Here is a 121533-nt window from a genome sequence, read left to right on the forward strand (position 1 = left end):
GACCACTGGTGGTCCCGTGAGGTCTGAAAGGTTGGCGACCGCTGCTCTAGACTGCTCCTCCCTGGACATGGGTATTCTTTTTTTTTAATATATTTTATTGATTGCTTACAGAGAGGAAGGAAGAGGGATAGAGAGTTAGAAACATCGATGGGAGAGAAACATCGATCAGCTGCCTCCCACTGGGGATGTGCCCACAACCAAGGTACATGCCCTTGACCAGAATCAAACCTGGGACCCTTCAGTCCGCAGGCCGACGCTCTATCCACTAAGCCAAACCAGCCAGGGCTGGACATGGGTATTCTTATCTTAAAGTCTTTGCTCTAAATGTCAACTCCTTCTGTGAAGCCCACACTAACCATTCTATTTTAAATTGCAATCTGCCCCTCCTCCCACTTCCTGATGTCTCTTACCTTGTTCTGCTTTTATTTTTTTCATACTACTTAACATCATCTAACATACTACACGTTGCAATTATTGTATCTACTAGAGGCCCAGTGCAGGAAATGCATGGGTAGGGTCCCTAGGCCTGACCGGTGAGCAGGGCCGATCAGGGCCTACCCGCTGCCGGCTGGGCCTTCCTTCCCCAGCTGCTGGCTGCCAGCCAGAGCCTTCCTTTCTTTTGCGCCGCACCCTGGTGGTCAGCGCATGTCATAGCAAGCGATTGAACCCCAGTCTCTCGGTCAAACTCCCAAGGGGACACTTCGCATATAAGCCTTTTATATATATATAGAAGATAGGTTGTTCAGTGTCTAATATCCACCTTCACCACCACCCAGCAGTGAGCTCCATAAGGGCAAGAATGTTGATCTGTTTTGTCCTCTGATGTAGTCTAGTGTATGCCCAGGACAGTATCTGGCATAAAGTGGGCACTCAGTGAATATTTAAGTGAATGTAGTATTGACAGAAAGAAACCAGGAGAATGGAGGAGGCTGAAGCTGTGAAAGGGGTAATTAATAAAGCAGGATATCTAATACAGATGGGTATGGGGCCAGGCACACATATATTTGTAATTATCTGTAGTGCTAGAACGGCACTTCTCAATTATATCACATCCTAATGAAACCATGTAGTGTTTTCCCCTAGCCCTCTCAAACCGATCTTTGGGGGCCCCTACACAGCACAGATGTTTTAACCATTTCAGAACGTAGTATCCAGCGAGGTCCCTGGCACTAAGTGCTAAAAAAAGGGATGTTGGGTAAATTAACAAACCAACATTTCTGTGTTCACAACTACTTTCGAACTCTTCAAGGGAAGACTCTAGGTTTCATTCGCTTCCGCAGCCCTCAAACCCGTAACCGCCCACTTCCAGGGTCTATTACGTAATAATACGTCGCGCTGGCGGGGAGGGGCGGGCTGAGCAAACTCCGGATCACGTGACGATCGTGGGCGGGGCGTAAAGGTTCATATCCCAGCATCCTTTGTAAGCACTTCCTTTCCATCCCTTTCCGGCGTCCAAGATGTCGAAGAGAGGTGAGGTTTTGGCTCTGGGTGATCCTTCTCCATCTGCTGCGTGGTGGCTGCTGGCCTCGCCGGGAGCGGCGGCCATGGGCAGCTGGGGCGCTTTGCTCTCGTCCGAGCCTGAGAGGGTGAGGAGGGGCCCCGCGAGAGTACTGGCTGGGCCCCCGAAAGTGGCGGTCGGGGGGCCTGGAGAGTTGAGCTGCGGGATTCGGACATAATGCCAGACCGCACCCCGCGTGATCGCTGCGCGCCCGGCGCTACGGGAATGGGGTTGAATCCGGGTTGACTTAGGCCCGAGAGTGGGGGACTTTCGCGGTCCCCCGCCTTACAGGGAGAACTCCGTGGTGCAAACGTCGGAGCGAGAATTGAGTCGTACAGGCCCCTTAATCTCAACGTAAAGGTGGTTGTAATGAGGAGTTGGCTATTTGCCCTGAGAACTGGTTGGCACATGGGGAAGGGAGTGAGTGGAGCCCTAGAGAGAGCGAGTCTGTAGTGTACAGTTTCCAAAACATGCGCATGAATTTAAAGCCTGAGAATGTGGAGGGAACTCCGAACCATGACCGGACAGTGAGCGCTCTCCTGTTTTCTCTTACCCACAGGACGTGGTGGGTCCTCCGGGGCGAAATTCCGGATTTCCCTGGGTCTTCCGGTAGGAGCCGTGATCAACTGTGCTGACAACACAGGTGAGACCTGCGGCTGCACCCCGCTCACCCACCCCTTTTAAAAGCACTCGTTGGGCCTTTTGCTAATGACCCACTGAGCCGTCAAGAAAGGGCAAAGTAAAAACACCGCTTTTGGGTGAAGCAGCAGCATGTGGTGTTGTTTTGCTTCAATCGGTGGTGTGACAAGGGGCTCAGCCTTGGGGCGGGGGTGAGTGTGACTGGGGAGAGAGGCTTTGGGGGTGTTGGGGAAATGTTACAACTTCAGAGCTGCCGGATAGACCCTCAGAAAAACATCACTTCTGCTTACATTCGTTTCTAGGAGCCAAAAATCTGTACATTATTTCTGTGAAGGGCATCAAGGGACGACTGAACAGACTTCCTGCTGCTGGTGTGGGTGACATGGTGATGGCCACAGTAAAAAAAGGCAAACCAGAGCTCAGAAAGAAGGGTGAGTCCAGTAACTGCGCCCTCATTGCTTATTGGACAGCTGGAGACTTCTCTCTTTATTGAGTAATTTTACCATTCTCCAGGCCTCTTAAAGCTTGATTTCCTTTGAGAGGCAATGTGAGATCAATATGCTAAGTTCTTCATTGACTTCCCATGTAAACTAGGGGCTCCAACCCCCAAATATTTACTCTGCCATTTCCCCAGCAAGTTCAGCTGGTAATTATAGGCCACCTCACATACCTACACACATGGAAACAAAAGCCCTGAGTGTGTGACATGTAGGGTTGTCTCTTATACTGAAGGTATTTAGTTCATTGCTGATTCCCTTGGCTACAGGTGAATATGGTGGTACGTAGTAAGTAAATATTTTTGATGGCTGGTTTAGAGCTCACCCAGGTGAGATCACACCCTTAGGACTTGATGTGTCCTCAGGCAGGTTTCCTGGAACTACTGATTTGAAAGGGGATGGTGATACTTGCTCCAGTGGGTACAGTCAGGCAATGTGCTAAGTATGTAGAGCATCGGGCCTGTTACCTAGTACTTGGTAGGTACGAGTATCACATGGTATTTCTCATTCTTTGAGACAGGTTCTTTTTTTATTTTGTGTGTGTGTGTGTGTGTGTGTGTAAAAAGGCTTTTAATATTAAAAATGGCTAAGCTTCCAAAAGTTCTTTTTTTTTTTTTTTAAATATATTTTATTGATATTTCACAGAGAGGAAGGGAGAGGGATAGAGAGCTAGAAACATCGATGAGAGAGAAACATCGATCAGCTGCCTCCTGCACACCTCCCACTGGGGATGTGCCCGCAACCAAGGCACATGCCCTTGACTGGAATCTTTCAGTCCACAGGCCGACGCTCCATCACTGAGCCAAACCGGTTTCGGCCAAAAGTTCTTAAATAGGCTTTCAGAGGAGCAAATGGTCAGGAGGCCAGTGAGCAAGGAGAGAGCCTGGTGCCAGGCGGATGGGGGAGCAGCAGAGTCCCCGCCCCCTGGCCTCCTGCCAGCCATAAATAACCCGGCCGCGCTATGTACACAACAAATATGAACACTATACCCATGCCCGGTGCGGGCCCTGGGAGGACTGCCCCCAGGGTGCCCACCACCCAGCCCATCCCACGGTTCCTATGCCTCCTGAGGGCTCCTCAAGGCAGGTTCTTTTTTTTTTTTTTTTTTTTTTAATATATATTTTATTGATTTGTTACAGAGAGGAAGGAAGAGGGATAGTTAGTTAGAAACATCGATGAGAGAGAAACATCGATCAGCTGCCTCTTGCACACCTCCTACTGGGGATGTGCCCGCAACCAAGGTACATGCCCTTGACTGGAATCGAACCTGGGACCCTTCAGTCCGCAGGCCGATGCTCTATCCACTGAGCCAAACCGGTTAGGGCAAGGCAGGTTCTTTTTTTAGATGAGATGAAAAGATAGACGTGGTTGTTTCTAAATCTCCTCTGAGAGAAACTAAAACGGAGCTGCTTGGTGCTTAATGGTGGGCTATTTCCCAGAAGTTTTCCTGCTAGGTGTATGAATTAAAGGGGGTGGTCTCAGAGCACTTAGGACTTGTGATGTCCTGTCTGGCTTTACTGCTTGTAATACTTGGTGCGCTTTCACGGTTCAGCTCCTGATTTTTTTTTTTCTTGTGTGTGTCTGCTTAGTGTGCCTCTGCCATGGGGTGCCTTGCTTTTCCTGAGAAGTCCTAGCCATCTCTTACAAATATGACAGGTCCAGGGACATGTCCCAGTTACTCCTTGTAGGCCTGCATATGCCCGTCCCCACTCCCGTTTTTAGCTTTTTGGTCAGAAGTGTTACTTGGTTCACTTTTAATGTCCTTTTGAGGGCTCATTAGGCAAGGGGTAAGTAGTAGCATTGTGGCTACGCATTGATTAATCAGTGTGTAGATTGGGGTGGTATGCACCTGGACAGGCTTCCCTTTTAGAACACTTGCTGGGTCTGATGTGTGGCCTGGGGGGCTGTCAGGGAAGGGCAGAGCAATTGGCCATGGCTGTGGGTGAGATGGCAGCAGGCTGTGCTGTGGCTCTCCATCAGTATTGGGACAGACCAGAGAACACTGCATGGTTCCAAAAATAGTTGTGCATTTTCAACTCTGTTAATGTCTTCTTTGGCCCTTATTTCTGCTAACCAAATACTTCTCCTCACCTTAGACTTAGCATGTAATGCAGAAATGTGGAGGGGGCAGGACTGGAAGTCCAAGATCCTGGATTAGATCTGTAGGTTCATCTGTGATAATGTAAATGGTTTATAAGTAGATGAGGGTCCAACAGGTGGTGCTCAGTAAGTACTATTTGCCTGTCACTTTGTGTGTTCTTGTTAAGAACAAGAGGCTGTCTATGTCCATAGAACTTGACCCAAGGATTGTCAGGCTCCCTGACCGTGTGTGTGTGTGTGTGTGTGTGTGTGTGTGTGTGTGTGTGTGTGTGTCTGTCTGTCTGTCTCTGTGTCTTCATTGATTTCAGAGAGGAAGGGAGAGATACAAACATCAATGATGAGTGATAATCATTGATCGGTTGCCTCCTGCATGCTCCCTACTGGGGATCCAGCCTGCAACCTGGGCCCTTGGTGGGAATCGAACCTGAGACCTTTCTGTCCGCAGGCTGATGCTCTATCCATTGAACCAAACTGGCTAGGGCGCCTTATTACATTTAAATAACTGGAATATCTTGGGAGTGACAAGGAATGCCAATGCAAATTGAATCCAGCATGCAAAAACAGAGTCTGATAAAATAACAAAAATGTGTGGTACTGCCCTAACTGATTTGGCTCAGTGGATAGAGCGTCGGCCTGCGGACTGAAAGGTCCCAAGTTCGATTCCAGTAAAGGGCATGTACCTTGGTTGCGGGCACATCCCCAGTAGGAGGTGTGCAAGAGGCAGCTGATCGATGTTTCTCTCCCATCGATGTTTCTGACTCTCTATCCCTCTCCCTTCCTCTCTGTAAAAAATCAATAAAATATATTTTTTTAAAAAAAAAATGTGTGGTACTTTTGCTGACAAAAAAGAAAAAAGCACAAACTGGAACAGACAGCAGTGACTGCAAATAAAAGGCCTGGTCAGGGAAAAGCAAATTCAGCTAATACCCAAGGAAATGCAACATCAAGTTCTCACTCGGGTGGGTCCCTGATTACCCTCCAAACTATATTTCATTCCTTAATAATTTAGCAGAAGAGACTAATGAGATGTTATCTATGCTGTTTAATTGGTTCCCTGGTTTCAAGGAAGTATGTTTGGTGCCTGAGAGGCATGGCATTGCATTTGTTGAATTTGGAAACAGGCTGGTGCTTCCAAGGATGCTTTACAAGGATTTAATTAAGATCATGCTGTCCTGTGCCACGAAGAGCGCCTATGCTGAGAAATAACATTTGGGGTAGTTGTCTTTCAAGGATTTGGTGTAATATTTATAGTGTTGTTGTTTTTTATACCATTTGGTCAGGGCATTTTAATAGTTGGGGGGTGGGTTAGTGATAATGAACTTTTTGTGCGGGTTTTTAAAAAAATTACCTAGACTTTCTCTAGCCTTAGTGAACTATGAAATATGAAGGCCTCATTTTTGTGCAATAAACTTACGAGTTTGTATTTGGAAAACCTAAGGCAGTGGTCGGCAAACTGCGGCTCTGTTGACTAATGAGTTTGCCGACCACTAGCCTAAGGTATGGGACGTACTTAATTCCAACAAATTCTTGGAAGCAGTAATTTTTAGATCAAGGTTTGATAGGTACTGGTTGGAATAGTGCCTAATGAATTAACAGTTTGGCCTCTCCGCATACTCAGTCTGGAGTGTGGGGAGGGGGCAGGTTACTCCCTCTTCTATGATACTAGGATCTTGACAGTATCCACCCATTGAGTGAAATGGGGGAAAGTATAGGAAGTGTTTAGCAAGTTTCCTGCATACATCTGTCCAAATGGGAGATGTTGGGGAACTAGACGATGTGTAAACTGCTTTCTTATGTTGGCACTGGGACCTGACCTGACAGATTAATAACTGCTGTCCTTTTTTCCTCCTTAGTACATCCAGCAGTGGTAATTAGACAACGAAAGTCATACCGGAGAAAAGATGGCGTGTTTCTTTATTTTGAGGATAATGCGGGGGTCATAGTAAATAATAAAGGGGAAATGAAAGGTAAGAAAGGATCCACATTGTTCCTTAGATCTTTGATATTGGGTGATTTAATTCTTGGGTCTAGGAGTACAGGCAAAGGAGGGACCCTCTGATCTTAATCTGTCTGACACCTTTCTTTTATGCAGGTTCTGCCATCACAGGACCCGTTGCAAAGGAGTGTGCAGATTTGTGGCCCAGGATTGCATCCAATGCTGGCAGCATTGCATGATTCTCTGGTGTATTTGTAAAGGAAAAACCCATTAAAAATTGGTGACATGAAATGCTTGTCTTCTGTTCATTTCTACATGTCGCTCTTACTGACACAATGCAACTCTCCCCTCCTTTGTAAAACAGAAACTACTCCGCAAACTTTCTGTGGATGTATGTTAAAAAAAAAAAAGATAAACAGTCTTTGCACTGTGGTGAGTATACAGAACTTTTGGAACATCCCAATTTCTGCTATAACACTAGATAATTGGTTTTGGAGTCCGTAAATAAGTGGCAGGTACTGCTTGATGACAGGATACCCCAGAAAACTGGTGTGCAGTGAGAAAGATATTCAAGACTATAGGCCTGATGGACGAAATTTGTGCAAGAGTAGTCCTTCCTCCCCCTGGCTGCTGGTACCAGCTTCCTTCTGGCACCCAGGACCTGGGCTCCCCTCGTATCCCCGGCTTAGACCAAAGTCTGATCTAATTAGCATATTGTGCTTTTATTATTATAGAAGATAGGTAGAGTGGCCGCTCAGATCCTAGACATGCTTATGGAGCCCAAGGAGTGATGTCAGTAGGAGCCATGTACACATTTATGCACACTTGCATTTACAGGTTTTCTTTGAGATTTGCGTGTAAACCAGTATATTTGTAAAACCTAACACAGTAAATTGGCTCTTGTGGTAGATGATGAAATTAATACCTGCAGCGGTTTTTGCCATAATTTTTTTTTAAACATCTTTATTGATATCAGGGAGAAATATCAATGATGGAAGAGAATCATTGATCAGCTGCCTCCTGCACACCCCATACTGGGGATCAAGCCCACAACCCAGGCATGTGCCCTTGACTGGAATCAAACCCAGGACCTCTCAGTCTGCAGGCTGACGCTCTATCCACTGAGTCATACCAGCTAGAGCTGCCATAATGTTTTTACAGGATGGCCATATATATGCCAAACTCTGGTTTGAGAATAAAAGGAGAGGATATAATTGTGCCAGCACAATAAGGCATAAATCCTGGCAAGTTGTGCCTGAAGGTATTGACTTAATGTAGCTTTTCCTTCCAAACCGTGAATTAGGTGACATTTAGGGTATGGGGAAAGAACACTTAGCTGGTTTGGATCAATAATGCAGCCTCATATATCTAGTATATGAAGACTCTCCCCTAAATGTTACCTGTAAGTTGGGTATAATGTAAGGCTGAAGCTTGAGTACGTGAAGACCCTGCCCAGCTCAGGCATTTGGTGAGATGTCTACCTGTTGTCCAAGATGAGGAATGGAATGTACCAGGACTAGAGAGCAGTGATTCTCAACTGGAGGAATTTTTTTTTAATGTGGCCAGGCCATCTCCCCGACCAATTAAGTGAGACTGGAGGTAGGACTAGATAGCACCAGTACTTCTAAGCTGCCCAGATTTCCAAGGTGTAGCCAAGACTAAGATCCAGTGCTCTGTTTAGACTGAGCCTTGGTTTTAGGAATATCAAAGTCTCTAAAACAGACTTTCTGCTACTGCATTCGCCAGCCTGGTGAACTTCAAATCTGTGACAAGAAGCCCTCAGGTCCTTTATTGAAAAAAATCCTGCTGCCCTAGCCGGTTTGGCTCAGTGGATAGAGCGTTGGCCTGCAGACTGAAGGGTCCCAGGTTCCATTCCAGTCAAGGGCATGTACCTTGGTTGTGGGCACATCCCCAGGAGGGAGTGTGCAGGAGGCAGCTGATCAATGTTTCTCTCTCATCGATGTTTCTAACTCTCTATCCCTCTCCCTTCCTCTCTGTAAAAATCAATAAGATATATTTTTTTAAAATAAATAAAAATAAAAAAGGAAAGAAAAAGAATCCTGCTGCAGGCATGGCTCAGTGGTTGAGTGTCGACCTATGAACCAGGAGGTCACGGTTCAAATCGTGGTCAGGGCACGCCCAGATTATGGGCTTGATCCCCAGTGTGGGTGTGCAGGAGGTAGCCAATCAATGACTTTCATCATTGATGCTTCCATCTCTCCCTCTCTGAAACCAATAAAAATATATTTTAAAATGTTAATAGTGAATAAATCCCTCCTTGAGCCTGTAAAAGGATGAATAGCACCTCAAAGCTGGTGTGAGCACTCTGTATAGTGTGCTTTGATATATAAAGCATCTTTTTTCTTTTTTTTAAAATTTATTGATTTTTTTTTATAGAGAGGAAGGGAGAGGGATAGAGAGTTAGAAACATCGATGAGAGAGAAACATCAATCAGCTGCCTCCTGCACACTCCCCACTGGGTATGTGCCCGCAACCAAGGTACATGCCCTTGACCGGAATCAAACCTGGGACCCTTCAGTCCGCAGGCCGACGCTCTATCCACTGAGCCAAACCAGCCAGGGCTATAAAGCATCTTTACAAGGATTTGATCAAGGGGAAAATTTGGGAAGTAAAAAGTACTTGAAGCCATACTAAAGAAAATCATTGTTCACGTTTTGCTGTATCCTATCATATACATTAAGTTCTCCAGAGAAAAAGTATGGCAATATGTCAACCTGTTTTTTCAGTGGGGTTAACAGGAAGAGAAATACTGATGAAAAGAATTGGGTGGGGAGGGAGGAAGTGCACTTAACTGGAAGTCAGGAGACGGAATTCTGGTTCTGGATCCACCAGTAAATGGATTTAGGGAATGTCACCACGTTTCTGAGCTTCAACTTCCAGTTCTGTAAAATGAGAGTAGGAAGTAGATGCTATCTGAGCTCTCTGATCCATCTGGGCACAAGATTTTCAACAGAACTGAGTTGGGAAAATGCATATAATAAGGTGGGAACAGAGAACCTTGCTCTTAAGGGAAAGCGGGAAACGGGGCCAACCGCACTCACAGGCCCACACTCAGTAATCCCTTCTTCTCCCCTTCAATCTCTCGCATGGCCTCCTCCTGCTCATCCCGCTGGGCCCAGCAAGCAGCTTCCCCCACAGCTCTAAGGGCCCACCCGGTTGGATGGGGACAATAGGGTTTATGTCATAAGGGTCCTGAGACCACGTAACAATGCGCTGGGGAGCCCCCTGCCTGGGGCCTCCCACTCCCACTAGGAGGTCCTTGGAGGCTGCGGTGGTTGCGATGGTGCACTTGAGCGAGTATCCTCTGCGGTTGGAGAAGGGCTTTATCTTGGATGGGGTGGCCCTGAGCACCATGGCCCGCAACTATGAGCACTTGAAGCCCAAGCTCTGGTCTGCGATTCCGCCTTACAATGCGCAGCAGGACTACCACGCCCACCGGTACTTCAAGAGCCGTGTGGTTCCGCCCATTTTGCGGAAAACTGGTCAGGTATAGGAACTCCCCAAAGCACCCCACTGTTTGCCTGTAGAGGCTATCTGACGGCGGACTGACTTCCCAAATCCTGGTGTCTCACTCAAGCGCCCTCCCACCAGGGAGGCTCCCCCCGCCCCCCCCCCCCCCCCCCCCCGCACACACACACCTCAGTTTTCTTCATGAACACACGGACCTGGCCCAGGTTCTATCCCTGAACTTGAGAACGACCTCATTTTGGGTTTCTGCAAGCCCAGGGAACCAGACTCAAAGTCCGCTTCTCCCAAACCCATTTCATTGTCCTTTTCGACGTCATGGAACCTCCCTTTAGGGTGACCTCACACTGCAAATTCTCTAAAAGCATGAAAATCCATGTGACTTCAGTGAACAAGACAAGGAACTGTCTTAGACTCTAGAATAGACCCACTAAGTGCCACGCCTTCTGTTCCGTGATGTCATAGTTACAGTGGGGCTCACTCCAAGGAACCTCGAGCTGAAACCTCCCAACCCTCCTTGGATCTCCCTTCTCCCCAGGCCTTTCCCTGGAGTGGGGCGGAAATCGGGGTTTGCGCCTCCCCAGCAGGCTACTTCTCTGGGGTCAAAGATTCTGAGGTTATTTGCTAATGATTCCATTTTAAAATATATATATATATATATATATACATATATATATGTATATATATATATGTGTATATATATATATATATATATATATATATATATATATATGTTTTTATTGATTTTAGAGAGAGGACGGGAGAGGCATAGAGAGGTAGAAACATCGCTGAGAGAGAAACATTGATCGCCCTACTTGGGGTCGAGCCTGAAATTCCGGACCTATGCCCTGACAGGGAATCGAACCGTGACCACACTCAACTACTGAGCCACACTGATTGGGCTGGTTCCATTCTTTTCACCACTTTTGCCTCCAATTTTGGTGCCTATATGTCACAGTGGTATGACTACGACTTTAATGGGGGTTATTCTGTGAACAAATCTAGGGTGTTGTTGTTTTTTTTATCCCAGGTGTTTGTGTGTGCACGTGCCATGTTCAGTACAAGTATATATGGACACACATCTGTGCATGCCATGTTGGAGTGTGTACTTGCTGTTGACTCATGTAGCTTTTAGGACAGAAGGAGCCAGAGTATGGGGAGGGCTTGGGAAAGAATATGGCATACACACTTTTGAAAATTTCTGTTCCGTTTTGTAAGTAGTTTAATTGTCACAACCACCATTTGTGGTAGGTATTATTTTCATTTAAATGAAGATAAGGTTTAAAAAAAAAGATAAGGTTTACTGAACTTTACTATGCCAGGCCCTTTATTTGAACCATCTCACTTAAATCTCACAGCAACCCTCCTTTTACGGATGGGGACATTGAGGTCCAACACAGCGTAGGTCACACAGCCTGTTAGTGGCAGAGCTGGAATTGGAAACTGTCTGGCAGCAGACACGGAGCCCCTAAGGGCCAAGCTACATAGCCTCTCCCTGAGAGGCAATAGAGATCATAAGTATATTTAATCTTTTTTATTGATTTTTTACAGAGAGGAAGGGAGAGGAATAGCGAGTTAGAAACATAGATGGGAGAGAAACATCAATCAGCTGCCTCTTGCACACCTCCTACTGGGGATGTATCCGCAACCAAGGTACATGCCCTTGACCAGGATCAAACCTGGGACCTTTCAGTCTGCAGGCCAATGCTCTATCCACTGAGCCAAACCAGTTAGGGCAGTATATTTAATCTTTCTGGCCCTCTTACCCTGGCTGTGACCTCTACCCACAAGTCACAGGGGAGCCCGCATTGTGCATGTCTCAGCATGGTGGCTGACAGTCCTTTTGTTCCCTAACTGTCTTCTGTATTCTCTCCCTCACGCTCAGGATCATGGAGGTACAGGAAGGGACGGCTGGATAGTGGATTATTTCCACATCTTCGGGGAAGAACAGAAATACATCAACAGGAGAAACTGGGCAGGGGCAGGCAAGTGGTCCCCCCTAGGAAGAGTGGTGTGCATCCCACAGATCAGAGAGAGAAAGTGGGTTTAGAGAGACCTGGTTGGGGAGAAGAGGGCCAGGGACTGCATCCTCCAGCTTTTCTTATTAGATTAGAGATCCGGTGTACGAAATTCGTGCATTGGGGGGGGGGGGGTCCCTCAGCCCAGCCTGCACCCTCTCCAATCCAGGACCCCTCGGGGGATGTCCCCCTGGGATTGGGCCTAAACCGGCAGTTGGACATCCCTCTCACAATCCGGGACCACTGGCTACTAACGGCTCACCTGCCTGCCAGCCTGATCTCCCCCAACTGCCCTCCCCTGCTAGCCTGATCGCCCCCAACTGCCTTCCCCTGCTGGCCTGATCACCCCCTAAATGCTCTCTCCTGCCGGCCTATTGCCCTCTAACTGCTTGCTCCCCTGCACCGGCCTGATCTCACCTCTAACTGCTTGCTCCCCCTTGCTGGCCTGATCTCATCCCTAACTGCTTGCTCCCCCACCAGCCTGATCGCCCCTAACTGTTTGCTCCCCTGCTGGCCTGATCGCCCCCAACTGCCCTCCCCTGCCAGCCTGATCGCCCCCTAACTGCTTGCTCCCCTGTGCCAGCCTGATCGCCCCCTAAACTGCTTGCTCCCCCCGCCGGCCTGATCTCGCCCCTAACTGCTTGCTCCCCTGTGCCAGCCTGATCGCACCCCTAAACTGCTTGCTCCCCCCGCCGGCCTGATCTCACCCCTAACTGCTTGCTCCCCCTCGGTGGCCTGATCTCACCCCTAATTGCTTGCTCCCCCGCCTGCCTGATCACCCCTAACTGCTTGCCCCCCTGCCAGACTGATCGCCCCTAACCGCCTCTGTCTTGGCCCCCGCCATTGTGGCTTTGTCCGGAAGGAAGTTGGACATCCGGAAGATGTCCAGTCAACCCATTCTAATTAGCATATTACCCTTTTATTAGTATAGATAAGAGCAGAAGCTGTAACAGTACTCCCCATATTTAGTTATTGAGCACCTATGGCATGTCAGGTGCTTTTTACCCTCACACTACCCCCATGTTACAACCTGGGAAACTGGGACTGAGGGAGTTTAAGTGATTTGCTGAGAAGGGCTGAGCTAGGATTGGGATTCCACTTTTCTAACTCTAAAGCCTTTATTCCTCTCATTGCTTCTGGGCAGGCTGTCTCCTGCGTATGTTACAGGCACAGTTAAGCAGCAACAGGAATGGGAGAGTTGAGAGATATTTTTCTGACAGGGTAAACACTCCCCCCACCCCAATCCCACCACCCTTTAGCCACACTCTATAGCCACGTGACCCTTTGTAACATTTGGCCACACTGAGCACATCAATGTTCTCCAGATGGGTCAGAGACAAGGATGGAATTTTCTCAGTTCTAGGAGCAAGGCGAGTTTGGCCAAGCCCAGAAGTTTCTGACCCTCATGTACCATTCATACGCCTCCTGCACGCTATTCCTGCTATTAGGCTGGGTTTCTAGGAAGCCATCTATTTCCTTGACTTCACCAACCCTTGGCTTTTTGGTCAAGAGGCTTGAGACATTTGAGGACTGAGGGTTCCGCTAGACATGGGGAGCACAGCCACTGCAGCTGGGTTGGTTTCCTAATACCAGCCCCGTGGAAGTGGAGAACGCAAGAGGGGGCTGCATGCAAGCTCAGGCCTCTCTCTCCACCCGCCAGGGCATTCCTTCCAGCAGGTGATCGGGCATGAATACTACAATGCTGATGTGAAAATGATCAGGGGGTTCAATGGTCGGTTTGGCTACCGCAGGAACACCCCAGCCCTCCGCCAGTGCCCGTCTGTCTTCGGAGAGGTCACCCGACTCCCTCTCTTCTAACAGCAGCTCTTCCTTTCATACCCCTTGAACTGAATTTCTATGACAGTTGCTTAGATGAACTCCCAATATCATTTTATATAAAAATTGTTTTTATCTGTGCCTCCAAGTGTGCTGTTTCTTCCCCGAGTTGCAGAGGGGGAGGAGGAAACTCGTTTCTCTAGTCTCAGCTTTTCTCCCCAGTGAAGAGGAGGTGAGAGGAGAACGTGCATCTCAGGTTTGTGCCTTTACACTCCATGCCAACCAGTGCCAGCTTGGTGCACGTTATTCTGCCTCAGTTCTCTCTTGCCAATGTGATAAGGAGGAACCACGCTACTTAGCCCTCAACAATTGTCCCCCAGACATCCGCAGGGCTAGGTCAGAGCTGGCTACTGTTTCCATCAAGAATGGAGCAAGCAGGGTGGCCACAGGGGTGGCCAAAAGGATTTCCTGAATTTCCTGAGAGTAATCCCATCCAAAAGAATTGACATTGTCCTTCTCCTTTCCCCTTTCAATTCATCCAGAGGCAGGGCAGGAACAAGGTGAAACCTGGAGTGCTTTTTTAATCCAAGGATTCTGACACTTTCCCTACAAACAGATGTCAGTTCCCCTTCCAGCTACTTTCCAGGCCATTTTTTTCATGTGCTTCAGCCCAGTTTATTGGTGGCCAGGGGACAAGCCAAAGCGGATGATGGATACAAAAGAAGGTGGGGCTTTAGAACACAAAGCTTGCCAGTACTCTGGTGTGGGTGGAACCTAATTATTTTGAGTCACCACAAGTGGACAAGGAGGACAAATAAAATAGGTCCAGGGGGTATAGCTCAGGGGTTAGAGCATTTGACTGCAGATCAAGAGGTCCCTGGTTCAAGTCCGGGTGCCCCCTTCCCATTGTTTTTTCACTTCCATTATAAGTACTATAAATACTCCTCAACTCCCAGCTACAAAGTTATTAGAGAAGACAATGAACTCTCATGTCCCGAAATACTGGTAGTTCCTCTACATTCCAAATGACTAGTGAGGAGAGACCGGTGGAACATCAGTTGGGATTCTTTTTATTTAAATTTAATAAATATTTATTGTTCAGATTATTACAATTGTTCCTCTTTTTCTCCCTCCTAGCTCCCCTCCACCCGGTTCCCATCCCACCCTCTGCCCTTACCTCCCTCCCACTGTCCTCATCCATAGGTGTACGATTTTTGTCCAGTCTCTTCCCGCACACCCCACACCCCTTTCCCCCCAAGAATTGTCAGTCCACTCCCTTTCTATGCCCCTGATTCTATTATATTCACCAGTTTATTCTGTTCATCAGATTTTTTATTCACTTGATCTTTAGATTCACTTGTTGATATGTATTTGTTGTTGATAATTTTTATCTTTACGTTTTCTTCTTCTTCCTCTTCTTAAAGAATACCTTTCAGCATTTCTTTTTTTTTTAATATATTTTATTGATATTTTACAGAGAGGAAGGGAGAGGGATAGAGAGCCAGAAACATCGATGAGAGAGAAACATCGATCAGCTGCCTCATGCACACCTCCCACTGGGGATGTGCCCGCAACCAAGGTACATGCCCTTGACCGGAATCGAACCTGGGACCCCTCAGTCCGCAGGCCGACGCTCTATCCACCGAGCCAAACCGGTTTCGGCAGTTGGTCATTTTTCATATCCTCGAGGGTCTTGCTAAATTTATCGGCCTTTTCTAGAAAATTCTTATAAAACCTAATAACCATGGTTTTGAACTCTATATCCAGTCGTTTGCTTTCCTCCATTTCTTTCATTTGTGATCTCTTTCTTTGTCTCCGCATTTTTGTTGCTTCCCTGAGTTGGTAGAGTAGCTTTGTGTGCTAGGTGTTCTATAGGGCCCAGTGGCTCAGCCTCCCCAGTTACCTAAGGTGGACACTCTTGGTGCACCCCTTTGTGGGCTGTGTGCACAGCCTTGTTGTAGATAAGTCTTGATTGTTGTTGGTATCACTGGGAGGAATTGACCTCCAGGCCAATTGGCTGTGAGGATCAGCTGTGTCTACGCTGGGACAACTTCTGTGCTGGAGACACCCTTATGAGACAAGACCTGCAAAAGCCTCTGTGCTCAGCTTGGATGGGGTGGAGTCTCAGGGTGGAGCAGACAGCAATGGCTTCCTGTCAGCCCTGCCCTAAGAGGCCCCTAGGTCTCAGTGTCCCTTGGTAATCACTGCAAGCACCTCTGAGAGAAAGCCGCCCTTGAGTTTAGCCCACTGCCAGACAGTCCAGTTTCTCCCAGAATGAGTCTGGGTTCCCAGAGTCTCGCCCGGAACTGGAGTTCAGCGCAGTCGGGAGCTTCCATCTCCCTCCCGCTTGAGAAAGCCAGCTGTGCACTCAGCAGTCAGTCCTTTCCGCGCGCGCGTGCCTCCGGACCTCTGCCTTTTGCAGCTCCCCTGAGTCTCAGTGTGCTTTTCTCTTTTCCTGACAGTCCAGATTTCCCCTGTATGAGTCTGGGTCCCCAGGGTCTTGCCTGGAACTGGAGTTCAGCGCAGTCAGGAGCTTCTGTCTCCCTCCCGCTTGAGAAAGCCAGCCACATACTCAGCCGCCAGTCCTTTCTGCATGCGTGTCTCTGTACCTCAGCCTTTTGCAGCTCCTCTGAGTCTCCGTGTGCTTTTCTCTTTCCTTCTAGTTGTAGAATTTCCACTCAGCCAGCTTTCCTGTGGTTCTGGATGATGTCCGTTTTGTCTTTTAGTTGTAGTTTTGAAATTGTTGTGCGAGGCAGCAGTTTAGGTGTTTTCCTATGCCCCCATCTTGGTTTCTCACATCTGTTGGGATTCAGTTAAGACTCAGTATATCATCCCAATAAATTCAATAAAGTAAAAATAAAAGGACACAGTTCCTTAGGAAATTCTAAATCTAACATTAAGTCAGAGCTGTGAACACAAATTTAACAATCTGATGTATGATAGTAAAAAAAAAAAGGCATTCATACAACATGTATTTTATGAGAGCATGCAAGGCCATACATAGTGAATTAAAAAATGAGCCTTGCCCAAGCCAGTTTGGCTCAGTGGATAGAGCATTGGCCTGTGGACTGAAGGGTCCTGGGTTCGATTCTGGTCAAGGTCACTTTCCCGGATTGCAGGCTCCATCCAGTAGGGGGCGTGCAGGAGGCAGCCAATCAATGATTCTCTCTCATCTTTGATGTTGCTATCTCTCCCTCTCCTTTCCTCTCTGAGATCAATACAAACATATTTTTTAAAAATGAGCCTGGCTCAGTGGTTGAGGGTTGACCCATTAACCAAGAGATCACTGGTTTGATTTCTGGTCAGGGCACATGCCCAGGTTGTGGGCTTGGTCCCCAGTAGGGAGTGTGCAGGAGACACCCCGATCAATGACGTTTCTCATTTCATCAATGTTCATCCCTGTCCTTGGGAAGCTTTCAGTCTGGTGAAGTTGACACATGCACACACAGCTGTCAGAGGAACACCATTTGTTTGTATCTCAAGAAAGAGGTATCTTTTGAAAATACCCACCTTTTCTAGACATAATTTCAAACTGAAGCTATCCTACAATTTGAAGGGATATTTCTGTCTAATCTGAAAAGTATTATTAACCTGTTGCTCATGTCACTGCATAATCCCCTCTCTACCGGGTTAGTGGCACTGTCTTCTTAGTTCTTAGAATGGAAGGGATATCCACTCTGGCAGAAAAGGAGTCTATGCGAGGGGTAGTGGGGACTCACAGAGTTGATGGAAAGCTGGAAAACCTAACTCAGATAGCAAACTATGTGGGGTTGCCAAGCAGGGAAATCCAGGTCAGGTCACAACCCTGGAAGTGCCCACTGTTGGTGCCACCAACCTTGGGCTCTCCTCACTACGCCATGTCTATTGTTCCGGCTGCTCTTGCATCTTCAAGACAATTCCTCAGGTTTAAAAAAGTGCCTAGTGGAAGCATTTGATTGACTGAGCTGTGGCCTGATGCATATTCTGATTTATGCCAGGTAAGGGAGGAGGGAGTGTTGCCTCACCAAGTTTGACAACACAGGGTACTCCCCCAGAATTGGAGGAGTGTTTCAGTGCAAAAATGAATATGTCACCACAACACCTTTCCTCCTCGAAGAAACCATTAAAGAGCGAGTGTGCTAATTTATCAGTTTCCAGTTCTAGCAGTCAAGGATTTGCATTCTTGCAGCCCCTTTATTTCCTATTTGCTAAAATTATATCAAAATTGTATTAAATAATGTTTAGTATTAAATCATGATCATTTAAATACTAATTACTATTGAGTCAGTCTATATGTACTCTGATAGTATTTCCTTCCTTAAAATTTTTTTCCCTGAAGATAGTCACTCATTTTTTATTTGCATATATTTCTTGGTGCCTATTGACAATTATTTTCAAATTCTTCAACAGCCTCACAGTACAATTATTCACCTGGTCCAAACCTATCAAATTAATTTTTTCTTCATTATTATTTTTAATCTTTTTAAAATATATATTTTTATTGATTTCAGAGAGGAAGGGAGAGGGAGAGATAGAAACATCAATGATGAGAGAGAATCATTGATTGGCTGCCTCCTGCACAGCCCCCCTCCCCCATTGGGGATTGAGCGAAACCCTGACATGCGCCCCACCCATGTGCCTGAATGCTCAACCACTGAGCCACACCGGCTGGACCTTTTTTTTTTTTTTTAATCAAAGAGAGCAGACATATCTAGCTAGTGTTTAATAATATTCTATTTGTTTTCCATTCTATTTATGGCAAGTAACACTGATTTTAAGTAAAAGCTTTATTGGTATAATTCACACATGATGAGGGAGAGGTCCAGAACAATGTCTAGATGGAGAAATGGTGGTAATAGGGGAGAATTCTAGCTGGACTGGGGGAGTAGGGATAGGGGAGATAATGAGTTCAGTTTTAGTATCTTCCAGATATTCTATCGAAAATGCCTAATAGCCAGACTTAAAAGCCTGGAGCTTGAGAGAGATACGACTGGAGATAATGAATTTGGGATTCACCAGCACATAGATGATAACTGAAAGCCCTGTGAGCTGATGAGGTCTCCCAGGGAGAGAACTGCGTGTGAAAAGACCTAAAACAGAACCTAAGATGCAGGATGATGAAGAAAAACATGTTCCCTGTGAAAAGTGTTTCCAAAGGAGGGGTGTCCTCAACACCAAAGGCTCAGGGTGATCAAGATGAGGATGAATGTGTCATTTATTTTTTTCATTTATTAATTTTAGGAAGGGAGGGAGGGGGAGATATCAACTTGTTGTTCCACTTATTTATGCATTTACTGGTTGATACTTGTATGTGGCCTTGACCAGAGATCGAAAGCACAACCTTGGCTTATCAGGATGCAACGTTCTAACCAATAGATACCTGGCCAGGAATAATTTGATTTAAATACAGGAGGATTACTTAAAATCATGGGAAGACTAGTTGAGTGGAGGGGTGATGTTAAGCAGAGGAAGTGGAGGCATCTTGTCTTCTGAATGGAGACAACTCATTTCAAGTTTGGTTAGGACAGAGAAGAGAGTGCAGTAGCAGCTGGGCGAGAGATGGGCCCTTTTTACTTTTTTTTAAAAAGTAAATTGAACGAATCTAAAATGCTAATGATAAAGAGCCAATACGGAGGGAGACCCAGGAGAGAGGAAGAACTACGAGTAATACCAGATGTGAGGGGTGGCATCCAGAGTGGAATTTTGCTCCCCAGGCAAGGAGTCCCTCTTCCATAGCAAACTAAGGGAAAGAAAATGGGGAAGCTGGCAGATTCCGAAGGTTTGGTGCAGGTGGGCGATGGAATTTCGGTTTGTTTTTACTTAATCTCCATAAAGTAGATGTGATTTAAGGCAGTCGGCGCTGTGTCGAGGTTTGAGGAGAGTGCAGTTTTTTAAGAATCCTTTAATTTTATTTTTTTATTGTTTAAAGTATTACATATGTCTCTTTTTTCCCCGATTGACATTCCCCTCCCCCCGGACCCCCCACCCCTCCTGAGTGCAGGTTTGAAAAGCCGTTTGGAAAACCGGGATGTGTGGGGGAGGTGCGGGGGCGAGGCGGCCAGAGCTGGTCCACGCTGGGGCCTCCCTCGGAGACATCTAGGTAAGCTCCGAGAGGGACGCCGCGGCGCGCTGCCATGACAACCGAACTGCTGGGCGAGGCCTACTAGCAACGTAACTGACTACAGCAGCGGCGTCTGAACACACCTATCGGGATAGGGGCCAACCCGAGGACCGCGGGCGCCGCGACCTGAGGGCCTCGAACTGCAAAACTACACGTGACGCTCCTCTATGTTGCGTCACAGGGAAATAAACGTCATCACCCCGCGACGCCGTCGCCGTACTTGAACGCTCTCCCGGAAGTAGAATGTAGATCCGGCTGTGAAAGTGGCAGCCAGTGGCCCCCGAGAACAGACGTGCGGAGGTCGCGCCTGAACTATTTATCTACGTTTCCTCTCGATCCTTCCTGAGTCTTCCAGGTCCACGGAGTGAGGAAACGTCTCCACCATCATGGGAGGCGGAGACCTGGTAAGTGAGGGAGGCCTCGGCCCGGAAGACTGAGGCTGGAGACGGGCTAGGGCTCGGGACGGAAATTGGTGGGAGTGGGTAACCGTGGCAACACAGCCTTGCTTTCGCGGGGGTGACAGGTGTGTGTGAGTGTGCTGTAGCCCTGGAGAGGGGACGGATCGCTAAGGCCACGAAGGGACTGAGCGGAGGCTTGGGGAGGTGTGCTGGGTGTGTCCCAATGGTGGCAGGTGTTGTTTGTATGTTCGTTAGGGGGGCCCTCTTGGCTGGAAATTCCGGGGGAAGGCCCGGGGGACAGGGGTTGAAATCACGGGTAGGAAAGAAGGCAGATATCGAGGATAGGTCACGCAGGCATTATTTTGTATATCTTGTCTTGGGACACATCTATCTTTCTCAGCTAGGAGCGCAGAGCGACGTCCTGGGCTGTAGTAGGCGTGGTTTATGCCCCATTCTTTCCCTTGAGCCTCGTCCTGGGATCCATTTTCAGCCTGAAGGGATCTTCATGTCCACCTTTTCCGTTTCTCCTTCAGTGCTGCATTCTTACCTATAGTGTCAGAGTTTTCTCCTGAATTTATAGCACTTAATATACGTTAAGTGGCAGTTGCTCTTAAACAGAATAGTTCATTTGTAGGGGGTTGAGGCCCTAAATTGGGCAGTGACCCACAAGAGCTTGGTGCAACATCAGAAAAATGCTAACCTCTTGAAAGTTTAGTTAATCGAATCAGCAAATCATTTAAGTCACCTGTCCAGGAGCTGTTAGAGTTTCAATACTCCATCAAGGTTCCTCGAATTTGGTGTATTCTTCAGAAAACTGCATTTAGAGACAGGAAAGCTCTCTTTTTAATGGAAAATGCAAATTAAAAAATATTGTTGAAAGTATTACATATATCCTCCTCTTTCCCCCATTAACTTCCTTCAGCCCCCACTGCCCCTGGCTTTCACCACCTAATTGTATGTGGAACAGGAAAGCTCTAACCCATGGTTTCCCAGCTATTTACATTCAAGGCTGGATAATTTTTTGGTGTGTGTGTGTGTGTGTGTGTACCTGTGCATTGTAGGATGTTTACCAACATCCCTGGCTTCTAGCCACTAGTACACCCTTCTCCCCCAGTTGTGCAACCAAAATGTCTCCAGACAGTGCCTCCCCATCAGCTTACACTCCATCTCCAGCCACAGTGAATTGTTTGTGCTGTATCCTTTCTCACCACTGTGCCTTCACCTGTGTGTGCTATTCTGTTTGGAAATACTGTAAATATTTCTCTCTTCTCCGCGTCCAGTGCAGCTAGAGAGCGGTCCGGTTCCTGAGGAGGGGCTGCTGGGGATTGAGAAAATGAAAGAGACAGAGATGGGAGGAAAAAGCTGGGGCCTGGTGGGGCCACTGTCCTCTGATGGAGAGACAGTGACCCAGAGCCGATACAGCGTGTTTATTTTATACAGCAAAACCCAGGAAGTTTTACTAAAGGTCAAGACAAAGGAGATTATGTGCAGTCTTGGGTGGGCCCGAGTCTTATTCATTCCTGATGTTTGGCTGGATTTAAATAACGACACCCACCCCCTGGCGCCTGGGCTGAAGGTCAAGCTGACAACACTCCTGCCTCTGGCTCTGCCAATGCCACTGGACTCAGCTGACAATAATTAAAGAAATGCTCATGTGCCTTCCCAGGCGCTCTCTACAAAATCCTACCCCTGCCTCCCCTCTTTCTACATTATCAGGTTAATTTATAATTGTTCTGAGATGTCATTTCTTCCAGGAAACCTTCCCTGATTGGGAAAGCTGGACCAGAGCAGTGGCTCTTGGGGAGGATGGAGAGGAGAAGGGTGAAGGGTAGGGGGAGATCAGAACTCAGAACCAAGGGGAAATTCCTGGGAAGGAAGGTTGGAAGAGGTACTAGATGGGGCTGTCAACCATGCAAGTGTAAGGCAGGTTAAGTGAACTGAAGGAGAAGAAGGCTGTGTTCATAACAATGAATGTTGCTTTACAGAGTCTATACTTTTCCATCTCCTTGCCCCATTCCTCCTGTATTGTCATCACCAACCCTCACTTCAGACATAGCCAATGGAAGTCAGATTTATATGCATTTCAGGCTAAAAGTATTAGAAGGGAATTCAGGATGGGCCTTTTTTATCCTGAAGCTTTATGCACTTGACCAAAAACCCCCTGGTGTGTGAGAGATTGTGGGTGCCAACCTTGACATTGTTAAAGACAGTCTTGACCTTATATACGCCTGCCTTGGTGTGATTAGGATATAGAGGGGTTGGGCGGGGGGGCGGGCAGGGCCAGTTATATTCACTACCCATACACTCCCTGAATTGTTTTCTCCCTCCTTTCAATTACCACAGAACCTGAAGAAGAGCTGGCACCCGCAGACACTCCGCAATGTGGAGAAAGTGTGGAAGGCTGAGCAGAAGCATGAGGCTGAGCGGAAGAAGATTGAGGAGCTTCAGCGGGAGTTGCGGGAGGAGAGGGCCAGGGAGGAGATGCAGCGCTACGCGGAGGATGTTGGCGCTGTCAAGTAAGCCAGGAGCTGAGGGTGGGCGTTGGGGGCTGAGGGTGTCCTGGTGTGTAGGGAACTGCAGGACTGCCCCGCAGGGGCAGCATCTAGCTGTTGCACAATAGCTGGTTAAAAGCATGGGTTTTGGAGTCAGACTGACCTGGGTTCTGAGGCTGGCTTTGCATGTTCGAGCCTCCCATGTAATTGGGGGCAAGTTTGGGAGCCTTGGTTACCTCGCTAGACCCAGGAGAGTGCGAGTTCCCAGTTTCTAAGGTTTGTGGAAGATGGACTGAGGTAACGTGTAGAGGGCTCAGTGTAGGCCGAGCTCACGGTAGATGATTGGCAAATAACCACACTGAGGGTGATTGCTACTCCCTGCCTCTCGGTATGTGTCAAGGCCTCGTTTCTGCTTTTGTTCGTTTATGTATTGCAGGTTCGTCTTTAGGGGGGCAGTGAGGTCTCATGGAAGGAGGTGGATAGTGCGTCTGTCAGTAAAATCTGTGTGACTGGACAGTCCCACTCGATGTTACCCTACTTGTTTCCCCTTGTGTAATACAGGATAGGAGTAGCAGATAATAACTACCCTACCCATCTTGTGAAAGGAGGTGGGAGTAAATGTGTTCTGAGAAAAATTAAAACCATGAAATATGCAGTGCATTTCTAAATCAGAATTGAAGGAAAGCTACAGTAGACTAAAATTGAGTCATCTATCATTTTTCTTTCTTTTTTTAAAATATATTTTTATTGATTTCAGAGAGGAAGGGAGAGGGAGAGAGAGAGAAACATCATTGATGAGAGAGAATCATTGATCGGTTGCCTCCTGCACGCCCCTTACTGGGGATCGAGCCCGCAACCAGGGCATGTGCCCCTGACTGGAATCGAACCCAGGACCCTTCAGTCCGCAGGCCAGCGCTCTATCCACTGAGCCAAACCGGCTAGGGCCATCTATCATTTTTCTTGTTTATGTCCTCGTGGGCATGTCTCCTGGGTAGTGTGTAGCACGTGTCCCCCCATTGGATACACAAGGCTTTTCCTTAATAATTTCATGACAGGAGGATTTGTGACATTCACGGTTGTGTGCAGGTGAGACTTAGTTTCAGTTAATGGAAATGGAATTGTGAAACTGGTTGGGTATCAATTATTCTTATTAGCCCGGCTGGAGTGGCTCAGTGGTTGAGTGTTGACCTATGAACTAGGAGGTCCATAGTTCAGTTCTAGTATATTAAAAAAAAAAAAAAAATGTCCGGCCCTAGCTGGTTTGGCTCAGTGGATAGAGTGTTGATCTGTGGACTGAAGAGTCCCAGTCAAGGGCCTATGCCCTGGTTGCGGGCTCAATCCCCAGTGTGGGGCGTGCAGGAGGCAGCCGATCAATGATTCTCTCTCATCATGGATATTTCTCTCCCTCCCTCTCTCTCTTCCTCTCCGAAATAAATAAAAATGTATTTAAAATAAAAAAGTAAACGTCCAAAGGTCCTGGCCGGTGTGGTTCAGTTGGTTGAGCGTTGTCCATGTGCCAAAAGGTTACTGGTTTGATTCTGGTCAGGGCACATGCCTAAGTTGTGGGCTCGATCCCCAGTAGGGAGCATGCAGGAGGCAGCCTATCAGTGCTTCACTCTTGCATTGATGTTTCTCTCTCTCCCTCTCCCTTCCTCTCAGAAATCAGTAAAAAAAATATTTTTTAAAATGTCCAAGGATGTAACCAAGATGTTCTTTATGCTCATAGTTGTTATATAATCTTTTTTTTTTTTAATATTTTATTGATGTTTCACAGAGAGAAAGAGAGAGGGATAGAGAGTTTAAAACATCGATGAGAGAGAGACATCAATCAGCCGTCCCCTGCACACCCCCCACTGGGGATGTGCCCGCAACCCAGGCACACGCCCCTGACCAGAATCGAACCCGGACCCCTCAGTCCACAGGCCGACGCTCTATCCACTGAGCCAAACCAGTTAGGGCTGTTATATAATCTTAAAACAAAAACAAATACGCAAAATAATAATATTCAAACAACATTTAATTTAATGTTATAGATAATGCTGTTTTGATGAAAATACATTGCTGCTTGCAGTGTGAATGGGGTATTAGCTGCTTCAACATATGCTTTTATGAATTCAGTGTGCCTTTACTGTCTGTTGTATGAGGATTCAGTTTTCTCACCACTTTTTTTCTCTCAGAACTATAGGGAAATATTTGTTTGGCATGATCCCGTGACATAATTTGGCCCCCCTCTTTGGCTTGAAAGGATAATTTTCTTAATCAGGTTATCTCTGGTCTTTTTTTCACCATCTCCATAAATGTAGTGTCACTGTTTGTGCCAGTATGACAGTGAGCACCAAAAGACACAGTGAACACAGCTGCATATGTGGTCACTGAAATTGGTCTCGGTAATGAGATTATCAGAATATGCTTATTGTTTCAGATTATTCTGGAAATGAAAGGATAATATAAAAACTTTGTAGAAGCCCTGGGCAAAAAATCTGTGCCCCAAGTTGAGGAACATAGTTTTTCCTCATAAATTGCTTTAGGTGGTGAAAGTGATCTTGGCCAAATGGTAAGCTTCATGCTGGCAGGCACCATTTCCCGCCGTGTGCCATGTGGAGTACTGTGTTTGGCCCATCTGAGGTGCCTGTGGAATGAGTCCTGCTCTGACCAGCTGTGGTTATCCATCCTTCGTGTTCAGGTGTGTGTAGGTGTCTACATGTTCTTTTCTTGATCTAGGAAAAAAGAAGAAAAATTGGACTGGATGTACCAGGGTCCTGGTGGGATGGTGAACCGTGATGAGTACTTGCTGGGGCGCCCCATTGACAAATACGTTTTTGAGAAGATGGAGGAGAAGGAGGCAGGCTGTTCTTCTGAGACAGGACTCCTCCCAGGCTCTATCTTTGCCCCATCGGGTGCCAATTCCCTCCTTGACATGGCCAGCAAGATCCGGGAGGACCCACTCTTCATCATCAGGTACTGATGAGGGGCTGGGGAGGGTTTTGTCTCAGAGATGCTTAGTAGACGTGTTGTTTAGCTTCTCACTTCACAGTTGGTTGCCTCTTAGCTTTTATATATCATGTAAAAGAATTTATCTCCATTTGGGCTGCTTGATGTTGGGAAGGAGGCTCCATTATGGGTGCCCGGTGTAGGCCATGTGGGAAGAGATTGGCAAGTGGACCAGACCAGATTTATTCATTTACTATTGACCCTTAATAAAAAATACGAGGTAGCCCTAACCGGTTTGGCTCAGTGGAAAGAGCGTCGGCCTGCAGACTCAAGGGTCCCAGGTTCGATTCCGGTCAAGGGCATGTACCTTGGTTGTGGGCACATTCCCAGTAGGGAGTGTGCAAGAGGCAGCTGATTGATGTTTCTTTCTCATCGATGTTTCTAACTCTATCCCTCTCCTTTCCTCTCTGTAAAAAAATCAATAAAATATATTTAAAAAAATATACGAGGTAGAAGCAAGGTAAGAAAGACGGGCAGCTTCTTGGGAATTTGGAGATACACGCAGTCAGTTGACACACAGGCTGACCCCGCTTACCTGACTATTTGGGAAGCCTTGAGTGTGAAGTCTAACAGGAAACACACCACAGGGAACCAGTGTGGACTTTCCTCACAATATTCAGTCCCTTACGCAGATTTGTATGCAGATTTGGGGAAGGTTTCTGGCTTTCACACCATCATGTAGATTTCAACATAGGACCTGCCTCCATGCCTTTTGAAAAAAGATTGCTACATAGAATTGTGGAGAGTGGAATGAGTGGCTTAATCTCCTTCCTAAAATAAGTTGTTAAGATTTTTATAATTTTCTCTCTTTAGGAAGAAGGAGGAAGAGAAAAAAAGAGAGGTATTGAATAATCCTGTGAAAATGAAGAAAATCAAAGAATTGGTAAGTAGTGCATCAAATGAGCACCAAAAGTATTTTTTAGCTACTTTCACATGAGAACTTCACTCCATTTACTCTTAAATTACGAGAAGGAAAACAATGGCTTTAAAATTTTTTGTCTTTTAGAGACCTTTTCCTGGTGATTTTATGCAAGCTCAATTTATCAAGCTTATCAAGCTTAATTAAGCTTGATTTTCCATTTTATGTCTTTTGGTTGGGAAAAAGACATGGCATGGTTCCAGAAAAAGAGGGGTATGGGTTATGCCTGTGGAAAGCATGATTATCCAGTGTGTTCAGGAGAACAGGGGGCAGACTGTCTAGGGTCCATGCAGCATTCACATGACATGTTATGTGATTATTTCTTGGATCAGCTGGTAAGGAAAATGTAAAGATTGATCTTTCAGTTCCCACATGTTTTCAGTGAAGTTGGAATTCTTTTGACAGATGGATGTGCTAGGCAGTGGGTCCAGAGACTGGTTAAAAACACAGATTCCTAGCCCCACCCACCAGAGATTCTGTTTGCTAGTGGGGCATTTGTGTACAACGAGGGGTAAGCCCCTCCGCTGTTGACAGGGCTACTCTGATAGTGTCCTGGCCCCCTGTAGATCCAGAGGCTTGGAGTTAGGTAGTCTGTGCATAACCCAGTCCACTCAGAAGGATTGACAAGGGTCTCAGTAATCTTGTGTGGTTATGTTCTGGGCATTTTCTAGTTGCAAATGAGTCTGGAAAAAAAGGAGAAGAAGAAAAAGAAGGAGAAGAAAAAGAAGCACAAGAAACATAAGCACAGAAGCTCCAGTAGTGATCGCTGCAGCAGTGAGGATGAGCACAACTGGGGGAGGTGAGCATGTGGAGGCGGGCCTCCCTCATTGATGCATTCACTCATTCATTCCACAGACACTTCCTGAACGCCTACTCCATGCCGGGAACTGCCAGGGCCTGAGGTTTCAGTGGTGAACTCACACACGGGCCCTGTGCCCACAGAGCTGGCCATCTAGCACTAGAGTTTCTTGGAGATCTTGGCGTGACCCCCCTAGCCCTGTGGGTCTTCGGTCAGACAGCCTGGATATGACTTTCATCTCAGCTGGTGATTTCTCCGAGACTGAATCGAGTTTTATGTAGGCTTTTTTTTAATGCTTTAATGGACCCATCTGGGCCCATTTGGTATATCTTCTCTGTGGGGGCAGTCAGCATTGTCACTGCTGACTCACTCTTAGTCCCTGGAATAGCAGCACGAGGTGAGAGGAGAATGTGTTCAGGCATCAGGGCTGAAAAGCTGGGCCCACGTTTTTTTTTTTTCACAGGAAAAGCATGACTGTGCTGCTGCATCTTCCAGCAAAGACAGTCCAATAGAGAGACACACTCCCAAGTAAAAGCTGGGGGTGGGAAAGGTCACCACTGAAGCAGGAAGCACATTTCAGCACAAGAGATGTAGGCTGGACCTTTTTGCATTTTTTTTTCAATGAGTGTGTTTTAATCTTTTAGATCTCAAAAGAAGATGGTAAATTCTTCCTCTGTTTTATCCAAAGTTCCTGGGTATGGTTTACAGGTAAGGATGTGGGCTTTGCAAAGGGAGTGGGACTGTTGAATGTGCCAACTTGATAGCCTTTTAGGTATAGAGCATTTTTAGCAGCCAATCAAACGTGGGAAGGAGCGAGTTTGAGCAGCTAAGACTGGGGGTGCTGGGAAACAGGCCCATGCATATCCCTGAGCTGAGGGCACTCTGAGCAGAGGCTAACCCCCCAGGGGAGTGTTTAGGCATTCTGTCCATCCCGCTGTAAATAATTTACATGAAATGCATGTATTTTAAGTGTACAGGCTGGTAATGTTTAACAATTGCACACCCTCTGGATTCCTTCTTTTCCCTCAGTAGGTTTAACTTTGGGCCCTGCCCTCCATGCTTTGCCTCTTGCGAGGATCCTCCTTAGGCTGCAGTGAAGAGCCAAGCCAGTTTAGGTGGTTGGGTGGGTACACTCTTAAATAGTTCTGAAGATAACTTTCCTAAGTTTCACTGGAAAGGGATTGGTTTACCCAGTTGTCTCCTTACAGAACCTCAGTGCTCATTCATTTTCTTGTCTCACTGCATTTTCTCTTGAGCTGCTGGATTTTCCTAGGAATAGCCTTTCTTCCTTTCCTTTATGATACAGATCAGGGACTCTGACCATAGCCAGCGTCCGCAGGGCCCTTTGATGGCTGAGCCAAGAGGAGTGCATGGGTGGAAGAATCACTCCAGGTCCAGGAGCTCCTCCCCCTCACCTCCCAGACATGCCAGCAAGAAGAGCACCAGAGAAGTAGGGTCCCGGGACAAGAGGTCTCCATACCCGGGCAGAAGATCACGGTCCCCAAGGCCAAGCAAAGCGTGAGTCTTGGAATTCACTATGAAATAACCTGTGCGTGCCGGGGGCTGGTCACAACAGGTGATTTGCTTTTGATGATATCTGTTCATTAATTCTCCAAATGTCTTTGCTTTGTTACTCCCTTTACATCTTTTGCCCCTCACCTCAATGTAAAGCCCAGGTCCCTAGAACGACATATATTTTTTTAATGTTTTAAAGTGGTTGCAATCCACTTTTTTAAATATATATATACACATATTTTATTGATTTCAGAGAGGGAGAGAGAGGGAGAGAGAGAGAACCATCAATGATGAGAGAGAATCATTGATTGGCCTCCTGCATGCCCGCACTGGGGATCGATCGAGCCCGAAACTCGGGCATGTGCCCTGATCAGGAATCGAATTGTGAACCTCTTGGTTCATAGGTCGATGCTCAACCACTGAACTACATACTTACATATTTGGAATCTCTAGAGCAAGTTTAATATCAAATCTTATGTACCTTTATGCCTTTGTGTTCCTTCCACTTCTGCCCTCCGTTTTCTTCAATTTGGATTATAATTATAACACAGTTAGCTTTTCTTCCATCGTTTGAGGAACGTGATAAAAGCCCTTGTGCTGACAAAACGTTTCTCCTCTCTGCCCTGTGTCTGTTTCAGGCACAACTCTAAGGAAAACAGGAGAGAGAGAGGCCGAACTAGGAGCCCATCACCTAAAAAAGAGGTCTACCAAAGGCGGCACGCACCTGGGTATACCAGGTGAGTCGAGCCCAGCAGGCCTGAGTCTAGGAGCAGTTCAAACCTGGGCAAGTGGACAATCTGTATCACCTCTTTGCCCAACCAGCTTTTTTTATTCTTCTTGTCAACTTTTAAACGTCTGCCCCTCACAGCGGGAGGCACATTGAAGGGACAAATTGTCTCTCAACATCTGTTAATTCTCTCAGAGATTTCCATAGGAAAGCTTTTCTTGAGAGAGTGACCCTTATTTGAGGCATCAGCTGAAAGGGAAGCAGGGGACTCTCCTGAGGGCGGACAGGACTCTGTGTTTGAGTTGGGTGTGCAGTGGGTCAGACAGAATATAGGCGTGCAGCCCTGGGATCTGAGGCTGTGCCCGTGAAAGGCTGTCCCTAGGGGTTGCAGTTGCTCTTAGTAGAAGTTTAGATGAATGAGCAACTTTTATGAACTTCCTTTTACTGCCCCTACAAATTGGCTGCACATTAAAATCACTTGGGAAGCTTAAAAAAAAAATTCCCATTACCTAGCTACACCCCATCATAATCTCTGGGGGTGGGCCCAGACCTTAGTATTTTGTTGTTGTTGTTAATCCTCACTAGAGGGTATTTTTTCATTGACTCAAAATGGAATGGAGGGGGAGAGACACACACAGAGAGGGAGAGACACATTGATTGGTTGCCTCCTGCACACGCCCTGACTAGGGCCAGGGATCGAGCCTGCAACTGAGGTATGGTATGTGTCCTTGACCGGAATCGAACCTGGGACCCTTTAACCTATGGGCCGACGCTTTATCCACTGAGCCAAACCAGCTAGGGCCAGACATCAGTATTTTTAAAGCTCCCTGGTGATTCTGATGTGCAGCCAACGCTGAGAACCACTGAGAGTCTACAGCATCTTGTATTCACGATGTTGTTAGAAGAGCGGTGGACCCTAGGTCCCTTTTAACTATTAATTGCCCGACTCTCTAAGTTTCCAGGGAACAGAAACTTTAAAAAAAAGTTTATTTATTTTTAAATATATTTTTATTGATTTCAGAGGGGAAGGGAGAGGGAGAGGGAGGTAGAAACATCAATGATGAGAATCATTGATCAGCTGCCTCCTGCACACCCCCTACTGGGGATCAAGCCCACAACCCTGGCATGTGCCCTTGACTGGAATGGAACCCAGGACCCTTCAGTTTGCAGGCCAATGTTCTATCCACTGAGCAAAACTGGCTAGGGCTAAAAAGATTTATTTTTGACTGGCAACTTCCCGCCTGACCAAGCAAGGTATTTGGAAAGAAAGAAATTCATCCTGAGTTTGACAGTAGGTTAGGCCTGTCTGTGGAAAGAGCAGTGAGGTGTAGAACCTGAGGTCCTACCTGCTTTCTGTTCTCCCTGAGGTGGTTCCGGTTTTTTTGTTAGGAGAGAAGTAGACCTGTTGGGATGGTTTTTGTGTTCAACAGAAAGCTCTCATCAGAGGAACTTGAGCGAAAACGGCAAGAAATGATGGAAAATGCCAAGTGGCGGGAGGAAGAGAGACTCAACATCCTTAAGAAGCACGCTAAGGATGAGGAAAGGGAGCAGAGGCTGGAGAAGCTGGACTCTCGGGACGGGAAGTTTATCCAGTGAGTGCATCTTCTTCCTGCCCAATGGCTTTCGTAGCGATGGTCCCAAGAAGGCGGTTGGGCAGCTGGTTCATTCCTTGTGCTCCCAGTGTTTCTGTGTCTGTGTAGAGAGAACATGGAGCTCAGTCTCCAGACCATCTTTGTTACCACTCGTAGCTTCTGGCCAGAGCTGGCCAGAGAGTAGGATGTTTTTAATTTGAGGGGAGGAGAGGTGAATTGGAATTTTCATTGATTCTCTTTGGCCTTCCTTTTAAATAAGAACTCATGGCTGAGGAAGTCTTTTTTCCAATGAGGCTTTGACTATTTTCCAAAACAGATGCATTTTCCCTTTGAATCTGGTTTAAATAACGGAGTTCCAGATGGAGACAAAAGTAATGTATGTGGGCTTACAAGAGGGTGTGTTTTTACAGCTGTTTTGTGGCTAGCAACCTGTTTCTTTGAATTTTGCTAGTTGAGCAGTTGACACGTTTGTCACTCACATTCATCTGTCTTCTCTCCCTAGCCGCATGAAGCTAGAGAGTGCATCCACCTCCTCCCTGGAGGATCGGGTGAAGCGGAATATCTACTCTTTACAGAGAACCTCAGTAGCCCTGGAGAAGAACTTTATGAAAAGATGAAACCATCCTCTCTTGCCGGTTTTCCTGAATTTTCCAGAGAAGCTGCTGACCCCTTAAAAATTCTCTTTATAAGAGTTCACGTGACTTCTTCCACAGATGTCAAACCACCACTGTTCAAAGTGACTCTCCTCCGTGGATTCCTGAAACAGCTACTTCCTTTGAGAACTAGTGTGACTTGCTTTATGGGACCCTCAGCAACTTTTGCTGGGTGCAGAGTGGGTTTTGACTGTGTGTAATGGTGGGCACTGGACCATCTAGGTGTGAGCACTCCTGCCACTCTGGAGGGCTGCTTCCTGTGGTTGTGATTCGTATTATGCCACTTTCCTCCCACTTGTGTGAACACACCTATTCCACCACCTCAGCATATACCAGTCCTTTTAAGAAACCTCACTCCAGAGTCACTGAGATAGATTGTGCTTACTAGGGTAAATGAACATTTACTTGATTTAGTCGAAAGGTGACAGGATGATATCAGGTTAGGGCAGAGCCAAGGGAGTGACAAAAAATCTGGAAGGGGAAAATATTTTTAAAATCCCTAAGTGAACTGTTGGAACCATTGGACTACCTTTCAAACTGTAAAAGTATAGTGTGTGTGTATATATATATATATATATACAAATGGTAATTTTTACATGCTTTTTAAAAAATGTTAGCTTTGTGAGAATATCTTGTTTCGTAAGCGACTTTACTATGTAACGGAACCACATTGTATCTTGTTATTGAGTAATACAGTAAGGCAGGTCAGCTTTTTTCCCCTTTGCAAATCCAGCTAGTTTAGGAGGGGCTGGGCTTATTGATAGGTTCTAGGGTATCCATCCTTTTACACTGCTTAGAGTCTTCAATGTGAGAAGTGCAATGATGAAGTCAAATGATTTTAGGAGTCAGGACCAAATTGGCAGTATGCTCCCTGGCTCTTAAAAAATAAATAAAAATGGAAGCTGTTTATATTTTATGGCTTCCTTTTATCATGTAGTAATCCTATTATAATAATTCTAGATTTCCTGAAGGTGTTTGCTACTATTTTTTAGTCAGTTATTAAAAAACCCAAAAAGTTATGGTTCCAATCTCCTGTCTTCTTTCCCTCCTCTATTCTTTCCCCACAAGCCCTCATTTGACCCATGAACTCTTTCATAGGCACTCTTGACCCACACATTAGCTGGGCTATTCCTTTTCTACTAATTCCTAATTCGGCTTAAAACAGATTTGGATTTATATTTTTGAGCACTTACAATGCAAGGCTCTGTAATATTTAAAACCTAGTCTTTCTCCAGAGAGAAAGTAACATACGCTTGTTACTTATTTAATCACTTCATCCTCTTCCCCTATGATAGGGTTAATGATGTATTTTATTATATTACTTGGTAATAAAGGCTACATTTATTTTTGTAACGGTTTAAAGAGCTACCATGTGCTGAGAAGCAAATTTGCATATTTCCATTCAGAGCACTATGCCCCATCATTTAGGTCAAATACCTGGAGAGCCGTGGTCCAAGAGGAATTACGTAACAGATTTCATGAAGTGAGCCTGAGAATAAGATGATTATGACTGTTGTAGGACAGGTGTCTTAAGGTGCCAGCAATCTCTTGACCCTTTGGCGGGAGGAGGCCCGGGCAGCAGGTGGGTGGGTGGGGAGCCCATTCATAAAACCCTGGGCTCCCGGCCGGCTCTTCTCATTGGCCCTGGGGCGGAGGGGCGTGTCCTATGGGTGGAACGCTGCCCTAGGCCCAGGGGAGTGGAAAGACCCACGCTTGGGTGGGGCGAGGGGGCGTTCCTTGGTTTTCCCTGCAGGACTTCCTTTTCCCTCTGCTGTGTTCCTCCTCTCTCCCCCGGGGTGCGGATGGTACGTCCCACCCTCGCCTTCCCGCCCCTCCTCCCCTCCCGAGCGCCGCCATCTTGGCACGTCAGGTTGCAGGAAATAGCCAAACCCTGGCTTTGGAGGCCCGAACAGGGACCCCTCCCCTCCCAGCCCTTCTCCCCTCCTCGCTCCGGTGCGGGGTTTTGAGGCGCGGGGGCCGGCCGGGTTCCTATCAGGCCCGGGGAGGAGGGGCGGGCGTGGCGGCCGCAGCCTCCGGGGAACGGGCCGTACCACCCCAGCAGGGAGCATTAGGGACGGCCGGGCGGTCGTACCGCCCGGGGGCGGGGTGCCGAGCGGGCTGGCCGGCTCCCTGGGGGCGGGGCGGGGAGGGCGGAGCGTGGGGCGGACGGAACCACCAGGGCGGGGTGGGGAGGTAACGGGACGGGCGCGACCATGGAGCGGTGAGGGAGCGGGGGTGGGGATCGGTCCGGGGGAGGCCTGGGGCCGCTGGCTTGTGCGCTGTCTCGGCCGCCCCCCCTTTCGCCGCCGCCGCCGCCGCCGCCCCGGGCATGTCGTCCAACTGCACCAGCACCACGGCGGTGGCGGTGGCGCCGCTGAGCGCCAGCAAGACCAAGACCAAGAAGAAGCATTTTGTGTGCCAGAAAGTGAAGCTATTCCGGGCCAGCGAGCCGATTCTCAGCGTCCTGATGTGGGGGGTGAACCACACGGTAACCAGCTCCCCAGCGCGCTCCCACGCCCCCTGCCGCCCCCGGCCTTCGCCCCGCGGGCCCTGCCAGTGACGCCTGCACCCCCTCTCCAAGCCACTTGCACGCCCACCCCACCCTTGCACGCCGTCCCGGCCGGGTGTGCGCTCCCCGTGCGCCACGCGAGGCCTGGTGTCTCCGTGGAATGCCGTGGCCGCCTCCCCTTCCCTCCAGCCCCTCTGGCTTCCTGCGTCTGGTGTGCTCGCTTCGGGCCGTCCCTGGAGCGCAGAGGGAAGGCCTGGGTGCGGTGGAGTCGCCTTCACCCCCTCTCCCTCTCTTTTCACCTCACCCTGTGGGTTGCGCGTGTTTTAGCCCTGGCCCCTTATAACCCGCCGCCGGCTCACTGTCCGGTTGACAGGGCAAGTGGCATTGGCCTGCCCGAGGGTACCTCTATTTCTGGTCTTTCGGTCGGTGTGGCTCCTCAAAGTTTCCCATCCTCCTGATTATGGAAATCCTTCCTGGGTTTCCTTTTTTCCTACTTGAACAAGATGTACCAACTGGAGAAGCACAGGCTTCCTTGAACCACAGGCACTTGACCTGGGTCTTCCTGGGTTAGGGAGAAGAGAAAAGGTGAGGCCGGATTTTAAGGACTGTTCATAGTAGAAACAATGTCTTCCTGCTTTCTCCGATGCTGTTCATGTCAAAGCCTTTGACTTCTCATTTACTTAGCTTTCTATTGTATGGTCATGAAGGGTGTGGTAATGGATGGTGATTAGGATGAGAGAGGGGTCCCCCCTGGATCCTTGGGGTGCTTTGAGATTGTCCAACAGTCCGTCAGGAAGTTGGAGCCCAGGCCAGTGTTTAGCCGGAGGGCTTTGTTTATGTCCCTGTTTGTTTAGGATCTTTTTTCTTCCTCTTCCAATTGCTTGCCCCCTGCACTCTGGCCATTTCATTGTGAGTCCCTAGGTCAGGAATGAGCAAAAGAAGTAAAAGGACCCGGGACAACCACCTCCACCAAGTAAAAGTTTGCAATGAGGAGGATGAGGCTAATGGCTTGGATTTCAGTTCTTTAGTCCCCCTCACTTTTCCGAACACCTGAAATGGCCAACGGACTACATGATGACGGAGGGCCCCAGGGCCGGCAAGACTGTTCTGGTTTGGTAGATAGATAAACCATAGTCTGAGCCATGATTTTAGAACTTTACATCTAATACAGAGAAGCACCTGTGTATGGTGAGGTCTTTCCTGGTTCTTGGTCTTGGGCAGGTTACTGTTCTCAGCACTGAGGTGAGGGTCCTGGCCAGCGCAGGGAGTACCGCTGATGTAATGCCCAGACCTCTGGGAACTGCTTCTGGCCAATAGTCCAGCTGAGTTTGTTCCTCCCGCTTCGTGCTACCTCAGGGGTCATTTGACATCAAAATGTGAGCCCTGTGTCACTGCCTAGAAGTCAGTCCTTGATTTTGTCCTGCTGCCTGCTTCTCACTAGAAAGCATCCTTTCTGTGCAGAGAACTGGTAGAGATCCAGGAGTCAGGATCTCTGTGGTCACACCAAAAGACCAGCTCATTTGTCCAGCACTGTGGGCTGCGCTGGCCAGTGGTGGTGCTTGAGCGGCATGTCTCTTTTCTTTGCCTCCTGTTCCTTGTCCTGTCTCTCAGCCAAGTGCCAGGGACAGTTGGGAATTAGTCTTGTTAGAGAACCTGAATGTATGCTCAACGGTGCGCCCGTGCAGGGGAGTGTGCGTGGGACTTGGTTTTCTGATAGGTAATCTGCTCAAATGGGGGCATCAGGTGCAAGCCTCGGAATGGCAGGTGGATAGGTGTGTCTGGGATTCCTGCTCAGTGGGACGCACAGTCACCCTCTTCCTTTGCTAACTCTCAGAAAGTTTGTTGGAGGGCTGGCTGGGAAGGCATCGACTGTAAGCGGGAACCATGTCTCTGGCACAATGAGCAAGCACCTCAGGGGAAATGCTATCGGCACCACAGCCCTGGACGGGCTGAGTGAGCTTCAGAGGTCAGTTAGTCCCAAGTTTTGTTGCTTCCACTCAGCCTGTAACAAGTCTAGTATTTAAAGGTCCCCATTTGGGAAATGGAGGCATCTCCCCAGAAGAAGTGTATAAAATTGTGCAGTTCTCTAGGGGGTCAGGACCATATTGTTCTTAGTGGATTGCTAGCCTTTCTTGGCGATTACCTTACTTCAGAAGCCCGCTGTTGCAACTTCACTGGTTATAAAGGAAACAAATTGAAATCACAATAACATTTCACATCCACTAGGATGGCTACAATAAAAAAAGACAGACAGTAACAAGTGTTGGCAGGGACCACACACACACACTGCGGGTGGGAATGTAAAATGGTGCAGCCACTTTGAGGAACAAGGCTGTTGGTTAAACATAGTTACCATCAATTGCTCCTATTCCTTCTGACAGGTGTTTTGCAATCTGAGATTTCAGCTATCCCCTTTTCTTCGATTCTTTAGTTTCTCGCCCATTTAGGCAGTTAGGCCATCCATGGTGGTCTGTGGCTGATGGTGTATGAGATGTGAAGAATGGATATGTCTCTGCCTGTAGTAGAATTAGTTACTCTCTCATGAGGTAGATGGTTTACTTCTAGGTGGGAAAAGAGAGGTCTTTGCGTTCCAGTGTTGTCACATGAGCTGCTCTCATGGACTAGGTCACAGTGGTCGGCAAACTGCGGCTCGCGAGCCGCGGTTTGCAGCTCCGTTGACTAATGAGTTTGCCGACCACTGGGATAGGGGCTTAATCACAAGGAACAACAACAGCCTGTAATTATTGGAATCGAGAGTCTAGGTAAGTGGTCGGCAAACTCTTTAGTCAACAGAGCGGCAAACCGCGACTCGTGAGCCGCAGTTAGCCGACCACTGGACTAGAATGAAGCCCATGGGTTTGGTGGAGGAAGACTGTGTAAGGAAACAGAGAGAAAAATCAAAAGACTTTGGGTTTGTCAGGGAGAACCGATGTTTTAATGGATGAAACATAGTTCAAAGGGTCTGGAATTACGGAAGAGGTAGCTTTTGAGAGGGGGGTGGAGACCAGAAGAGACAGACCTGGCTTGATAACATGTTGCCCATGTTAGGAACCAGGTGTTTGTGAAGCCTCACCCAGGTGATCAGAAGGAATAGGAGCAATTGATGGTAACTGTTTAACCATCAGCCTTGTTCCTCAGAGTGGCTGCACCATTTTACATTCCCACCTGCAGTGTGTGTGTGTGTGTGTGTGTGGTTCTTGCCAACACTTGTTACTGTCTGTCTTTTTTTATTGTAGCCATCCTAGTGGATGTGAAATGTTATTGTGATTTCAGTTTGTTTCCTTTTTAACTAGTGAAGTTGAACATCTCTTCATGTGCTTATTGGTCATATTTGTATTTTCATTGGAGAAATGTCTATTAAGATCCTTTGCAAAAAAAAAAAAGACCCTTTGCCCATTGAAAAAAAAACTTTTTGCATCTTTTAGTTGGGCTATTTGTCTTTTTATTATTGAGTTGTAAGAGTACTTGATATATTCTGGATGCAAGTTACTTATTAGATATATGATTTGCAAATATTTTACCCTATTCTTTAGGTTATCTTTTTCACTTTTTTTGTGTTTTCTTTTGAAGCTCAAGTTTTTAATTTTGATAAGCTCAAACTTATCTATTATTTTGGTTGTTTGTGCTTTTGGTGCCATATCTAAGAAGGCTTTGCTTAACCCAAGGTCATGAAGATTTTTTCCCTACATTTTCTCCTAAGAAAAACTCTTTAAAAAAAAACAAACTACTCTTATAGTTTTAGCTCTTATATTTAGGTTTGTAATCCATTTTGCATTATTTTTTGTGTATGGTGTGAGAAACAGATTCATTCTTTTTTTTAAGTCTTTTTTATTGATTTCAGAGAGGAAGGAAGGGGGATAGAGAGAAACATCAATGAGAGAGAATCATTGATTGGCTGCCTCCCGCACGCCCCCTACTGGGGGTGAGGGGTATTGAGCCCACAATCCGGGCATGTGCCCTTGGCCAGAACTGAACCTGGGACCCTTCAGTCTGTAGGCCGACACTCTATCCCAGCCTTGGGCAAACTACGGCCCGCGGGCCGGATCCGGCTGTTCTATCCGGTTCTCTTGCTCTCCCCTCCGCTCCTTTACTTTGAATTTATATTAGTTCACACAAACACTCCATCCATGCTTTTGTTCCGGCCCTCCGGTCCAGTTTAAGAACCCATTGTGGCCCTCGAGTCAAAAAGTTTGCCCACCCCTGCTCTATCCACTGAGCCAAACTAGCCAGGGCCAGATTCATTCTTAAGTTTGCTCATTCCTCTCCCACATTTCATCCCCATTCTGTCCATGCATTTTATTTGCTCAGTGCAGACCCAGAACCTACTTTTCCTGCCTTTTTCTCTTGATCTGTTTCTTTAAAAATCTTAGGAAATACTTCTGCTCTAGTGAGGCCTTTGGATGAATTTGTCCTTTAGCAGGCTTTCCGACCTCATAGAGACAGTGGGACTCAGCAGGAGAAGAAAAGCCACGGTATAAAAAGAAGGAATAAACTCAGGGGTGAATTTGCTGGCCCCTGTGGCTCTCTGTTCTTGCTTTTCGCTCTCTGGAGTTCCAGGTCTTGCTGGGGCTCTTGGTCTTGAGAGTGTGGTTCCCAATACGTCATGTTTTCTGATGGTGGCAGGTAACAAATGTTTGTCAGTGGTAGCCAGCCCATAGCTGAGTCACCCACGGAACCCTGGGACGTGTCAGGAATCCTGTATGCCCAGCCCACACCTCCTGGGTAACAGTTCCAATGAAGGTCACACAGGGAAGTGGAGGCTTCTGGAATCAGCAATTCATCAGATTGGAACTGGTGACTGAATTTTCATCTCCAGTAGGATCAGCATAGAGTGAACTCTGCTTTTAAGTTGTTCCTCATTCAGCTTGGTTAACCTCCTCATTATTTATGCTAATGGCTCATGGAGTTAATCGTGTGGATAATCCAAAAACCACTTCTATGATAAGAGATACAACAAACTTACCATCCTTATATGTTACTAGAGGCCTGGTGCATGAAATTCGTGCACAGGTAGGGTCCCTAGGCCTGGCCTGCGATCAGGGCCTTCCAGCTGCCTGCTGGGGCCTTCCTTCATTCTGTGCTACCCCCTGGTGGTCAGCACATGTCATAGCGAGCAATCGAACTCCCAGTCTCCCAGTCAAACTCCCGAGGGGACACTTTGCATATTAGCCTTTTATATATATAGATATTTAGTGTGACATTCGAATGAGATAGCATTCCACAGTGCACTTCTGCTGAAAGTGAAAGAGGTTGGTCCAGAAATGTATAGATAGTGAAGGAAAGGCACATCTTCCTGTAACATTGCTTTAGTCATGCTTCAAAACGTTCAGTCACTCCCCTTTGTCAACCAAATAAAGTTTATTCTTCTCCCTGGCATTTAAGATTCTTTACAGGCTGGTCTTAGCCTCAATAACTAACGCTAATCTTCTTTCCCATGGCATGGTCACACCAACTTTGCTGTATCTCTTTGTCTTTATCCTAATGTTAGCCATCCTTCAACCCCTTTTTCTAGCCATCCATCCCTCCACTCAGCATCTGTTGTGCAACCACTGTGTGCCAGTCATGGTAGGGACAAAATAATGGGTAAGATATTCTCCTCTTTTGTAGGGGCTCACAGCCTAGTGGAGAAATTAAACATGTAAGGAAATAATTACCAAAGTGAATGTGACACTTAGAATATAAAGATGCACAGAGGCATGAGTAATTCAATCAACCTAGGGAGAAGGAAGCTCTTGCAGAGCAAGTGTCATTTAGCCAGATCTTAGCTGATTCTCTCAGCTTTAGTCCTTCTACTCTTGCTGCCACAGTCTATCACCTACACTATTGTAATGGCCCCATAAATGACCTTACTGCTTATTGTTTTTGCCCTTTCCAATCCTTACTGGATTTTGATTCCAGAATTACATTTTTGTATCACCCATCTGATCATGTGAATTCCCAGACTTGAACCTGAGAGGACTTCCCGTTGGCTGCATAGTTGAGCCCAAATTTATCATATAGTGGACAAGCCTAAGTTCAAATCCAGGCTCTCCCCCTTATTGTTGGTTTAGCTTTTGAGTAGTAATTTTTCTCTCGAGTTTCATTTTCCCTTTCCCTAAAATGAGCACAGCACCTTCCCTGAAGATCATTAGGAAAGAGGCAAGGGAGGGAAAACACTACCTTAGTCAGGGTAGCGGTCCATAAGAAGGATCAGACAATACAGTATGAAGAACCCAGGTTTTGGCACCATACAGGCCTGGGAGCAAATCCTGAGTCTACACACATTATCTGTGTGACCTTGAGCAAGGCACCTTGGACCTCTTGCAAAATCAAATTAATAATACCTTATGTAACTATTAAGTATAGAAATAATAGCAGAGACAGAGTATAAATGATATTATGACACGTAATGTAATATACATTAGTACAAAGCACTGGCCACTTATAGGCATTCAGTAAATAGAAGCAGATGTTATTTATTAATTGATAATATGCTAGACCATTCGTCTATCTTTCCTGTATTATCTCTCTACTTTTTAAAAAATATATATTTTTAAAAATATATTTTTATTGATTTCAGAGAGGAAGGGAGAGGGGGAGAGAGAGAGAAATGTCAGTGATGAGAGAGAATCACTGATTGGCTGCCTCCTGCACACCCCCTACTGGGGGTCAAGTCCACCACCCAGGCATGTGCCCTGACTGGGAATCGAATCTTGACCTTGTTCATAGGGCAACGCTCAACCACTGAGCCACCTTGGCCGGGCACAACTCTGAGTCTTGGTTCCGACTGTTCTCACAGCCTGGAATTCCCTTCCTCTCATTTTTTTTTTTTTTTTTTTGAGATTTACCATTCTAGACCTTTCTTATGTATATTTCTCTCTGACTTCCTCTAGCAACCAACTCTCTCACTCTTCAGTCAGAATCAATCACTTCTTTTTTTATAAATCCTCACCTGTGAATATTTTTCCCATTGATTTTTAGAGAGAGTGGGAAGGAAGGAGGGAGGGGAAAAGACAGAGAAACATCAATCTGAGAGAGACACATCAATTAGTTGCCTCCCACACGCCCCCAAACAGGGGCTGGGGATTGAACCTGAAACTCAGGTACGTGCCCTTGACTGGGAATGAAACCCGAGACTCTTTGTTCTTGGGCTGATGCTCTAACCACTGAGAAACCTGGACCAGGGCAGAATTAATCATTTCTTTTCTTAAAAAATATATTTTTATTGATTTCAGTGAGGAAAGGAGAGGGAGGAGAGATAGAAACATCAATGATGAGAAAGAGTCATTGATCGGCTGCTTTCTGCACACCCTACACTGGGGATCAAACCTGCAACCTGGGCATGTGCCCTGACTGGGAATAGAACCGTGACCTCCTGGTTCATAGGTTGATGCTCAACCACTGAGCTACGTCAGCCGGACGAATCAATCATCCATCTCCCTGTATTTATAACTATAGCACCCTCACATTGTATTAGCTACTTGTCTGTCTTCCCAGCTAAACAGATATGTCTTTCCACTTTTTGTGTCCCCACCTTCTGGCACAGTACTGGCCTAGAGTAAGGCCCTCGATACATTGAGTAGAAAAGCAAACTGAAGAGAAGTTTGGCGGAGTCTGAGCCAGATCAGGAAAGACCTTAGATGGGAAGGAGTTCAAACGACCCTGAGGGTGATGAGCCAGGGAAGATTTTTCAGCTGGGGTGTAACACGATCTTATAGATTCTTCCAGTGTCAAGTGCTCTTGGCAATAGAAGAAGGGGCATGAGATGCCCTGTTTCTAGCCTGATGTGTGAGGCTAGGAGTCTGAGTCTCTGCCCATGCTAACCTCACCCTTCTCTGAACGGAACATCAGCTGTTCCTGATGCCCGTCCCTCTGTTCTCACTGGCTTGTATACTACTTGATTTCCACTTCCACTTCCAGGGGTTTGTCTCCTTCCCTGAGAAGAGGGTCAGCCTCCTACGTTAGTGTGCACAGTGTTTCCCCCACTGCGTGGCCCCTCTTCCCTAACATAAATGAAGCATGTAGTAGGTATTTCAGTAAGTGCTTGTTCAATTGAAATTGAATAGGACTCCGGGGATAAAAAATTTAGCACAACTAAAATAAAGAGGTACAGCTAATCCCTAGAGTGAATCATCTACATGTGGTCCCGGGGAAATGAGGGGTGAATCTACATAGTTCAGATGTGTGGATTGTTGACCAATATATTATCTCAGAAATTTCCCACTATTAGGTTGTGTAGTCAAGAACAGAGAGGGAATGAGAGCCAAAATCTAACCAGCTTAACAACCATTCAAACTGTGCTGCACTAGGAGTTACAGAGAGGCCTGGTGAATAGAGCATTCCTGAATAGCTCCTGTTAGAATATTTCATCCTGGCTCGGGGGCCATTGGCCCCTCTCAAGCAAATGCTTTAGTCTTTTTTAGTTCTCCAGTATCAAGCCCTGGCCTTGGCACCGAGCTTGGACATTAGACCAACCCAGAGTCAATTAGTAGCATAGGCTAGAACATTTTGGTGTAAGACCATACTCTTTGAGCCAGTGGTACGTTCTTTCTAGCATGATATATGAGCTAGAAAAGGCAGAATTGCATAAGAGCCATGAACTTCTTTAACTCTCAGAGCCAAGCTTCCTATGCCAGGGAAAAGGAAGCGGGACAGCCACCAGGAATTGTTTCTGTTGGCAGAAAAGCAAGGGAGTGGAATGGTTTCCTCCGTAGGCATGCACTTAACAATCAGGTTCCCTTGTGCGCACCCCTTGGAGAGGGAACTGGTGTGGCTGTGTGTGTGTGTGTGTGTGTGTGTCCCGTTAGCCAATGGCAGGCATCACAGAGCTGGATGCTGGAAATTTTAAGTATAGGTTGATGAGTTTCCACAAACGTATATCTACCCGTGTAATCATCACTCCAAACAACATAGAGAACATTTCTATCACACCTCTCAGGTTCCTTTACAATTAGCTCCCTCCCAAGCCAGCCCAGGCCACCTCTTAGTGGAGTTCTCCCACTGTAGATTCCTGTTCTAGAACTTCATACCAATGGAATCATACAGTATATACTCCTGTATCTGTGCTGGTCAGTTTCCCCCAGCCCCACTGCCACTTCCCACTGCCCTACTGTCCCTCCTCCTCCCCATACGCTCTCTGCCTTTCTTAATTTCCCCACGTATCCACTGGATATTCCACCAACTCCAGGAAGGTACCATTCACCAGCCCAGTTACTGCATTAACTTGAACTTCCTCTATCTTCAGATATTTCTAAATAAAAATGGTTTGGAACATAAAAGGGGCAGCAAATTAAATGCCATTTCCCCCCATTTATGGTTCTGGAGGAATCCTAATTAATGACTCCAGGTTATTCCCCCGTTGCCACATGGGGCCTCATTGACATAATAGGATTTGCAAGGGAAGTATCTGGGAGACCCAGGCTATGCTCTCCCTCCCCACTATCCATCAAGTCAGGACTGAGGTTTCCGCTGTAAATCCTGAATGCATTAGTGGCAACTGGGTTGAGGGTCAAATGTCAAATACTCTGCTGTGATGGGAGAGGACATCTGGGGCTAATTAGCCCACTAATTGGCAAACTGGGGATGGGGAAGTGAAGGGTGTGCCCTCAGTTCTGCACCAATGGGAAGCCAGCTCCCTCAAAGGGGTGAAAGATAACGAGAAGGTATGTTTGCAGTGGGGGCAAAGCACCCACCCCATCTCCCCCCGGTTATCATAAGGCAGGACACAGCTTTAAAAACTGGCCCTGTTTTAATCAGGAGAGTCTGAGTGAGCCAGTGGCCAGCTATCTCTATCTCGTCTGCTCACTGTAAATTCCATCCTTTACTTTGGAGATGAGTTACACACCCAGTTCTTTTCCTGCCCCAGCTGATTTCTCTCTCTCTCTCTCTCTCTCTCTCTCTCTCTCTCTCTCTCTCTCTCTCTTTTTGAGAGAAAAAGAGAGTGTGTGTTGGGGGGTGGGGGGGGGAAGAGAGACATTTTCCACTTATTTATGCATTCATTGTTTGATTCCTGTATGTGCCCTGACTGGGGATTGAACCCGAAACCTTGGCATATCGGGATAATGCTCTGAACTACGGAGCTACCTGGCCAGGGCCTAAGCTGATTTCTTGAGTGACCCACAATTTGTATGAAGGTGTTCACAGGCCTCAATACTCACGTAGGTTGGGTGACATTTACTCACTGATCCATTATTGCATTTGACAAATACTTACGTAGTAACTGCTATATGCACATCCTGGGCCAAGTACTACAGAGCCCCCAAAGATCGGTTAGATGATATTTGCTTACAAAGATCAATACTACGGTCTTGACTAGGTTATAGTATAACAGACTTATGAGGTTTATAAGCATTAACTACAAATGAGGGAGGCTGTGAGATGGCCAAAAGATGGACACCAGGAATTCTAACATGGGAAAGAAAGATTTATGGAAGAGGTGCCTTTTGAGCTGGACCATGTCAGGTGGGGAGAATTTCAGTAGATGGAGATGAGGTTGGGAAGAGAAGAGCAGAAATAAAGACAAGGAGGGAATCCATGAACATGGTAGCATATTGTCTGTCTGAGGCAGGAGGCCTCCGAGCTACGAGCTGCGAGCCTCACTTTTCCTTTGCTTTGCAGATCAATGAGTTGAGCAATGTCCCTGTTCCTGTCATGCTAATGCCAGATGACTTCAAAGCATACAGCAAGATCAAGGTGGATAATCATCTCTTCAATAAGTAAGTTGCCTATTGAGTGAACTCAAGTTTTGTGGGCAATCCTTTCCCTTAAAGCAGAGCTTCTGAAACCTTGTGTAAGGCGGGGCAAGCCAGCACCTGGCAGGGTGTAATAGTGACACCTGGGTCACAGAGCTGAAAAACTGGCTGGAAAAATGCATTCATTATGGGCCGCTCTCCCAGTTGTCTTGTCATCTCACTCCTTTATCAGCCTACCTCCAGTGTCCCGGAGGGCATGTGGCTCTGCCCAGCGTGATTCATGTAGGGCCGGTTTAAGAAGTGAGCTGCTCAGGAGCTGAGCTATCTAGTATGAGGCTAAAAGCAGTGGCCCTATCTTGATCTTAGTCTGAGGCAAGAAGCTGCCTGCCATGATTCTGGCCTGGGATGCACCCGAGCTCTTTTCTCTCCAACTGTGTGTGATCAACAGGCTGAGCATGGTGCCCGAGGGCGCTATCCAGAGTAATGCTCATTTTTGTTCCTTGTGGCTTGGATTAACACTGGGGCCTGAAGGTTGTCTCAGGCTTTGTTGAAGCAGCCATCTCACCTGGCACAGATTGGGGTCTACTCTAAGCCCTTTGGAGACCTTGCTGTTTATCCTACTACTAGAGGCCTGGGGCACGAAATTCGTGCATGGGTAGGGTCCCTAGGCCTGGCCTGCTATCAGGGCTGATGGGGCCTTCCTTCAGGCTGGGGCCCTCCATTCTGCACCGCCCCTGGTGTTCAGCGCATGTCATAGCAAGCAATTGAATTCCTGGTCTCTGGGTCGAACTCCTGAGGGGAAATTTGCATATTAGGCTTTTATATGTATAGATGGGTCACCCCAGAAACTGTTTGCTGCTCACACTCTCTTCCTTTCTGCATGTGAATCCTGGTTCCACTCTCATTGTTCCACATTCCTCACCACCTCCCCAGCTGGGCTCTGTCACCCCACCAGTCTCAGCTGGGAGGAGAAGCTTGATTTGAAAATGTCCCTTAGTGACCTCTTTCTGCCATAGTAATAACATCATATTCTAGAAGCTGGGGGCGTACAGGAGGCAGCCGATGGATGTTGATGTTTTTCTCTCATCGATGTTTCTGTCTCCCTCTCCCTTTCTCTCTGAAATTAATAAAAATATATTTTAAAAAAATAAATGTAAAAAAAGAAGCTTTCCAGGCTCACCTCCTGAATTTCTGGAGGCTAGAACCTTACATTTTAAGCACTGCAGATTGTTCAGATCCCGGTGATCCACGGACCACACTTTGAGAGTTCTGATGTGAGAATTAAGATAAGGAGGATGTTCACAAAGACCTGTCTCTGCTTTTCCCCAGGGAGAACCTCCCCAGCCGCTTCAAGTTTAAGGAGTACTGCCCCATGGTGTTTCGAAATCTTCGGGAAAGATTTGGAATTGACGATCAGGATTACCAGGTACGGGTGTCTTTGCAAAATCGGAAGGATTAGCAAGTGGAGTGGGGCCAGGAAGCCACAGGACCCGTAGAGAAAAAAGTGTCTACTGTTCCTGGGCTGTCTCTCTGTCATGCTGCTCTCTAGCCCAGGCAGCCTTTTTTCTATGTTGGTGGCTCTTGGAGGGGTGAGGGCCTTAGAAGTGCTTCCTACGGTGCCTCCCAGGCTCCTTGGCGGGGAGAGGGGTTGCAGAAGCTGCTTCATGTTAGTCTGGCATTCCCAGTGTAGACTGAAGAAGCCTTCTCCTCCATAATTGGACTTAAAAGAGAGAGAATTGTTGCCAGCAGGAGATGAGGCCTCTTAAAACACGTAAGACAGATTAGAAAAGGAAGACTTTAAGGGGAGTGTAATCTCTTGCCAGGTTGGAGTGCCACCTCCTAAACTTGTCCCCTGTCCTGATGTTGGGAGGGGGCAAGGCATGGCAGGAAACTGGCCCCTTCAGGGGGTGGTAATGTCACGGAGGACTTTGCCCCATTGGGAGGAATGAATCCCAATATCAGGGACATTTTAGCGTAACGTACAGTCTGTGGTTTCTGTCACTTCCCCACCTGGCACCTTCCCTGGACCTTCCTCCCTCGGTAGACAGCCTTTGGTGGAGAATCTCCCCTTCACTTTTGTAGCAGTAAGACATTTGGCGGACTTTCCATTGTCGGGGGAAAGGAGTGCACAGCCTGGGGAAATCTAAAACGGATGCCCCCGTCTTTTAAAACACTGTAACTCCTCCACCCCACTCCCTGTCAGCCTTCCCCAGGACAAGCAGATGGGTGAGTCTCCCTCCCCTCTCTCCTCCACGCTGCAAGGCCTCCTGCAAAGAAGTGTGTCCTGAAGAGGAGGGTGAGAGGGTGTGAGAGGAGGAGGTGCCAGGGGCTTGGCGAGCAGGAAGGTCTGAGAGGTACTGGGAGGTCCCTCCAGCCCCCTCCGCTAGGAACAAATCTTAAATGAAATCATTGCAGCCCGAGACCTTCTGAAAACGTCTTGCCATAGTTGCAACCCAGGTAACCTGCTCGGACCTCTTCCTTCCACTGTGGCTTCTTCCCCTCCCCTTGGCCATCTAACCATGTCCTCTCAGTGTCTGCATTTTTTCTCCAATAGCCTTGTGGGCAAATGATTGTGCTCACAACTGAAATAGGGGCAGGGAGGATAGTGTTCAGCGAGGGACTCTGTACTACCAATGATTTAGAGTCAGAAAATGCTGCCTGAAAAGAGGCAAGGGTACAGCTAGCTTTCCCACTGGGCCTGAGGCCTCTCCATCTTCCCGGTAGAAGGACCAGGCTGGGAGAGCGAGGCCCTCAGTCACGTAGCCTGCTCAACACTTCTGTTTTGGGGGTGCTCCTTTAGTTTAGAGAGCCCCTCGCCACTTCAGACTTTAGAGGTGCTCCCTTCTCATGAGGAGGCTTTAGGTGAAGGTAAAGAGTCGGGTCCCAGGTAAGAGACGAGCAAAGGGCTGAGAGAGGAGGCGTTCCTGTGAGCAGATCACTATGTGTTTTTGGCATTTCCCTCCCTGCCTTGCTCCCAAAGGTCTTCCCCGGTGTCTGCTTGGTGAACACATCCCCTTGGGTTGCCTCACCTTCCCCTGCTCTTCTTGAGGCTCCCACAGCTCTCTGATCCTAATGGGATGGGGACTCAGGAGGAGCAGGTGCAGACCAGAAAAGCCCCCGCCCTGCGCAGATAAACAGGAGTTGAGGTGAAGGCAGAGGTGGTGGGCAGAGAGGCAGGACCAACTTCCTGCTTTGGGAAGGGTTTCCTAGCTCAGGGTACACACAGGGAAGAGACCACTGTGTCCATGGTTCATTTATGCTAGACCTCGTGAATGTTTCCTGAGCTTTGTTTTTGTCATCCTAAGAGACGGGGAAAATCACTTCGCTCTGCCTCCTGGTGTTCCAGGTGAGGAAACGGGGGAGTAGGGAAGTTAAGTGGGTCACATCACAAGAGAGTGGCAGGATGAGAACCCAGGTCCCTAACGTCGGAGGTAGCTGTCTGGGATCAGAAAGAAAGGAAGGATTTCACAGTAAACCCTCTTCCCATCCCAGTCAAAGACTGGGACCAGCTCTTGTCACTCTTAGGAAGACTTTGGGGAGAGATATGACCTTCCCAGGAGTAAAAGGGCGAGTGAGGTCCCATCTATCTCAGTGTCCTTGGCTTTAGAGCAACGGCCCATAACAGAAGACTCAGAGTCAGAGTCCTGTTCCCCTCCCAAGACCAGCTCGCTTTGCCTTGGTCCCTCAGAACTCAGTGACACGCAGCGCCCCCATCAACAGTGACAGCCAGGGCCGGTGTGGCACGCGTTTCCTCACCACCTATGACCGGCGCTTTGTCATCAAGACGGTTTCCAGTGAGGATGTGGCAGAGATGCACAACATCTTAAAGAAGTACCACCAGGTATGGTGAGTCCCAAGCCTGGACAGTAGAGGGTGGGTTGGAAGAGGGAAAGAGCCTTGGGGGGAGCTTCTTGGAGAGAGATGGGGCCTCTGGTAATAGCAGATGCTTCCTGACCACCGAGCACTTGGCCCTCCTGGTTCCGTGTGTCTGTGAGGAGAAATTTAAAGGGAAGGACGAAGGCATGTTCCTGACTCTGTCCCAGTTGAAGAGCTGCTTCTTTTTTTTTGGTTTGTTTTCTTTATTGATTAAGGTATTACATGTGTCCTCATCCCCCCTTTGCCCCCCTATCCCACCCCCTGCTCATGCCCTCGCCCCCATGGTGTCTGTGTCCATTGGTCATGCTTATATGCATGCACACAAGTCCTGTGGTGGATCTCTTCTGCTTCTTGCCAGAGTTGGGAAGTTTCACACTCGCTTCTTCTGAAAGAGGTCCCGTCGGCCCAGCAGGGCTGCTTTTCTTCCCATTCCTACTCCCCACTCGTCTGGAGCCTGTCCATGAGAAGAGCGGGCAGTGCGGCGGCGGCATCTGAGTGCCTGCCCCAAGCCTGCTTGCGTCTCCAGGGAAAGCTGGCTGCTCTCTGGGGCACCCGAGAAGTGGTGACAGGGACGTCTAGTCTTGGGAGAATTACAGTCGAAAACCCTGGGGCATGGCCGGGGTGAGAGCTTGTGGTATAGAGCATTCTGTTTTCCCAGACAGCCAGATCACAGCCTGCCTCTGCAGCCCCTCTCTGCCCTGTGGCTTCCCCACTTCAGGCCGCAGAGGAGATGCCAACCTAGACCAGTGATTTTCCTACAGAGGAACCCCAGCAATACGAAACCAAAGGGCTCTGCACTGCCTGCCCCGCCTCTTATGCCAGTTGAGGGTGGGGGTGGCTGCTGCCTGCTGTAAGTCTAAGGAACCCTGTGACTTCACATAACCCAGTTTAGAATCCCAGGCAGGGAGCGTTTTAGCCTGGGAGAGCCCGTCCATCCTGGCACCTTCCTGCGCTCCTTAGCCTCCTGCCTTCCTTTCTAGTTCATTGTGGAGTGCCACGGCAACACCCTTTTGCCACAGTTCCTGGGCATGTACCGCCTGACTGTGGATGGTGTGGAGACCTACATGGTGGTCACCAGGAACGTGTTCAGCCATCGGCTCACTGTACACCGCAAGTATGACCTCAAGGTAAAGGGCTCTGCGTATCCCAGCTCTGTGGCTGCTCTCCCCCCGGGGCTCGGGGAGGGCCATGATTCCAACTGCCACATCATGGGAAAGCCAGAGCATATGCGGCATGGACAGGTGGCTCTGGAGCTGATTGTCTAATTCTTGTGGGCCACAGGCTGTGTGAAGTCCAGGTGGCAGTGACAGGAGCTTACTTAAGCCCCCACTGTACTACATTTATGTAACAGCTAGAGGCCCGGTGCACAGATTCATGCACTGGTGGGGTCCCTCTGTCTGGCTGGCGGGGATTCTGCCGAAACCGGCTCTCCGACATCCCTCGTGGAATCTTGGATTGTGAGAGGGCGGTTCTCGGGTGACGCACCCTGGAATCGGGCTCCCTCCTCTCTGGTTCCGGGTGCATCACCCAAGCACTGCAGCTGCCAAGTGACCACAGCTCAGCAGCGCCTGTGTTGAGCATCTGCCCCCTGGTGGTCAGTTCGTGTCGTAGCTACTGGCCAGTCAGCGAGTCGGCTGGTTGCTTGGGCTTTTATATAGAGAAATGGATGCTCTGTGACTCCTAGCAGTGGGATGGGACAGGCTGCTCTAGATGCACACACATGGCATCTGTCCAGGCCCTGTGGACTGATAGCACAAGTGCATTTCTAGGCTGAAGACAGCACACTGCCTGCGAACCACAGCACTTGCTGTTCTTACACCTCCCTTCCTGACTTCACCAGTTGCCTTGCACCACTGTCTCCCTGCTGCAGCGGCACTGGTTTCTGGTCCAGCCCTGCAGAGTTTGTGCTCCCCTCCTCCCCGAGGTCCCACACAGGCTGCCTGAATTATTTCCCTCCCTGCCCTTTCTCTACCTCCACCTTCCCCCACCTAATTACTTCCTACACACCCTTCTGAGCTCAGCTCAGGTATCACTTGTTTCTGGAAGCAGGCCTTGGCCACCGTTCCTCTCCAATCCAGGCCCCTCCCCGTGCTTCGGGCTCTCAGAGTATCCTGTGTCTGCTCCCGTACCACTCAGCACCACTGTGGTTAGTGGATTAATTCATTGTGTAGCTACTGCTTAATGCGGTCTCCCCTGATGGAAGGGAGGTGCCTCCAGGGCAGGCACTGAGACTCCTGGCGCAGTCCTGTTTCCTGAGCAGGACGTGGACGTAGTCAGAGCTCTGTGAGCCGTCTGTGACAGAGGAAATGAGCAAGTTGCTGCCGCCTGGCCCCTCTAGGATTCTAACCACCTGCTTCCCTTCACTGCCACCTCTCCCCGAAGACGGGGCATGTTTTCCCGCTCAGCGGAGTTTGCCTCAGCTGGGCTTCTGATGGCTCTTATCCTTTCAGGGTTCTACTGTTGCCAGAGAAGCGAGTGACAAGGAGAAGGTATGCTGGGGCCAGTGCTGACCAAGTGGGGAATGGGTTGGCTTGGAATGCGAAACACCTGTTGGCCATCCTGTCCCTTCCTCCATCACAGCCCCTAGTCCACTTCCCAGACGTGCCGTCTGCCAGAGCTCGGTGTCACTAAGCACCTGCCTGGCCTCAGCCTCACCTCCGCTCAGCCTCGCCTTTGTCTCCAGCCTTTGAGCTCGGCCCTTGTGGGGCTCATCATCCTGGAGGGCTGGCGGTTCCATGCCATGGCCCATCCTGAGTCAGTGGGTGGCTGCCTGACCCCCGAGGTAGCCAGGCTCAACGAGAAGGCACGCTTTGGTCAGTCCTCCCTGTTGGACATGTGCCACACATTCGCCATCCCTGTCAGCCCGAAGCCTGGGACTGCAGCCTCCTGTGCTGAGCTGTTGACCATCTGCTGTATAGACCCTTCCCCTTTCTGTGCCGTTGCCCCCAGCAGGGACCCTTGGGGTGAAGGAATCAGGCTGCTCGGCTAACACTGCTGCTGTTCTCCCAGGCCAAGGACTTGCCAACATTTAAAGACAATGACTTCCTCAACGAAGGGCAGAAGCTGCACGTGGGAGAGGAAAGTAAAAAGAACTTCCTGGAAAAACTGAAACGGGACGTAGAGGTACTGATTAACTCGTTTTCACCCTGATTGAGCAGGGTCTCCTCTTGACCCCAGAGCAGGAGCCTCTTTAAGAAAAATTGAATTCACTACTTTCCAAGAGTATAGACAAGGAGTGGTGATTTGAGCAGAGGGGGTAGTTACTTGCACCTAAAGTTAGTGCAAATGAACCTTCCATTTGGGGACACAATTTGTGCCAGTAGCACCAGGGTAACTTAGTTTGGAATGCTTTCCCTCATCTGCTCCAACACCTTTTTCAAACTCCTTCCGAATTCCTTCCTGGTGGTTCCCATAGTGGAGGGGGCAACCGGCCATCAGAGCAACAGGAAACCAGCTCGCGAGATCCACCAACCATGCCTGTTCCTGGCTCTGATTCTCCACTTACCTAGGAACCTGATTAGAATGGGACTTCTTGTGGAGAAGCTCCGAGGACATGTGTTAAATAGTGACTGCGATATCTGGACCACATGATAACTCGGTCTCCTTCTGGTTAAGTAAATTGGGAGCCTGTTCATTAAAACCAAACCCTATAAACTTTAAAAAATTGTTTTTTTTTCCGTTTTTATTATGGTAAAATATGCATAACATAAAATTTATCATCTTAACCATTTTTAAGTGCACATTTCAGTGCTATTAAGTGCATTCACATTGTTGTTCAACCATCACCATCCATCTCCAGAACTTTTTTTTTCTTCCCAAACAAAAACTCTATACCCATTAAACATTATTTCCCATTTCCCTTTCTCCCTAGTCCCAGTCACCATTCTTTCTGTCTCTATGAAATGGACTCCTCTGGAAGCTCATATAAATGTAGTACTTGCTCTTTTTGAGTGGCTTAGTTCACTTGCCATAATGCCATGAAGGTTCATCTGTGTTGTAGCATGTGTCAGAATGGCCTTTCTTCTTAAGGCTGAGTCACTCCATTGTGTGTGTCCTGACAGCACAAGTGCGTTTTGTTTACCCATTTATCCACCATTGGACATTCGGTATATTAGTTAAGATTCTCCAGAGAAACAGAAGAGTGTAAATAGATAGATAAATTGATTGGCAGATGGAAAGATGTTTATTATAAGGAATTGGCTCATATGACTACAGAGCCTGACAAATCCCAACACCCACAGTTGGCCAGGTAGGGCCCCAGGAGAGCTGATGTTGTTTTAGTCTAGAGGCTGGCAGGCTCAAGGCCCAGAAGGAGTGGATGTTTCAGTCCACATCTGGAGAGGGAAAACAGATGTCCCAGCTGAGAGGCAGGCAGAGGAAGTTCCCTTTGACTCACTGGAGGATCCGCCGTTTTGTTCTGTTCAGGCCTCAGACCCACCCACCTTAGGGAAGGCAATCTCCTTTACTCACTTTACCGACTCAAATGTCAATTCATCCATAAGCATCCTCGCAGACACACTCAGAATAACATTGGATCAAATGTCTGGGCACCTAGTGGCCCAGTCAGGTTGACACATAGTATTAACCATCACACTTGAGTTGCTTCATTGTGACTAATGCTGCTGTGAACATGAGTTTTACAGACTTCTTTTTTAAAAAATATTTTCATTGATTTCAGAGAGGAAGAGAGAGAGAGAAACATCAATGATGAGAGGGAATCATTGATTGGCTGTCTCCTGCAGGTTGGACCGAGCCCGCAACCCAGGCATGTGCCCTTGACTGGAATCAAACCTGGGACCCTTTGGTCCGCAGGCTGACACTCTATCCACCGAGCCAAACCGGCGAGGGCTGCAGACTTCTTTTGCTGGGAAGCTTTTCCTCAATCATTCCCTACTATGTTTGTGCCTTTATTCTGGTGTTCAGTTGTTCAGTCTTTCTCCTCCCTTTTCTGCTTTTCTCCTTACTCTGCTTCTAAGAGTTTTTAAAGGCAGTTTACAGAATTTGTTTACACTTACATGTTGCTTTCTAAATGTTCTCAGGCGGATAGGAGGGGTATGGTTCAGGGACTCTCTCTCTTCCGGGATCCGGCCCCTTCTCCCTAGGCCTTGAGAAGGCTTTGTCCAGGTGCTTGGGATGGTGCCCCCCCTTTCTGCAAGGAGGAGATGCTGCTGATCTCTGTCGCCAGGGCTTCTTATGCTTTTAGTTGTGTTCTGGGCCTGTGTGCTGAGCCTCTCTGGCCCTTTGTCCTTCTCCTCCTAGTTCCACAGTCACAGTGGTCAGTTAGACAGGTTCAAGGTGCTGCAGGCTCAGTTTGTGACCTGGCATGTGGCTGATGGTGGCTGCTGGCTAGTTCATGGAGGATTTGGACCAGCGACTCTGGTCTCACTATTAGCCAGACTGGAATGCTGGCTGGCCATTTCCATCCTGTATCATTCCCACACTCTTTGTTCTTCTCCAAGACCTGGAGTCCTACATCAGGAGACCTGAGACACCGTTCTACTCACAACACTCATATAGATGGGAGACTGGGAACCGGCAAGGGGAGCCACAGTGGAAGGGGTGGGCTCCAGCACCCTCCCCCTGCACCACACAGCTTTTTTACCTTGAGGGAAGAGTTCAGAATGTTGGTTGGCTCTGTTATTCTTATATCGTTTTTCCTTTAATTTTTCTCCCCATTTTTACCCTGAGTAGAAAGAAGCTGAATTGCATATTTTTTCAAACTTTGCCTATTACCCCGTTAGAAGTACATTTTACCTGCAACCCAAAACACACACACACACACACACACACACACACACACACAATGAAATACTATCTACCTTTACTTCATGTTATGTACTCTATTTTTCATTATATTTTTAATTTTTTTTATTCATTTTATAGAGAGAGGAATGGAGGTAGAGAGGGAGGGAGAGCGAGCAAGCAACATGGATTTGTTGTTCGACTTATTTATGTATTCATTAGTGGTTTCTTGTATTGTGCTCTGCCTGAGGCGCGAACCCACAACCTTTATGTATCAGGATGATCCTCTAACCCAGTGGTCGGCAAACCGCGGCTCGCAAGCCACATGCGGCTCTTTGGCTCCTGGAGTGTGGCTCTTCCACAAAATGCCACGGCCTGGGCGAGTCTATTTTGAAGAAGTGGCGTTAGAAGAAGTTTAAGTGTAAAAAATTTGGCTCTCAAAAGAAATTTCAGTCATTGTACTGTTGATATTTGGCTCTGTTGACTAATGAGTTTGCCGACCACTGCAACCAACTAAGATACCCGGCCAGAGCTTTTTTTTCCCCTATTTTGTAGTATTTAATAATAATTTTAAAAGTCCTAGTCTCAGCCCACTAAATTGGATGGAGGACTCATAATGGATTGAGACTCATGATTTGAAAGGCAGTGCTGTGGGATCCACCTGGCCTCTTCCACAGTGTGGCATTCGTCACGTCTTCCCTCACGCTGGCCACGGCCTCTGGTCCCAGACCCACGGCTGTCCCCTCCTCCTGCAGTGCTTGTTCCGCCTTCCTTTCTACGGCTTCTGCCTGCCTGGCTCTTCCTCGTCCGCCAGGCTGTCTCAGACCTTTCCCCGGGAGGCCCCCTCTCCACTGCTGCGGACTCTGCAGCTCCTGCCCTTGTGGAATGACTGTCTTCCCCATTGAGCACAGAGACCCCGATGTCTCATTCTCTAGTGTTTCCGAATTGGAGAGTTGAGTTGAAAGGAACACGTTTTCTCCCCTTTCCAGATGCCACTGAGATGTTCTGTATAACTTGTCTTCCTTCCCCTAGTTTCTGGCTCAGCTGAAGATCATGGACTACAGTCTGCTGGTGGGCATCCACGATGTGGACCGGGCAGAGCAGGAGGAGATGGAGGTGGAGGAGCGGGCAGAGGACGAGGAGTGTGAGAATGACGGGATGGGCAACCTGCTCTGCTCCTATGGCACACCTCCGGACAGCCCCGGCAACCTCCTCAGCTTTCCTCGGTTCTTTGGTCCTGGGGAATTCGATCCCTCTGTTGATGTTTATGCCATGAAAAGCCATGAAAGTAAGTAGGAGCCTTGCCTGCCCTGCCCACTTCTGGCTCGCATCCTTCCCACCGGGGCCCGTTGTTAGATGTCTCTGTGGGTCTCTGGGTTTCCACCACATTAAATAATTGCTGACTTGGGCCTCTTTCTGCCTCCAGGCTCCCACGCTGAGTCATCACCAGTAACTTTGTCATCTGGGCCCTGGGGTTCTGCTCCGTTAGGCCTTTCTTATCGTCTCTGCCGTCCTGGATATTTGAGGCATAGTTCTCTGACTCATGGGATGAATAAAACTTTATAAATACCCTCAGGTCAACCCCACAGGGCGCTGTGAAGATCAAATACGATAAGAGTTATGAGGTCCTGGCCGGTGTGGCTCAATTGGTTGGAGGGTGGTCTCATACACTAGAAGGTGGAGGGTTCGATTCCCAGTCAGGCGGCTGATCGATGTTTCTCTCTCACATTGATGTTTGTCTCTCTTCTGAGCTCTCTATGGAATCAATAATAATAATTTTAAAAAACTATGAAAGCTTCTGAGGATTCCATTAACCATTCTTTTCCTCAGATCCACAATGATAGGGATCGATCTGGATCTCACATCTGAAGGGTTATGGACCCAGCTACTTGCTGCTCTTCTCTCTGCCACCTCTTCCTCCTTGCTTGTTTCCCCTCCAGGTTCCCCCAAGAAGGAGGTCTACTTCATGGCCATCATTGATATCCTCACACCATACGATGCTAAGAAGAAAGCTGCACATGCAGCCAAGACAGTGAAACATGGGGTGAGTTCTCCCTGTCTCCAGCCAGGCCCAGTGGGTGGGCCCTCTGACTCTCGGGCCTCCTGCTTTAAGGAGACACTCCCCTGCGCCTCTCCCAGGGCAGGGGACAGGAAGAGCAGCCTGCCAGGTTGCCTGGTGTTCACTCTGCCATCTATAGTCCACCCCTGGATAAAATGCCAACTTGTTTTTCCCTTGGTTCTCTGGCCCTCGGGACTCTGTGCCCACTGGTGCCTCTTCCCAGGGCTGCTGGGCATGTGGTGCATCTTGTTGGCTGCCAGTAATTGCTTTGTTTACATGTCCACACTACGCCCCAGAGGCCCACTTCCCCATAGACTTCAGGCTACTCTTCTCCAAACAACAGCTCCCACAGAAATCAGGAGTCTTTCTGCTACCTCCCCACTACTTGCCTCTACTTTAGTGGGTGCATCCCTGGGGTTGGAAATCAGAGGAGGGGGCCGGGGCAATTCTGAGACATAGCTGCCCCCTCTCCAGGTGGCCTGCCCAGTCCACAGGGTTGTATTCAGCTCTAATGCTGATCCAGAGGCTCCTGAACACCCAGGCCTGTCCCAGGAGCAGCTGCTGCTGAGGGCCAAGGAGCTGGACCTGAATCAATCTCTATTTATTACAGGCGGGGGCCGAGATCTCGACTGTGAACCCTGAGCAGTACTCCAAGCGCTTCAACGAGTTCATGTCCAACATCCTGACGTAGTGACCCTCTGCCTTCAGCCACAGCCAGAGAATGAGATATGGGGTTGGGGATCGGAAGGGGGAGAGGGTGTATCTGGGCTAGATGGAGGGGTGGGAGCAGAGTGGGGGGCCGGGGAGGGCTGGAGCAGTGAGACTGCAGCCTGTGACACTGAAAGGTTCTCGGGAGGGGCGATGTGCTGTGTGTGCTCATGCTCACAGGATGTAGCCTCACCTCCTTCTTACCTTTGATTCCCCCACCCCATTTGACCCAGGTTAAAAAGGGGTTTCCTTTTGGTTACCTTGTAGCCTTTTAAAATACCGTGGGGCAAGAGGTGACTGTGGGTTTATTTGGGTTTTTCTGAAATTTCATTGCCCTAGGTTTGCTCTTTATAATGATGTATGTCATCACCCTATCCACTCTCCCATCCCTGCCCTAGTCCCTTCAATTACAGAGGCACCCTAGAGACCCCGCCAAGGGTCCTCTCAGAGCCGAGTGCTCTGACACCAGAGGAGAGGTCAGACGCCTCATCCTCTTGGGTTAACTTTTAATTTTATGAAGTATTGTGCACAACCTCCTTCACCGTTCCTCCTCGGATTCAAGTGATCCTCCACCTAAACGTTGTCCTCCTGAAGGAGCACTCCCGATCAACCCGGTCATTTTGGATCAGAAAGCTCTCGGAGGGGAGTTCGTCCTCCTGGGCTGGCGAGGGTGGGGGCTGCTGCTGGGCTCTCCGACTGCTGGGTCGCAGAGGACTGCTGGGTCGCAGAGAACCCGGGATCATCGCTCAGCCGCTGGGCTCTCTGGGCCCCTGGAGTTCAGATGTCTTCTCGATAAAGCCTGCCTCCCACTTGGTCAAAAGGAACAAGCAAGGACCCTTGCGCTTAAATGGGTTTCTTCCCCTTGGAGAAACCCCGGAAGCTGATGAGTATCAAATGAGGGCTTGTGCCCCCCATCCACTTCCTTCCTTTGGACCTTTGCCCAGCCACCCTCACTGGCGGCGAGCTTTCCGCTGGGGGCAGCTCTCCAGGTGCCGGGTGCTCCTTGCTGAGATTCCTCCTTGGCTCCCAGGGCTGCCGGTAGGCAATCTGACTCCCTGCGCCTGGGTGTGCCACCGGATGTTACGGCCAGCAGGGAGTGATGCCTCCCACCTTGGATGTGGCGCCCAAGCCCGAGGTCGTTTCTGGATCACTTGAGGATGTGACCACGTAATCCAGTGCGGAGGCTTGAGGTGGGATTGGATTTGGATCCACCCTCGGGGCTGTTTTTCCTCGACGCCCCGTCTAGATTTTTAACAGATCTGCCACCTACAGGCTTCCTCAGGAGTGGCACCCTGCGGCTTCCTTCAGGATCTCTACCCACCTCTGAGCCTTGCTATCCAGGCCTCAGAATTGAGCTGTGTCATTCTGTGGTGACATCAGAGCTGTCTGGTCTGGCTAGCAGAGAAAACAGCCCTGTGCTGGGGGAGGTACATTCCCATATCTTCTCAACCCCTCACCAGGAACTGGGGATTTAGGATGAGATATGGTAAAACACAGATTCGAAGGAAGTTTGTGGAAGCATTTTGAATGAATGGATTGGTTTCCTATGGTTCCTTCCAAACTTGGCCAAGCTCAGCCTCTGGAGCAGGAACCATCACTGTCTCTGTGCCCTACCTGCAGCATTTAGGTCAAGAAGGAATGGAGACAGCATTCTTGGACTCCTCTGGGGCTGCAGGGACCCTTCTGGAAGAAGCAGATGAGTCAAACAACTGCCCTGGCCCCAGGAAGGGGCCATAGGGAACTCTAAACATCAGCAGTAAGACCACGAAGGGACTTGAGCAAGGACTTGAAACCAAATGGCACATGGAGAAAACAAAACTGACTTAGGAAGGGATTAGGAATAATGTTGGGACTTGATCTCCCCACCTTCTAATTAAGAATAGAAATTTGGATCTGCTCACAGGCCCAGCATCTCCAAAGGTTGGCAGGCTGTCTCCCAGCAGCCTCCGTAGCCTCGGGCTCCCACCGGCTCCCTGCATTTGGTCTGATCATGTTGCCATGATGTGTATGAATCATGTAATAATCCTATCAGTGAAAAGATGAGCTACCAAGTATCTGACTTAACATTGAGTTTTTGTGATTTTGTGCGGTTTATTTTTTGTATATTGTTTACATTTTGAGAGGTAGCATCCTATTGCAAATGCTCTTTTGCGTTTCTGACAGTGTTGTTGATTGGGTCGGAACATTTAAGCTGTGGTTTGGTGAATTGTAGATTTTTTTTTTAAAGGTCATTCTGTGCTATTTTCAAAACCTTGGGTTTGGCCCTCTAATTCTTTTGGCATTCAAATGTTTAAAAGCTATTTATCTTGGTTTATGCAAGTTTTCTTTCTCTTCTTTTTATAATGATGAAGATATTATATTTGGTTTGCAGTCTGAACGTAGAGAAAGTGAACTGATCCCCAAGCTTTTGTCTGTCCCCACTTTTCTTCCCCAAATCCCACCATTCCCCTTCTGAGGGGATGTAACTACCCTCAGCCTCACTCTCTGGAGCTATGAAACTCAGCTACCTTATGGCATCCTAGAGTAGTTTGGGGTCTCCCAAGAGCAAAGGTATAAGAACAGGACATGGCTGACTGGGTGAGGTCTGGAGGGCAGGATTCATATCCCAGTCTCTCCCATCCTGCACCTGTTCTGAAAGTCTACAGATAAGAGACTAGTCTCCAGGTTTCCCAGCCAAAACGAGGAGTTGTCTGAAAACTCCACTGAGACTACTAGATGAAGGCCTCTGGCCCTTGTTCCTGTTCACGAACCACTGAGTCTTATCCTCCCAGTGGGAGCTCCTTCCCATGCCCCACAGTGGGAGTAACGGGAGGGTTGGGAAGCCCGCAGTTCCAGGAGCACGGCTGAAGCAGTGCTCCATCGTCCCTTATCTTGCTCAGGAGCTACTGGTCTGTGGCAAGTGCCACAGGTCGCCCTGTGGCTATTCTCAGAAGCACTCCCTAAGTTCCCATCACAGGCAGCTCTTCTTACTTCCCCTGTTCCTCTTGCCTGTGCGTGAGGCCTCAAGCAGGCCCCTGGTAGTACTCAGGACTGGGGACTGCAGACCCCTGCCCTAGTGCTTTCCCTTCTCCAGTCTGCCAGGATCTGCCCTGGGGAGGTGAACCAAAGACCCAGGACTTTCCTCAGTAGCCAGTCCCACCCCCAGTTGTCTTTTTACCAGTTCAAGTTGGGAGAAAGACTTCAGCACTCCCAGCATTTGAGCTACTAAAATGTTAGGGGCTGGGAGTGTTGAAACAACCCTTAGAGCTCCGGCCTCCCTCAGCACAGGTCCCTCCAAGTCAAGGGACCCCACCTCTTTCTGTCAGAAATGTGTGGAGGGGGAGTCCACTCTAAGCACAGGAATCAAAGGGAAAACATTCAAGTATCTGCCCCTCAGTGTACCAGCCATCTGCACAGTCTGGAGGGGGCAGGGCCGTGGCCCTCCCCTCCTCTGAGATGCGCCACTCATGAGGGTGCCTCCAAAGGGAAGAGACTTGGCTTTCCCAGCGGGTTGTGCTGAGACCCTCGGAGGCTGGAGAGGAATCTTCCAGAGGAGCCCCTTCCTCTTGCTCAGGAGGAAGTAGGAACCAACCACCTTTGGGGGAAGGCCTGGTGCTGCTCAGCACACCCAAGCATCAGGTCCGGTCATTGTAATAAAAAATGTGAATTAAGTATAGATTCAATTTCAGGGGGGAGCAGGATAAACTATCACCCCACCATATGTGTGTGACCTCCATTTCCCACTGCAATTTCCATTTTTTAAATAGGAATTTTCAGCCCCTGTGCTTGTCTAATGTCTGCTCGGAACAGTTCGAGACCCTGTTACTGTTTTAAAATGCATGCGTGTTACGATGAATCTTCAACCCGAGGAAAATAAAACTTAAAAAGCTTTGTGTACACATCTGTTATGTGTGAGTCCTTTGGAAATGAGCCTTTCATTTCTTCTTTTCAAAATTAAAAGGTTGTAGTCCCAGTGTCAGAGGCTGCTTGGGCTAAATTAATGTATGGCTTGAGTTTGGAGAAAGACTCGATTCTGGTCACCCACTTTCAGATGTGGTTAAGAGCAAGGCACTGGGTCTGGTCTGTGGACAGACCCCACCCTCCCTTCTGCAGCTGTGTAGAACCACACACATCTGACACACCAGCTATAGGGCTGGCTTGAACAAGTACCTCTATGTTGTACCTACTAGTAGACTCTTTCATTTGGGGAACTAGGAAAAGACAGGTGCTCAGGCCCCTTTAAAAGACCAATTAAATAAGAATCTTGAGGGATGGGCCCTGGCTGGTTTGGCTCAGTGGATGGAGCGTCGGCCTGTGGACTGAAGGGTCCCAGGTTCGATTCCAGTCAAGGGCATGTACCTTGGTTGCGGGCACATCCCCAGTAGGGGGTGTGCAGGAGGCAGCTGATCGATGTTTCTAACTCTCTATCCCTCTCCCTTCCTCTCTGTAAAAAATTAATAAAAAATATTAAAAAAAAAAAAAAAAAAGAATCTTGAGGGATGGGATCAAAGTATCTGTTTTAAAAGCTCCCAGGTGACTAATGTGCAGCCAAGGTTAAGAAACACGGATCTACAGGATAGTACTTGTGGGTACTCGGCCAAATTTCTACCTGAAACAATGAAAGGAGATTTAAGGGGTTTCTCATTGAGTGAAAAGGATTCTAGTCTTTGAAGTCAAATGAAATGTGGGTTGTACACCTTTGCACCACCACTTACTACAGTGGCCTTGCACAAGTTATTTAACTACCTTAAGTCATTATGATGATTAAACACCAAAATGTGTAAAGCACTTTGTGCAGGGCCTATAACAGGCACTCAAATGATGTGTAGACATTATCCCCTCTGTATACCGGTGGAGATGCTGTAAGTCAAGACCACCTGTGGGCTGAGCTAGACCCTGAGTAGCTGTTTGTAATTTCCCAGCTGGGGATAGAGATCAAAGAAACAGGAGTGAAAGAAAAACATTTACTTAAAAAAAAAAAGACAAAAAACAACAGTGGGCTCTGGAAACGGGAGTTAATCCATTCGGGCCTTCAGGGTCCTGGTGGTGATTTTGTCCTTCTCACTGCGGAGGGAGAAAATCATAAGGCTGCAGAACAAGTGGCGTCCTAACTGGGTTTAACTGTTTTGCTCACGTGCATTAACGTCTGCCTGTTTCCTCAGCCTGTGCTGAGGAAGGGGAGAATGGAGAAGTGGGGAAACTCGTGGAAGCTCCCCATAGGTGGGACCATCGGGAGCTGAGATGATTCAGGGCTGGACTGAGGAGACCTCCAAAGAAAGGAAGGCGCTCCCCCAGGCCTAGAGAACAAGAAACCTAGCAAGGACATGTGATGGGTTTCACGGATGGACATAACATTCTCTGTCAGTCCCAGTCTGTTTTTCATGGTGATTAAGCAAGGCTACCCCATAACAAAGGGTCCAAATACTTGTTCTGGGTTGTACCTAAGGGAAGCAGTTGGGAGGGCACCTATTCCATCCAGTTAGGTTCCTGGTGACAGCCCCAAACAATTAAGAGGAAAAAGGGGATGGCAGTCCGGGGCGTAGTGCTTCACACGAGTTCCACACTGGTGGGAACTGGGAGGATGAGGGAGCCACCCAGTATTTCAGCTGTCTGCAGTAGCTCTGCTGTGGCTCATCACCACACAGGTCCCTGAGATTTTGGGGGCACCAAAGGGAGAAAGAAATATCTACTGTGAACAAGGGGAGACTCGGGGTCATGGAGCCTCCCCTGACAGAGGCCAGGGGAACCTGGGTAGGCTCCCAGCTGCTACCTTCAGGGATTTCTGCTATCCCGCATCTGCCAGGGGGCTGGGATGGGGGTGTTTGTGCAGGAGGGAAGAGGGAAGTGTCTGCAAAGCTTCTGGACTTCCAGCTCATACTCACATGACGTGGACGATGACTCCCATGCCTGACACTGCGTCACGGTCCACAGCATTCAGCATGGCTTGTGAGATGGTTTCAAACAGGTGTTCTGGATCCTGCCAACAGAGCAGAAGCCTTTCAATCCCCAGAACCTCGGACTCCAACGTGGTCTGGCTCCTTAACACTCTACTTTTCTAGGCCCAAGGATCCCAGCTGTGGCCCTCCTCTGCCTGAAGTAAAAGGCCCCCTCAGTTCCTTCCCAGAAGGGAGCAGGGTTCTATAAGGGGAAGTTCAAGCCCTGCACTTCCTCCACTAGTCAGCAGTGTGACCTTGGGCAAGTCAGACCTCCCTTCACTAAGCCTCAATTCCTCTCCCGTAAATGGGGAGAAGACTCCCTGTCTGGCTCCCAGGTGCTCTGTCAGCTGTCTGATGGACTCTCGCCCTGGGTGTCCCATTCGTACCTCAAAACTCAACCTGTCCCGCCATGACAACATATTTCCACCCAAACCTGTTCTTCATTCTCTATCTTTGTTGGTTTAGCTAGAAAAGTCAGGAGTCCTTAATATCTCCACCTCCCTCATTTCTGTTTTAAATGACCAAGTCCTCTAGACCAGTGGTCGGGAAACTCATTAGTCCACAGAGCCAAATATCAACAGTACAACGATTGAAATTTCTTTTGAGAGCCAAATTTTTTAAACTTAAACTTCTTCTAACGCCACTTCTTCAAAATAGACTCGCCCAGGCCGTGGTATTTTGTGGAAGAGCCACACTCAAGGGGCCAAAGAGCCGCATGTGGCTCGCAAGCCGCGGTTTGCCGACCACTGCTCTAGACTATGGCTGCCCCACCCTCCCACTGCCACAGTCTTTGCTCAGGACCTTAGAGCCTCCTGCCGGTGACCACAATAGCTTGTCCCTTCTACCTGCAGGCCCCTGGTTCCCTAAGGTTCCTTACTGCCCTTGACACCACACCAGAAGAAAAAGTTCAAACTCCTGGGCATGGCATTCAAGGTATTTCAAAGTCTCATCCCAACCTCACTCTCATTCATCATCTCACCCCACATCCCGCTCACACTCCAACAGCCACAGCGAGCTCTCTCGTCTCTGAACACTGGGACCCTTCCGCACCTTTGCACAAGCTGTTCCTTCTGCCAACCAGGCCCTTTCTTTCCCCCTCTTCCTAGCAGTCGCGTTTTAACAAGTATTTGGGTGTCTGCCTTGCTTCATTAGACTGCAGTGAGCCCTTGCAGACAGACTACCTGGGTTCCCCAGAGTCTGACCAAGCCAGCACAGCAGACAACCCTCACTGCCAGGCACTGTTCCAATCTTCTCGTGTTTTCCTCACACCTCCATGTATAAGACAGGTCCTATTATTACCCCCATTTTACAGCTGAGGAGATGGAGGCAGAGAAGTAAATTGATTTACCCAAGAAGAGAACTAATTAAGTGGTTGGTGGAGCTGGTATTCCAACCCAGAACCCATTCTGTTGAGCTGCCTCTAAACCTACACTTTACATTTTGTTAAATGTTTGTTAAATGACTGAATGTGAGAACCCTGAGAACCCAATGTGAGGAATTATTTGTCGTAGCAAATATCTGACTGGGGTCCCTGGAGCCAGCCGGGCCACACCAAGGCCCTGGCGGATGGAGTTTCTGGCTCAGCAGCTGTGGCTTTCTCCCCTACCCACACTATTTCCCCCAATATCTGCAAGGTAAACACATTTCCCCGATGGTCAAGGAAAGGAGGGTACCTCAGATCCCAGCCCCACTTCATGGCACCAACTCACCATGTCGGGCTCCCAGAGGGACTCACACATCCCATACATTTGTTCGGCACAGGTGCCACTGACCACAAAGTCGTCAGTCACCATGGGGCAGCCAATGAGGTCTAGAGAGCAAATGAAGGGCTTAAAGGTCTTCGGGTCCAACCCAGCAATGACTGGCTCAGTGTAGTAGGGGCCAAACCTGTAGGGCCAGGAGCAGAGAGAAACCAGAACTTAAGAACAAGTACTTTCCTGTTCAGGTCTAGTCAGACAAGGCCCTGGCCCAGACCCAGGGAGGAAAACAGAGGGCCTGTTTGGGAAAATCTCCTTTATTTATATTTTTACTGACTTCAGAGAGGAAGGGGGAGAGAGAGAGAGAGAGAGAGAGAGAGAGAGAGAGAGAGAGATATCAAAACATCAATGATGACAGAGTGTCATTGATCGGCTGCCTCCTGCACCCTCCATGCCGGGGATCAAGCCTGCCACCCGGGCATGTGCCCTGACCGGGAATTGAACCATGACCTCCTGGTTCATAGGTCGATGCTCAATCACTGAGCAACACTGGCTGGGCCTCGATGCCTTTTTATTATTTTCAATAAACATGAGCCATTAAATATATACCTTAATGTGAGTTAAATTTTATAATTTTATAAGACCCCCCCCCCTCATTTGAATCAGTTTAAGAAATCTTTTGCTAAGCCTTTCTCAATGTGGGATTTTGATAAACATGGTTACCATATATAGCAGACAATTCACAGCTGAGGATGTGAACTTATGCCTAAAAACAAAATGGTAGTCCTGCCTGGCTAGCGTGGCTCAGTGACTGAGCGTCGACCTATGAATCAGGAGTTCATGGTTCGATTCGCGTTCAGGGCATATGCCCGGGTTGCGGGCTTGATCCCCAGTGTGGGCGTGCAGTACAGGAGGCAGCCAATCAAAGATTCTCTCTCATCACTGATGTTTCTTTTTTTCATTTTCAGTAAGTTTTATGTGACTTAGTTTCTGTGTTAATTTTTTACCAAACCGCTAGGAACGCACTGTGCCTATCATGGCGGAAATGAACGTGTGCTCAGGAAGCCTTGGTGAGGGACACCAGGCAGGCCTACCATATGCACCGTGGTAGTTCATCATGGATGTTTCTATCTCTCTCTCCCTCTCCCTTCCTCTCTGAAATCAATAAAAATATACTTTTTAAAAATGGTAGTCCTTTTTTTTGTCTTTAACTTTTTAATACTAAAAAGGCAATAATATTGCTCCAGGTAGCAAAGACTTAATTCTGCAACTTCTCTATAAATTCTAAGCCCTAACCGGTTTGGCTCAGTGGATAGAGCATCGGCCTGCGGACTGAAAGGAACCAGGTTCGATTCCGGTCAAGGGCATGTACCTTGGTTGCGGGCACATCCTCAGTAGGGGGTGTGCAGGAAGCAGCTGATAGATGTTTCTCTCCCATCGATGTTTCTAACTCTCTATCCCTCTCCCTTCCTCTCTGTAAAAAGTCAATAAAATATATTAAAAAAATAATAAATTATAAAATTATCTAAAAATAAAATGTTTAGAAAAAGGAAAAAAGAGCTTAACTTGTGCTCTTGCCACCCAGTTTAGTCAGGAGGTGGGTGGGGAAAAGTACCTTCGGGTTCTTTCTCCAACTCCACCCAATTCCTAGGTTCCCTGCTATTCCAGAGAATCTATGTCACAGAATTAGCTTTGGAGTAAGCGTGGCTCCTGGCTGGAAGACTGCAGGACACTCTTTGGGGCGGTTAATTCTGTTGCCTAGAAGCAAGTTTATTTTCTATTTGCATTCTCTACCTTCTGCAATAGCCCTTTCTTTCCTATTTGGTGATCAGGCACACAGAAAACAGACCCCTGAAATAAAGATGTTGTCTTGCAAATAAGAGATGGGAGCCCTCGCCGGTTTTGCTCAGTGGACAGAGCGTCAGCCTTAGGACTGAAAGGTCCCGGGTTCGATTCCGGTCAAGGGCACATGCTGCGGGAGGCAGCCAATCAGTGATTCTCTCTCATCGTTGCTATTTCTATCTTTCTATCCCTCTCCCTTCTTCTCTGAAATCAATAAGAATATTTTTTTAAAAAAAGAAAAGAAATGGGAGAATGAGGAGGGATCTCTTTCCTGGGCACCATACTCTCATACATGCCTACTTAAAGAATCAAAGATTTCTGATTCTCTGAGTCCCGGGCCATACAGGAAGTCCTCACTTACATCCTAGATAGGTCCTGTGACTTTAAGCGAAATGATATATAATGAAACCAACTGTGCCATAGACCAACTGATACAAACAAGTTCCTATGGCACCTCATCGTTATTACAAAACAACGTTGAACAAAATGTCATCCTAGGACCTGCTATATTTCCACTCACCGTTTCTCATACAAGAGGTTGGCCACCATGCTCATGAGGGTGTAAGGCTTGATCTGCCGACCTTCCTTCAGCTCATACAGGTTCAGTCGGAACTTAAGGCGCTGGGCACTGTAGAAGGAGCAGAATTAGTAAGCCACTGCCGAATGGCCCCTAGTGTCCAACCTGTGGAGGTAGGAGGTACATAGGAAGACACACATCTCGGCCCTGACATGACTCCTCTCTTCCCCTCCCAGGGATTTTTCTCACCAGAAGTCCAACCTCATGTCCATGTTTCAGGACTTGCCCAACACAACATTTGGACACACCACTCTAATAACCTTCCCCCTCCCATACTTTTTTAGAGGGGAGATTTCTCCCCTCTTCTTTTTTTTAATATATACATTTTTTATTGATTTCAAAGAGGGAGATAGAAACATCAATGATGAGAGAGAATCACTGATCAGCTGCCTCCTGCATGCCCACTACTGGAGATCGAGCCCGCCACCCAGACATGTACCCTTGACTGGAATCAAACCCAATAAAATGCACAGCAGAAGCAGCAGTGGACTGAGAGAGCTGACCTGGGCTAAACCTTCATCCTCCGCCTTAATTTTTTCATCCACAAGACGAGGAAAAAGTAAATCACTTGGCGGTGAGATAATGTATGGGCATATGACGAGGTGCTTGGAAAACGCAAAGTCTGATATGTCTTAAGCAGCAGCCACCACACTAAGGGACCGGAAAGTAAGAAAAAAAGGCCACAAATCCTGCAGTGCCATCTGCGAGACCAGAAATGGGCCCCTGCAGGGAGCAGACAAATGCCATACCTGCCAGAAGCAAAGCAAAGGGCCAGCCACAGGGCCCCAGGACAAAGAGCCTCAGACACGACCTTAGCTTCATCTTAAGGTCAGGAAGCAAAGGCCTCGCAAAATGAGCCATTACTGCCCACAAACAAGCACACTCGGTGAGAAAAACCTCCCGAAGAAAAGGAAAGGGTGTGAGAAGCACGGCAGTGGCTGGAGAGGGGAAGGCTGAGGGGGGCCTTCACTGACTGGAACTCTCAGCTATCATTCTCTGACTCCACCAGAACCGGAAAAAAGTCGGCTGGTTCAGTTAGATCTCAGGAAGAATTTCCAAGTTCTATGTTCTTGAGACTGAGGGAGCTTTAAGGGAAATGGGAGAGGACATTTCTGCCAAGCGTCCACCCACATTAGTGGACTGGTCTCTCGGTCTTCCAGAGACAAAGTCCAGGAACCGCTGCTTCTTAGGCCACCAGCTTCTTGCAGGGCCTGTGACCCCACCTTCCCTCTGGAAACCCTATCTCGATTCTTTTTCTCCTCTAACCCCGCTGCTAAAATTATGGCGTCCAGCTTATTTTCCCCCTTTGTCTCTCCAAAATCTGTTCCCATAGATTTAACAGCTCACCAATACCTCTCCAGCCCAGAGATATCATTTCATACCCCAAATGCTCACAAGATGTTTCTACTTGGCATGCCTTGTCCCCTCAAAATTAGTGTCAAAATCAAAGTCGTCACCTCCCTCTAAAATAAATCCTCCCAATTCCTATATGTCAGTCAACAGGCTCAACACAGAAACCATCTGTAAAACATTTCTGGACTGCCTACATGCGGGTAACTCATTTAGATACTAGTCAAGATAAAAGAAAGGAACCACAACCTCAATGAAGGATTCTTTGGCCTCACAATAACCAAGTAGCCACTACGGCTGGCCAGCAACAACTCTCAGAAACGCTTTCAAAGTTCCTTTCCCATCACCACCACCACCACCCCATTAGGACCATACCGAGCACACCTGGATGATCCCAACAGCTACCTATTTCATCTCCCAGACCCTCCCTTGTCTCAAATCACAGAACCACTGCCAACTAGACAGCTAATCAAGCAGCTAAATATGCACCGGGGTCAGTTCTCTTTCCGTATGCCTGCCTTTTCTCCCAACGAGACCTTAAGTTTTTCAAAGACTGAGTGCGCGGGCTTTAGCTTCAGAGGGGCCTGTGTGGGATCTTGGTTGAACTTCGTTAGCATGCATCTTGGGCAAGATGCTCTCTGAGAGCCTCGGTTCCCTGATCTGCAAAATAGGAGGGCACCATGGTGATGTCATTAAAGGAACCCACGCAGCTCAGGTGCTTTCCACAGAGTCTGGCACAGAGTAAATGCTGGTGTAAGTCACTAGGATACAACTGTGTCATTTATGGTGTCCCGCAAAGGCTCAAATTCACTGGAGCTTTTGGTAGATGACTGACACCCAGGCCACTCACGACGCCAGGCAAGGCTGGTCCATGAAGAGGCCGGGGTGTGGGCGGGGGTCCCCGACACTTACACGGTCTGGACGTCCGTGGCTAGCCCGGCCAAGCCGATGTATAGCCGGTCGCCCATGGGGAAGATCTTCTGGAAGTCCGTGGTCACCATCTGGGCCTGGATCCCGAAGCGCCTGTCAGCAGCGATGGCCACACAGTCCTTCCCCTTCATGGCCATGACGGCCCCTCCATTATAGGACATAATAGACTGGGGCAGACAGAGTGGAAGGCCTCAGCGCGAGAGGTCAAACGCGGCCATAGACCCCGGCCCAACCCCTGATCCGGAGGATCCTGTACACACCGTCCTCCACTTTGGAGGTGCGTGGAGACCTCGAACTCCAGGTCTGCAATCAGCCCTACCAGGCTGCAAGGAGCCGCATTCACCTCACCCACCATGGTCCTCACCGCGGTACGCTCCCCTTCAAACTGGAGCCGCTTCCTTCAGTCGACCACCAGGCCCTCTTCGCCTCCCAAATCTCCCATGACCCCCATTTCTCAATCGCTATCCCGAGTCCCTACTCCTCGCTCCCATCTCACCATGATTGCAGTGTAGTAGGACCTCCGACAGCCACAATTCCAGCAAACCCGCTAGGGACCTCACTGCGCAACCACTCTCGCTGTTCTCTCTCTATTGGCTGAAAGGCCGGCCTTTCCGGGATATTTTGGCTTTCTATTGGCTAAACTTCTCTGTCAGTCACCAGCACGGGAAGTTTGATTGAGAAGTCAAACCAGAGGCCGTAAAGGAAAGTGAAAAGTCACTGTGAGTGCGGAAGGACCTGGCGTCGCAGTGCAGGCTGGGATCGCGGCGGACCTGATCTCAGGATCCGATAGACTGGAGACTAGATCTGCGTGCACTTGGGCTGCTGAAGCCGTAGAGACGCGGCTGCAGCCGCAGCTGAAGGGCTACGGTGTTGCTTGTCGAGCTTATTACTCATCTTAGCTTGTTTCATTTATTTATTCCAGAAACCCTTACATCTGTTGTGTGCCAAGCACTAGTCTCTGGATAGTAACAGAGCTAGAATGGTGCCTGGTATTTAAGAGGCACCATTAAGTGCATATTTAATAATGCGAGGAGGGGAGGGCAGTAGGTGGGCGTCGCGAGTATTCAGCTGCAGGGGTTTAGCCGGAAAGGGGAGGTTTGGAGGCCGAACATGGTTCTGCTCTGGGGTCGATTTCAAGTATCCCAAATCTCAGGTCACTCTAAAAAGGGACGTTCCGAGCTTTCCCTTATCTAAGATCCGGAGGAAGCCGGCGCCCACCACTCCAGAGCCAATGGAGGAAGGCGTGCCTGTCCTGCCAGCTTTCCTCTACGAATCAAGACCCTTCCCTTTCTCCCTCGGGTCCGCTTTTGCACGTCTGCGAGGGTTTCTGTTCTGACTTCTGCTTCGTCGCAAGCTCACTCCTATTGACTCGACTCACCGCCATCTTACCAGTCACGACAGTCTCTGTGGCGCAATCGGTTAGCGCGTTCGGCTGTTAACCGAAAGGTTGGTGGTTCGAGCCCACCCAGGGACGCTCTGTTTTCCTCCTTCCTACGTGTAATTATCCCAACTGCTGGAATCCTAAATTTGGCGTTGAAATGGCAGAGATACTTTTTCTATAGCACATCACAGGGTCATTGTGATTGAAAATTTGTTGTTTACTCAGTGATGGGATAATTTCTCTGGCGCTTTCTTCTACCACTCTGCCCCAAAACTGGACTGCAGGAGTAACAGACAGATTTTTGTCTTACCGGGCAATACCAATACGTTCCAGGCTGCATTTTTTGTAGGATTAAGAACGAATTTCCAGTGGAGGTTGGATAGCTTCCCATTGTCGGTCTCCGCCGATGCTACAATCTCGAACTATTACATTTGGAAGGGAAGAAAGCGTGTGAGAGAAAGGCAGAAACAAGCTGAGGGATGAAGAGAAAGGTGAGAAAGAGAGGACATCGCTGTGATATGCGGACACAGAAAGAGGGGATATGACAGAGGAAATAGGCGAGGTCAGAGGAAGACCCAGAGGAAACGGAGAGAAGGAAAAGAGCAGTTAACATGAGAAGCATTAGAAAAAGGAAAACAACAAAACAGTTTTTTTCTAGAAATACACCCACATACGTGAGAACTGGGAAATGGAAGTAGAAACTGACAAAGGACATTGTTTTGGGGAGGCAGGCACAGGTAAAGGAAGGAAAGGGACAGAAGGAAAGGCAGTCATAAAATCCTGAGAGGGGCCACTCTCTCCTACCACCGTCCTCATCTTCAAGGGGAGCTGACCTGGCACTAGCTCTTGGTATGTGCCAGAAATAAGCACCCAGATTTCCAGGGTTCCTTCCCTCGGTAAGCGGAGTCCTCTGATGACAGGTAGAGAATCACATGCCATACTACAACTAAGATTGGGATAAAGAATTGGCACCTAACCTCTCATAGAAGCACATTCGAGGGCAAGGGGTAGGAACCTCCACTTTTATGAAAGAGCTAAGCAAAGGACTCAAGCAATTCTCTTCCATATCTGGTCTCTTCTCAAGATCCGGCTTCACAGGAGGCCTCTTCTGAAAGCCCTTGCCAGTGCGCACCCTCCCTACCCAGCTCTCACACCCCTGATGGGGGACACCGGAGGGTACCCAGTGCCATGGGAGCTGACCAGACAGGCTGTGTAACCCTCCGGATTTGCCCCCATCCGTCTGTGAGTACCCTGCCCGGAAAGCCCGGCTCGTCAGCGTTCTGTGCCCTGTGCCTGGCACAGTACTTGCATTGACACATGACAGGTGCTTCTTTGTCCGAACACTAGACACATTCAGAGGTGGGGAAGGGTGGGTCAGAAGATTCTCCTGCTAAACCAGAAAGGCCAGGGATATGGGGACCTGTTGCCTAGGACATAAATGATTAAAGTGGGTAATGGGGTCTCCAGCGTGTTCCTTCTGTCTTGTGGTTTGCTCCTGGCCGGCGCTTGATAATTGAGGAACAAGTGAATGGATCCCAGGTGAGCACGGTGATCCCTTCTAGCAGCACTCCAGGATCAAAGAACCGCGGTAGGACTCAGAGATAGTAGCAGACCCCCCCCCTCCCCCCCCCCCCCCCCCCCGCCCCATACACCACAACCGAGGGCAGGCCCTGGATGCTCGTGTGCACTGTGGGTGGGATTGATATCGAAGCCCCTACAGGTTTCTCTTGCTCCGGATCTTCTAGCCCAAAAGGAGTGGCAGACCAAGAGTTCTTGTGGCGCTCCCCTCCCCAAAGGGCGACTTCTGGACAGAAGAGGATGCCTGGGTCTTCCCTGGCAGAGTCCAAGGCTCAGGCGACACACTTGCCCTAGGGACACTGAGTGTATCCATGCCCCAACCCCCTTTCCCAGAGGGGCGGCGAACTCCTGGTCTTTGCATGCAAACAGTGTGGAGCAGGTGTCCAGGTTCCCCCCTGGCCCTTCTCCCTGGGGCTCTCAGACTACCCAGCTCTGGGCGGAAATCCCTCTCCCCGCCCCATTCGGCCAGGGTGGGCTGAAGGCTGAAGCTGGGGTCACTTGGCGGCCAAAGGGTGACCCTGGTCTCTGGCCAACGAGTGAAAGCATGCAGTCCGCGGACGCCAGCTTCGGGTCGGCCTGGGCTGCGAGCGAGAAGGGGAGGAGGAGGAGGAGGCAGGCGCTCCGAAGCTTGCCGAAGATTCGTCTCCTCATTTGCTACCTCGAGCGAGCCACCGCCAGCGCACTTAATGGCGTTTCTGGCCGGATGATCGAGCTCTTTGAAGGGACAGACACAGTGACCATCCCAATAAATCCTGACGAACGAATAAGCGAATCGACCGTCTTAATGAGGCAGGCCCGCGGTCGTCGCCGAAACGTAGTATCGATTAGCTTCCCCGGCGCCACCCGTCTCCCCGCTCTTCCCGGCTGGTCCAAGCCTTCCTCCTCGTCCTCCCCGCTCCCACCCGTGGCGGGATCCGCTGGGGACGGGGGCCCGCACCCTGGGCGGGAGCAAGGTCGCGGCCGCCAGGAGGGAGGCGCACCCACCGCGCCGAGCGCACAGCGCGGTCCACGCCGCGGCGAAAATTGCGGGAACCAGCGCGAGGCGGGGGAAAAAGCGCGGGCCCACTTCCCAGCCCCAGCGCCGGGTTTTCCAGTTTATTCGGGCCTCTCGCATTCGGCCCGGTTATTGTGTCCCGGGCCTGGGGCCTGAGTCTCCCCGCCCAGGTTGCGTCCCACTTTTCCCCACACCGGGGGCGCCAGCCTCCGCCACAGCGACCCAGCCCCGCGCCACGAGACCGCCCCCTGCCCCCCCCTCCCCACGGTCGCCTCTCCCTCCGTCCCCAGGCGGGTTGCTCCCTCGAGGCGCCCCGGCTGGGGCCCGGGTGCTGCGTTTGAGAGCCGGCGATCGGGCGGCCGAGAGGGGCGAGGAGGGTGGGGAGGCCACGCGCTTACAAATGCAGATGTTATTTCGAAGGGAGTGTTATTCGAGTGAATGAAAAGGACCCAGACGCGTGGACGTGCACGCGTCGCGTCCCTCGCCCGGGCCCAGCGCCCTTTAGCCGAGGCAGGGGGACGGCAAAGCGAGCCACATTGCGTGAAGCCCAGTCTGGATTTCACCATTTCCTAGGCGTCCCAACTAGGGGTGGGGATCGCAGGGTCAGGGGGTGGGGGGCGCACACGCGTTTTCTGGGAGGAGGAGTGAGCTGCGGAGAAGAGGATCCTTTCTCCAGGGCCGGGGCTGTCTGGGAAGGGTAAAGGGCTGTCCTACTTTAGGGGGCCTGGTGCCCGGGGGCAGGGGGGCAGCCGCGATAGCCTCTACCCCCCTCCTCCTCTGCCCCTCTCCGCAAACACCCTAAAGGAATGAGGTCACGTGGGTGGGTAGTGGGCGGGACCTACTCTTGTCTGGAGGAAAAAAGCCATTTTGTCCCCCCCCAGCCCCGGTCCCTCCCCTCCCCCTCCATCCCCTCCCCCTCCCCTCCCCTCCCCTCTCTTCCTCCCACCCCGAGCCGCTTTCGCAAACTCCTTTCTTACCGAAGGTTTCTCCCCTCCCGCCGCCCGAGCGAGCGACACGGCTGGGGTCCCCCTCCCCTCCCTTCCCTCCCTCCCATCCCCCCCTCCCCGAAACCCACAGACCCCGAACCCAGGTAAGCGGACACGGACTGCCCTTCCCTTTCCTCCTACTACCCCGTAACCGTCTGGGGATTGGGACGGGGGCCGGCGCATCCTCTCCCACATCCCCGTGGGAGGAGGGCGCTGCGAGCCGGGCCTGCTGCTCGGGTCTGCGTCCCACCCCCGCCAGCCCTGATCTAGCTCGCCCGGTCCGCCTTTCTTTCTCCCTTTTTCCTCTCTCCCTTTCCCTTCTTTCCCTTCCAAGATGGCCGAAGCGGATTCCCCTTTTAACGATTTGGCGTCTCCCTGGACCACCACCTCTTTGTGCCTCCGCTCCGTCCTAAACCTGCTCCCGAGGTGGCGAGGGGGAGGGTCCGAGGCATCCACAAAGGCTTTGGGGCTCCGTGTGGGGTGGATGTCTGCCCCGCTAGCCCTCCCCAAGACCCAGAGCTGCCCTGGCTCTCCCCCACTGCCCCCCTCGGCCTGGGGAGGGGTCGCTCTCTGTTTTTTTGGGGGACACCCGGGCGTCGTGGACGTGCAAAGACTTGAGGCCGGGAGGAAGGGGACATGCTTTTTTATTGCTGCGGGGCCGGGGGAGGGCGCTCTTTCCTGCCGGGGTCCCGGTCCTCTAGGGCACCTCCCCCAGCCGGTCCCTTTCCCCCCAATCCCTGGACTGGGCGCCCCGCCCCCGCCCCAACCACCTAAGCTGGGCCCCGCGGAAAGTTTGGCTCTAGGGAAGATAGGAGCGGCCACCCGGTAACCGGGGTCTCCGATCCTCTGACCCAGCTCCGGGGGCAGCCGGGGCGGAGGGGGTGGAATGGAAATGCGGGGGAAGATTTATCGCGGCATTTCCGATCGCCAGCGGAGGCAGGAGGGGTCTGACCGACTGGCCCCTCTCCCACTGGGGGGCCGGGCTGCCCCTTCCTTCCCCAGGTCCTCCTGCTGCTAGCTCTGGGGGGGAGGGGGACCCCTGGGCGAGTAGACACCCCTGTCCTTCCTGTCTTCGCGTTGGGCCCAGGCATGCCTCTCCCCTCCCCCACGGCCCCCATCTGCCCAGAATTGCTCCGGATGGCTGGAGGAGGCCCGGGTGGTGAATTTGCCTGCAAATATTATGGAAGTGCCCCTGGTCTTTGTCTCTCAAGAGTTACCCCTTATCTCCCACCCCTCACCCCTGTTGCCTCAGTCTCTCCAGGGCTTCCTGTAGGGGGGAGGGGAGGGGGCGTCCCTTGGTCGTCTCCCACTTCATTCTGATGCCTCCTTCTCTGGGCCTCTTGCAGTTTGCATCTGTTCCTGAAACTCTACTTTCTCTCCTTCCTCCCCCTTCCACTCTGTTCCAAGGTGTTAGTACTTGGAAAAGAAGCATAAAGCCAGCTCTGTTGCAGTTTTTTGGTGGTGAGGTTTTCCCAGGGGTTCCCTCATTTGGAGTTGGGGGTTGTGTTCTTAGAGCTGTCTTTGGAATGAGGCAGGAAACAGACCTGGGACTTAGCATCCAGACACTGTGTAGCTGGGTGGGGTTCAAGTTGAAGTCCTAGGGGGTGGGGGAGGGGAGAGGGCAGGAAGGGGACTCTCTGCTGCCCTGGCCTTGCCTGAGAGATCTTGGTGGATGGAGCTGTTGCCATGGGAATGGAGACAATCTGAAGAGGAAGAAGTTATATCTTTGTGCAGGTCAGATGCCCACCCCACTCTTCCAGGCTGTGGCCCCCAGAGGGGAGGTCAGGAGCCGCATTGTCTTCGTTGCCAGGAGACTTATAATTTACACTGGGTGGACCAGGGCTGGATGTCGGGCTGTGTGCTCCTGGATGGGGGTGAAGGTGGCTAAATGCATCTGGCAAATGTGGGCTGGGCTGTGGTCTGGCTCTATGTGTGATGGGGTGTGTCTGTGTGTGTGTCTGGCCAAGTATCTGTCTTGCTGTGTGTGCGCGCGCGCACGTGCTGTGTCTCTGGCCTTGTGTGTAGTGAGGGTGAGAGAGATGGAGGAGGTGTGTCTGGCTCTGTGTGTATATTTTGGGTTTTTGTCTTTGTTTGATCTTCGGGAGCTAGGAGGTGGGGAAGGGAGGGAGGATGGCGGGAGCCCAGCATCAGGAGGCTAGGAGCCTTCTTTGAGTGCTGCTGGTGGGGGAGCAGATCCTCATCCCGGGAAGACTGAGAGGGTGACAGTGCTCCCAGGTGGATTGCCCATGTTCCTCCCAAATCCTTGGGGCTCACACAGTTGCACCTACGCTGTTGGGAGAGGAAAGGACTCCTAGATCCTGCGGTCTGAGTCTTGACAGTACACTCTGGCTCCCTGTGCTTCTGGACAGCCTCAGTTTCCCCATCTGTACCATGGCAGTGGGAGGAGGGCTCTGTTCCCTCTTTGTACTTCAAGGTGAGAACGTGTGCTGATTGTCATCTTTGGCCAGACTTTGACCCCTCCTGGGAGGCTCATCGAGTGGTCTGTCTTCTAGGGAACTTGGAGCCCTACTTTCCCCCTTCCTGGATGGAATAAGGCCAGGCTTATTGGCCTCCGTGCCAGTGTGTAAAGAGCACTGGACTGGGAGCCAGATCGTTTCTTGTCCTAGGACTGCCACTGTGTAACCTTAGACAAGCCACTTCCTTCCGAGTTTCTTCATCTGTAAAATGAAATGACGGACAAGATGCTTTCTAAGACTCTTTCTACCTCTGCGATTCTAGACGTCTGGATGTGTGACCTTGAGTGACTTTTCCCCAAGACCTGGAGGTTTTCTCTTGAGGGAGTTGGGCTGATTTCCTTGGGAGGAAAAGAAGAGCAAAGAATGCTGCACCTGTGCATCCAAAGGAGCAGAGGGACCTCTGGGTTGTCAGAGATTGGCTATTTCTGCAGGGGAAAGAGAAAAAAAAAAAAAAAAACACAACAAAACTGACGGCAAGAGAGGCCTAAATCTCGGGGGAGCTTCCGGAAAGAGCTTGGTGAAAACAAAGAGATGCAGGGTGGTCTTTATTAGCAGGGGACTTTGAGGATGAGGAAAGACAAATGCCAGGCTTGATGGAAGGAGGAGTTGGAACTGGGTGCTGATCAATCTCCTTTTCTGCCGCTATAGCCGAGACCAGGGGCTCCAAGGCCAGAAGCATGGGCTGCCCAACTGTTGTGCCCTGTAAAGTCAGTGGTGTGGGGACAGGAGACACTGAGGGACTTGGCCCCCGGCTGGGGGAAGGCATTGGAGGTGGGTGATGGCACTCAGGTCCACTGTGGGGATATGGTTGGGGCGGACCTGTTAGAGCCCCCAGAACTCCACACAGGCCACTTCCCATGGCCCTTGGTTCCCCTTTTCTGCTTCTTGGATTTGTCTCTCCTTCTCTGTTCCCCTTGGGCTATTCCCATCTCCCAGCCTCTTTCTTAAAGTGATGATGCTGACGGTCCAGCCACCTATCACCCCTCTTCCTTCTGCTTCTCACAACACACCAGCCAGTTGCAGCTAGAGAGGAACTGGGTGTCAGTTGTAGGGCCCTGAGGCTTCCTGGTCGGGGGATGAGATGGGGAGGAGGTCCTTGGGGGAACAGGTAACCATGGCAATCAGGTGAGGAACCAATCATGGCTTCTCCCCAGCCCCAGAGGTAACGATCGGAGGTTCTGGGGATGGGGTAGGTGGAGAGTCACAAAGGGGCTCATTTCTTAAACGGGAGATACAGGAACATTTTATTCCTCTATAAGCACCACAGCACTTTCTTTCACTTGCACATCTAGAAAGGACCTTGAGGGATACTCTGGGTCTGAAGGCTCACAAATGCTCATGGGAGGGGGTGGGGGAGGGTTATGGCCATATGCCCGGGAGCTCCTGTGTGTTGAGGCCATAGTCTGCTTGGCAGCAACTAGGTGGGAATTCTTAACAGCAAGTGTCTGAAAACACAAGTGTGTGAATGAGGCGGCCAAGACAGTGTGCAGAGTTATGTGTTTGTGTGTATATACGTGTGTGTATGTGAGAGAAAGAGAAGGGGGTATGACATTCACTGATAGCAGCCTGGACCCCCCAGCATTATCGGAGCCCAAAACGTTTTGTGTCTGCCTGTGCACGCACACAGATTCATTGGGACGCGGACACAGACAAGTAGTCATACAAAGTACCTTTGGAGGCCCAGACAGCACGTATGCGTCTGATATTACACACACCCAGTGAGACGGCCACTTGGAGTTTGTTCTTTCCCCTGGATGGTTGTAATAATATTTGGGCATCTTGCCAGGGACCAAGTTACCATGGAAACAACCAAACAGTGGAGTCACTAGCAAGCCTGCTACATAATTGTGAAGGGGGAACCCGTGCAGGGAAGGCAGAAGGAACCCACCCTGTGTGTGGCCAGAACCGCTCTCCTCTGGCTGGGCCTGCGGGTCTCGGCCGCTGCCTCCCTGCTGGCTCTCTGGGCTGGCTTGCTTGCTTGCTTGTTCCGCTCTGTCTGCCCTGCTAGCTGGTGTTTCTCCTGTGTGTGGCCTTTGTGTCTCTCCGTCTCTCTCGGTCTCTGGCCAGCCTCTGTTGGCTGCTTGGGTCCTGGCCAAACGCATCCTGGGGTCTCTATAGAAACTGCTGATCCCGGCTGTGAATTTCTGGTCCTAGAAAACCCAATGTGGTGTCTTTAGAAATGCTTCTGGAAAGGAGAGAACGGTGTATGTTGTAAAGGAGCAGTTGGGACTTGGCCACCCGCTCAAGCCCCACCCCTTGGGCTTTTACTCTGGGAAAGAGGAAGAAGGGAGGGGCCATCCCTTCTCTGTGCAGCTTTGATTTTTTTATATCAAGAAGTAAGAACATCAGCCAAGCCAGAGCTGGGCTTTGCCTGACCTCCCGGACCCTGCCAGAGCCTGGCTGGGTGCTCAGGTGGGCTGGGGACAGGGAACTTTCTGCCCAGCCTTGGCAGGCATCTGTGAGCCTGTGGTCTGTCGCTGGACAGTCTGTGGCAGGTTGCAGAGGAGGTGTCACCAGGTGGGAGTGGTGAGTGGCAGTGCCCACGTGGGGACATCGCTGCGTGTGCCTGGGGCGGGGGTCCTGGAGGTGTGTGCTTGTGGGCACAGGTGGAGCGGCGTGTTCCTCGGTATTTCTCGCGTGAGCGTCAGGCCTGGAACCTGTGTGGTCAGAAGATGTCCAGGTTGCTGCTCTGGGGCCGGAGCTGGATGCAGAGCCAGAGAACAAGTGATGGGGTGCCCCCTTCAAACTTAAAGCTGCGTGGAGGAGGAGCAGATGGGAATGGAAGGAGGGCAGCATGGAGTAGAAAGACAAAGTCAGGGGCCTTGCATCTGGAGGGGGTGAAGGGGCAGGGACAATTTATTCTTTCTCTTCTTTTCTTTTCTGGAGGTCTACCTTATTTGAGTTTCCTCCTAGCTCCTAGCACTCACTTGAATTGGGACTATGGAGATATTTTAAAAGTCTGTTCTCTTCCATTTTCCTGCCTCCCCACATCCTTTGGAAAGTTGGGTAGTACTTCCTGTGGTCTAACCTCAGTCCTTCCTGCTGCTCCTGAGGTGGAGCTGATCTTGTTGCTCAAGGTGGGGTGAATCTCCAGAGCCGCCGGCACCCAGTAAACACTCAGAGGGGGCCCAAAAGAACCAGACCCTTACGTGCACCCCATACAAGGCAGAGAGGAAGGGCCTTGGCCTCAGAGAGGATGTTGGATCTTTGGGTTTCTAATTCCACTTTTACTTCCCAGGGTGACGCTCCCCGGCCCCCCAACCCCCTCCCCGGCATCATGCATCGGACCACACGGATCAAAATCACGGAGCTGAACCCTCACCTCATGTGTGCCCTCTGCGGGGGGTACTTCATCGATGCCACTACCATCGTGGAGTGCTTGCATTCCTGTGAGCTGGGTGGAAGGGCTGCTTCTCAGGATGGGCAGCTTCTGCCTAGGTTGGGCGGGGGCGGAGCGGGGGGCACTGCCCAGGGAAGGGCAGAGCACAGACCCTGCCCTGAAAAGTGAACGTGTCTCTGACTGGTGGGGGTCCCCAGGTCACAGAGAGGCTGCCTGGGAGGGGAGGCTGGAGGTTTTGACCCAGAGTTCTTCCAGGGACTTTCATCTGAAATCTGTGGCTGAAATGTCACCCCCTGAAGACGCAGGTGCCCGTGGTGTGCACTGTGGCCTCAGGGGTAAAGGTCGAGGACCCCGGGAGATGGGTAGCAGGCTGGCTGTTGTTTGTACTCCATGAGGGGAGCTTGGGACTTGGGCCTCACCGTATACATGACACATGACACTGGCCTAATCCACACACATAGACACATAAGATTGTCCTCTCCCAAGGACGGATACGGGCCATTTGTCCTTTCTGAGAACAGGACCACGTTGGCCCTCTGAACAGGCCTAAACTGCTGGACAAGGTGGAGAAGGGAGACCTGAACCTGAACAGAGGGGCTGGGGGCTGGGCCTGGTTACAAAGGGGGCTCTGACTCCTCCCTCTCTCCATATCCCCCAAGTCTGCAAAACCTGCATCGTGCGCTACCTGGAGACCAACAAGTACTGCCCCATGTGTGACGTGCAGGTCCATAAAACCCGGCCGCTGCTGAGCATCAGGTGGGCCTGGCACTGCCCCGCCAGCCCCTGGAGCCTCCGGGTCTGCTCCCCTCTGTCCCTCAGCCCTCCTTGTTCCTGTAGCCAAGGTGGCAGGTCGGGGGGAAGCCCTGGGCCTCCTCCCTCCCTCTGGGTTGTATCCAGCTGAGAAGTATTGGAGGGGCAAAGACCAGGCTCTGAATCTAAGGAAGGGAGGCGAGAAGTGGGATCCCTGGCTGGGGAGATCAGGGTGAGAGGGTTGTTGATAGGGTCCTGTATGTTTTTTTCCAGATCTGACAAGACCCTCCAAGACATAGTCTACAAATTGGTCCCTGGGCTTTTTAAAGGTATCCACACACCCTTCCTCCTCCTGTCCCCCGCCCCCCCATTTCCCAGCCTGTTGCTCCCTCCTCACCCTGTTTCCTTCCCTCCTTCAGATGAGATGAAACGGCGGCGGGATTTCTATGCAGCATACCCCCTGACGGAAGGTGAGTTCATGTGTGTGCTCCCAGGCCTGGGACCATGTGAGTGTGTGGCTCTGCCCAGACATGAGGGCCGGATGCACTGGGCTGTCCACCCTTCATGCACGACCACGCCATCTCCTTGGCTCAGAGGATGGCTGGGCTCACCCCACTGAGCGCCGAGATTCTGGGTCCTTGGTGGGGCTCCTTTCCCCGATCCTAGGCAGCCCCTCGGTTTTCTCCTTTTGCAGTCCCCAACGGCTCCAATGAGGACCGTGGTGAGGTCCTGGAGCAGGAGAAGGGGGCTCTGAGTGATGATGAGATTGTCAGCCTCTCTATCGAGTTCTACGAAACTGTCAGGCAAGTCTGTCCTATGCCTGGTCCTTTTGGGGTCCTGGGCTGGGTCACCCCCTTCTCCCACCCAGCCCCAGTCCCCTGGAGGGGAGGGTCTTCTGGATGTGTGTATTGGGGAATCCTGCCTGAACCAAGGTCTCCCTAGCTTCATTCTATCTCCTCCCCCAGGGACCGGGAGGAGAAGAAGGGCCCCTTGGAGAATGGAGATGGGGACAAGGAGAAGGTGAGTGCTGGGGCCTGCCCAGGAGTGGGATGTGGGCTGGGAGAGAGTGCCTGGGTGGCCCATAGCCCTTGGGTGCCTCTCCCCTGACAGACAGGGGTGCGCTTCCTGCGATGTCCAGCAGCCATGACCGTCATGCATCTCGCCAAGTTTCTCCGCAATAAGATGGATGTACCCAGCAAGTACAAGGTGAGTCCCTGGGCCCTTTGAAAAAAGTGAGTGTCTGTGCGGGGGTGTGTCTGACAATGTGTGCATCCCAGCCATTGTTCAGGTTGGGCTGGGTGTCACCCAGGGCCTACTTGGTTGTGTAATTGAGCCCAAGTAGACAGGTAATTGAAACCAAGATTAGGGTGGGGCAGTCTGCATCTGTTGAAACCAGTGTGCAGACTACATGGGAAAAAGGTGGGGAGTGTGTGTGTGTGTGTGTGTGTGCGCACACGCGTGCAAAAACACAGGGTCTTATCTGGGGCCAGCTGGCTGAAGGAAGGCCAGTCTGAAATTCCAACAGAACTCCAGGGCATTGCTTCTTACACTTGAATGAGCCTGTGAGCCCTTAGAGATCTTGTTAAAATGCAGATTGACTCAGTAGATTCTGCATTTCCAGCAAGCCCCCAGGTGCTGCCAATGCCACTGGTCTACAGAGCACATGTTGAGTATCCAGGGTCTGGGACAGTGGATCCCAAACTTTATGTCCGAATCACGTGGGGAGCTTTAAAACTCAGCTCCTATCTTACCAGCTAACCAGAATATCTGGATCGGAGCACTGGCATTTTTTAAAGCTCCCTGGGTGACTCCTGTGCAGCCGGGTGAGAGCCGGTGCTCCGCCAGATCCTTCTCACCTGGGCCTTTTCTTCGCCCGTGGTATTCGCCCTCCTTCTCCAGGTGGAAGTTCTTTACGAGGACGAGCCGCTGAAGGAATACTATACCCTCATGGACATCGCCTACATCTACCCCTGGCGGCGGGTGAGCAGGGCTGGGAGGGGACCCCTGCAGGTCTGGCATTGGTCTGTGCCCACAGGGACCACATGAGCACCCTGCTCTAACCACAGACAACTCATCTCTTGTCCCATGAGCTGGCCTTGTCCAGGGTGGCCCACCTCGGGGTCTCTCTCTCCCGGAGCCCCCACACTCAGGAGAAAAGGATCTTTGGGCAGATGACATGCCCCAATTTGGGGTCAAGAAAGAGGGTCTGGTGGCTGGGGAGGAGTAAATGTTGCTTTCTGCTCTTTGGCCTCCCTCTCTTCTCTCCAGTCTCCGGTCTTACACAGTCTCTCTGGGTCTGTGTGCCTTGCTCTCTCAGTCGCAAAGTCTCGCTTTGCTAGGTCCTCCTACTCCGCTGGGTCTCTCTAGGGCTCGAGCTTTTCCCTTCTTCCTCTTTGGGCATGATGGGGTGAAGGTGGGTGGCTGCCTGGTTAGCCTCTCTCCCCCAACTCTCCCTGCAGAACGGCCCTCTCCCCCTCAAGTATCGGGTCCAGCCAGCCTGCAAGCGGCTCACCTTGCCTACAGCACCCACCCCCTCCGAGGGCACCAACACCAGTGGGGCATCAGAGTGTGAGTCAGTCAGCGACAAGGCTCCCAGCCCTGCCACCCTGCCGGCCACCTCCTCCTCCCTGCCCAGCCCAGCCACCCCCTCCCATGGCTCTCCCAGCTCCCATGGGCCCCCAGCCACCCATCCTACCTCCCCCACTCCCCCTTCAGCAGCCAGTGGGGTCAGCACAGCTACCAACGGGGGCGCCTCGAACTGCCTGCAGACACCATCCTCCACCAGCAGGGGGCGCAAGATGACTGTCAATGGAGCTCCTGTGCCCCCCTTAACTTGAGGAAAGGGACCTTTCCCTCCTTTTCCAGCCATGCCTCTCCACCCCTCCACTTTTTCTGGGCTTCTGTTTCCACCTCTCCTACTTTTCCCCAGCTCCTCCCACCTTAGGGGTGGGGGGTGGGTTTTATAAATAAATCTCTCCCTATATATATATGTACATAGGAAAAACCAAATATACATACTTATTTTCTATGGACCAACCAGATTAATTTAAATGCCACAGGAAACAAACTTTATGTGTGTGTGTATGTGTAGGGGATGGGTATTAATTTTGAAGGGGTCTTGTGTAATTTGCTCTACTCTATCCTTGGGGGTGCCTGAAAGTGTCCTGGAGGGGCCACTTGAGGCTCAGTAAAGCTTTGCCCCATCCTCCTTGGGGGGGATGCAGGGCCCACCAGCCCCCAAAGCTTTAGGCACAACTCTAACTGGCTGTGTATGGGTCCACCCTCTCTCTCTCCCCATCTTGGCTGCTGTCCTGCCCCGACCCAGCCAGCCCCCCACCCCCTCATGTTGAATGTGCAGAGACTTGCTAAGACAGTGCCTTTTACAAATGCAGTTTATTCCCTGGTTTGGGGGAGCGAGTGGGTGGTGGAGATGGTATCTGCCTTCCCTCCTCCTCTTGCAGTGGAAACTTTGTGCAAAGCATAGATAGTTCTGCCCTTTGTTTTTTCCCTGTGTGTGTGGCCTTCGCATCGTTTTCCTTGTGGAAGAGAAGATTCAGGCCACGGGAGGCCTCCGCCCTTGAAATTCCACTGTGGCTCTAGCATTGTGAACCACTTTACCCCCTTGTGCCCCCACCCCCACCCAGGAACCCACATCAGCAAGCCTGGTGATAAAGTCTCCCTTGGGGACCTGGAGTGGAGAGGTGGAGTGGGGTTAACCTCAGACAAGCACAGACCCCAGATTTTGCTAAAGGCAAACAGCCCTCCAGTCCTCCCCCAACCCCCAGCTGAGGCCCAGTCAGGAAAGAGCCTCAGGGGCAGCTGAAAGCACAAGACAGACACTTGTAAGCTCTGTCCTCAACTCCATCCCGAGAGGTCAGTGGTCCACCCCTGAGGGGCAGGCCCCCATAGCTCCCTGCCTACCTGTTTTCTTCCAATGTACATAGGTCAGATCGGGGAGGAGGCAAGACTCTGTCACAACCTAGGTGTCTGGGGTTGGGTCCCCCCAATGGGTTTGTCTGTGTTTGCACCTCGTCCGTTGTCTGAGGTGCCATGACTGTACCCTCCTCCCTCCCCGGGACATTTGCATCTCCTGGCTATGTAATAAATGCTGCATATTCTCCAGAGCCTCTAGTTCTTTGGGGCAGAGGGGACAGGGAGAGGATGGGTGGGTCCCCAGGCCTCCTCCTCGTACCTCTCGTCTCTAGGCTCAGCCGGCCTTGGGAGACCCCGTATGGAATAAACCGGAATTGCCTCTATCCTGTGGCCAGTCTGGTGCCCCCAGACCAGGGTTAGGAGCCGGAGTGGGGGTATGTCCCGTGCCTCACCAGTGACCACAAGAATACCATTCTGGATGGGCAGGCTTGTTTAATGCCACCTTCTCCACCTGCAGGTGCTAAACCAGGCACCTGTTCCTGGCTGCCCCAGGTTAGAGACCTCAGGCTATGGGAGCAAGTCCTTTATAAGCCAGCTGGGTACTGGGGTCCCTGGATAATCACTAATTGGCTCGGCGCGCACTTTCCTTCCCCACAAAAGGGGTGCCTGTCAGAGAGGCCTGGGGCTGATGAGCAGCCACCCTTCAGAGTGGGGAGCCCACTTCTGCCTTCTGCACCCTCTCGCTCCTGTGGGTGCCGTCGCAGTACGGGGGCTTCTGAGTGGCCTTGCAGGTACACAGGGCCACCATTCGGGTCTCCTGGGCTTTGAACTTGAGTGGGGAGAGGCCAGTGCGTTGGAAGAAGTGGGAGCCATCACAGAAGGGCTGGTGAGGGAAAGAGAAGTTAAGAGAGCTGGCCCCACCTGATGGGGTGGGCAGGACTGGGAGGAGCAGGGCACAGTGGTTAGGGCTCAGGCTCCCGAGTGACACTAGTTTACCTCTCATTTGTAATGTGAGGATAGTAAGAGTTGAGTTGTCCTAAGGAAATAATTTATTAGGCACTTTGCATACAGTAAGTTTGAGTCATTACAGCATTAGTCTCAAGGGCACAAGGACAGAATTTCCAAGGTGAAATGGGCCCTTAGGTTTTACACCAACAGTTTTCTTTTTTTGTGTGTTTTTTTTAAATGGCCCAGTCTCCACTGGTTCATGAAATTCATTTCTTTCCCCATACTGGTAAAAACTGGGTTGGAGAGAGCCTGCATGCATCACAGGGCTTTAAGACTGGGGGTATCAATTTTTTTTTTCAAATTTTTATTAAGGTATTATATGTGTACATATCTTACCATTGAGGGGGTATCAATTTTTTGGCTCCAGGAAATCACTGGGCATATTATAGGGGAGTGGGTGTAACAGGGAGGAAGGGGATGTCCTATAGTGAACTGGCTGCCTGGTGCCAGCACACACTCCTCATCCATCCCGGCAGGTGCTCGAGCAGAACTGGGTAATGTAAACTGAGGCCTGTGGAGGTGCTGTGACTTGCTATTGCTGGGCCTCTTGACTTTGGGGCCAGGGTGGGGTAGGAGGAGAGCTGAGGGAAATAAGCTAATAAGAGTCAGCCACTCTCCAGCTGCCGTTCCCTTAGCCCTGCTCCAAATCCAATCAGTGGCAAAGCAGGGCTGCTGACACCAGGCCACACTGCTTGGCGGAGGAACACGGTTCAGAGCTCAGCGTAGGAAGGAAAGGGGCCCTGGAGGCTAAGAATGTGGACCAGGTGCCGGCTGGATGAAAGGCTCCTGGGGCAGAAGGGAGCAGGCAGCCAGGCTGCGGCCCTGCAACCAGGAAAGTCAGATAAACAGAAAGGGAAGGGTTTTCAGAAGACGGGGAAGGGGCACTGGGGGGCAGCAAAGCTGGGCAGTCTTCCCTATGATGGGGTCCCAGGGCTAGGAACCTTTGGCCCAGATGCTTCTTAGGAGCAAGGAGAGAGGAAGAGATAGACAGGCAAGCCCCTCTGCTTAGAACAGAGCCTGGAATGAGCCTCTGAGAAGGGAGGCACCAGAAGCAAAGTCCAGAACCCTGGGCTGGGGGAGTGGGGGTGCTAGAAGAGGTCAGTGTGTGTGGGGGGGAATGGGACATGCTACAGTTTCAACAATAAAGATGTTTACAATCTAAAATAAAAATAAATGAAATTTAAAACAACAAAAACCAGAAGCCTGGGTTCCACCCGCCTGGCTGTGTGACTGAGTTTCTGTATCTGGACTCATCTCAAAGGGTTGATTCAGACAACAGAGCTCAAGGCTATGGGTGCGCCAGCCTGAGTGTTTTTTCTTGAGAGGGAGCTCTCGGGACACACCCTGCGTTCCCAACCAGGGGTGTCATGTGTCAAAGGGAGGGGGAGGTCCTCTCACCTGCTTCTTGCTGCGGCCACACACACACCACCTGTAGGTTTTCCCTGCCACTAGTTCCACCTTGATGGGTGTTTTCAGGGCCACCACAGACTTGGCTGGGGCTTTTGGAAACCATTTGGCCTGTGGCAGGGAAGAGGAGGGGCTTGGGGTCAGTCCAGGTCCTGGAAGCACTTTCTTGCCTATGGCGGCCAGTGTCCCACTGGCCCTGGCTTGTGGCAGGCTTCCTCTGTGATGACACCCAGCAAGGACATTCCCCCCCCCCCGCCCCTCCCCAAGACACCATAAGTACCCTGAGCTCCAGATAGGAAAGATTTCGAGGCCATGTAGGCATTCAGGTTTGGAGACCGAGCTGCTTTCTCTGAAAACCCTGGCTCCACCCTGGGGTGCTAGGGAGGGGAGGGCTGGGATCCTGCCAGCCTAAGCCGCCCGCCGACGGCACCTGGGGCTTGGTTTATCAGGCATCGCTGGCTCCCTGCCCTGTGCCCTCTGGTCCAGCCTGCCTCCCCTGAGTCATCAGGAGGTGGCTACAGGCAAGCGGATCGCAGGCTGGAGTCCAGAAGGCAGGGCTGACTCTTCCTGGTTCCCTTCCCTGGCCTCTGCCTTTGGGGTCTCTGGGCCTGGAGAACTTGGGCTTGAAGGGAAAACTGGGGGGTACTTACCAGCCAGGAGGAGATGTCACGCCTCTGGTTCAGCTTCTGCAAGGCACGTAGTCATCATAATACAGTGATTTGGAAACAGAAAAATAAAGTCAATGGAAAGCGGAAGGCGTCCAGAGGAGAGTCATCTGGGAAGGAAGAGATGACCGCTTATGGATGGAGGAGAAATGAGAGGGTAAGAGAATGGGATTTCAAGACGGGAAGGAGAGGCCCTGGGGAGGTGCTAGCACGCAGCAGGAGCTCAGGGGGCTGCTCAGCGAGGGGCAGGCGGGCTGGGCTTGGGAGGGGCACTGGGTGCGGAGAGGAGGGACGGGGCAGCGCTGGGGCAGGGGATGCTCACCCAGGCCACTGGTCGCAGGAGCGCGCCCAGGCCACCCATGCTGGGCCTCGCAGCCACGCCACTCCGGCTCCGCCCCGCTCCCGGGTCACCTTTCCGCTTACTCCCGCCTCTAGCCCGCCCGGCTCCGCCTTGGCCGGAAGACGCCGCGGGATTCCGCGCGGGTGGGGGCCGGAGGTCTGCGCGGCCCGGTACAGCCCCAACCGCGGGAAGCCAAGCCGAGTGCCGGTCCGGCAGCCTCCTCGGGCCCCCTGGGGTGTGGACTGGCTGTCCCCGTGCCCTCTTTGGTACCCGCAAGTCTGCGGAATGACCCGCGGGGCATCGCCTTTCGTTTCCTCGCGTGCGCTCCAAAGTCACACCCCCACCCCCACCCGCGGGCGGGGGGAGCGGGTACCCTCCTGGGAGCCGTTTCCTCCTGCTGAGTCTGGCATTGTTTCTAGGAGTGCGGGGCGGGCACACCTTGGGAGCTGGTTAAGATTCCAACAGCCCGGCCTACACATCACATCCTTGTGGGTGGGCGCAGGTATCTCTGAATGTTCACCATGCAGTCTCGGTATTTTGTGCATTCTGGTGCACTATTATTCCGAGTGCTTGAAGAACTGTAATAGACGCTGCCCCCCTCCCCGCAAGGCTCCCACAGTTGGCAGGCCACCTCCCTTTCCCTTCAATAAAGCCAGACAAAGCAGGGTCTCTTTGGAGTTTTTTTTTTTTTGTAAAACATTCTTTTATTAAAAGAACAAGTGCTGTTTACGAACTGCCCTTCGTACAAATAACATCCGTTATACAAAGATACAAGATCCGGGTTATGCACAATTCCAGGCTTGGAGGTGGCGGGTGTTGGGAGGGGGGGCATTGCCTTTTGGGGTAAGAATATAAAGGAGGTTTTAGAAAGAATGAAAAAGGAGCCCTGGGTATGCAAACCATGGCTTCCCCTTCCTGCTCCCCTAGGAAGGGTCTGCTACATTGAGACAGGCTGGGATGGAATGGGGGTGGGGTAGGTCAAGGTTTAGGTCTCGGGTCCTGCCACCTAAGTCCCACATTGGGCTGGAGGAAGCAAGCAAAGGGCAATGAAGGCACCCCTCAGTCCCCAACTTCTCAGTAGATCAAGTCAGAGTGGTCAGGAGCTAGACACTTATAATCCCGTGGATGTAACTGTAGGGAGTCAGGGTGCTGGGTCCCAGCTTCCCAAATGGAGTGACTTAAATCCCACCAGACACCTCTCCCCAGGAAAGTAAGCTGGGATAAAGGAGAATGGGAGTAAGGTGCCTACCCCTAACTCTGGCCTACCGCACACCAAGGAAGATGCTGGAAGCTGGCAGGAAGAGGCTGTGCCTTTGAAAACGTGTCTGCATTTCTAGCTTGGGAAAGAGAAGTGTGGAGAAGATCACCCTTCCTCAGAGCTGGCCCCTCACGTGTCTGGGCTCTTCCTAGGAGTACTGCCCAGGAACTCAGCACAGGAATGGCTGGGGCGCTCTCATCAGCCTCAAGGTAAGGGCACCTGGAGGGAGCAGTAGACCCATGAACCTGAGGGGAAAAACTCGCACACAGGAAGACCTTTTAAAAAGCAACCTTTAAAGTGTCATTGTCTGTGGAGAGGATCCATCAGCTCTGAGCTAGGACAGTCAGTGCTACATAGATTACCCCCCTTTCATCCCCCCCCACCCCCACCAGCACAGCCCTGCACTCACACCGTACATCACATACACAAGGACAGCCAGGAAGCCACATGGAGGTGGTGCAGTGGAGGGGGAGATGGGAGGACCAGGAGGCCAGTGTCCTGAGGGCTGGTCCTGGCTCTGCCAGAGCCCCTGCCCCTCCTGGGCTTGGAGGTATCACCTTTGAAGTGAGGATCTGGCTCAAATGACCCCTAAAGACAGGTCCCTTCCAGTTCTGACACTCATGCACCAGTTGTGACCCCAAGGCCAGACAGTGGCTCTGCATGCACACCCCACTCACATCTTCACGCTGAGGGTGATGACACACGAAGCTCCTGCATGCATTTTCAAACTCCACTTCCGCCCTGCAAACCACATCCTTCCCCTCCCCTAGACAGAGTGCTCTACAAATCTGCATCTCTTCCCACTCCCCATCCAAATTCCCTGGAAAAAGGACCGAGTCTGGGAGAGGAGCGTTAGGTCAGTATAACCATGCCCCCACATTGGGACCCTGCTCCTTCCTGACGATCTCTAGACCTTTCTTATGATAAAGGTCCCTAAATGATGAAAATGTACTACCTCTCTCCTGCCCCTTCCCATCCCCCATCGGGAGACAGCACCAATCCATACCCAGCCCAGGTTCCATCTTCACATCTAACCTGACTACCTGCTGCTGCACCCGCCTGGGAAGAGCTGGAAAACACAGACTCCCGGGTGCCAGGAGGGAGGAGGCGGCCGTGGTTCCAGTGCACTAAATCATGTGGACCTCTCCCCCACAGCAGCCTTGGGTGGATTTATTCCCTCGCCATCCAGAACAGAAGTTGACTTCAGCTCTTAGTGGGCTGGCCTTGGGTGAGGGCGTGGGTGTGAATGAACAACTCCTCTAAGAATCTCTGAAAGTTGTTTTTCTTTTCAGTGATTTGGGGGCAGGGAGTTAGACAGCTTAATAGATGAAGATTAATACGATGCTGAATTCTACCATTTCTTTCTAACTGATATTTAGCATTAATAAAAAGTGAGTATTTCTGAGGTCATCACAACTGCCACCCCTCCCCCCAAGCCCTTGCAAGGGCCTAAGAAATTGCCTTGGACGGATTCCCACCCACCCCCTCCATTATCAGCTCCCTAACATATGACAAAGTCTTATCAACAGTAATATTATTATTTTCAGTATCAGAAAAAAACCAGTTGAGCAGCACAGGCAAAAATATATCTGCACTACGTTTCTGTCATTGCCAAAAATATACACATCTTCTTTTCTTTATTAAAAAAAAAAAACCACCAACAACAAAAACCCAAACAGGAAAACACACACACACACACGCGCACGCACACACACACACACATCCCCACATGCAAAGAGACTGACAAGACATGAGCATCAGGGAAAGCTGGACATGCCTTCTCCTGGCTCCAACCCCAGTGCAACTGAAACAGACACAGGCTTCAACCTCGCCCCTCTCCTGGCTGTCCCACTGGCTCCTAGGCCTTTGCCACCAAAGGCTCTGGGCAGGTGGGGACTCTATAAGGTGAGAATCTAAGCATTGCCCACTATACCCCGAGGGGAAATAGCTGGTGGGTGAAGGGACAGTTGTTAGGTCAGCTTAAGCGTAAGTCTCCCCTGGTTGGTGGAGGTGGCGGTATGGTGCAGGAAGTAGGCTGGCTAATTCTGGGAGGGAGATCTTCACAAAAGGAAGTGGCACTTGACCCTCCCTTGCTCTGTCCCCCAATCCCTGGGGCTCCCCTTGTGCCAAGGAAGCAGGACCAACTATCGGTGGAGGGAGGGGAGCTTTGAGAGGGCACTAAGACCAGGAGGGGTCTGGGGAAGGGAAGGCAGGATTTACCCTGATTCAAAGCCCTCAGCCCCCCGTTACTCTCCAATATTGGAGTACTGTTCTGATTTTTGATAACCATTCATGCCCCAGAAAGGGACCAAAGTTGGTGAGGGTGCAAACAAGAGCTGGGAGACCCCCTTCTGAGCACTGCTCCTATCCCTGTCCTTGGCTGCCCCAGGTAGAGGGAGACAGACGTACACACGTGTACACACACACACACACACACACACACACACACACACGCAGCTAACTCCATCTCCCCACCCTCGGCACTCCTAAATCCAATATCCAATAGTGCAAAAAGGGGCAGGGCAGCCCCCCCCCCCCCCACAACCCATCATTGGGCTTCTTCCAGAGGTGGGGAGGCCTGGGCTGAGTTTGAGGCCATCCTGCCCCTTCCTCAGCCTCCTCGTCTGTGGGCTTTTACAAGCTCAGCTTGTGACCCTTGTTGGGGGGCAGGGGAAGAAGACTGGTGAGAAACAGCCTAAGGGATCCCTCCTGCCATCTGCCCAAGTCGGGCAGAAACTGCAGGTACAGTAGGGCCACCCCTTCTTCCTTAACAGGTTTCTGTGCAGGGGCAGGCCCAGGACCTGTCCCATACAAGTGCTGATCCATTTTATGTGGTGGGTCCAACCAACCCCCCACTTATGCCATGGCCCACTTTGCTCCCTGGAGGACCTCAACTCATTTGCTGAGCAGGGGCTCCTAGGTCAGCGTGGAGCCCGTCCTCCCTCTGAGCTCCTCACAAAGGGTCTCTGCAGAGGGGAAAGGGGCCAGAGAGAAGGAGCTCCCCTCTCGGTCTCAGTCCTCAGCACCAGGCGCACCCCACACTCCCCAGGTCTCAGCGCGTGCTCTGGGCTGGGACTCTCCAGGATCTGGGCGCAGGTGCCTGCTCCAGGCTAGGACCCCCTCAAGCCAGGATTGCCCCCTCCACTTTGGGGGTCAGGAGGGGTGTGGATGGATTTAGCCTTTTTCCTGGTTGGCTGAGGCTCCTTTGTCAGCGGTCTGGAAAGAGAGGAAGGGAGGCTGGGGGTTTGGGAGGTGTCTGGTCCTAACACCCAGCTGAGAACAGCTCTTTGGGTTAAGCAAGCTTTTGAAAGGGGCAGTGAGGGAGCCCAGCTCAAGTTCCTGACCTAGGCTCTGATGGGTATACATCAAAGTCAACAACATGTTATGTGTGCGTGTGTGTGTGTGGGGGGGGGGAGGGGAGTGTGCTCTGCACAGGGTGCCTGGCTAAGCGGGCATGCTCCAGCCAAAGCCAGCACCCTGTGCTGTCTTTATGCCCTCACAATGGCATAAAGTGGGCATTTCCAGAAAGACCCACCCAGAGCATCATCTCTTTCTACTCGGAGAGGAAATGCCTTTCCTAATTGGTCTTCCCAGAGGAATGCTGTTTCCTAATTGGTCCTTTCACTGTTAGTGCATGCTCAGAGTGCATCTTTCTTGGATCTGCAGGAGGGAACCCATGTGCCTGCAGAGGCCCTGGGGTCTGGAGCAGGGTGCTTTGCTGACCAAGGGGTCACTTCCTCCTCCTTCTTAGGATGCATCTGATGATGTACCTTCTGATGCTGCCTATCCCGGAGCAGGAAGACAGGACAGCCCCAGACCCCTTACTCACCCCTCCTTTGGGGCCACTGCCACTGCTGTCCGCCCCCGACAGGCTGAGGAAGGGGTTGGTCTGAGCAGTCAGGACTGGAGGGCCGCCTGCTGCTGCTACTGCTGCTGCGGCAGCAGCTGCTGCGGCCATGAGACTTGTGTTGTTGCTGAGGGAGGGAGCCACCAGGGCTCCGGCGGGCAGCAGGGGTGGGGCAGATGCCGTGGGCAGCAGGCCAGGAGTGCCTGCAGACAGCAGGGGGGCAGAGCTTCCTGCCAGCAGGCTGGCCATGGGCAGCTGAGAGCCCCCGGCTATCTGCAGCCGCTGCAGCTCCCGCTTCTGCTGGATCTGCTGGATCATCTGGTAGACTACGGTCTGGTGTTCCTGCAAGTAGGCCAGACTCTCATTGGCCAGTGGTTCCCAAGGCCAGCTTGCCCCGCTTGGCCCACGCCCCATCCCATCACAGTGGAGGCAGGAGATGGTCAAGGTTCTCTTGTCTCTAACTCCCCACTCTGGGCCTCAGTCTCCCCATGTGGACAAGAAAGTGGTTGCACACCATCCGTGTTTGTCAAGTGGGGCAACACTGGCCGAGCACAGGGTGTTTAACATCCCTGGCCCCGCTCCACTCAAGTCAGTTCCTCAGTCACTATGACAACAACAAATGCTCCCAGGGGTGCTAAGACCCCAACTTGAGAAACATTAAACTAGGTCAATAGTGTTCAACTCCCCCTCTTTTTTGTTTGCTTTTTTAAATTTAAGATTTTTTAAAAAAATTTTTTTTCTTTGAGAACGCAAAGCATTTTCGAGTATTCTGAAAACCAAAACAATATATCATGGTTTACCTTAGGAAATTTTGCTCCTACCCATTCCCATCTGGCCCTTAGAGATAACCAGTTAAATTGGTTTCTTGTGTCTCTTTCTAATGTTTCTTTATGTGAAAATGACTATTGTTTATATAGTTCCAGCTCCCTCCTTTTTGAAAGGCACAACTCCTTTTCTCCAAAGGAAATCTTAGCAGAGCCCAACATACAAGGCAGACCCAAAAGGGGCTGCTCTGGTTGAGGGGTGCCACCTGCTCAGCCACCTCTCCACACACACTCTGAGTTGCCCCCCGGAAGATCCTTGGGGCTGGGATTGGAAATGCTCAGTAACTGAGGACTTGCCACCCTCTAGACCTGCTCTCACAGAGGATGCTCCAGTCCCACAGCCCAGCCTGGAGCTGTTCTCCCTCCCCAGACCCTCTGCCATGGGCCCTTCTAGCAGAGCGGGGCGCAATGGCCTGGGAAAGGAGCGCATTACCGGGGTCAGCTGTGGGGAGGCCAGGAGCTGCTGGAGCTGCTGGAGCTGCTGCTCTTGCTGTTGCAGGAGGTGTCTCTGCTGCTCCGTTAGGCTGAGGCAGGGGGACAAAACACAGACCATGGGAAGGGACAGGGAAACACCCCCTCCCACGAGTTCCCAGACTCCCTCAGACCCAGGTGGAGAGAGGCAGGGATGTGCGACATGAGACTAGAGAGAGACAGACTGAGCTCAGAGAGTACAGCGGGAGATAAGTTAGATGGAACTTCCCCAGAAGGGAAACCTAGATTGGGGTACAGCTTTGTCCTAGAGAGTTGCCATCCAAAGGGCACTCACAACTAACATCTAGGGAGTACCTGGGGCCAAGAGGGGACTGGATTCTATACGATTGGAGGACATTTTCCCCTTTGGGGGACTGTGGGTGTTTGGGGGGAATCCCTCCCACAGCCAGCCTCCCCGTTCCCTTCCCCAGGCTAAGCTTTCCCTCACCTGTTGAGACAACCTGGCAGCTGCAGCGTGGGGGCCCCACCAGCCTGGCTCAAGCCTGCAGGGTTGGGGGCAGCAGCCCCATTCAACCCCCCCAGGAGCCCATTGAGGGGCAGGGCCCCGCTGCCCGCCAGCCCCCCCAACAGCCCCTCAGCCATGGGCATAGCCCCCAGCCCCGCTGCCCCAGGTGCTCGGCCCAGCCCATTCTGTGGCTGGGTTGGGAGTGGGGCAGGGGCTCCTGGCAGGGCCAGGGGCAGAGTAGCAGGGCTCTGCTGGAGCAGGGGCAGCGGTGGGGGCGTGCTGTGGAAGGACAGCGACGAGCTGCTGCGGCTTGGGCAGCCTGAGTGTGGGTCCTGGGGAGGGAGGGGGAAGGGAGGGGTCAGAGGGGCAGGGAGCCAGCATGACATTTCTGGCCCCCAGCCCAGCACCCACCAACATTCTGATAGAGCACAGCCACCCCCACCTCACCCCCAGGCAGAGCCACCCAGGAGCAAGAAGCAAGGCTCAGGGGTTAAGGCTAAGAATCCTAAATGTCTTCACAAATCATGTTTACAGACCACTGCCTGGGGTCCAGCACCCACCGTCCTTGTTTAATACTAAACATCAATGATGGTCGTGAGAATCTAGTAAGCCGGACTCGGGGTTCAGTGCTTGACCTGCACTCTCATTCTTCCCATTGTCTAGTCTTAGACAGACTAAGTAACTTTGTAGACAGCTAGAGTGACAGGCTCAGGTTCAAACCCTATGTCCACAATTCAATGGCTTGGGTGGCTTCTCTGCCTCGGTTTACTCATTCATAACACGGGGGTAACATAGTACCTATTCCATGAGTACCTATCCCACAGTGAAGACTAAACAAACCGATGCTTTAAAAATCTCAGCACAGCCCTAACCGGTTTGGCTCAGTGGATAGAGCGTCAGCCTGGGGACTGAAGGGTCCCGGGTTCGATTCCGGTCAAGGGCATGTACCCTGGTTGCGGGCACATCCCCAGTAGGGGAGTGTGCAGGAGGCAGCTGATCGATGTTTCTCTCTCATCGATGTTTCTAGCTCTCTATCCTTCTCCCTTCCTCTCTGTAAAATATCAATAAAATATATTTTAAAAAAAATCTCAGCACAGGACATGACAAAGGGCAAATGTGCAGTTAATATTAGTTATTATGATGATTATTACTGCCCAAGTCACACAGTTAGTAAGTGGCAGAGAAAACAAGAAACTAGCTTGCTTGATTTCAAAAATAACCACAACATAACAATAGTCACTGCTTCCCCAACCACCGCCAATTACACAGGAATTCTTTGTGTGAGGCACTGTGATGAACCCGTCACAGACACTCTCACAGAGGCCTTCCCTACCCCCCTTATATCTACAGAAGAATCCTAAGCCCCATTCTTCCTCACAGCCCTCAAATTATTTCCATTTTAGCATTTCCCCCCGGCTTGTAATTATTGACTGTTTTCTCGGATTTAGCCTATCTTCAGGAGCAGGACTGCATCCATGTTGCTTACTAATAGCTTTGCCAGTGCCTGGCATTAAGTAGAAACCTCATAATTATTACTTATCTAATGAAGGAATGAAAGGATCAAACTCATTGCTCTGCCAATCACTCCATTGTCCAACCTCCAATAGCTACAAGGTGGAGGTGGGACCAAGAGGCCCTTGCGCCTCCCCTCTCCCGCCCTTCCCCAGGGTCCACGGGTGCTCACCTCCGAAGACGTGGACAGCGAGTTGTCCAGGCCGAGACTGTTCTTCCCGGGAGGGCTCTTGCTGGTGCTCAAGGAATCGCTGCTGCCGGCTGAGGGAGGGGGATCAGGGAAGGCAGTCAGGCCTGAAGTCGGAGCTAGTTCCTACCGCCCGGCATAGGCCCCCACTCCCGGGCTGGGTGAGCTCCCTTACCTTGGGGAGGCAGGCCATAGGGCCCAGGGACAGGGCCATTGGCGGCGGGCAGGACGGCAGGCAGAGCGGGGAAGGGCACAGAGAGCTGCACGTTGAGAATCTGCAGCCGCTCCTTCTTGGCCGTCAGGCTCAGGATCTGCTCCTGAAGCCGCTGGTTTTCCTTCTGCAGCGCGTGCAGCGCCTTCAGCATCTCCACAACTGCAGAGAAAGGACCAGGCGCCTGAAGGAGGCGGGGCGAGGGCTGGGGGCGGGGCCAGAGGATCGAGGGAGGGGCAGGGAGGGCGGGGCCTGGCGGAGGAAATCGGAATAGGACCTAGAAAAGAAGGCGTGGGCTAGAAAGGGGGTCAGGTGAGCTCGGAGAGGCGGGGCCTGGGGAAACAACAGGTGTGCGGACCACAGGCGGGGCCTGGGGCTCGGTTTGAGGCCACGTGATTGGGAGGCCAGGGGCGGGCGCAAATTCGGGGGTAATAAGGTATGGGCTAGGAGTCCGGGAGGGCCAAGGGCAGGGTGCAGAGGCTGCGGCGCCAGGTACAGGGCCTAGAAGGGACTAAAGGTGAGGCCAAGGTTGGCAAGAGTTAGGGCTGGGATGGGGTCTAGGGGAAGAACCTTAAGAGACGTTTGTGAACTTCAGGGAGAGGGGTGACCGAGTCTGGGGATCCTGGGGCAGGTCTCCCAGCCCTGAGCCCCCCTCCTCACTGTTGACGCCGGCCTCGCCGTCGCCTTGCTTTTCCAGCAGCTGTTCCATGTTAGTCGTTCCAGGGGCTGCTGGGTCTAACTGGCCGCCCCCACAGGGTGCGGACGCTGTCTGGTCGAAGAGTGCGGGGAGGCTGCTGATGGGGGACCTGGAATCAGAAGGGAACACCGGGCTCAGGCTTACCTCCCACTCCTGTCTCCCACTCTTCTCCCCTCCCCTCCTCAGGGGTTCCAGTCATCCGCGTCAGAACCCCACCCTCTTCTGATGCCCGCTTCTCCGCCCCTCCTCCCAGAGTGTCCCTCCAGCCCCCTCCCTGCCCCTCCCCCAAGCCGCCGCCCCCTCCCTCACATGGAAGACAGACTCTCCTGAGGGGAGGTCCCCCGACACCGGAAGCTGCAGTCCTCCAGGTCTGGCTCTTGGAAGGAGAAGGGAGACAGGGATCAGCGGGGAAAGGATGCCAGTCGGCCGCTCGGTCCCCGCCGGGTAGTGGGTATGGGATCTGGAACCTTACATCAGACCCCTGCCCCCAGGATCTCCCAATCCCAGTTCTAGCTCCTAAGGCGCTGGGAGCCTTGGCATGGAAACTCGGCCCCTTGGGAGGTAAAGCCATGGATCTGGTCTCTTCCCTTCTCTAAGCAGCAAGACTCCCTCTGCCTGGCTATTTTCACACCTCCCAATTTCTTTCCTGGAAGCTTAATGCTATAGAAATTTTGGGTCTAGACAGCCCTGGGTCAAACTTGGATTTGATACTTGCTCTGTGAACTTGGGCTGGCAACTAACCTCTGAAGTGATTGTTATGAGACTTAAAAATAAGGCAAATAAATGTGAAGAGTTAAGCTGCATGCAGGAAGCCCTTAGTAATTGTAGCTATTATGTTTTGTATGACTTTTTCTATGCATAAACTCACAAATTAGATGGCAAAACCCTTGTTTGGGACACAGGATTCCTATTTGGGTTGCGGGGGAGGGGTGTGTCACCCTACTGTGTCAGGCCTTTAATTCTGGATTCGGTCTCTTTAAGAAGGCCTACCTGAACTGGTGGCGGGGTGGTAGGCCCCGCCCCCTGGCTGGCCAGGTGGTGTGTCTGCACCAATCAGCTTTATGGGGCTAAGTTGACTCTCAAGGGAGAGGGTGGGGCGCTTATGACCCGCCCCTTTAACTCCTATACACCGGGAGAGCAGGTTGCCCAACTGGTTGCGATCGCTGTAACCGCTGATCCCAAAGACTCACTATGGGGCCAGCTGGGAGCTATACTTCGGCGGTAAGAGAACTGGGGTCAGAGTCAGGAGACCCGAATTTCCCTACTTCAACTGCCTTGAGCATTAATCTCTCTGCGTTTCTCCCGTGAGTTGGAGCAGTAATTCTTTCCTGTCCTGTCCCAACCCCTCAGCAGGTTTTAACCTGAAAGTGTACCCTGGTTTGTTGTGTGTGAAAACTTTTTTTTTGCAGGGTGGGCAATGGCCAGAGGGAAGGGGCAGCCAGAAAGCCCTCCCATCTTTTTTTGGGGGGAAGACATGCAGGTGATGGGTGCCCCTGACCTTTGGGAAGAAAGGGGAATGGGGTCAGAGACTCACATACCTGTGTGGCTGCTCTCAGCTTGGGTAAGGAGGGGGTTAACGACACCCATGGGGGTTCCAAAGATGTGGGTAGAAGGGAGGCTAAAGGTAGAGCCAGCCAGAGAAAACACCTGAGGGAAAGGAGGCAGAGTCCAGCCTGGTGGTTATTCTCAGATCTAGGGCACAACTGTGCTTACTGGGTGGGGGGCACCAGGTGTGCTGGAGAGGAGAGGGGGCCAGAGACAGGGAGAAGTTCTGGGGATCAAGCCCAATATCTCAAGTTCCCATGGAGGGCTGGGGTCTTTAGCAACCTGTCCCCCACCTGCCCAGGGATGGAGGAGCCCAGGAGTAAGTCCTCACCTGAGTGGTGGAGATAGAAGCAGAAGAGGAGGGGAGGGTGCTGGTGAATGGGGAGCGATTGAGGCGGGGCAAGGCAGAGGTCCCAGGGGGCCCCAGCAGGCTGGAAGAGAGGGGGGTGCTGCAGACAGCCCGCAACATTCCACCACCGTGGGAGATGGGGTCCTTATTACTGGTGTAGATGCCTACAGGCACAAGGACACAGAGGGAAGCAGATAGTCACCAAGCCCCCCAGGCAGGTGGCCGGGGAAGCCCCTCCCCCAGGAGAACGTTCCCTGCTTCTGGCACCAGTCTAACCTCCTCCTTGCACAGATGTCACTTTTTGCCTGGGTGGTAGCTGCTTGACATGACTACTTACTGGACTGCCCTGCCCGGGCCTGGGGAATTCCCAGCTATTCTAATATCCCAACCAAAACTGTTTATGTCCTACTGACAATCTAACCCAATCTCTCCTGCTACAACCATGCAGAAGATGGGTATAGAGGAGTGTCTTAGAGGTGACTGTCACTTCCATCCTTTCTCTCTGTCCTTTGGTGTAGTTTCTATCACATTCCCTTCTAACTACATGCTTATCCCTCTGTTCCATCACTAGACTGGCTGGGCCCTCTGATGCCCACCATCCCAAAGGGTCACTAACCTGCCCCTAGCAGGGGGGACTCCAGGCTCAGGCTGGGCAGGCTTCCGGAAGGCCCAAAGGTGCGGGATGCCAGACCACCCAGGCCGGAGCTGACCAGGGAACCTCCTGAGAAGGGTGAGGCAGCAGTGGCGGTAAAGCCAGCCAGTTGGGCACCAGGCAGGGAGGGCGCAGCTGGGGCCCCAACACCCTCCTCATTCCGGCTGCCCTTGGGACGGCCTGGCCCATGCCGGCTCCTCTTGCTGGCTTTGTGCTTCTTCTCCTTCACGCCTGCCTCAGGGGTCTCTTCAGTGGGCGCAGGGGCAGCGCTCAGTGTGGGCATCCGCTTGTGGGTGCCTGCTGAGGTCCCAGACCCTGAGAGGTGAGGAGACTTATAGTCTCCAGGGGATGGGGCCCGGGCCCGGCCTGAGCTGGAGGTGGTGGTGGAGAAGCGCATGATGGGCCCAAAGCTAGAGAAGACCACCTTCTGCTCAAAGAGGTCAGTCTTGGGTGGCTCAGGAGCCGAGGGAGAGGGGGGAGCTGAAGGGGTGGAGGCTGCAGGCTTGGAGTACTTGTCTTCCTCTGGCTGCTCCAGCTTGGGGAAGGCAGAGAAGTCAGGGGAGCTCTGGAGGGACGAAACTGCACAGAAGGAAAACAGAATTACAGCTGCATCCCAGATCCCTCCCTCCCACTCCCAATATGCACTGGTGGGAGAGCTGTGGTCAGGGGATGGGGAAGCCTGGTGTCCTGTCCCAGCTCTGCCACTATCTCTGTGTCCAGGATGAGTGGCCTCCCTCCCCCACTCACAATGAAGTGGGAGGAGAGGAGAGTTCCATCTCAAAAGGGAAGGGTTGAGGGAAGGATTTGGAGAAGTATAATTTGGTGGGGAATCCCCCATCTTTAACCTGAACCAATTTAAGAAGCAAATGAGAGCCCTAGCCAGTTTGGGTCAGTGGACAGAGTGTCAGAGTATGGACTGAAGGGTCCAGGTTCGATTCCGAGCACGTGCCTCAGTTGCAGGCTTGATCCCCAGCGCCGGTGGTGGTGGGGTCCATGTGGGAGGCAACTGATCCATGTGTCTCTCTCACATTGATGTTTCTCTCTCTCTGTCTCTCCCCCTCCCTTCCACTCTCTCTAAAAATCAGTGGAAAAATGTCCTCGGGTGAGGATTAAAAAAACACACACACAACAAAAAATGAGATGCAAACTAATGTTGCAGAGGCCTTTGCTAGAAAAGCTCAGGGCCAAAGGCTGTCCCATTCCCAGCCTCCTCCAGGAGGCTCACCTGCCCACACTCACCTGCAGGCTGGAAGGGCCCCCCAGAGGAGGAAGAAGAGGAGGAGGAAGAGGAGGAGGAGGCGGAGGTGAAACTGCTCACACCTTTCCCACTGCTCAGCTTCTTCCCCTTGTGACTCAGGCTATGGCTGGAAGACTTTTTCCCCTTTGAGTCCCTGTTGCTCTCAGAGGTCTCCTGAGTGCTGGCCTCATGGTGGGAGGAGGAGGAAGCTGAGGAGGAGGCCTAAAGAAGGGAGGAGAGAGGAAGGCTTGAGACCAACTGCCTGGGCCTGGGTTTACCCTGACTTGGGAGTGGAGCAGGAGCATGCAGGACCTGGGCTTTCCTGGGAGAGTCCAGAATTAGCTTCAAGAAGGATTCCAGGTAGAGAGATGGTGCTAGGAGTCCCTAGACCAGGAAGATGGGGAAGCAGCTGTGGAACTTCTGGGTGTGAGGAGAGCTGAGCATTCTGAACCCAAGGAGCTGTCTGTCCTTCACCTCAGTTAGGAGATGAAAACAGTCTCGGAGTCTGTACTAATATACTCACTCGTTCATTCATTCATTCATTGAAGAAATACTTGCTGGACTTGTGTTGGGAAGCGGTGAGGGCCTGGCCGCATGTGTGGGCCCTCCAGTCGCCACCATTCCCTCCTTGCTCTCCCCAAGCTGCAGCCACCTGGCTGACACCCTATTCCCTGGTCACTCTGTGCCTTTCCTAGACAACCTGAGCTTGCAGTGCCGAGCCCTCTGTTACTCTTCTTGGAAAACTTCTCCTCCTTCAAAATCCAGCTTGGAAGTCCACTCTTCCATGAAGCCACCCTGTACTCCTGGGGTGGAATAAGCCACGCTGTCCTCTTATTTCCAGGGCACCGTGTACCCACATCAGCCATGTCAACAGTTGCTACCCTATACTGAAATATACTGTCCCCATTCCTGGGGCCCCCCGTAACCTCTCTGAGGGTGGCAGGGCAGGGGTTGGAGGAGGATGGACTCTGCATTTACTGCCATGTTTATGTTGCATGGTCTCTCCACTTCGCTGAGCTTCAGTGTCCTTAGGCGGCTAATTATGCCTGTTTGGGGAGTTATGAGGAACATAATGCCAGATACAAACTGCAGGGTCAATAATGATGATTCTGATGGCTGTGGCTGCTAGTAATATACTGCAGAGACTGACTGTGGTGGTTAAGAGTATAGGCCCTCAAGTCAGACTGCATGCGTTCATATCTTGACTCCACCACTACCTAGCTGTGCACTCTGAGACAAGTTAATTAATCTCTGTACCTCAAGTTTCTTCATTTATTAAATGGGGTTAATAAAATTGGACTATTTTGAGGATTGAACAAGCTAATCCCAGTACACCCTGTAGATCCCCGTTCTAGAAGAGAGGCTGGCATGTGGTGGCTGAGTCAGAGCATCGTATTACTGCCAGGGATGGTGCTTTTCCTCCTGGTGGAGACCAGGTATTTGCAAACCTCTGCTAAACCAACAAATGCCAGAGGGAGGATGGATGGGGGAATGAGAGCCACCCTGTGCTGCCCTCCCTGGGGGGAGCCCTGGTCTCCTCTTCTTCTTTGTTCTTTTCAACAGCTGGAGTTCTGAAGGGAGCCAGATGTGGTTCTGAGAGCAAGGGAGGAGAGGGGATGGGGGGAGGGGCAGCAGCAATGCTGGGGCGGGTGGAGGGGATGAGCAGAGTGCTCCAACATGTCCAAGGGAATACCCAGCCACTGGGGGTTACTCCCAGATCTCTGCCCTCTCTTTCTACCTGTCTGCAGGCCCCAGGGAAAGGGCAGGGCACAGGGCAGAGATGACAAGCTTTTCCAGGTGAGTCGTGGAAAGCAGGGCAGGGAGAGGGTTACTGGGGTAGTTGCCACAGCAACATCCCCCTAGAAACCTGATACCTGAGCCTCCTGCAAACAAGATGCCCAGAGCTCTGCCAGCCTCCACGGGCAGAGGGAGTGAATGGAGCCACACTGGCCAAGGGAGGGAGCAGTTCTCCAGGCCCTTTCACCTTCCCGGGGGAGGGCAGGCTGGCAGGAGGGGCAGAGAGGGCTGCTCTGGCTTGGATTAGGGGCGCCCTGGCCTCGGGGAAGGGCCTGCTAGTTGCTTATCCTGATGTTGCCCATTTCTGGAGACAGGCCTGACATACCATGCCCCTCCTGGGACGGTGGGATGAGGGGGGTGGGGTTTCGGGGTGTTGTCAGGGCCCTGTCACGGGCCACACTTTCAGTCCCTCCAGCGTGCACAGAGTGGGATTTTGGTTAGGTCACAGGCTGGGGGCGGGGGGGGGGGTCTTCCTGACAGGGAGAAGAGGTGCAAAGGGGAGGGGTGGTGAGAGAGATGGGGTCCTCTCTATCTCTGGAGAACAGGCTCCAGAGCTTGGAGAATTAGAGAACTGAGTGTGTCTCCACAGACAAGAGCCCGGTGCTGAGGCTCCGTGTCTGGACAGAGGCAGATGTGAACATCTGGCAGCCAGCAGGTAGGGTGGTACTCCCCACCCACCTCTACCTTCCTGATGGTAAATGATTGGTGGGGCTGAGGAGTAGAGGGGGTTGAGGTGGGGAGCAGAGGCACATTAACCTGAAGCTGTGGGGGTGCCCCGGTCCCTGGCTCACCCTGACCCCTCACACCCTGCCTCCCTCCCGCTGCCGTGGCCATCCCTCTGGGGTGTGGGCAGCAGTACCTTGTCAGCAGTGGGGACCACGGGTGGGGTGAGGATGCTGGAGGGTGAGTCAGGCCGCTTCTTGTGCTTCTGTTTAAGGCGTTCCTTGTCCTTTCGACTCTGGGGAAGGATAGGTGAGCCGATATTGGTGTTGGGGGGCATTTGGGGTGAAGATGACATGTGCATGTGGACAGTGGACCCCTCTCAGGGATGGGTTTTGTGGATGTCACCTCCCCCTCTGGTGGGACTGGGGGACTTTGGCTGGACAGGAGTGGCTCAGGCAGGGTCCTCTGAGTGCCAACAGCCCCTCGTCCATTCTGCCTGCTAAAAATAGCCTGTCCCATTATCACGCCAGTGACACAGAGCACCACACACGTGAGCACGCACCTGCAAGGGTGTCCACCAGGGACACGGAGCTGTGCAGAGGGATGGGAGCCAGGCACACTGTGACATGAGGCACAAGGGGACGCAGGCATGTACACTTACACACTGGGCTGACACAGGCTAGACCGTGGAGATGTGTGCAGGGCCATGTATTGGGGGCTGTCGGGACACTATTGTGTCATGGGGAGGACACTGGAAGAACCACACAAACACGAGAGCCCCAGGGAAGCCAGGCCCTCACCTCACCCTCTGTGATCCTCACGTGTCACTTCCGCAGCCCCCTCCCTGCCCTCAGTGGCCTCAGAGGAGGGAAGGGGCAGGCTCCTTGGCCGTGGGGCACCCTGTGGTGGCTTCTTGAAAGAGCTATGAGTCTGTGAATGTGGCAGGACAGGTAGAGGGAGAAGACTTTTACCTTCTTCTGTGCCCTTTCATGGTGGGAAGGGTGCTTCTCCTGCTGGGTGGATGGTGAGGCTGACCGGCTTCTCCGGCCAGCGATGAAGCCACTGCCACCTCCCCCTGTGCCGCTGCCTCCTCCTGCTGCCGCTGCTCCTCCGCCTCCCCCACCGGTGTGCCGGGAAGTCTTCTGGGGAGAGAATTGAGAGGAGTTGCCAAACTCTCCTCTCATTAGCTTAGAAGAAGGTTCCTGAAGGTCAAGTGACCCTGGGGGCCACTTCCCCTGGCCCGCCTCTCCCTAGGAGGACCTTGTGTTCTCAAGGATGCTCTGCTCAACGAAGGGCCCTCCTTAGAGCTTCCCCAGCGTGTCCAGTGCTCAGATCTGACAACTGAGGTCCACAAGAGGCCAGGCTACAGCAAGGCATGCTGGAGGCAGGACTGGGGCTCAGGTCCTTGCTCTCCACCCACCTCTTCCCACAGTGTCCTCTTGGCCCAGCTCAGGCAGCCTGAGCCAAGGCCCACCTCTGCCTCCTCTCCTGGGGGAGAGGATGTATGGAGGACTCTTGTGGGAACCCCTGCTCCTCTACACTCCACGCCCCATCCTTCCCTCCAGACACTTCACCCGGGCCATCAGCTCTTCTCCCATGTTCCTAGCCCCGCCCCCTCCACCAAACACAGTGGTTCCTTCCGTCCCAGAACTGCTGCCCTGAAGAAGGGGGAAGTCAGCATCCACAGCAAAAGCCCAAATGACCCTCATGCTGCCTCTCCCCCAGCCAGGGCCTGCTCCTTCCTTCCTTCGCTGCTAATAGACGCCCCAGGCCCAGTGTAATGGCTTCCGTGTCCCTGACTTGCAGCTGCTCCCTCTGAGGTCACCCACTGCCTACCAATTGCCAAACCCAAGGACTCATTTCAGACCTTGTCTGACCCAATCGCTCCCCTGGGCACTGATCTTACTACCATGCCAAGCTCTTAAGACTCTCCCATTCATGGTTCCCTTCACACCTTGACCCTCCCTACCCTGATAGGCACCTGGGGATTCCAGCCCCCCAGCCTTATACCCCTGGGATTGGCACTACCACCCTGCCCAGGGTGTCTGACAGCCACCAAGCCTCCACATTCCCACTTGGCACCTCCTAGAAACCAACCCGATTTCCCTCCCTCGTCCTAAGTCATCATCAAACCCTGAAACCAAGGTGACCATGTAACTTAGGAACCAAATCAGGACAAGGTTGAAATTTAAAGTGGGGACTATTAATGATTACACCAGGGCAAAAGGCACAAACCGGGACTGCCTGGGGTAGACCAGGGCGGATGCTAACCCTATACAAGCCTGTTCATAACATCCCCAGGTGCGCAAGCCCATCCACCCAGCATTGAGAGCCTGGATCTTATCTGCCACCCTCAACTCCTCCTCAGCTGCTCCCACACGTAGGCAAGTCTACCTAGAAATGTTCTAGAATCCAGCCTCATCCCTCCATCCCCCGCCTTGTGCAGCTGTCTCCTACCCCTTTGGATCCAGCTTCCCCGTGCCTGCCAGGGTAATCTTCCCTAAAAAACAAATCTGATCATGTTACCCTCCCCTTACAAGCAGCCTTACAAGCCTGTGTCCCGGGGGTGAGGTCCAAGCTGCAATTCTAGTCTAGCCACAGCCTACCTCTCCAGGACACCCACAGCTTCTGTTTCCAACAAACAAGAGACAGTACCTCTTCTCTAGCCTCTCCGTGGCTCCCTGAAGCCTGGGGCAGAGGGAAGCCCAGCTCTGGCCCTGCCTGAGCTTTCTTTTTTTTTTTTTTTTTGCCCCTGCTTTGTCCCCACCAAACACCCTGTTCTGCTGCTCAGAAAATTCTTTCTCCTCTTAGGACTTGACCCATGCCAGTCCCGTTGCTTAAGGTTCCTTTCTTTCTGAGGAGTTTTCAAATCAGACTGTCCGTTTGAACCCCAGACATGCTGTAAGATAAGTTACATAACCTCAGTGGGTCTTAGTTTACTCATCTGTAAAATGGGAAAATACAGTACATCTAGTTCTTAGGGTCGTTGGAAGGATCACACAAAATAATACATGTGAAGAACTTAGTACAGCCAAAACCGGTTTGGCTCAGTGGATAGAGCGTCGGCCTGCGGACTGAAGGGTCCCAGGTTCGATTCTGGTCAAGGGCATGTACCTTGGTTGCGGGCACATCCCCAGTAGGAGGTGTGTAGGAGGCAGCTGATCGATGTTTCTCTCTCATCAATGTTTCTAACTCTCTCTCCCTCTCCCTTCCTCTCTGTAAAAAAATCAATAAAATATATTAAAAAAAAAAAAAAGAACTTAGTACAGAGGCCGGGGCACAGTAAGCCCCCACCCTCACATGTCGGCTCTTGTTCCCACCTCCATTAGTTTCTGTGCTGCCTCTTCTTCGAAGCCTCTCAGACTAACAGGAGAGCTCTGTCTTCTGGGCGGACTGCTAGGTTTAACTCTGATTCACACCCCTCAGGCTCTACTTCAATTTACTCTTCATTCAATGAAGAGTTCCTCAAGGGCAGGGACGGGTTCCTTCCATCTCCGTCTTCACAGCGGCAGGCACCAGCCTGGCCCAGAGCCCAGACCCTCTAAACCGTGGCTGACTGACCCACTCACACCCTGGCAGACGAGACTCACCATCTTGCTGAAGTGGTATTTGCAGTAGCCGCAGTACTTGACATTGTCAACCTCCAGCACCTCTTCCTCACACAGCAGGCCTGCCATTTGGGCACTAACCAAGAGAGGTCAGCCTGAGAAGGGTGTGGTCACAGACCAGACCAGCCTCTGCCCTTCTACCCTCATGGACCCCCACGGAGGCAAAGCCAAGGCCATCCAAGGGAAGCACTGTCATGATCACCAAAGACAGCAGCTAGGATCAGCCCACTGGGTGGCCATCTATGGCAAACCTCGGAGGGGATTGCTACAGCTGGCCGGGGATCCCAGAGAACCCCGGAATGGGAGGCGAGAGGCAGGTAGGGGTCTCACCAGGTGACATGGAAAGCTTGTCGACATCCATGGCGGTTACAGGTCATGCAGGCTCCTGAGGCTGCCTTGCTCTCGCGGCCCTGCTCCTCGCAGATGTAACAGGTCTGCAGGACACAGCGCACTCGTCCCCTCCTCCCTTCCCCCTAAGGGACCCCCCTCAATTCCATCCTTCCCCCATTATCCTAGGTTAGTGCTATCCAGTAGAACTTTCTGTGTGGATGGAAATGTTCCATGCTGCACTGTCCAATACAGTAGCCATGAACCACATGGGCACCTGAAATGTGGCCGAGGACCTGAACTTTAAATAGGACTTAATTGTAATTTGCACAGCCCTGTGGCTGACGGCTACTATAGTGGAGAGCACAGTCCTTGGGGACTGCGTCTGCCTTGCTCACTGGTGAGCTTATTCTCACCTCTGACTTGAACCTGGACCCCACCCCCTACCCCCTTCGCAAGGCTGACTCCTTCTCATCCTCCTGCTCTTAGCCTAACTGTCTCTTTCCTTTACCACTTTAAAGAAAGCCCCCGCCCCCCGCCCCACGAAGTATTCTTTATTTCAGCACCTTGTTTTCTTCACAGCACTTATCACAAACTGCATTTACGTTATTTGCCTGTTTATTGATATTTACAGTCTTCCCACACAAGAGTGTGAGTTTCCTGAAAGTGTCTGTTGGGGTAAGGGAGCACCTCTGTTTTGATCAGTACTGAACACTGCGTGCCTAGTGGTACCTTGCCCCGGGTTTGACACACAGTCGGCACTCAGTGACTGCTTGCTAAGGTCTACCCTCTGACAGTGCTTGAATTCCAGTGTATGAGCATGTCTGTCAGTGAAAGGTGCCTACTCACTTCCTGAGTTTCCTGAAAGTGTCTGTTGGACAGAATCAAATTACACTGGATGAAGAGAGAGGTGGAGGGACCCAGGTAGGGAGGGGACGAGCAGGAGGGCATGGCAGGGGCCGCTGACCTTGTTGAAGCGATCATGAGGCACATACTGCAGCACGATGGGCTCCATGGTGAGCACGTTGGCGAACTGCACCTCAGGGATGTAGAGGGCACACACCACGTGGGCCCAACCTGGGGCAGTGTGGGGCAGGCCTCAGGCAAGTCCGAGACCGGGACCCCTCACAGCCCCACACTGCAGGCAGTCCCCTCCTCCATGGCCTTCCCATCAGATTCCAGTGCCAGCCAGGAAAGGGAAATCAAGCACCCCCCCGTACACAGACACACACACCCCTGCCTTCCCAGACCCTTGCTCAGGGGGCCTTGCTGACCCCAGCAGATGAGCCCTGGAGCTCAGGACCCCCCTCACCTCCATTGTCAGTCCTCTTCAATGCCCCGTCTTTGTGTGGGCACAGCTCACACCTCTGCCAATGCAAGGAGGCACAGGGATTGAGGAGGGCCTTTCCAAAAGGGGTGGGGACCTGCTGATATGCCTCCAGGTGCAGAGGGCCCCGGGAGGAAATGATACCCTGTCCATGGGGGAATGAGTTGGGGTCTAGAGGAAACAGGATTGGCCACGAGCTGGTAACTGTTGAAGGTGGGTGATGGGAACATAAGGTTCCTTAGACTATTCCCTCTACTTTGGTATAGGTTGGAAACTTTCCATAATAAGAAGTTCAAACAAACAAGCAAACAAAAATAAAAGGCCCCTTGCCTGAGGTGGGGCAGAGTGAGTAATGAGCTGAGGGCGAGATGGGGTAGGCGATAGGTGTGCAGGAAACAGGAAGTCCGGTGTGACAGTCCCACCCCAGTCTCATGCTCGGAGTTCCCTAGCCTAATCAGGGGAGATCTTCAGGTGTATGGGTGGGAGGGGGGAGGGGAGTCTCAAACTCACCACCCTGGCTGCTCGCTCCTGAGATTCACATTTCCGGCAGAACCAGGGTCCTGTGGGCACCTGGACGATGCCATAGCAAGCTGGGGGTGGGGGAGGAGAGTCATGGAGCAAATTTGTCAGCAGTGGCTTTTCCCAGAGTAACGGGGGTGGGGGGTGACTCTAAAGGACTACAGCCAGTTCCAGTAGGGGGGGCTGCTCCTCTGTCTGGGGGTCACTAACTAGCCAGCAGGACCACAAAGAATGCCCAACAGCGCACAGGACAGCCTTCAACCACAGAACCTAGCACTTCAAGTAGGGGCAGGAAGTCTGAGTCCTTGACCTTAAACTCTAGTCTAGAAGACCCTCCTTTCTAGACCTGTTTCCCAGTTTCTGCTGGAGATCATCGGGAATAGAGAAAACTAGAGGGACAACATTACCATAGGCGAACACGTTTGTGTTGTTATGGGGGGGGGGTGTCTTAAAGGGCCAGTAAAGGAAGAGGCGAAAAGTTGGGGGTCCAGGGACCTCATCTTCTGCCTCTAAATATAATAGGGCAGGTCAAAAGTCAAGGCTGAGGGTAGGTGCAGTACAGGTAACCTATAGGAGAGTGGCGGGAAGAGCCGACAGCGACAGCCTTAAGGGCTGTCCCAGGAAGGAGGGGGGCCGCCGCTGTGCCAGACAGGCGGGAGATGCCAGCCTGCGCCCTCGGCAAGATTCCTCAAGGAGTTAACTCCCGAACCATGTGCTGCTGGGGGAAACTCCAAACCTCCCTCTTCTCGATTCCGGCCCCTTGCACAACCTCTCTCATTTCCGAAGCTCTTCACGGGAGGATTTTGGGAGTCCCTTCTCCCCTGGGACCCTTCTCCTCCCTTCCCAATACGCTCCTCCCAGTATCCGGAAGCGGGAGGGGGGATGACTCCCCCTTGACCTCTCCCTCCGGGAGCCGGGACCAAAATAACCCGGCAGGAGGGGACACCTCGTAGGTAAACATTCCCGCAACAGCCCGGACACCGGCGGTTCCGGGCGCTGAGAGTGTACTCACTGCCCCCGACTGTCTCCAAACTCCCTCAACTTGGGGTGGGGGGCGCGGGACTGGAACAATAGGCTAGAAAACAATGCCTGACCCGGTCCTCCAGGACAGGGCGGGGGGAGCCCCCCGACGCCTCCCTTCCCTTCAGGTGGGGTGGGGGAGGGGCGCCCGAGCCCCGGGAGGTCTCCGGAGGGCGCGGCCGAGGGCGCCCTGCGCGCGCCGCCCCCGGGGTCCCGCCGCCCCCCGCGGGCCACCCCTGTACCTTGGTGGACAGCCACGCTGCACGCGTGCCCATCACAGTAGACCAGCGGGTTCTCGGCCCAGCCCCTCTCGTCCGAACATACGCAGCAGCCTCCTACCATCTCCTTCATACTCCCATGAGCTCCCTTCGGGGCTGGGGCGGGGGGCCGGCCGGCGGGGGTCGGGGGTCAGGGGGGGAGGGAGGGAGCGGGGGGCCGCGCGCCTCCTCGCTCCCTCCTCCTCCTCCGCCGCCGCCGCCGCCGCTTCTTTTCTTTGCCTCCTCTTTCCTCCTCCTCGGCGTCCTCCTCCTCCTCCTCCTCCTCCTCGCTCGCTCGGTCTGGCCGCCCCCCCCGCCGTGCTCTCGCCCTCATGCCCCGACGGGCCCCCCCGCCCCCCAACAATGAGAGTCGCGCGCCGGTTAGCCCCCTCCGCGCCGCGCGCCCAGCTACCAGAGCCGCCCAGCCGCGGAGCAGCCCGGGCCCGGCGGGGGAGGCGCCGAGTGGCACATCGCGGACGCCCGCCCCGCGCCGCCCGCTCACGCGCCGCCCTCCCGGCCCCCCTGCCCGGCCGCGGCAGCCATGGCCGCGCGTCTCCGCCTGCTCGCTCCCGGCCCGCCCGCCGCTCGTCGCCCGCCGCCGGGTAAAGTCTTAGGTTCAGGGAACAAAGCCTGGCTTGGTAGGGAGCTTTTCGCTCGCTTGCTCCACGCTCATCTTCCCTCTTTCTTTTCCTTCCTGTAGTTCTCACTTGGCGCTCCTGAACCCTCCCTTTGCCTGTCTTTCGGTCTCGGCTCCGTGTCCGATTCTCCAGACTCCCCCGCCCAGCTCTTCGTGTCTGCGGCTGTTCTTCAACCCCAAGGACATTGGGAGTGGAGAGCAGGGGAAGGGGCGCCAGGAGGAGCAGGAGCGACCTGAGCCGCTCGCCCCTCCGGATTTGGGGCTCTTCGGATGGCAGCTCGTGCGCTCTTCCCGCAGAGGCCATTCTGTAGGGTAAACGCTCTAAAACGCAGACATTTGTTCATTTAACAAGTATTTATTGAATGCTTACTATGTGCAGCCGCGGGGTAGCGCAGTGAATAAAACAGGTATTCCTGCCCTCGGGGAGCTTCCGGTCCAGCTCACAGAAACGCACGCACTAGGATTCATCATCCTTACAGACACCCCGAGGCACCCAGACACACATCCTCACTCCCAGCCTCCTCCAGCCACACCACCTGCCCCTCCCAGGGAGAGACAAACCCCAGGTCCAGTCCCACAGCAGCGCTTAGAGACCCACGCAAGTTAGAGACTCACGCCTACGGAAGTGGTCACAGACAAGCTACCCTTGACCTCTAGGCACGCACACAAACACATAAACACACACAGCTCCCCCCCCCCCGCAAGGAATTAAAGCCCCTGAAATTGGATCTGGAAAGAAGAGAGGGGGTGTCCGCTTGAAGGCTTCATCCCCAAGACCCGTGTGGGCAAAGGGGACGAAATCTGACCGCCCCCCCCCCTCCCGCCCAACTTCCTAAAGGGGTGTTGACGCCCGCAGAGACCAAAGGTCACACGCCCTCTTTGGGCGGTGGGGTGGCGGTGGAGAGAAGGCAGCTCTGGGGGGCATCAGCGACACTTCAAAGACCTCTCGGCCGGGAACGCTTCCTGCGGGGGATGGGCAGCCGAAGAGTGGAGGGGAAGACCCGCAGGGGATTGAGGCTGGAGGAGACTGCCCCCCCCGCTTCCGCGCACTGCCCCCCTGGCCGACTCTTCCGCCGGGACCGCCTCCTTTTCACCAGCACCTGTTCAACCGGAACATCAAGGGGCCGGGGCCCGCCGTCACCCCTCCCTTCGCGTCTGTTTAGTACCTTTCATCCGGGAAAGGGAGGGGGTGAATCCCAGCCCTTGGAGGGGGATGTAGGGTGGGGGAGAACTTGTCCTTGACCTGGTCTGTGGCGTCAGGGATTTACTCCCTTCCTTAATCCCGGCAAAGCTAGAGTTTGAGGAGGTCGGGGAAGCTGAGTTCTGGGCTGCGGCCACCACCTTCCCTTTCTCCTGCAGGGACACGGGAATTCCGGAGGGCTGCCAGGACGAAGAGGTTCTGTCTAAACGGGCGGGGCGGGGGGGGGGGAGACCCGTCTCTGCCGCTTCCGTGCCTAGGGGAGGGGGCCGACAGCCGGGGGATGGTCGGGAATGGAGGGGCGGGTCTGCACTTTGGGATCGCTACGAGGACTGCCATGCGCGGGCATCTTGGTCTGCTCTGTGAACTTCGCTCAGACGAAAAGTTCAACAAGACACAGACGGGAAGTCTCAGGAAATTACCTTGACTGACAAGAACAGAACGTCAAAGAAAATGAAACGCAAACATGTCAGCCCTAGCCATTCGCCAGTTTCGGAATATTTGAATATTTGCTTTCGGGACCGACCGTGGTTGGTCGAGGTGGCCGCAGTTTCAGGGTTTCGCGGGATGAGGGTCACTCGAAGGCCCGTCAGTCCCAGCGACCAGGAGTGGGCGACCTGGAGACGGAGACCGAGGAGCCTTTGTCTCGGGTCCGCACCCGGTGCGTAGGCACCACCGGAGACTTGTGGGATGAACGCGCGATGACCCTTGCGCGTTTAGTAAGTGTATTGGGAACATTGTTTCGTTTACTCCTTTCCACAGTCCTTTGCGGTAGGCATTAATATCCCCATTTTATAGGGGGAGTAACAGGTCCCCGCGGATGAAATGACTTGCCCAAAGTCACACAGCCTAAAAGAGGCAGTGCGGAGATTTGAACCCAGTCCGTCCTCCGCTAGGGCTGGGGCTCCACCACCACTTGTTCGCCGAATGCCTGTGTCGAAATCGGACGTCCGCCCGTCCATCGCAAAAGTTCCCTCCGGAGGTCTGGGGGAACGCGGTGGCCCTCGAGCTGAGCTGGATTCGCAGCGAGTACTCCCAGGGCTGAGCTGTCAAACTCATTCTTCAGTTTCCAATCTTTTTCGGAGCACTTACTATGTGCCTATCCACTTTTTTTTTTTTTTTTAAAGAAGCCAGAGCGGGACTCAGCCAACAAATGGTTCAGATTCCTCGTGCTCTCTTTGGTGTAACTGAGCGCTGATGTAAGGTGTCACGCTGATCCTGGGTGTGCAGTTTTTGGCCAGTGACTTCACTTCTCAGAGCTCAGCTTGTCCCTCTTAAAAGCAGGCGTTAGCTGCTTCTGGCAAGAGCGGTGGGGAAGACTGAACAAAATCCTTCTGTAAAGCGCTAAAGCACACAGTAGGCGCTCAATCCTGCTCACCCCCTGTCCTCCCCTCTAAGCTTGCCAGGGCAGCGCGTTCCCGATCCCTCTTCCCGCCTCCCGCATCCCCGCCCGACCCGCGGCTAAGGGACTGGGGCAGAGAGGACCAAACAGAAAATTATTTCCGCCCGCTCGGCCCGCCCCGCCCCGCCCCGCCCCGCCCGTCCCCGGAGCCAGAAGGGGATTGTGGGGCCGCCGCGGCCGCCGCCAGAGCTGAGCGGGGCGGAAGCGCGCGTCACGCTGCTTCTCGGGCCCGACCGCGCCATCCCCCGCAGCTCCCGGCCCGGGACTGCGGGCTGTGGTCCGGGAGGTCCTTGGGCTCGAGTCCGCTGCCGCGGCGCGCGTTTCCACGAAGCCTGGCCCGCCGGTTCCCAGAAGCAAGCGGGGGAGGCTGAAGGGTGTTGAGGTTTCGCTTCTGCTAGCGGGCCGGGGGCTTGCTGCGCAGGTCCCAGGGGCCGGAGACACACCCTCTCATTAGAAAGCCCCGATCTCCGGGAAAGGACTGCGCTGGCGCCCGCGGACTGGCGTTTCGTTTGTGTCTCTTTTGCATACAGATTTCTTCCCCGAAAGCAAAGCTTCTGACCTTGGGGGTGCCCAGAGATGTTAAGTTACTTTCCCGAAGTAACCCAGCCAGTAAGAGGCTCCAAGTGGTTTTCCTGACCGTGTAGGAGAGCCTGGCGTAGCCTAATAGAAAGAAAGAGGGGGCGCTAGGGCCAGAGAGACCTGGGTTCGAGACCCATCCTCGCTACTTACTGACTTTGACCATGGATTACGAATGTCTTCTTTTTTAAAAAAATTTTTTTTATTGGTTTCAGAGAGGAAGGGGCAGGGAGAGAAACATCAGTGATGAAAGAGAATCTCTGATTGGATGCCTCCTGCCCACCCTCTACTGGGGATCGAGCCCGCAACCCGGGCATATGCCCTTGACCAGAATCAAAACCGGGGTCCTTCAGTCCGCAGGCTGACGCTCTATCCACTGAGCCAAACGGGCTAGAGTACTAATGTCTCATCTCTGACCCTCGGTTTCCCCATCTCAGAATTCGGACGGTGATACCAAGTGAGCAATGACACTGTTAAGTGCCCGGCAGAGGGAAGGGTGAGGGTGATTTCCCCGTCAAAGGTTATGACTCCGAGGTGGTCTCTCCTAGGCCTAGTTGGGGTGTGAGGGTGGGTGTACTGGTTCTTTCCTATGCAAGCTGGATGGATACGCAAAGAGGAACTGGTGGGAGTGAGGGGATTCCCCAGGCATCAGGGGTCCAGTCCTCAAGATTATTGTAAATAGTGACTCTGCAGGGGTGGGATTTTTTTCTCTCTCAAGAAGAACACAATGCTTAATGTCAAATCCTGCCTCTGCCGTTAGCTAGCAGTGTGACACACAGTCTTAGCTGCCTTGGTTTGTCAATCTGTAAAATGGGGATAATTGGATCCTCTCCTCCAATCTACAGGGCTTTGGCAACTCTAGCCAGCCAAGGTCCTAGCAAGTGCTTTAAGAGTTGTGAGTGAGCCCTTTAGGGAGTTAAGATGGATAGAAAGGGAAGAGGTTCCTGGTGTGAGGTAGCCATCCACCCAAACTTTTCCCACAGTTATCTGGAATCTAGTCCCAGCCCTGCTCCCAGCCAGCTGTGTGACCTTAGGCAAAGCAGTTGCCCTCTCTGGCATTTGGTCGGGGGACTGGATCTTGAAATTCCCTCGGAGTTCACATTCTTTGGTTGATGACTCTGCTCTTGGGGAAGTGTCCAAGCTGATGGGTGACTGATGAAGAGCAAATTTGCCCTGCTGTGTTCCTCTTTTGCACCAGTTCCTCTTGAAGTCTATCTTTTACTTTGAAAAAGTTGTATTATTTGCCCGGCCGGTGTGGTTCAGTGGTTGAATGTTGACCCATGAACCCAGAGGTCACTGATTCAGTTCCTGGTCAGGGCACATGCTCGGGTTGCAGGCTCAATTCCCAATAGGGGTCATGCAGGAGGCAGCCGATCAATGATTCTCTGTCATCATTGATGTTTCTATCTCTCTTCCTCTCTCTCTAAAATCAATAAAAACATCTGTTAAAAAAAAAACTTGTCTTATTTAGTCTTTCAGCAAACACTTCATTGAGTCATCAACGGGCCATAGGAGATACATAAAAAGCACCTGGGATGGTGGGAGTGACAGACATGTAGAGAAATAACTTCAATTCAGGGTGATAGTTCTAAGAACGATGCTGACATGGGCAAGAAGGAAGTAACTGTTTATGGAGTCAGGGAAGGCCAGGGCTGGGACCAAATAGGTGAAGGAGGGTCTGCAGGCAAATAAGGAGCAGGAGAGCATTCTTGGGGTGTGTGTGTGTGTGTGTGGAGGGGGCGGGGAAGACAGCATGCTCAAAGGTACAGAGGGAGGGTCCTGGCCAGGTAGCTCAGTTGGTTAGAGCATCATCACGGTATGCCAAGGTTGCGAGTTCGATCCCCAGTCAGGGCACATACAAGAGTCAACCAATAAATGCAAAAATGAGTGGGACAACAAATCAATGTTTCTCTCTCTCCCTCCCTCTCTCTCAAATCAATCAACTAAAAAGTAAATAGGCATAGAGGTAGGAAACAGCAAAGTGTGTATTGAAGGTAAATAAGAAGAAGGGGCTTTAGCCAGTTTGGCTCAGTGGATAGAGCGTCAGCCTGGGGACTGAAGGGTCCCAGGTTCGATTCTGGCCAAGGGCACATGCCTGGGTTGCGGGCTTGATACCTAGTAGGGGGCATGCAGGAGGCAGCCAATCAATGATTCTCTCTCATCATGGATGTTTCTATCTCTCTATCCCTCTCCCTTCCTCTCTAAAATCAATAAAAATATATTAAAAAATAAATAAGAAGAAAGGCATATCATAAGCTTCACTTCATGAGTGCATAGGTGAGCAATATGGTCAAACTCCTTCCATCCTGCGGCAGGAACACTAGAACCTTTAGCGCAGGACTTTTACTGCTGTAACCTTGTGTTGCATTTCCCCTGTATCTGTGATGAAGGAAAATGAGACCAGAAGCAGCCTTCAGAGAGGTCCTGTGCACTATGTCAACGGCATGGTGGTATGTGTAGTAGGGGATCAGGAGGGGGGTGGTTAGAGGATGACTGTAAGGCAAAAGCCAGATGAAGGGGAACGTGGCTATTTTGCCAAGGAGTTTGTTTCCATCTCCCACTTCCTTCCTCTCTCCGAAGTCCATAAAAACATATCTTTTTAAAAAGGAGGAAGCAATGCCACAGTCACATGCTATTGAGAGGTCAAGGGAGGAAAGGGTTCTGCAAGGAGGAGGTCCCTGGTGACCTCAGCCTGGAAAGTTCCAGGCACTGGTGGGGGTGGCGGGGGCTGCACTGGGACAAGGAGATGAGAAGGGAGGAAATAGTAGAGAACAGTGCCAGGGAGACGGGAGGATCAGCAGGCAAGGATGGCCACCAGCGGTGGGGATGATGATGATGACAATAGCGAGGATAACAGCTCGCTTTTAATGAGAACCTATATGCCAGGCACAGTGCTAAGCATCCAGCATGCTCCTTGCAACAACACTGAGATGGGTTCTGTTCTTGTTGTCATTACATATATTTTTAATATAGAGGAAGGGAGAGGGAGAGAAAGATAGAAACATCAATCATGACAGAGAATCATTGATTGGCTGCCTCCTGCCCACCCTCTACTGGGGATCCAGCTCACAACCCAGGCATGTGCCCTTGACCAGAATTGAACCTGGGACCATTCAGTCCACAGGCCGACACTCTATCCACGGAGCCAAACCAGTGAGGGCTTGCTCCCATTATATAGGCAAGAAAACAAGCTCAGAGAACACAGCCAGTAGGTGCAGAAGCAGGATCTAAACCTTGTCTTTAACCACAGGGTCCGTCTGAATTAAGGGGGCTGGTCTGAGGCTAGTTCAGAACTCACTCTCTCCTTCTCCCCAGTCCTCTCCCTGTGTGACACTACTACAAATTCACTGTCATTTATATAGGCCACCCCTATTTGTTGACCTCTACTACGTGCCAGATAATGGGCCAGGCATTGGTGATGCAGAACGGATCAAAGCGGTTACAGCCCTGCAGGCACTCAGCGTGGAGAGGAAAGGCTGGCTGGTGGGCAGGCAAACTGCACCATATAGTGTGATATGTGTTAGGATGGAGGATGGACCACGTACAGAGGGTGCCCTGGAGAAGGAGTTCCAGCCTGGTGAGATGAGAGCGGACGGGAGGGAAGGGATCAGGGCATGTCTCCTGTGGCCCAGACTTGACCCCAGGATGGTGAGGTCCTGTGGAGGATGCTGAGTAGATGCACATGTTGCAAAGTTGCCTGTGGCCACGGTGGAGTTGCAGTCAGAGGGGTTAAGGTGGAATACGGAACAACTTCTGAAAGTATTGCAAGTGGCAGAATGTACGTTTCACAGGGCAGGGATTTTTATGTGTTGTGTTCACTGCTGTATCTCAAGCACTCTGAATCAGCTTCTGGCACATAGTACATGCTCAGTTAATGCTCAGTGAATGAATGAACAAGTGAACGGATGAATGTTTGAGTGTCTCTGGGAGTGAGGTAGGGGACCTAGACTGGAGTGTCCATGGGGATGGAGAGAGGGGATGTGCAGGGGCTGCCATCTAAGGAAGGGGTAATTGGCATTTGGCTGTCATGGGTTGGGAGGGTGACTCCCAAGTTTCTGACTCCTGAAGAAGGAAGGAGGCCACGCTCGCGTCACCGCACTCCGCTCCGACTACGTCCCGCACGACTCCGCGCCCACCATGGCCTCCATCCAGCAGCTGGTAGGGAGATGGCACTTAGTGGAGAGCAAAGGCTTCCACGAGTACATGAAGGAATTAGGCGTGGGGGTGGCTCTGCGGAAAATGGGCATCATGGCCAAGCCAGACTGTGTCATCTCTTCTGATGGCAAACACCACACCGTCAAAACCGAGAGCACGTTGAAGACCACCCAGTTCTCATGCAACCTGGGAGAGAAGTTTGAAGAGACTACAGCAGATGGCAGGAAAACTCAGACAGTCCGCAACTTCGTCAATGGCTCGCTGGTCCAGCACCAGGAGTGGGACGGGAAGGAGAGCACCATCACGTGGCGGCTGGAGGGCGGGAAGCTAGTGGTGGAATGTGTCATGAACAATGTCAACTGCACTCGGGTCTATGAGAAAGTGGAGTAAAAATCCCATCATCCTTCCAGATGGGAATTGGCCATGAGGATAAACGAGCTCAGTTCAATGAGCAAATCTTTCCATGCCTTTTCCCCATCACTGTGTTCAGTTATCAAAACCATTTTACCTGCAGCTGTTTCTGAGTTGGTTTAATTAAGATCGACCATTTCATTAGTAAATAAATGTGTTTATTTAAAACACATTTAAAAAAAAAAAAAAAAAAAGAAGGAAGGAGGAGCAGGAGTAGGAGAGAGTTGATGAGTTCAGGTCGGGGCTTGCTGACTTTGAGGCGCAGTGGCCTGTCCCAGAGAGGGTTGGATAATGCTTTCGAAGCACATGTAACATTCTGTCTGCCTCTTCTGCCATATTCTTGGTACGCTGAGAAAATATCTTTGAGCACTGTCAGCAATAGGTGGCCCTGAAGCCCTGGCATGAGTGAGATCACGCTGAGAGGCTTGCAGGTGCGGAGAGCAGAAGGCCAGGGCCCAGGCAACACCTGCATTTATGAGGGGGCGGGGGGAGGGGAGCCAGGGAAGGGGCATGAGAAGGAGTGTCCGGAGATGGAACCCCAGAAAAAGTGGTGTCATGGAAACCAGGGAGGAAAGAGGAAGGAGGGAGGGTGTGGCCACAGGGCAGGTGTCTCAGAGAGCGGTGACTGGTCCTGCATGGCAGAGGGAGGTGATGTGGATTGCACCTGGAGGAGAGGGAGACAAGGTGGGTTTTGACAACCTTCCTAGGGGCTGGGTTGTAAGCTGGAGGGAGACAGGACGGCAGTGGGGGTCCCGAGGTCCCGAGGTCCGTGAGGGATGGCCCCAGTGTTTTGGGACAGTCTCCAGCACAAGGGCTTGGGTGGACCAGCGGGGGCCGTTTTGCTTCTCCCAGAGAGAATGGAAGAAGTGAAGGATGGGGACGGATGAATGTGTGTGTAAGACTTTCTCCACTTGATGGCATGTATTGTTTATTTAAAATAAAAAAATTATTGATTTCAAAGAGGAAGGGAGAGGAGAGAGAGCTAGAAACATCCATGATGAGAGAGAATCATCACTCAGCTGCCCCCTGTTGGGGATCGAGCCCACAACCCCGGCATGGAGTCAGGGAATCAAACCAGTGACCTCTCTGTGCATGAGACGAGGCTCCACCAACTGACCAACGGAGCCACAGTGACCAGGGAAATAGCATTTATTTTCTGTCTTAACATTTTTTTTTAGTTCTCTCTCGATCCCCCCACCCCTTTTTCATTGACTCCAGAGAGAGGAAGGGAGAGAGAGAAACACCCATCAGCTGCCTCCTGTACCACCCCAATCGGGGATTGAACCCACAACCCGGGCACGTGCCCTGACCTGGAATCAAACCCTCCCTCTTTCAGTGCACAGGACAATGCTCGGACCAACCAAGCCACACCAGCCAGGGCTAATTCTCTCTCTATTTTTCCAGTTTGATTGAACTATAACTGACATATCACATTGCATTAGTGTAAGGTGCACAACATAATGATTTGATATATGTATATATTGTGAAATGATTACTGCAATCAATTAACATCCATCACTCTATTTTTAAATAAACTCTTAAATAGTATTATCTGCGTCCTAACCGGTTT

At 51.4% G+C, this 121533-nt stretch overlaps 9 protein-coding genes across 14 annotated transcripts; 6 read left to right on the forward strand and 3 right to left on the reverse strand.

The window, feature by feature from the left end:
• Positions 1 to 1371: 1371 nt before the first annotated feature.
• Positions 1372 to 6961, forward strand: RPL23 (ribosomal protein L23). The gene is made up of 5 exons (XM_080680123.1): positions 1372 to 1470; positions 2058 to 2141; positions 2440 to 2568; positions 6588 to 6701; positions 6827 to 6961. The coding sequence occupies exons 1-5, from the start codon at positions 1458 to 1460 to the stop codon at positions 6907 to 6909; spliced, it is 423 nt and encodes a 140-aa protein (XP_080536249.1). The 5' UTR covers positions 1372 to 1457; the 3' UTR covers positions 6910 to 6961.
• Positions 6962 to 9971: 3010 nt separating this feature from the next.
• On the forward strand, positions 9972 to 13992 carry SPMAP1 (sperm microtubule associated protein 1; the record flags this gene model as incomplete). Its single annotated transcript, XM_080679641.1, has 3 exons — positions 9972 to 10178; positions 12042 to 12141; positions 13835 to 13992. 3 exons carry the CDS (start codon positions 9972 to 9974, stop codon positions 13990 to 13992), a joined length of 465 nt encoding a protein of 154 aa, XP_080535767.1.
• Positions 13993 to 20276: 6284 nt separating this feature from the next.
• Positions 20277 to 33484, forward strand: CWC25 (CWC25 spliceosome associated protein homolog). The gene is made up of 10 exons (XM_080679791.1): positions 20277 to 20454; positions 22792 to 22964; positions 25662 to 25898; positions 26745 to 26814; positions 27522 to 27649; positions 28294 to 28357; positions 28956 to 29167; positions 29803 to 29901; positions 31322 to 31483; positions 31986 to 33484. Exons 1-10 carry the CDS (start codon positions 20437 to 20439, stop codon positions 32098 to 32100), a joined length of 1278 nt encoding a protein of 425 aa, XP_080535917.1. The 5' UTR covers positions 20277 to 20436; the 3' UTR covers positions 32101 to 33484.
• Positions 33485 to 34288: 804 nt separating this feature from the next.
• PIP4K2B (phosphatidylinositol-5-phosphate 4-kinase type 2 beta) lies at positions 34289 to 61576 on the forward strand. Its single transcript, XM_080679792.1, has 10 exons — positions 34289 to 34624; positions 45242 to 45339; positions 46645 to 46741; positions 49004 to 49156; positions 50172 to 50318; positions 51642 to 51680; positions 52201 to 52314; positions 55966 to 56221; positions 56874 to 56977; positions 57603 to 61576. Exons 1-10 carry the CDS (start codon positions 34466 to 34468, stop codon positions 57681 to 57683), a joined length of 1248 nt encoding a protein of 415 aa, XP_080535918.1. The 5' UTR covers positions 34289 to 34465; the 3' UTR covers positions 57684 to 61576.
• A 1053-nt stretch (positions 61577 to 62629) lies between these two features.
• Positions 62630 to 70666, reverse strand: PSMB3 (proteasome 20S subunit beta 3). Its single transcript, XM_080679793.1, has 6 exons — positions 70508 to 70666; positions 69994 to 70178; positions 67675 to 67782; positions 65325 to 65502; positions 63562 to 63656; positions 62630 to 62743 (listed from the first exon to the last, which is right to left on the reverse strand). Exons 1-6 carry the CDS (start codon positions 70508 to 70510, stop codon positions 62695 to 62697), a joined length of 618 nt encoding a protein of 205 aa, XP_080535919.1. The 5' UTR covers positions 70511 to 70666; the 3' UTR covers positions 62630 to 62694.
• Positions 70667 to 74793: 4127 nt separating this feature from the next.
• Positions 74794 to 84359, forward strand: PCGF2 (polycomb group ring finger 2). 3 transcript variants are annotated; one of them, XM_080679798.1, is made up of 10 exons: positions 74794 to 75054; positions 80666 to 80816; positions 81427 to 81523; positions 81791 to 81846; positions 81937 to 81987; positions 82212 to 82320; positions 82483 to 82537; positions 82628 to 82723; positions 83417 to 83497; positions 83977 to 84359. In XM_080679798.1, the coding sequence occupies exons 2-10, from the start codon at positions 80705 to 80707 to the stop codon at positions 84352 to 84354; spliced, it is 1035 nt and encodes a 344-aa protein (XP_080535924.1). In that variant the 5' UTR covers positions 74794 to 75054; positions 80666 to 80704; the 3' UTR covers positions 84355 to 84359. The 3 variants fall into 3 exon arrangements, with proteins under 3 accessions (XP_080535924.1, XP_080535925.1, XP_080535926.1); XM_080679799.1 differs by lacking the exon at positions 74794 to 75054 and having other exon boundaries at positions 80481 to 80816; positions 83977 to 84085; positions 84236 to 84359; XM_080679800.1 differs by lacking the exon at positions 74794 to 75054.
• Positions 84360 to 86077: 1718 nt separating this feature from the next.
• Positions 86078 to 89086, reverse strand: CISD3 (CDGSH iron sulfur domain 3). Its single transcript, XM_080679801.1, has 4 exons — positions 88793 to 89086; positions 88456 to 88491; positions 87797 to 87916; positions 86078 to 86273 (listed from the first exon to the last, which is right to left on the reverse strand). Exons 1-4 carry the CDS (start codon positions 88829 to 88831, stop codon positions 86094 to 86096), a joined length of 375 nt encoding a protein of 124 aa, XP_080535927.1. The 5' UTR covers positions 88832 to 89086; the 3' UTR covers positions 86078 to 86093.
• Positions 89087 to 89478: 392 nt separating this feature from the next.
• On the reverse strand, positions 89479 to 111804 carry MLLT6 (MLLT6, PHD finger containing). Of its 4 annotated transcripts, none has more exons than XM_080679795.1 (20): positions 111570 to 111804; positions 110299 to 110378; positions 109774 to 109828; positions 109429 to 109538; positions 108465 to 108568; positions 108117 to 108210; positions 105498 to 105665; positions 104723 to 104821; positions 102069 to 102288; positions 100794 to 101408; positions 100160 to 100341; positions 99822 to 99930; positions 98593 to 98659; positions 98247 to 98392; positions 97551 to 97748; positions 97361 to 97449; positions 95659 to 96008; positions 95173 to 95263; positions 93898 to 94257; positions 89479 to 93284 (listed from the first exon to the last, which is right to left on the reverse strand). In XM_080679795.1, the coding sequence occupies exons 1-20, from the start codon at positions 111676 to 111678 to the stop codon at positions 93243 to 93245; spliced, it is 3288 nt and encodes a 1095-aa protein (XP_080535921.1). In that variant the 5' UTR covers positions 111679 to 111804; the 3' UTR covers positions 89479 to 93242. The 4 variants fall into 4 exon arrangements, with proteins under 4 accessions (XP_080535921.1, XP_080535922.1, XP_080535920.1 ...); XM_080679796.1 differs by having other exon boundaries at positions 102150 to 102288; positions 105498 to 105668; XM_080679794.1 differs by having other exon boundaries at positions 105498 to 105668.
• Positions 111805 to 119534: 7730 nt separating this feature from the next.
• LOC308253686 (fatty acid-binding protein 5-like) lies at positions 119535 to 119942 on the forward strand (the record flags this gene model as incomplete). Its single annotated transcript, XM_080679347.1, has 1 exon — positions 119535 to 119942. The coding sequence occupies one exon, from the start codon at positions 119535 to 119537 to the stop codon at positions 119940 to 119942; it is 408 nt and encodes a 135-aa protein (XP_080535473.1).
• Positions 119943 to 121533: the final 1591 nt, after the last annotated feature.

The sequence above is a fragment of the Plecotus auritus genome (genome assembly GCF_963455305.1).
Source record: "Plecotus auritus genome assembly, chromosome: 7".
NCBI classification, from domain to species: domain Eukaryota; kingdom Metazoa; phylum Chordata; class Mammalia; order Chiroptera; family Vespertilionidae; genus Plecotus; species Plecotus auritus.

Coding starts and splice junctions, on each gene's coding strand:
- RPL23 (XM_080680123.1), top strand. Junction 2,142..2,439: donor CAACTGTGCTGACAACACAG/GTGAGACCTGCG, acceptor ATTCGTTTCTAG/GAGCCAAAAATCTGTACATT. Junction 6,702..6,826: donor TAATAAAGGGGAAATGAAAG/GTAAGAAAGGAT, acceptor TCTTTTATGCAG/GTTCTGCCATCACAGGACCC.
- CWC25 (XM_080679791.1), top strand. Junction 25,899..26,744: donor GACCCACTCTTCATCATCAG/GTACTGATGAGG, acceptor TTCTCTCTTTAG/GAAGAAGGAGGAAGAGAAAA. Junction 27,650..28,293: donor GATGAGCACAACTGGGGGAG/GTGAGCATGTGG, acceptor TTAATCTTTTAG/ATCTCAAAAGAAGATGGTAA.
- PIP4K2B (XM_080679792.1), top strand. CDS start 34,466: ATGTCGTCCAACTGCACCAGCACCACGGCGGTGGCGGTGGCGCCGCTG. Junction 34,625..45,241: donor TGTGGGGGGTGAACCACACG/GTAACCAGCTCC, acceptor TTTGCTTTGCAG/ATCAATGAGTTGAGCAATGT. Junction 45,340..46,644: donor GATAATCATCTCTTCAATAA/GTAAGTTGCCTA, acceptor GCTTTTCCCCAG/GGAGAACCTCCCCAGCCGCT.
- PSMB3 (XM_080679793.1), bottom strand. Junction 67,783..69,993: donor GCCACGGACGTCCAGACCGT/GTAAGTGTCGGG, acceptor CTCCTTCTACAG/TGCCCAGCGCCTTAAGTTCC. Junction 62,744..63,561: donor GGAGTCATCGTCCACGTCAT/GTGAGTATGAGC, acceptor CTCCCTCCGCAG/TGAGAAGGACAAAATCACCA.
- PCGF2 (XM_080679798.1), top strand. CDS start 80,705: ATGCATCGGACCACACGGATCAAAATCACGGAGCTGAACCCTCACCTC. Junction 81,988..82,211: donor AGCATACCCCCTGACGGAAG/GTGAGTTCATGT, acceptor CTCCTTTTGCAG/TCCCCAACGGCTCCAATGAG. Junction 82,321..82,482: donor GAGTTCTACGAAACTGTCAG/GCAAGTCTGTCC, acceptor CTCCTCCCCCAG/GGACCGGGAGGAGAAGAAGG.
- CISD3 (XM_080679801.1), bottom strand. CDS start 88,831: ATGGGTGGCCTGGGCGCGCTCCTGCGACCAGTGGCCTGG. Junction 88,492..88,792: donor TCCTGCGACCAGTGGCCTGG/GTGAGCATCCCC, acceptor CGTGCCTTGCAG/AAGCTGAACCAGAGGCGTGA. Junction 86,274..87,796: donor GTGGCCGCAGCAAGAAGCAG/GTGAGAGGACCT, acceptor TTCCCTCACCAG/CCCTTCTGTGATGGCTCCCA.
- MLLT6 (XM_080679794.1), bottom strand. CDS start 111,678: ATGAAGGAGATGGTAGGAGGCTGCTGCGTATGTTCGGACGAGAGGGGC. Junction 108,569..109,428: donor CTCATGATCGCTTCAACAAG/GTCAGCGGCCCC, acceptor TGTGTCCTGCAG/ACCTGTTACATCTGCGAGGA. Junction 100,342..100,793: donor GTCCCCCCTGCTAGGGGCAG/GTTAGTGACCCT, acceptor TTGTGCCTGTAG/GCATCTACACCAGTAATAAG.